The 124,180-nt window shown below is 52.4% G+C and overlaps 5 protein-coding genes across 6 annotated transcripts; 4 read left to right on the plus strand and 1 right to left on the minus strand.

The window, feature by feature from the left end:
• Positions 1–306: 306 nt before the first annotated feature.
• UBASH3A (ubiquitin associated and SH3 domain containing A) lies at positions 307–36,096 on the minus strand. Of its 2 annotated transcripts, XM_036094359.2 has the most exons (14): positions 35,941–36,096; positions 33,822–33,875; positions 31,224–31,410; positions 28,826–29,024; positions 25,494–25,663; positions 24,579–24,787; positions 17,822–17,948; positions 13,975–14,074; positions 10,760–10,882; positions 8,776–8,868; positions 6,552–6,696; positions 5,714–5,820; positions 3,308–3,417; positions 307–829 (listed from the first exon to the last, which is right to left on the minus strand). In XM_036094359.2, exons 1-14 carry the CDS (start codon positions 36,051–36,053, stop codon positions 692–694), a joined length of 1,875 nt encoding a protein of 624 aa, XP_035950252.1. In that variant the 5' UTR covers positions 36,054–36,096; the 3' UTR covers positions 307–691. The 2 variants fall into 2 exon arrangements, with proteins under 2 accessions (XP_035950252.1, XP_035950254.2); XM_036094361.2 differs by lacking the exons at positions 3,308–3,417; positions 5,714–5,820 and having other exon boundaries at positions 701–829.
• A 7,123-nt stretch (positions 36,097–43,219) lies between these two features.
• TMPRSS3 (transmembrane serine protease 3) lies at positions 43,220–65,302 on the plus strand. The gene is made up of 12 exons (XM_036094357.2): positions 43,220–43,346; positions 48,146–48,256; positions 49,089–49,205; positions 49,597–49,720; positions 53,388–53,513; positions 54,731–54,774; positions 55,499–55,664; positions 56,234–56,403; positions 58,136–58,231; positions 60,914–61,056; positions 61,698–61,850; positions 64,577–65,302. Exons 1-12 carry the CDS (start codon positions 43,253–43,255, stop codon positions 64,592–64,594), a joined length of 1,362 nt encoding a protein of 453 aa, XP_035950250.2. The 5' UTR covers positions 43,220–43,252; the 3' UTR covers positions 64,595–65,302.
• A 21,008-nt stretch (positions 65,303–86,310) lies between these two features.
• Positions 86,311–88,811, plus strand: TFF1 (trefoil factor 1). Its single transcript, XM_036094356.2, has 2 exons — positions 86,311–86,386; positions 88,621–88,811. Exons 1-2 carry the CDS (start codon positions 86,311–86,313, stop codon positions 88,809–88,811), a joined length of 267 nt encoding a protein of 88 aa, XP_035950249.2.
• A 12,531-nt stretch (positions 88,812–101,342) lies between these two features.
• TFF2 (trefoil factor 2) lies at positions 101,343–103,789 on the plus strand. Its single transcript, XM_078062500.1, has 4 exons — positions 101,343–101,430; positions 102,084–102,233; positions 103,107–103,253; positions 103,752–103,789. Exons 1-4 carry the CDS (start codon positions 101,343–101,345, stop codon positions 103,787–103,789), a joined length of 423 nt encoding a protein of 140 aa, XP_077918626.1.
• A 15,394-nt stretch (positions 103,790–119,183) lies between these two features.
• TFF3 (trefoil factor 3) lies at positions 119,184–122,335 on the plus strand. The gene is made up of 3 exons (XM_036094355.2): positions 119,184–119,347; positions 120,675–120,821; positions 121,938–122,335. Exons 1-3 carry the CDS (start codon positions 119,266–119,268, stop codon positions 121,949–121,951), a joined length of 243 nt encoding a protein of 80 aa, XP_035950248.1. The 5' UTR covers positions 119,184–119,265; the 3' UTR covers positions 121,952–122,335.
• Positions 122,336–124,180: the final 1,845 nt, after the last annotated feature.

Raw genomic sequence — 124,180 nt, forward strand, 5'->3', positions numbered from 1 at the left:
GAAGCGGTGGGACGGGGCGGGGGGCTTGAAGATGCTGCTGTCTGCAGGCTGGCAGGGCAGGGGCCCCAGTGGCGGGGAAAGCAAGGGGACAGACCCCTCCCCACCACCTCCGCAAGAGCCTCTGGGAGGAATGCAGCCCGCTGACCTGTCTTAGAAATCCTGACCCCCAGAACTGTAACGGAAGTAATCTGTGCACGTGTGATTAAAAATTTGTGCTGTCCCTAATTGCTGCTCCGTGGTGACTTGTTATGGCAGCGATGGGAAACTCATACCCAGGGCGTGGACACCAAGCTGTGGCTCCGTGCCTTCGAGCTGGCCGGTGGTTTCTTGTTGCATTTTATTGACTATTATACCCTTTTCGGCCTGTGTGGACATGGCCCAAAAGTGACTGGACTAGAACTAGGAAAACGACGGGGAACATGACTCATCAGAACACAGCACATAGAGTGGGCGCGTCCTTCCAGTCCCCCGTGGCGGGTCGCCGCGGCTCCTTCCCTCTGGCCACGTGGCAGGTCCACACGTCTCAAGGGCTGCGCTAACGGGGTAACAGTCCACCGGTGGCCGCTGTGAAGGCAACAGCGGATGGCGAAACTCCGGGGATCCAAAAGTGCATTTTGTGCATGTACAAATCACATCGGGGGAGCGGAGGACGCCCCTCCTCCCGGCGCCGAGCAGAGCGTGAGCACGGCTCCTAGCTGCCTGGGAGCCAGTTCCGCCAGTTAAACGCCGAGTTCGAGCCGTGGGTCAGCGTCTTCACGGGAGGATTCACCAGTTCCCATTTTCCTTCCTCTTTATTTTCCTCACAGAAGCACATGCCCAGAGAAGGAATCTAGGACAGAGTTTCCAATCACTTATTAATATTTTATACCAGGTCAATCGATTTTACACTCGCTCCAAAGCTAGCTGGCAGGTCCTGCTGGGCCGGGGAGGCGGGTGCCATGGGTCCACACTGGCATTGCTGCCCTAAACATGATGCCCACGTCCACGTCCCACACAGCCGTCCTGGGGCGGGGGCCGTGCCCCTCCCACGGGTTGTCACACCGGGTGCTGTTGGCAGGGGCAGAGGCCGGGGATCCTGCTAACGTCCTCCAGGGCACAGGAGCATGGTGCCCCCCAACACGGAAGCACCCTGCCCGAAGCTCGGCAGTGTCCAGGCTGCAAAGCCCAGGCTGCTGCTTGGGACTGACTTGCATTCTCAAATTTAGCATCACAAAGAGATATTGGCATTGTCTGCAGAGGCCAGAAAAAACCGCTAAGTGAAACTTTAGAATCTCCATGTCTTCGACTGCAAAGTGAAAGCGTTCACGTAGATTTTTGTTTTTAAGGCTTTTTGGGGTTTGTTTGCATGTTTTGCTTTCCTTTTTTTCCTCTCTTTTGATGCTGAGAAATTCCTCAGTGAGACAAAATTTGCAGAAATTCCAACATGCAGGGGGATCCCTGTGGAGGCTGGTGGTGACTCAGGACGACTCTCCTGCTTAGAGAGACTTTGCCTGTGCGTGTGCATGTGTGTGTGCGTGTGTGTGTGCATGCATGTCTATGTGTGTATGTATGTGTGCATGTGGGTCCAGGGGCGTATGTGTGCATGTGCACACGTATGCATCTTTGTGTGTGTGTGTATGCGTGCACGTGTGTGCATGTGTGTGTACATATGTATGTGTGTGCGTGTGGGGGCAGCACGGTGTGGCGGGCAAAGGGAAGGCTGTGAACGGTCTCTTTCCATCTGCCCCTGATTTGAAGGCCCGGGGTTCCCCAGAGCCCCTTGGTAAATGTCTGATATGTGCACGCAAGTCCAGCTTATTTGGGGAGGGGGCGAGGTGGACACCAAACTGTCAGGATAAGAAAGTCGCAGGGATTTGGAAGTTCAAGGCTGGCATCGTGAGAAGGGGAGGCCAAGGGTCAGGGGAGTGGGTGGGAATCTGGCTGCGAAGACCAGTGGGGTTTTGGGATAGCACCAAATTTGCGATTCTGTCCGCAACTGGCGCGTGCGGATGACCGGGAGCCCAGGACAGCCTGGGAAGGGGTGCAGCATCCGGAGCGTGCAGCACGTGAGCACATGAGAGGGAGACAGGGACACCAGCAAGAGCGACGCTCGGGGAGCAGGTGGCGCGGGGGCCACCAGGAGAACCCCCAGAAAAATCCATCGTCATCCAGCATGGCCTGGAGGCTCGAGCCCTATATTCAGATAGCAGTCAACCGGTGGCCCAGGACCCAGAAGGGCTTGGGAACATCTGGGTCGCAGTTGGGAAACCCCACCTTGGGGACACTTTGGAGGGGATGCATGCTCCCACTCAGGTCCAGAGGACACTGAACGAGAAGAGAGAAGGCACACGCAGGTAGTTCTCTCTGACTCACCCCCACGTGAGGGAGGGCCTGGCCTTCTCCAGCAGGCAGGGCGGGGCTCTGAAAGCCAAGGACCTTGCCAGGCTCCGAGCTGGTGTTGGCTGGTCGGGGCCTGGGGTCTGCTCCTCTGTGAACAGACTTTGGCCGCTCATGGTCCTGTGACAATTTTGCACCACGGAACCAACTCAGGGACCCATCTCCCATCACAAGTGTTGTCTATACCATCGGTCAGCTGATCAGTTTGATAAAAAGGACAAGGACGGGGGGCAAATCTGGCCCTGAGTAGATTTTCGGGGCAGGAGCAGGGGGTGGGTCTGAGCCCCTAGTTTGCCTGCCTTGATTCACCTCACTAACGGATAAAGCCGCCTCTGGGTTACTGGGTGATGGTCAACAGGTTGTTGCAAAGTACCCACTGTCCTTCTCTACATGGTGGTTACCTGTAAGTGTTTGCAGAGCTCCAGCCCAACCCCGGGCACTCAGGCTACCGTAAGTCCTGTGTGTTCCATGGTGGGCTGACTCGAAAGGCAAGAGGGTGGGGTTCCTTTCTGTCCTCCAGCCCCCTGCCCCCGGGTCCCCAGAGCAAGCCAGGCCAGCCTTTGTTCTTTCTCTTTGTGTCCACAGGGTTTACTCCCCACTGGACCATTTGTTCAACTACTGGAGCTGCAGGGGATAACCGTATCTTATTTTTTTGTAAGAATAATAATATATAATAGTAATCTGGGCAGCAAAGGCCAAAGTTGCCATAATGATGATAAAGATGATAAGCTGCTCCCGTCAGCCCCCCGCCCAGGGCTGCCCTTTGCATAAGAGCAGGTGCACACATTCTCAGGAGATGGGGCAGATGGGGTGGTCCCTGCTGCCCTGGGTGGGCTGGACACCTGTTTTCATTCTGAGAAGGAAGTATGATGACCCTGTGGGCTCTGGGGGCTTGACTTCATGGCCCAAAGAGAAAGGGGCCGGCACGTACCTTTCTCACCATCTGGGCGAAGTCTCCACTGTCCCGGGGCGGCAGCCCAAGGAGCGGGCGAGTGCAGGAGTCCAGCGCCGAGCCGTGGCTCACGATCAGGATGACGCCCACTGTAGAGAAAAGCACACCTCGGGGTCAGAGGAGGCACAGAGAGTGCCTTTTATTAGAACGAGGGTCCGCAGTGCTACTGGGGGGAACCACTTTGTGGTGCACAAAGCCTGAGAGAGCTGGGGTAGGAAGTGGCGCGGCAGGTAGCCACCCATGCATAGTCCGTGTGCATCACGTCCATGGGCATGATCTGCGGCGGCAGCACCTGCCGCGAGCTCCGGGGATGGGACTGCGCCATGATCCGAGCTGCCATCTCTCGCAGGATGTTGTGGTGGCTGCCGCCCAGGCTGGGTCCCTTAGCTAGAGAATTATCAGCCAGTTGGCCACCATGAGCCTGCTGATGCCTCTTGCTTTGATAAGGACATTCTGAGTCCACGGGTGGAGCGAGTCCCCCACCGGCAGCGTGACTGACACAGGCACCAAGCACAGCGGGAGAGAGCTGGCCCAGCCGGGCGAGTCCGGGAGGTGCCCTGGCCGGACCCCCTGGATCCACCTGCCGGAGGGAGTCGGGCGGCGGGCTTCCCCCGAGGGCTACAGCTGACACAGAACAATCTGTTCACGCTGTCTCCTAACACGACTGCAAATTCTCCAACAGGACCGAAGCCCTGATGTACTTTTCCTGTGTTATTTCCTGTTCATTCCATTCTCGTGTCTTTGGCTTCCCAAGTCATGGTGCGGCGGCCAAGCGCCGTCTGGGAGGAGGATGCGCAGCTTGGACTCTGGGCCTGTGCGGTCAGCGTGCGGGTGACTTGGACACGCGGCCTCCAGCCCCCTGAGCTTCAGCGTCATGGGGAGTATGGGGCCGTGACGTCACAGACCGCACAGGAAGGTGAGCAGTTAACAGGTAGTATCCGTGAAGGGCCCCCTGCCCGGGGACCGGGAGGTGTTGGCGTTTTCCCTCCAGCCCACCTGGCTGTTTCATTCCTCCTCTGCGGCTCGTCATACCTGCCACCCTCCCACCTTGCTCATGCTCTCCGCTCTCGGGCACCGTTTGCCTTCCAAATCCCGCTTGTCCTACGGCTCAGGTGCAGCACCCTGGCAGCCTCCGTGGCACGTGCGGCCGTGTGGACGGGCGGGCTGTGTTCCCTGCAGTGAGCAGCACGTAGACGGTGCTCAGTGGGCTCAGGAGCTGATAAACCAGATCTCTATCCCTGTTCCCGAGGCCCTCACCCCTGTAGGGGGTCCTCAGAAGGGCAGAGCATCCCATGGCCTCTGAATTTCAGCTCAGGACAGAGGCTTGACATGAACAGCAGGAAAGCGGCGGGCTGAGGAGGGACCCCGGCCGTGCAGTGGAAGGGTCTAATGTCATCTTCCGTCCTGTGGTGCTCGGTGGCAGTCAGTGTGAGGAACAGGGCTTTGGCGATCAATTAAATGCCACTAAGGTGCGGTTCCCAAAAGAACACTTCCCAGGATGCCAGCCTGTCGAAGTAGGCAACGTAAAGCAGCCTCATGCCACTCAAAATTCCTAATATTCCAGATGCCGTGCCCCTTTCCCCAATCATGTTCAAACTCCTTGAGGGGGGAGCACGTGCTTCTTCACTTGGGTTTTCCCCACCGTGTTTTATTTGGCGTCTGACACAGCACGATGTTCACTACACACTTGCTAAATGTAAATTTTTAAAGGCTTAGTTTTTAGCTTTTCACTACGGACACTTTCAGAGATACCCAGATAGACCCGAAGGTGGGCCTCCCGCCTCCCGCAGCTGCAACGGTGTGAAATTTGTGCATCATGCGCCGTCAGAGCACCCCCAGCCCCTCCCCCCCATCGCCAACGTCCAGCGTTTCAGACTCTGCCGGGGGCGGCCCCTCCCAGTGAGGACTTCCACCCTTCCACACCCAACCCGCCACTGTCACACCTAACAGAACCCACTGGTCTCTTAGGCATTTCCACATTCAGATTCCACATTCGGATTTTTCTAAGGGTCTGAACCATCTACGGATACAGATGTTTTGTGCCGATCGGCATTCAAATGTGGCCTGACGTTTGGTTCTTCCATCTTTAGTCTCCTGTTTCCTAGGACGCAGACATGTGTGGTTTGTGCTGATCCACTGTCCTGGATCCCATCGGCTCCCAGTCTCAGAATCGGGGTCCCCAGGGCGGCAGGGGGCATGTATCTACGCACCGCGTTACTGCAGAGCCCTCCATGTAGCTCTGTTGGTTGGGGTGGGGGGCGGAGGGAGTTGCGGTATTCCTAGGTTCGTAAAATCATCCAGTCTCCACCCCAGAGGTAAGACCCCAACCCCCGGGGCCTGCCCATACCCGGAGGTGGGGGACGGGGAAGGGGGGGAGGCACTTACCGTCCCGTGGGCAGGCGCTGATGATCCGTCCCACACTCACTGCACACCTCTCCACGTACTCGTCATAACTCTCAGCCGGCAGGAGGGAGGCGAGGGGAAACGCAGGCCTAAAGGACGAGAGGGAGGACCCCTGCCATGCTGGCCTGCTTGCTGTGTGGTCAGCTGGAGAAGAAGCCCTTCTAAGACAGCCCCGCCTCAAGGCAGCTCGTGGTCCACAGCGACACTCCGGTTGTGTGTCCCCAACGACAAAGGGCTGATGTCCAATCTCCAGCAAGTGCCCTCACAGAACACCAGAGGGTTCTGTGATGGCCAAGAGTCAGCCGTGGGCCGAGAATGACAAAACCTGTCTCCTTGACTACACGCTCTAGCCAGGCTCCTCGAGCCCGCGGCTCACGAGGCCGACCGCGGGGCTTCAGTGTCCAACTGCGCAGAGTCAGTTTTAGCAAGACTCTGGCTAACACCGTGAAGCCAGAAGCCCCAGCGTTGGTATGGGCTCCCCCTCGATACCTGAGCAAGCCCCGCATGCCCCGCCACCCCCCGGTGATGTCCGGTCCCTCTGGCCTGCCTTCAGCCAGCTGCTGCTAGGGCAGTTTATGGAGAATTACCCACCCTCTTAGTACCTTTCCACCCCCACCCCGCTCCTCGGCTAACAGCCCCCATTTGTCCTCATTGTGTTCAGAGCTGAGTCCCACTCTGCTCCCCTGTGACAGCCCCCCAGTGCAGCATTCTCCCCAAATACAGCCTTTCTTACCATCTTTAATGGGTGTCGTGAATATTTCTTCTTGAACAAGCACTAGAGAAGCACCCCACCCTGGCAGAAGGCAAGAGGACGGCGTACCTATAATCCATGCTGACGTTGAAATTCGCCTCTTTCAGCTCATCCAGGGTCATGAGGGTCGGGGTGGTTTTGCCGGACTCCCATTTCGTCCACTCAAAGATTCCAGGTTCCACTCTTATCTTAATTCTTTTCTCCAGTTTGAGCTCTGGATCCAACAGAACACAAGCGTTTATCGTCCTCAGAGTCCATATTGGTTTTACGTAAGTTAAGTCTCTCCTTACACCTAAACAATACCTTTTAAAAATGTGGGCTTTTTTTTTCTTGGCAAGTATTGTTCTGTGATTACTTGTAGCCGTGCTATTTCTGAGCCCAAAACCACTGGGTGGTTGGAAGGTATCCGAGGAGCAGTGATGCCCGTCCATCGGGAAGGGACCCAGGCTGGGACGCACCACCAGCAGTGGGCTCACCCTGGCGCTCACCCCGATGGTCCAGTACAGCTCTACAGCCAGACCAGCGCCGGGCCTGGTTCTCAGTCAAGAGCGAGAGCACACGGTATTGGCCAACCCAATAATCCCTGGAAAAGACCGGCCAATGGAGAGCACATGGGTCACACTGAGGCCCCGTCCTGACAAACACCCCAGACCGAGCAGAAGGTGAAGGGCAGAGGAAGCTGTCTCTCAGAACATCCGACTTCTCCCAGCTACCCTTCCCAAGCATTTTCTCCCTCAGCTAAGAGAAGACCTGTGGCAGAAGACCATCTCTGTGAGTGGGGCAAAGAAGACCTGCATGTTTTTGTTAGAAATGGGGCAAATGTCATTAAGCTCAAATGCTGGAAATAAAATCAGTTCCCAAAATGCAGTCCAGGTCCCTGGACTGGTCCCTTTGCCAAAGCACGTTTAGGAAAGGGAGTTCTACAGTCTAATCCGGCTCCCGGGCTCTCTCCAGCCTGTGGAGGGCCCGTGTCCACAGTTATGTCCATGTGAATAGGTCACATGAAGGAACAGTAGGAGAAATTCCCAAATGGGCTTGGCCGGTCCTTCTGTGGAGCCATCTGGCAGCCACTTCTCTGCGGGTCACACTTTGGGAAATGGTCCATCTGGACAACCACTGACCCGGCATTGAAACTAAGGGTAGCAGGTTAGCATCTCGGATGCCAGTCTGGAAACAGATCAGTCATGTTCCAGGACCTAGGAAGAAGGCCGAGTGCCCTCTTTTTCCTGAAGGAACACAGGGTTTATACCCTGGTAACTTTATTAGGCATCATGATAACACTAAGGATGTTCTGCATATAGGCTACAAGTCCATGAGAGATCGTCCTAGAGGCACTGATGTTACCACCACCAGAGAGCATCTTTGAGAATTTTTATTTCACATCTCAAGTTGCTAGAGCCAGCTCTGCACCTGCTCCTCCAGGTCCGCACCTGCAGGAAAGCCCCGGGCCCAGGCGGTGGGTGGCTCTCAATGTAAAATCATGCTCTCTGACCTCAGTGGGCTCTCCATTCTGCCCAGTGGCCATCCACCATCTCCCCACCGTGATCTGGCCCCTCTCTCTGATGGGCATGTCATACCTTCTGTGCGTCCCCAAACCTCGAGAAGGCCTTCCTTTTCTCACTTTCAGCTGGTGGCCTGACCCCCTCTGTCTCTGAGAAGATAGAGGCAAGCCGCCTCCCCCACATTTGCGCACCTGCTGCCTCTGTGTCCACATGCTCTGCCCTCTGTCCCATCGCTGTGGAGCATCGGCCCGTGCTCCTGCACGGCGACCTGCACCCCCCCACACACAAGGAGGGCAGGGCGGGGGTCCAGCGGGAGATGCAGAACCAACGCCCCCAGATAGGCTGCACTTCTCTGGCAGAAACTCTAAAAGGCCTGCCGGTGGCGTCCTAAGGGACATCAGCCTTTGAGGGTGCTGGACAGCTCCCAGGAGCCGAGCCCCTTGCCCTGGAAGTCGTGGACTTTGGGCTCAGGAGGGACCATAGCCATTCCTAGCTCTCTGGGTTTTTCTGAATGCCCCTCCCCAGATTTTTTTTTTTTTTTTAACACATGGTGGATGTAGACCAAAGGTGGACAGTGTGATGACAGGCTCCTGGCACTCGGTTACGATCCCAGCATTTCAGAAATGTTGGTGGGCTCAGTGCCCGCTCACAGCTCTTGGAGGGCTGCCCCATGAGCGTCTCACGACTTACGTGGCCATGCATCGCCCCTCATCCAATTCTTACCCCCGTCCACCTCCCTCTCCCCTTGGAGAATAGCCACGAGGTCAAGGCTCGCTGCGGTTCTCACCGACCTTCCAGGATGTGTCTGGCTGTCTGCACACAGCGGAGGGCCGGGGAGGCGAAGACCGAGCTGACTCTGATGCCGCTGTCCAGTAGTGCTTCCCCTGGAAAACAGCAGGTGGAGAAGCGCCTCTTCGTAACCGTGGCCTCCGATGGGCCCTCACCACCAGAGGGAGGCAGGACCTCCAGGGGCCCCGAGATTCCCACCCCCTGCTGCCCACGCCTGTCGCCCCCTTGAGTGTGGCTGGAAGCCGTGATGACATGAAGTGGCGCTCCTGGGACTGTGTTGTGTCGTACGGCAGAAGGGGATTATTGCAGGGAGGCCTGACCATTCCGGTGAGCACGTTAAAAGCAGAGATTTTTCTCTGGCTGTCACAGAAGAGAAGCCAGAGAGGTTCAGAAGTACGGGAATTCGAACAGTGCCTGGGGGGCTCTGTTGGTTGAGCATCTGACTCTTGGTTTCGGCTCAGGTCATGATCTCAGTGTCGTGAAGTCGAGCCCCACCCATGTCGGGCTCCACGCTGAACATGGAGCCTGCTTAAGATTTTCTCTCTCCCTCTCCCTCTGTCCTCATACCTCCTCCTGCTCTCTCTCTCTCTCTCTCAAAAAAATACAGTATTCAACACTCAAGAGATTCCCTACTGCTGGCTTGAGAGATGGAGGGGACCACGTGGCAGGGAACATAGGGTTGCTGGGAGTTGAGTGCACCCCTTTGAGGATAGCCAGCAAGGGAATGAGGACTTCAGTCCTACAACTGCAGGGAACAGAATCCCCCCAACAGCCATTGGGAGAGACTGGAACTGCGTCCAACAGGCTCCAGATGGGAGCCCAGCCCAGGTGACACCTGGCTTTCATGCTGTGAGATCCTGAGCAGAGAACTCAGCCACGCTGTGCCCGAGCTTCTGCCCTATGGAACCGTGAGCCGACATGTGGGGGCTGTTTTAAGGTCGGGGTAATCTGTGCTGGGGCAACGGGGAGCTTGAGACTACCCGAGGCTCATGGGAGGACAAGCCTAGAGGTCACATTGCCTCTCACGAAACCAGAGGGTCTGGTCCTTGGGAAAGAAGGGGATCTTTTCAGTAGGATATATGCACAGTGCCAAGGCCAGAGGCTGTAGAGGAAGGTGTCACAGGCTGGATTGTGTCCCCCAAATTCATATGCTGGGGTCCCAAACCCCAGGTCCTCGAATGTGACATGGTGTCTTCATAATGGTGGTCAAGTTATGATGAGGTCACTAGGGGGGCTCTGGTCCACTCTGACCAGTGTCCTTGCAAAAGGCAGAGTTTGGATGCAGAGACAGTGGGCACAGAGGGACCCGTCTACACGTCAAGGGGAGGGGCCTGGAGCAGACGCCCTCGCGGCCTCAGGAGGAACTCGGACTTCTGGCATCCAGAACCCAGAGAGAATGCACCTCTGTTGGTGAAGCCACTCCACGTTGGCACTTTTTTATGTGGCCCCACGGAACCAATGCAGAGGCCATCTACTGCCTGCCCGGACACCGAGCTCCTTCAGTTCACACACCTTCTCCAGTTCCCGATTCCAGGTTCTTCATTCATTAAAGGAAGACCAGATGGATTTATTGGCTTCTTGTGTTCCAAAAAGTCAATCAATGGAACCAGAACCCCAGACATAAAGCATAAGCCCAAGCTGACAGATTTTGAAATAAAAACAAAGAGAAGATGTGTTTTTTAAATTTTTAAAATAACATTCATAGTGTACACGGTGCTCGTTGGTTTTTCTCCCCTCTCTTGTTCTTTCCACGCCTATCATTCGTTCCTTCTGACTTCCCCAACCATCCGCCCTGGGTCCAATCTCTGCACTTCCACTCACTAGCTGTGTGATCTTGGGCAACTTACTTAACCTTTCTGTGCCTCAGCGTCCTCATCAGCGGAGTGGGGATAATGCTAATGCTGACTTCAATGGGCGTGTAGCTAAGGCTCAGTATGCACTAGAGATAATCACTGCTGTGATTATTGTAATTATCCCCAAACATACCTGCCATCCTGGACTGGAAAATCCCACACGATGATAATGGTGGGTCGTTTTCAAAGTCTTTGATACCGTTGTTCCTCCGGGGGAGACTGTAAGGGAAGTTCAGGTCTGGCCGGTAGTATTTCCCTAAAGCATAAATAACACCAGGCGTTCAGGTCCATCAGCTTAGTGCATATTTAAAACCCCCAAGATCGAGACCCATATCGGAAGCAGGGTTATCACTTAAATAGTTGTCAACTGTGTTTTTTCTGGAATGTGCTCTGCGATGTGGATTCATTTGGAGAGAAATTTCTACTCTACTGAGCACACATTTCTTCAAATACAGAAAACACAGGTTTTTGCCTTAGGAAACATGAGACCCTCTTTGTCCCCTGAAGACCCCTCACAAAGATTCACTCATACAATTTTCCTGCCTCCATTACTGATTTAGCTTAACTTGATGGGAATCCCAAGTTGGCGTTAATTAAGGAGGTGAAATTCTGCCTGTCCCCATAGCTGACAGTGTGTCATATTGTCTCTGGGGATGGAGTACCCATGGCCGAAAGTTCCCGCATTGTGCATTATTCAGCCAACTGCTGAGGCGCACCTGGAAATCAGGAGGATCCGCAGGAACTGCCCCCACCCTCCATCTAGAGGCTGCGAAGCATTTGACCTTGAGCTCTACGACCTGACAGTCTGGTACCAATCCTGACACTGGGGGCTGCCAGTTGTGTGATTAGGTCCGCCTCATCAGTAAAAGGGAGAAATGATAGAGCTGTTACAATGAGTCACTGTGATCCCAGGGCCTGGCTCAGGGCAAGTGGTTAACGAGTGGTGGGCCTCATCTCGCTGTGTGCGGGGTCTACCCCTCACATCCTCCCACGCAGCCCCAAACTCCCTGGCTGCCAGCAGGTTCTAGCCACCAAGCCGCTTTTCCTGAGACCTGCTGTGCATCTGGGGCAGGCCCCGTCACGTGCCCTGCCCGAGCACGCCAGCCCAGCCCTGCTCACAGCATCCCAGCCCTTTCCAAGCACGATTTTCCTGAAAGCTCCCTCCCTGGAACGTCCATTGGCAGAGACATTGTTTGAAGAAAGGCCTTCATTAAATGCCAAAATACATGTGTTCGCTGGAAAAGTGGATTTTTTTTTTCCCCCAAGAGAAGGTCTATTGACTGTGTTGTATTCTCAAAGGCATCTGCTCCATGTTGGTCTCTTGTCCTCGGACACTCTATCTGTGAGGGTGGAGAGCAGAGCTCAGAAGAAGACAAGGATCTGGAGCAACATTAGGTTCTGGTGGTGTAGAACCTTATAGACAGGGGGTGATCTGGCAGCAGCCCTGAGAAATGAGGGGCCATACAAGGCGTGGGAATTTGGCCCAGAAGTGAGCTGAAATGAGGAGGGTCAGAGGAAAGGTTGGCCTCTCCCCCAAACACCCCACTGTAATACGGTAAACATAGCAATATGCAGAATTTGGACAAACTAGACTGTCAGTATTCACTGTAGGGCCACTTTGCCTGGTGCAAAGAGCCACCAGGAGCCTCCTTCAAGCTGGGACTCTCCAGTGCCTTTGAAGTACTTTCCCGAGATGCCCTTCAATAGATGAATGGATAAAGAAGAGGTGGTCCATATATACAATGGAATATTACTCAGCCATCAGAAAGGATGAATACCCAACTTTTACATCAACATGGATGGGACTGGAGGAGATTATGCTAAGTGAAATAAGTCAAGCACAGAAAGTCAATTATCATATGGTTTCACTTATTTGTGGAACATAAGGAATAGCATGGAGGACATTAGGAGAAGGCAGGGAAAAATGAAGGAGGGGAAATTGGAGGGAGAGATGAACCATGAGAGACTATGGACTCTGAGAAACAAACAGGGTTTTAGAGGGGAGGGGGGAGGGGGATGGGTTAGCCCGGTGATGGGTATTAAGGAGGGCACGTACTGCATGGAGCACTGGGTGTTATACGAAAACAATGGATCGTGGATCACTACATCAAAAACTAATGATGTATTGTATGGTGATTAACGTAACATAATAAAATTTTTTAAAAAAGTACTTTCCCCTGTAGATGACCTGGTCTTTTGTCTGGATGACCAATATTCTTCCTCCTTCCATGATGTCCCACCACTGGTTTTGGAGCTGGTTGTTTTGTGTTGGTTCTCACACCATCACCACCACCACACGCACACTGACGTCAGGTGCCATTTCAGTCTGTGGTTTCAATCATCATTGTCTTACAAGAACGTTTCTTCTAACTGCATGTGTGAGTGCCAATTCATCCTCATAGCCACCTACCATCCTATTGTTTCTCTTCTGAGCCTTTGTGTCTCTGATTGATCTTGTTTTATAGATACTACCACAGCATCCCCTCCATGGGTTCTTGCAGATATGTTCAGTCATGATATAATCTGCTCAGAATTTTCCTGGTGTGTGCTGATCATCTGCCAATGGCTTTCCCTTAGCATTTTCCCCTCTTCTCAGCCTGCTGGGCCCCAGGAGGAATTCCAAAAGAGCTTGGCTAGCCCAGCTACTGTGACTCCACGTTCATTCAATATCTTCATTTATACAGTTATCCGTGGCTTAGAAATCCTGGCATGCTGGGCTTTCCATTAAGGGATGTGCATTGGTACAGATGTGGATCATCGGTAGAGATTGCCTGTGGGTGTGCTGTATTTACAAGCACCGTCCTTAGTTCTTAGCATCACTGGTATCCCCGGTGAACTTGGGGTAAGCAAGGTGCATGTTCAGAATACGTCCATCTGTTGAGTAGCACAGTTAAACATTGTAGGGAAATGACCACAGCAGTGAAGATGAGCTCAGAGAGATAGAGCAATGAGCCTGCGAGATAGGGTTGTGCCAACAGCTGAGGGTTCAGAGACCTCAATATACTCTCAAGTCAATGCTGGGCACTCACCAGCTACCATATGTGTGCATCCAGAAGAAAGACAACTGCCCATGTGTCACACCAGCAGATGGCTTACTGTTGATGGCCATTCCTCCATCTTCCACACAGCATTTGAGGTAAGATACTCACAGACAGCATACACACTCAGTGCATGAGTATAACGCCCATGGAGAAAGATGTAGCGCACACCCCTCTCACGTATACTATCTCTACACAGTCACTCTCAAGAATGGTGCCATAGGAGAGCTGACTCAGGAGGTCAAGAAGGGATGTCATTTGTTAAATCTACCTACTTTCTGGGTTTCGATTCCGCCAGGACATTACCTACCATCTGGAGTGGAGCATTGCTGTAGCCATGACTTCCCGAAGATCTGATCCACTCTTTCACCATGGCGCACCACCAAAACACTCCTCCTCGCTATTGTGGCCTGAGATGGTGGAAGGAAAGGCATGTGCATTTTTACATCTGCATTCTTAGACTTACTCAATGGGCACCTCCCCTCGCCATCCCACAGGTGGCCTAGAAACAGGATCTCTTCCTTCCTCCCTCAGTGGCTACAGCCCATTTCACCAAAGTCATTGCAATGAAAGAAGATTAGGAATTGCAGGTGGAAATCTCTTTAATTTCTAGCAACTTTTTATTTCCTAGGCATTATGACACTACCAAGGAAATGAAAAGCCATAGGAACAGCCTATACCATACAGAGCACATCAAATTTTCTACCTTTCTGTTTCTTCCAAGTCCTTACCCTGTCCTAGTCCCTCCAGGCAGCTGTAACAGAACACTACAGCCTGGGGGCTCGTAAACAAGAGACATCTATTTCTTACAGTTGTGAAGGCTGGAAATTTAAGATCAGGGTGCTTACGTGATTGGGCGAGGACCCTCTTCTGGGCCAACTTCTTGCTGGGTCCTCACAGGGTGGAAGAGGCAAGGGAGCTCTGTGGGGTCCCTTGTATAAGGGCACTAATCCCATCATGGGGGTTCCACCCTCCTGACCTAACCGTCTCCGAGAGTCCCCACCTCCTAATGCTAGTACATTGGTGGTTAGGATTTCAACATATGAATTTTGGGGGGACACAAACATTCAGACCAGAGCATCCCTCCATAGTGACTTCTTAGGACATTTTCTACATCCACACATATATGTTATCATATAATAGATATTACATATTTTCTCTCTATATAGATACTGCTGTTAGTATCCTTGGGGCCCAGCATATTGGGAGCATGCATGTCAGAGGCTGGGAAACAAGCTTCAGTTCACAGACTCCCCACTTAGGGAGCTTTGGATCTCTTTGGGACCGAGGGACAAACATGGAAAGATGAGTCATAAAAGAGGATAAGATGAGATGAGAGGCAGAGCTGACAGTACCTGCCATAGGAGGTGGGCTGAGGGGACTTCAGGTCGGACATGGAACTTGGTCATGCCTGGAGCCAAGATCACCAGGGATGGATGGGCCAAGGTCACCAAGATGGACAGGCCAAGGTCACTGGGATGGATGGGTTACAGTAACCAGGGATGGAAAGGCCAAGCTCATCAGGGATGGCCGGAATGAGAAGGGCATCTGGGCAGGAGGCAGCTCTAGCTGCTGGTCTGCTTGTCCTTGCCTAGCTCCTTTTCCTTAAGCAGACCCTTTGCTTCCACTTCCCATCTTTGGCCCCACAGGCAAACACACACCTTCTAAGGCAAAGCTCCAAAGGGAAGTTCGTCTTGTTGTCTTACAATCGTGTCTTACAACCTATTGTTGTCTACAACCAGGATGCCTTTCCCCAGGAGAATGGATATTAAAATATCTCATCCCCTGGCCCTGTCAAGGGCTGATCTGCAAGCAGATTGCAAGACACACATGGGCTCCCAGCCTTAGTCTGCTTATTGACAATCTCCAAGTACTGTCAATGCATTGGGCTAAGGTTTTGAATTTACAGCATTTTCTTCCGTGGAGTTGCTGAGAGCATTTGAACTTCTAAATGGAGAGCTTTGCAACAGGAATATTAAGATAAAGTGCAAAGCCCTTGGGGAGTGGAATGGCCTTGCTCCTGGGGCCTAGGGGACACCAGGACCGTATTGCCTCTTTAGACATGAGAGGCCCGGGGGCTGCTGTAGCCAAGCATCACCACCTGGGGACTTTAAGCAAAAGATGGTTTCAGTTTAGAGGCTAGAATTCCAAAATCACGGTGTCAGCAGGGCCACTCCCTCTGAGGTCCTAGGGAAGGATCCTTCCTGGCTTTCTCAGCTCCTGGAGCCCTAGCAGTCCTTGGCCTCGGCTGAGACACTCCAGTCTCTGCCCCAACACTCACATGGCCTCCTTCTCTGTGTATCTGTGGTCTCTCCTCTTCCCTGTGGATCACATATCCTGTTGGTATTTCCTAGCAGCAGCTGTGATTGGATTTAGGGCCCATGGGATGCTCCCCATCAAGACCCTTAACTCAGCCCTCAGACAAAGACACTCTTCCTCATAAGAGAACACTGGCAAATTCCAGGGACTGGGACCTCATATCTTTGGGGCCGTTCTTCAGTCTGCTAGCATCTGTGTATGAAAGCTGATGCCACAGTCTTCTTTTCCTACCACATGGAGGGGTGAGCTCAGACCAGGCAAGGAGGGACCAGCTCACAGGGAGATGTCTGTAAGGCTTTCACCCATTCAAAGCTGCAGCGAGTTCAGATGCAGGCCGAGCTATGAGCTGACCCTTCCATTCCAGCATCCTGTCCTCCATCTGGAAAGGGGGGCATGGCCTCAGGGAGCCCCATCCCAGTCCATGCCTACTCCCCTGCACCCCACTAAGGGGGCTGAGTCCAGCTTTCGCTGTGCCTTCCAGAGTCTGGGCAGCCTGGGTAGGGGTAGTTTTTGTCCATCTCTGGCTCCTGGCCAGCAGCTACTCAGCCCGGGCTGTTCCCTCCGACTAAAGACCTGTCTAATGGGGATGCTCCGTGGCCTTCCCAGTCCCAGCATCCTGTGTTCAGCTCCTGTCTGGACCAAGCCCACCCTAGCCTGGAGGGCTGGTGGCTTCTTGGGGGAAGGAAAGTGAGCTTTGGATTTAGGGCAATTGGCTCATGAGTCCTGATCAGGGCCTTCATTAGGTCATTCCGTGATTTATCCAATGAGATTTATGAGCCAAGCCCCCAGCAGGTGCTGAGGACACAGGGACGAGCCTGACATCATGGCCCTACCTCTGTATAGGGACAGACTCTCAGCACTGAGGGCCTGGCCTGCGATGGCACCTTGTCCCATGTAACCCTCCAAAACAACAAGTTCGGGGGTGCTTAGATGCCTGAGTGCCCCTTGCAAGCTTCCTACCTTCCATAAGTCTCAGTCTTCAGATCTGTGAAATGGGGACTAACATCTCCCATGCAGTTGGAGGTGGCTAGGCTGAAATCCTAATGTGATGTGGGGGCACAGGACGCAGGACATGGAGGGACCACTTCGGAAATGACGCAACAGAGAGGCATCTCCACTGAAGTGGGAAGTGGTCAAGGGTTAGTTGCAGGAATGCCCTGCCCCCTGGGGGTTCCTGCGTAAGGGACCAGAGGGCCACGCTGCCCACCACCCAGACAGCGCCAGGGACACCATGTCACTTGTTTGCTTTGGGGGAGGGGCTGCCTGCTCCGTGGAGGCCCTACGGGCAGCCTTCACTCCTGAACGTGCCCCATGCAGGTGGCAGGACTCACGTGCCCCTGCTGTGCCCCAGAGCCTGGCCCTGCGGCTGCTGGCCCTCCGGGTTACCAAGTACCAGCCCCCTTCTTTCTCCTAGAACTGACTTGAAAGACCCCCATCTTTGGGGGGCTTGGGGGAGGTGATTTCTCCAGGGTCACACAGCATGCTGATGAGATAATTGGTGTAGGAGTCTGGGATTCTGGGCAGGGCTGTGTCCCCACATCTTCCCTGCCCCATGCCCTGACGCCGTGACCACCTGAGTTACAGACACATGCTACATGGTCTTGCAACGTCCAGAAGGCTGCCTTCAGGGGCTTACAGCCTGGCTCACAGCTAAGGGGCGTCCACCCTCTGCCCCAGGGTGGACGGAGCAGTGTGGCCTGTGTCTGAGCAATGAGGGGCAGAGCCTCTTGCCGAGCAACCCGGCTCTGTAGCTGTACTTGAGGGGCCGAGTCTACCATGGAGTTAATTTAAAGTGTGGCTTCCCTTTACTCATCTTATCAAGCAGGGAATCCTGTCACCTGTAAAGCCTGGATGCTGCTAATGTCCCTTGGCGTCTGTGAAGGGTAGAGCTCCCCATTTCGCTGGCTGCTGGCCTCACCGTCCTTCCTGGAGATCAGGTCCATGGCCAGGCTGAAGGTGTAGGTCCTGCGGGAGAAGAAACGAGTGTGCTCTTGTCATGAAGACATTGGAAAGCAACTGTCTGCATCTGGTCGTGCATGTGCATGGGGACCCATGTGACAAGATGGGCAGGGAAGGTCATTGTTGAGGACGAAACACAACCGTGTGTTCAAAGAGCCCCGTGCTCAGCACATAACAAGTCCTGAGTAAATCCCATTATGGGCTGAATCACGTCCCCTTGACATTTAGAGTCCTGACCCCCAGCACCTCAGAGTATGACTTTATTGGAAACAGGGAGTTTAAAGAGGTAAATAAGGTAAAAGGAGGCCAGTAGGGTGACCCACTTCTATCTTATAAGAAGAGACTAGAAGGTACAGAGAAAACACCAAGGATGCTGGCCTAGAGGACAGACCATGAAGAGGCACCAGGAAGGTGGCCATCTTACACACCTAAGAGAAAGGGCCACTGGAGAAACCAGCCCTGCCCACACCCTGATCTTGGACTTAAAGCCTTCGGTCATGAGGGAAGAGATGTCTGTTGTTTAAGACCCCAGGCTGGGGGCGCCTGGGTGGCTCAGTCGTTAAGCGTCTGCCTTCGGCTCAGGTCATGATCCCAGGGTTCTGGGATCGAGCCCCGTATCGGGCTCCCTGCTCAGTGGGAAGCCTGCTTCTCCCTCTCCCTCTCCCACTCCCCCTGCTGGTGTTCCCTCTCTTGCTGTGTCTCTCTCTGTCAAATAAATAAATAAAATCTTAAAAAAAAAAAAAAAAAAGACCCCAGGCTGGCGTACGTGGTACGTGGCCCAGGCAAACTAGTCCACCATCTGCATAGATTTACCTTCTGAAATAGCCAAAGGTGTGAGGATAGATGTGGGATGCAAGAATGAACAAGCAGTCAAGAGACACATTAAGATCTAGGGAAACACATAGGAAAGGGTATTTAGTGGGATGGCTGGTAAAACAGGACCCGAGGAGTTGCAGGTGGTGAGGAAATTGCCACCTGTCCACGGGACCAAGAAAGATGCCGTGAGGTGGGCACACATTCAGGAGGTCTGGGAAGGATGGAGGGAGAAGATCACAGCTAACTAGAGTCATGTGAGCTCCAGGACATGAGGGGTGTCGAGTGTGTCTGGAAGGAACAGGGGGAGGGCCCAGAGGAGAAGAGTGAATGGTCACTTACATCCTCCAAGAACAAGCAAATGGCCAAGTTCCCCAGGGGAAATTCACTTTATGAAAGGGGAGATCATCTTTATAAATTCTATTTTAAAATAATCTATAATCAACACCCCAAAACTAAATAATCCAATTAAAAACGGGCAGAAGGCATGAACAGACATTTCTCCAAAGAAGACATCCAGATGGCCAACGGACGCATGAAAAGATGCTCAGCATCACTCGTCATCAGGGTAATTATCTCCCCTCGTAATATTTATTTTTCAAAGTTTTGTCAGCTCCTCTCCCGTTTATTCTCCCAGATACACTTTTCAACCATTCACTGAAGTTCCAGCAAATGATCCCGTTGGGACTTTTCCTGGCATTTCATTAAACATGAAGGTTCAATGAATCCAGGAGGAATCGATACATTCACGATTCATCTTCCTCAGTCGTGAACGTGGTGTGTTTCTACGTCCTCAGCCCGTGTGTGAATATTAGCGTTTCCCCCGTAGACACTTCATGTTCTGGATTCTCCCGCAACTACCGCTGGCCCCAGCTGTCCATGCTGAGACCGGACCAGGGCCAGAGCCAGGGGCACCTCGGGAGCGTTTGCCCTGCACCCCAGCCTCCGGGCACCAGCCTTCCATCGCCACCAACTCGTGCCTCGGACCATTCATGCCCCCATGGTGTTTCAATTTGGTGAACGCACTTCTCAAACTGTCTGCAAGTTGTACCTTTTCTTTTCAGATTGTCACCCCCCCCGTTGTGCTGGAAACTCCCATCGGCGGGATCCAGCTCACGTAGATTTCCTTTGCTCACATATTCTCAGTGTCAGAGGCCAGCTCCCGAGAGCTGTGGGCTGTAGCTGGCCATAAGTGGACCAAGAACACTGGTGTCCACATCCAAACCATTGACATTTCCCTCCTCCCGGGGCAGAGGCCCTATTTACAGTCTCCTATTGACAAAGGAAACGTCGGTGGGTTTCCTCTTCCTGAGGATGAGGCGGGGCCCGCACCCTGCTCGAGCCTCCCCTCGCACACAACAGAGCCTCCTTATCTATAAATAGCATCTGTAAAGTCTACAGTTAGAGAGAAAACCAAATTGTTTTTTTGCTTGTCTTTCAAATGAAATATAATCAAGATGCCAGTGAGAGGAGAAAGGAAAGATCTTAACGTTTAAATATTTCTGATCTTCTCTCGGGAGAACTACTTAATGGTCAACTTACGCCACAGAAGTAGATGGGTTTAAATTCTCCCTGGCTTTTGAAAGGGGCATAGCTGCAGTCCGTGGGGTTGTATGGACCACATCCCCATATTAGATTCCTGGGGCGGCCGTAACAAGGCACCACAGACTGGGCAGCTGAGACAACTGACATGTATTGTCCCCGTCCTGGAGTCTGAGTTCTGAGATCCAGGCGTGGGCAGGGCTGGCTCCCCACGAGGCCCCTCTCCTAGGTGTGTGGACACCCTACTCTCCCATGTCCTCATGCGGTTTCCCTCTGTGCCTGTCTGCTTCCTGATCTCCTCCTCTCTTAGGGACATGGGTCAGATTGCATGGGGGCCACTCTAGTGACCTCATTCTTCCTTAATCCCCTCCATAGAGACCCCATCTCTACAGTCACATTCTGGGGTGCTGGGGGCCAGGACTTCAACATAGGGAATCTGAGGCAGACAGAATTCAGCCCACAACAGCACCTTTATTATGTCTGAGGTACTTGCCATCAACTTGCTCTGCGGTTTTGGAAATTACTGGACCGGTACGGCTTCAGTGTGGAAAGTCTTCTCATCACGGCCAGAAGACAAACTGTTCTCTAAGCTATAACACTCACGGCCTCTCCACTCTTTGTTCTAGAGTATGCTACATACGTTCTTCTACGTGGAGCTTTGAGAGCCACTGTGATTCATGAAGACGTTCTCCCATTGTATCCCCCTGGTCACCTCTCATCTTCTTAAAGGTCACGGACAGATATTGGGGTGTGATTTTGTCATGCAGTGAATCCAAAGCCTCCTGGAACCACTGAAAAAAGGCTGAAGTTGAATTGGTGATGGGCTGATGGGTGGTGGATATTTCAGTGGCCGAGCAGAACAGCATGGCTGCAAACTCAAACGTGTCCCTTCTGGCAGGTAGGGGCTCCTCCCGGTGCAAGTGCACATCTGTCCTTGGGCACCGGAAGGCCAGCAGGCTGCACATGCCGAATATCAGTCCTGCAGCCCACGCAGTCTGAGGTATGTACATGTCTGCCCACGGCAAGCTAGTCTTTGGATGGTGCCACCAGACCACATTTCCCTCTACTCAACAGTCTAGTGATGTGTCCAGCCATTCAAGGATCATCTTCTAACTTAAAAAGCTTTAGGGGCTTAATAAAGTACACTTTTGGCAGTTCTAGAAGACTCTGCCAGGAGGACTGAGTCTGACGGCAGTGCTGGCTATCGGCCCAAGGGTCCATAACCACATGTCTCAGTTTGTCAGGATGTCTTGCTGCTCCCTCAGGGAGGATGGGGGTGCTTCCAAAACATGGCCAATCGAACACCCCATCGCTGAGCCTACTACTTAGTTTTCTCTCTTTTTGTGGCAATTTTTCTTGGTATTTATTAATTCATAAGGGAAACTTGTCTTGTCCTTAGGAAGAATAGTCCCAGCAATGTCAGGCTTAAAGGCTAGACTGGTTATGCTGGTCACGGGTGGTTGACAGAGTAATTGTGAAGCCAAAAATATAATAACCACAAACTCGTCTCCTACAGAGTCTTTACCGTGTAGTTCTAGAAACATTCGGGTTTGCCAGTTGCCTGGTGGCAGCGAAGCTCTCCCATCCTGAGCGGGGAGTGGAGGACCTACCCTGCCCCTTCTGGAACTCAGTCAGTTGGGGTGTAACCAGCGTCTCCTGATTTCCTTAAAGCATTCATGGGACCTGGTGACAGACAGAGCTGGTTCTCAAGGGAAACAAGTGCTTCCTTAATAAGTGCGACTTCATCCGACCTCCCCACCTCCCTGGGCCAGAGTGTGCTCAGCTTTCCAGGACAGGGGGCTGCATTGGATTAGCTCTGCAGTCCCTTGGGGCACCAATGTGACTTTGTGGTAGCCCACAGGACCCATAGCCATGTCTACCCTGAGAAAATGGTGCTTCTCCAGATGACTGGTCTACTGCACCTGGAATGACTGTGCTCATTTTGTGGAAACTGTGTCCCTTTTTGCATCGGGTGTGGGAAGGCAGGGATCGCCCAACATGCATGTGCGTGCAACCCCAGCCCTGGATTTATCTGACTTCTCCTGTTTATTCTCTCTTTGACCTGATGTCCTCATATTCTTTTCTTTAAATTTAATATGGGTAAATTTATATTTTGAATAAGTAATGCATATATATGGTTCCAATATTTACAAATCATGGACGGTAGAGAGCAAAGTCTCCTTCCCAAGTCCTCTTCCTTCTCCTGGCCCCTCCCCTAGCCCCCGGGGCACCACTGTTGGAAGTTTCTAGAGATGCTCCTTTCCAGGGATCTTTTAGGCACAAGCATGCGTATAAATACACATCACACACATACATGTGCAGACAGTCATGTTTCACTTCCCCCTTACCCCCAAATAGTTCCGTACTAGCCACAGTGTTCTGAAACCTGTCTCAGATCTTTTCATATCAGCACCTAAATTACTTCCAAGTGACCATTTTTTAAACACAGCAAGTATTCCATTGTATGGATGTATCCTAACTTATTTCACAAATACATTATTTCATAATTGCATGATCTCTTTTACAGACCATTTAGGTCATGGTGGAAAGCATACACACACCCTTTTCCGGTTATCCAATCAAACGCTGAGCAGCGTGCCACGCTGTGCAGAGATTTCGTAGATGCCCTTAAGGTCCCTGGTCAGCTGACTTTAACTTAGTCCCAAGGGAGATTATCTTGTGTGGGCCTGACTTATTCAGTTGGAAGGTCTTTAAAAAAGGTTTAGGGCTTCCCTGACCTCAGAGATTCCAAGTAGAGAGCAGAGAGTAAGTAGAGAGTAGAGAGCAACTGCTCTCTTAATAAGTGCGACTTATTAAGTCTGCCTGGGGAGTCCTTCCCGATTGTCACACGGAGACAAGCATTTCAATCACCATGGTTTCCAGCGGCTGTGTTCCCTTTCCTCCCTCCTTCGCCCCAACTGTGCCACATAGCACTTCCTTGTAATAAACGCTTAAATGGATGTGTATATACGTGGTGTGTAACATATACATATATTACAATATAAATAATATGACATAAATAGAAACTATTATATTATTATGAAATCATTTTTGTATATTAACTATAAAATACTATATATTTTAGAAATGTATTCATATTATATATGTATAAAATATATACAATAATAAATTACTATTCTGCTATTCTGGTTCTCTGGCTAAACCTTAACTGACCCTGAATTTGGGATCAGGAGTGGGGTGCTGCTGGGACAAATGCCTAAAATATGGGAGCAGCTCTGGGACTGAGCAGTGGGTGGAGGTGGGGAGAATTTTGAGAAACTCGATAAAGAAACTACTTTGGACAGACTGTTTGTGGTAATATGGATGCTGGGAGAATCAGGAAGGAGTCAGATACACGTTACAGGAAATTGGAGGAAGGGGGATCCTTACCATGTAGTGGCAAAAAGTTTAGTGAAATTGTTGGTGGAGAGGAGAACCTATAAGCAGTGAAGTTGGTGGTGTAGCTAAGAGTATTTCCGAGCACAGTGTTAAAGGTGTGGCCTGTTTTATTCTTCTTGCTCCTAGTGACACATGTGAGGAAAGAGATTAATTGAGGGAAGAAAATTGAACAAAAGGAACCAAGACCTGATGATTCTGAGCAACCTCAGCCTCCCAGACGATGCTAGAAATGCTCAAGTGAAGAGATTCTCCAGCTGAACATGAAGAAGCAAGCCACCAGGAGCCTTACAGTTTCTAGGAAATGAGTTCTGCCAACACCACGTGAACTCAGGAGAGGACCCTGAGCTTCAGATGAGACCCCAGCCCCCGCCCAAACCTGACTGCAGCCTTGGGAGACCCCGAGCTAAGCCACGCCCAGACTCCTGATGCATGAAAACTAGGAGATAATGAACGTGTGTTGCTTTAGCTGGGAAGTTTGTGGTCATCTGCTGTAGAGCAATGCAAAACTAGTCATGCATCTTAGGACTTTACAGTTGACACACTGCGCAGAAAGATAAATAAAGCCAAGCTTAGGATCTCTGATTATGATCTCTTACGCCCATAATAAGGAGGTGGTTTTTGTAGTTGTTTTGGGATTATGATCTCAGAAGCCCAATAGAGTAATTCACGTTTTCTGAATATTATCCGCAGAAAACCATGAATCGACCAAGATATTAACTGTATACCTGCAGGGATAATGTTGCCGGCATGGAGAAGGCCATTTTTACCCATGATGGAATGGTCTAGAAGCATACAAATATGGCAACCGCTGTTTTCATTGGGACGTTCTTGGACACTAACTCAGGGAGAGATGTTTGGGTGGCCGCTAGAGGCCGCACTCACCTGTGCTTAACCCAGGTGTCAGACTCGCTGGCTTGCTCCGTGTAGTTCTCAGGTAGGAAGCCTCGGCAGCCTGTCCGCTGGGAGATCCCAATCACCCAGCCCTCGCTGGCTTCCTCCTGCTGAGTGGGGTCCACGAAGATGTAGTCGCCAGGACTTAGTGTAAGCTCGTCCACGTTCTGAGGTTTGTACTGGAAGAGGGCCCTGAGGGTCTGGAAAAGACGCAAGTGTTTTCCTTGAAGGCACTCCAAGGCCTTTGTCTGATGATAGATAGTAGCATATATGAGAATATGGCCCAGAATTCTTGGGATCGGTTTGGAAATGAATTCTGGTGTCTATCTATCTATCATCTATCTATCTATCTATCTATCATCTATCTATCATCTATCTCTTATCACTATTTACTGGTCTCTAATATGAAAGATCTTAGAGCATATTTAGACTTTCACATCCACCTTCCTTGGCATGAGATTATTTATAGCTTCTCATACAACATGGAACATGGTGGATTTATTCATGCTAATTCCATGGGTCTGAAAGGGAGCACTGCCTACTTTCCATGTAAGCTAATCAATTTGCGGGGAGGAAGTCTTGCAATGAGGCTTCATTGAAATCATCATTTAAACAAATTAATAAGCAATACAACATATTTGTAAATTTTTGCAACAGTCCATTTTTTACTGCCAACAATGCTACCATTGCTTTTTCCAATTTTTTTTTTGTGTCTGCAACTCATATATAAAAGAATGCTAGTTCCAAATTGCACAAAAGGGGGAATGATTTAAAAAACAATAGACGGTCTTCCTTTTCCTGAAATACCTCCAGAGGAGGGCTCCTGGGGGTCAGTGCTCTGCCGGTGGGAACCATTTGTTCCCATGGGCTGCTCTGGGCGAGGCTCCTAGGCCTGGGTTTGCTCACCTGGTAGTGCACGAAGCGCATGTCTCGGGAGTAGAGCACTGCGGTCCACTGGCAGCTGTGGCCCGGGTGGATGGCTCTGGCCAGCTGCTCTAGTGTCCTCTGGTGGTGGGGGTAGAATTTGTGGGCCAAGGTCAGATGCAGCTGCTTGGTGCAAGGTTTCACGGTGCAGTCTGTGAGATCAGGTAAACACAGGGATGATGGGCGCTTTAACCCACACCATCGGCACTGCATTTCCAGGATGGCCACGCACCCAGGATGGCCACGCACCCAGGAGGGGTGGTGCAAAGCTTTTCTGCATGGCGCTTCCTGCCTCCGCCCACTCCTTCCCCCTGGGCACTGGGGCTTTCTTGGTAAGGCAAGGACTCCCCCCCAGACTGTGTAGTCTCCAGAGTTCAGCTTACAGAGGGGATGGTTGGGTACTGCAGATCTTACAAGGAGCAGGAAAGAGGAGGGGTAGAGATATGGGTTGGGGGTGTTTGGAGCCTGTGGATTTGCTAGATGGTTGCCCAAACAGTTGACTAAAATGGATGCAGTAAACAGCTTCTCCTTCATTCCCTCGGTGTGCACATTACGCATTGGCCTGGACCGGTAGCCCGGCGCTCTAGCTCAATGGGGTTTGGTTCAGCCTCAGAGTCTCAGGAAGAAAACCCCACAGGCAATGCAGCTGTGTCAAACACGACAGCATCTCTACTATTTCGCTCCCTTCGGTGAAGCAGGAAGCCCTCGGAGCAGCCAGCCCCTGGTCTTTCTGGCTGGCCTCTGCCCTGGTGGCCCCAGCCCTCCCGGTCCTCATTCCTGAGCCCTGACGTCGGCCAGGTTCTGCTTTCAGCTGGGCCACAAAGGAGTGTGTGTTCCGGGGAGGCAGAGACCGACGGGGACACACAGATTTGGTATTAGGTAGACCTGCTTCTGGTGGGTGACCTTGGGAGCATCTTGGCCTGACTCAGCTTTCATTCTGACGGCAACAGCTTGGGGACAGTGACTACCACCTGCTGAGGCTGCACTGAAACCAGTCTCTTCGTTCACATCTCTGGGCGTCTTTTAGTAAATACTGGTTACCTGCCACCCCTCCCATGGGCAACCCATACAGCAGACAGGATTGGGGGTTTTCCCCTGGAAAATGTCACCAATGTTGCAGTCGCTTCCTGGACCCAGACCCGCCAGCCCCACCGATGTCTCCCATCCCCTACACCAGCCTTTAGCAGCAAACAAGAAACTGTCGAGGTGAGAAGCTGAAATTGAGACTGTGTGTGGGTGGTGGGGAAATTCCTTCTTTAGGTGTTTGAGCACTGCGGGGAGGATGGCCTTGCCACGTGAGTCAGCGTGGCCTGGGAAAGACCCACGCTCAATGTCATCTGAGTTACCAGTGAACCACACACGACTTCTGAATGGGCCCTTGTGTTGTCTGCTCCCCACAGCCCCTGCCTGTGGGGGCGTTTCACTGGGGGGTGGGGGGCCCACTTGCCCGGAGAGGGGCCCAGGACACGCTGAAGCTGAAAGGCCCCTCCGCACCCCTCGGGGTCAGGCCCAAGGCACGGGTGTGGCAGGGCGGGGCAAGAGAAGTGCAGGGCTGGTCAGCAGGAACCCAGGTGGGGCCGAACGAGACAGGGCTGGCCCCATGTTCCAGCTCCGACCACTGCTTAGGGGACTCGGTTGCTTTCCTGGGGCTGTTGTCACAAATGGCCACGGACTGCGGGGCTTGAACCAACAGAAGTGTGTTCTCTCACAGCCTGGAGGCCAGAAGTCCGAAATCCAGGTGTGGGCAGTGCTGCCCTCCCTCTGAAGGCTCTGGGCAGTGTCCTTCCTGCCGCGTCAGGTTCCCGGGGCTCCTGGCGCTCCTTGGCTTGTGGCCGCGTCCCCATATCTCTGCCTCCCTCCTCCTGTGGCCTCCTCCCTGTGTCTCTGGGTGTCCTCTCCTCTCTTAGAGGGACATCAGTCACTGAATGTAGGGCCCACCCGACTCCAGTCTGGCCTTGTGTTAACTAATTATATCTGTAGAGACCCTATTTCCAAATAAAGTCCTTTTCTAAGGTTCTGGGTGGACAGGAATTTTAGGGGACACTTTCACCCCATGACAGTGACCTTGGGCGGGCATGCTACTCTTTATAAGTGCCGTGCCTGCTCCGCGGCAAGGGGCCAACAGGGCATGGCATGATGAGACCATGTTGTCCTTTGGAGGCAAGGAGATTGAAGAGCCACCTTTGACTCTTGTTTATATGAAGGACACCGATCTGCAAAGACATGGGGTAAGCCAATAATCATCCAGCAAATGGAATCCCAGAGTCCAGAGGCACACCTCCAGGCAGAAATCCAGGATTCGGTGACCTCCTGATGTGGCCAGATCTGTGTCCAGGCGCATCTGAGAACGGGGTCTCTGGACGCCTGCAGCGGGCAGGGCGGGGAGTCCCCACCAGGGCACTTGGAGTCACAACGCTGAATGCCTTCCATGTGCCAGGACCGATGGGGAAGCCCCACAGAAACAGGCTGTGCCGTTAGAAGGGCCAGAGGCCTCACCGATTTGCAGAGCAAGAAGAGCAAGTCCTGGAGCTGATAAGGCTCAATGAAGGCCTAGAGCTAACCAGAGACTCCGGAGGAACTCTCGTCTTCGGAGGTCAAGTCCAGAGTCCCTCCCATGAACCCCAGCCGGAGCCCGTCTTCAGACCAGCGCAGGTGCTGGGGGAAAAGGGAGGTTTGCAGATCCTCAAAGTGAGTCTAGACAATCCTTCCCCAAGAAGCCAAGGAAAAAAGACCATGCTCCTCCCTAAAACATTACCAAAAACCAAGTAGGACTTGGTTTTACACACAGCGCTGACCCCAGGAGGGGATCTGCCCAAGGTGGGCATGGGGCTGGGAAGCTCCCGATCCCCCAGCATGGGCACCAGCCTGCAATCCACCGTCTTCACGTGGCCACTCAATGTCCCCTCCTGGGACAGTTTCCCGGGGCAGCTGGAGAGTGCCAAGTGTTCTCAAAAACCACATCGATGCAAACAAAGGTATTCCTACTTAGAGAAAAGATGACCGCTGGTTCTCGGAGTCTGCTTTCCTTTTGAAGGACATCCTGGCTCATTAGATTTAGCTCCAGCTAAACTGTTCAGCCTCAGACTAAGGCCATGTCAGAGGAGCTGGCTGGAAAGGGAGAGGTGAGGATGGAAACGTCCCGGGCCAGGGTGCGTATGTGCCCAGAGCCCAGCCCAGCCAGCCGTCTGGCCGCCACGGCAGCAAGGAGCAGCCTGCACCCCCACTGTACCCGAGGAGCAAGCTTGGCCCGAGACGCAGAGCGGTCACCCCCTATTAACCGCGCCTTTCATGTGCAGGGGTCCAGGGCTGCCTACCTGCTAAGACAGAGGCTTCTGTAGCGAACATTATGGCAAACTCCCGGATGACGTCTGCAGGGCTGTCGTTCACGAAGAAGCCCAGATAGCTGATGGAAGAGTGGAGAACCAGAGGGACGACCGAGGGGAAGGAGCCCAGGATCCTGTCCCCAGCTCTCTTTAGAGCCTCATACAGACATTCCACCTTGTGGTCTTCACACTAAGGGAGAGGAGACAGAGGATGTGCTTTCTCGCCTTTTGTTAGAAGGGCAACTATTAACTTAGCAAAAATCATGCAGCCAACTGAGCCTATTTCTGGTCACGATGCTGGAATGTAATTTATTTTGTCCATGTGTTTGGGGTTATGGATTTGTTCTTTACCCGGTCCTCAGTTTCTTAGAGATTTCGGGTAAAATTCGAAATGGAATATCCTTTAAGTGTCTGGGTTGGAAGTCACTTGTCACCCTGGCTACCTCCCGTCCCTCCATGTCATGTCAACTCAACCCACAGCTGTAGTCAGCATTGCATCATTTGGCTTCTGGAGGTTTCCCGTGGACTCCGAGGCAGTCACGGGCATGCACTGCTCAGAGCTCACAGTGAGGAGGACAGTGGCCTAAGTCCCCAGCATCCGGCCACGTTCCCGCGGTGACTGTGCCCGTCACTGCCCCTGATGTGGTTTCCTTGGAGGTGGTCTGGGCTCCCAGGCTCCCTGTCAGCTGGCTGTCCTGCTCGGAGCAGTGTTGGCGGGCTGAGGTTCTGCTGCCTTGTCCTCCCCCCCTCTCCTGCCTGTCCCTTTCTTCTTTGTCCTTCACAGGTGTTTCTCCCAAATAAATCTCTTAGCACTTTTAATTCCAGCTTGGGGTCTGCTTCGTGGGGGACCGTGAACCAACACAGGCTCTAACCCAGTCTCCCCACTGCCCCCCAGTTCACTGCACACAGTTCAGTCTGACCACGCTACCTAATGCCGTGCCCCTGCCATGCCACCCTCCACCCCGAGGCGGCAGGTGCTCCCCCTGTCACCCGCAGAGTGCTGTCTACACTGCTCAGCCTGAGCGCCAGGGCCGTGGGCACTGGCCAGCACCCCGAGGCGGCAGGTGCTCCCCCCATCACCCGCAGAGTGCTGTCTACACTGCTCAGCCTGAGCACTAGGGCCGTGGGCACTGATCAGAGCCCTCAGTGCACTTCCCCCTCCTGCCTCCGGGGCTCAGCGTTGCCCAAGCCACTTCCTGGGCTTGAAGACCTTCCTCCATGTGGAAGACCCACGTGGCCACATGGGACCACGGTGAAACCATAGTGAAACCCAGACCCTTCCCCCCCACTCCCCCTCCTGCCCCCGGCAGGAAATCAGCCCAAGCCCTGCTCTTCCCGGCAGCTGGTTCCCTCCGAATTTCCCACAGCACCTTTCATCCTCTGAGGAACCAGCTGCATTGTAGTTTTAATATGCATTTTTATGTCCCCTTCTGATCAGCTGGCTCTATTCGTCCGTCTATTACATCTTAGCGGCCCTTGTGGGGCCTGGGGAAGCACATGACGTATGGAGGGTGTGACCTTGAATAAGTGACCGTCTGTCCACATTGTATCTCTGGGTCTCAGGTAAGTGGAAGCACAGAGTCATTACAAACAGAGCTGCGGGGGGACATCTGCACGTGGAGGCTGAGCGCTGCGTTCTGCAGCATGAAAGGTAGAGACTCAGTCCCTCTGCCGCTCTTCTGCCAGGAAGGGTGCTCGGCCAGCCCCGGCAGGGTTGGACGTGCGCTGGGCGTCGGTGGGGCGGCTGACACAAGAGAAGGGAGGGGTGCGTGTGTGTATCTACGTCCGTGTCTGTGTGGGTCACGTGGGGTGTGTGTGTGTGTGTGTGTGTCTGTGGGGACACGTGCGTGCTGGGTGCAAGTCCCAGGGGGTTGGGAAGACGAGCTGGGAGGCCAGGTGGCCCCTGGCTGCCGTGACGAAGCGTGCCCATTTCTAAGGTTACTTTCATCCCTGGCTTTGGCTGCCTTCCTTTCCCTGCCGAGCTACCCAGGACACGCAGGAAGGAGCCTGACTGTCACAAATGCTGTTGCTGGCAAAGGAGGGGGACCAACTCACACTGGTTTGCCTGGGGCTTTCCTGGTTTTCGCACCGGAAGTTCTGTGCCTTGGGACTGTGCTAGTCTCGGGGTGCCAAGAGCAGTGAAGCATCTGCCTCCTCTCGAGGGGTTAGTCTCCTAAGGGATGCAGGGTGGCACCAGACACATTGCCACAGCACGTGGACAGTGCCACTAGACACACAAGCAACACGATGGTGGGAGCACAAAGGGCGGCAGCCCTTCTGCCTGGGGAGCGGGGAAGACTTAACAACGGGAGGGGCTAAGTGAGTGGGGCTCTGAGGAATGCCTAGGAATTGCCCAGATGAGGGGAAGTGAAGGGTGGGGCCGACTCACCGTGAAGAAGTCACAGAGCGTTATGTGAGGGAAGACCTCATGGGCTCGGTTCTTTGTGCACTGACTCTTGCTCTCTCTCCAGAACCCCTGCAGTCTTTCCAGCAGGGACCCCGTGGGGCAGAGGAAGAGGGCGTACTCCTGGGGGATGGGGTCATCCAGAGAAGGGTCATCACGATGACAGCGCAGCCTGCAAGAGAACAGGCTGATTTCACCCGTGCCACGATGGCAGGACACTTTCCCCGCGTGGGGGGCAGCAACCCAGCACCAGAGGTGCCACGCTGCACAAATTCACCGCCAGCCCCCCGCAGCGAGGCTGGTGTGGCCGCGGCATGGCGCCGGGCCCCCCACCCCAGGCTCTGCCCCACATGAGTCTGATTCCCGGGCCAAAGACCAAGACAGTGAGAGAAGGTGGCCTGGTCTTAAAACGGTCTTTGGGGGCCAGAAAATTTGTAGAAAACATTCACATTTCGTTCTATCCGACTTCAAATTGAGCGTAAAAGTCAAAACTAAAAAAGAAAAACAAAAAAACAAACCTAGACAAAATGTAGGTGGCTATTCTATATTTTCTTTGTATTCAGAAGGTTATTTTAAGGACAAGGAGAGGTGACATATAACCCCAAATTCAAGTTCATACTCACTGATGACAGAAACAAGAATTAAGACAACCCCAAGGCACCATTTTCTCATCTGTCAAATTAACACAATGCTTTTGAAAGGAAGAAGGTTATGCTCCATGTGTCAAAGGTGCAGTGGATCTGTGCAACTTTTGTATAAAAGGAAATTGTCAGGATGCACCAAGAGCCTTCGAATACCCATCCCATTTGAACTGACAATTCTACTTCCAGAACTTTCTCCAAAGGAGAAAGAAAATAACACTGAACGCGTGAGGTATTTCATGGCAGGTGATTTGTAACAGGAAAGACATAAAGATAAGATAAGTGACAGTAAGTTTATTGATCATGCATTCATCAGGAGTCATGGTTTTGAAGAATTTCAAGTGATGCAGAGACGTGCCCGAGATGTAAGACTGAGTTTAGCGGGCGGGATGTGGCCGCTTGAGGAGACAGGAGCTATGCGCACAGAGGCTCCTTAAGAGTAAAACACCAACAGAGGGCGCTCTGCCCCTTCATCTTGGCGCAAATGCATCCTTCACTGTTTGCTCTTCCTTCCAGAAACTTAAGTGACCAATCCACAGATGACACACACGTGTGTTTTATATCAATCATAAGCGACTTTAAATTATTCTGCAGGTTGCACTGTTTTTAGTCCACACCATGTTTTTGCAATTGACCCAAGTTGATGTGTACGCATCCGGTTAAGCGCGTCCAAGGGCCGTGCATGCTCATCACCCATGTGCGATATTTTACCCATCCATTCCACTGCCGGACACTGACATTGGTTTCTTTTTGAACAGTTTCGTAGCACGGTAATCAAGATCTTTGTACATGTTTCTTGGGCCCTTTGTATGTTTCCAAGGCACGGACCTGGACGTGGAAGTCCGTGATGGGCGGCCGCATTGATACACACCCCAGACTGCAGCCAGGACAGGGAGAGACCCCCTTCCGCTCACCCGCGTGGACGCTTGAAGCTGCTTTTCATTTTTAATGGCATCTTAATTGGCACTTCCCTGGTTAGCTAAGGTCGGCCCACTCTGGGTGGAGCCTACGGGACCCCACTGTCTCCCCATGTCTCGGTGGGACTTGTGATCTGCTTGGCTGAGTTGTAAGTAGCAGGAAGTCACCTTGGCCCTCGAGGCAGTGGGTTTCATTTGAAATTCAAATTTGGCAACCGACTTTAGAGTCAGCCTAGCGCAGAGGATTCTGGGTGTTTCCCTTCATCTAGTAGAGGGGTTGCATAGTTTGCCCTTGGCCTAGAGTTTTTGGGGAAAGAAGGGGGTTCCCAGTGAGGACATGCTGGCCAATCAGAGACCTACTGTCGGCATTTGCCATCCTGCTCTGGGAGGGCACCCCAGCTGGCTGAGACCTGGTTTTTATTGCTTGATTTTTGCTGCAGTTTTCCAGAGCAGAGCATGCGGGGACTTCCCACCTAGGGGCAGAATGACAGCATCACGGCACATTCAGGCGGGACTGGGTGCTGGAGAACGGGGTGATCCCAGAGCAGAAAGCCGAGGCCTGCAGCAGTGGGCGGCTTGCGGAGTGCATAGCTGATTGATGGTGGAGCTTCCTGGAACCCTGAGTTCCTCCCCCGGGACCCCACAACCTGGCCCCTGATGCCTCAGGGGGCATCCCCGACCAGCAGTAAACTCTCTCCCCATCAGAGGTAGCCTGAGAGAGTGGGGACCTCTATTTTATATCTTCCCTATTTACTCAACAAATCACGTGGCTTGCTTTCTTCTTTGATAGCCACATTTGGGTAAACTCAGATTTTTAAGTGAAGAAAGGCTTGTTCAAATTTTAATCTTTCTCCTCTGTTTGCCATTTTAAATGCGGGTTCTTTTCCCCTTTCCTTCGGTGCTGGGTGGGCAGGCAGGGGCTCCCTCCCTGGCTGCCTGGTGTATGTGGGGCACCTCCCCGTGTCCGCCCTGCAGAGCTCTCAAAGCCAAGTACTCAGCACATCTGCAGAGACAGCCCTACTCACCAATTGGATGCCTCTTCCGCCGTCTTTCTTCCAGTGGCTGCCAGGGCCTTTAGCCTATAGGAAAGCAGAACGAGAGGAGCATTCAGAGACCTGCTGTCTATTCTTTGGGGAAGCAGGAGGGAGGCAGGGGTAGCCCTGCAGCACATGGGACCTTCAGGGAGGCCCCCACGAGGGCCTGGACTGCTAGACTTTGCAGCTGGACCCCCTGCCCAGGCCTCCGTCTCCCTCTCCATGTGGCATCACTGTGGTTTCTGAAAATGCAGACCTGCTCATACCTCCCCTGCTCAGGGGCTCCAGCCTCCAGTCCTGGGCACGGGCTCCAACCATGCCTGCAATTTTGCCTCCTTGGCCAGTCCCCACACCCTGCACCAAAGCCAGGTGAACCCACTCTTGGATCCGCAAGTTGGCTGTGAAGGGCTGCATCCCTGGCTTGTCCACGTGCCCCCTGCCAAAATGCAGCCCTGTGCCAACATGCCCTTAGAGAAATGGCACTGCTTCTTCCAAGCTTGGCTCAAGTGTCCCTCCTCCAGGAAAACTTCCCCAACCCTCCCAGTGGGGTGGTCGTGCAGCCCATCCTGTTTCCTCACCACACGTACCGTCACCATGCTTCATCCATATAGACTTGTGTCTGTTCACCTCCTCTACCAGCCTGCAAGGTCCCTGAGGCCCAACGGTGTCATACTCACCACTATAAACCAGGATGTATATACACTGAATTAAATTTAACTGAATGGGACCAAATTGAACAGGATGGAGTACGGCTAAGATAACTCTCTCAGGAATTCAGCCCGGAAATAGCTGGAGTTGATGAGCAAACCAACATGGCGCTGCCCCATGTTGCTATTGGTGAATACTGACAGGGATGACATTGGTTTCAACTACAAGGACTTCTGAGCATGAGTCCGCATCCAGCTTCAGTAGTGTAATATAGGATGGGCTTTAGAAGGGCCAAGAGTGGGGTCCTGCCCCACCACTGCCTGAGTTCTCTGGTCTCAGTGTCCCTGGCTGCACCCAAGGGAAGGTGCCCAGGTTGGGGTCTGGCACATAGTTCCACTGCTTATTTCAAAGATCCCTGGTTTATTATCAACATAAAGGCAACAAAGTTCTGATTTGGGTTAGAAAAGAAAAGGGTGTAGCTTCCAAGTGATTTCAGCCAATTTGCTCAGGGTTTTGTTATAATGTTTAAGGAAACTTTGGTCCCCTCCCCAATCCAAAGTTACTTAAAGGGACTTTTTTTTCTTTTTTTTTTTAGATTTTATTTATTCATTTGACAGAAAGAGATAGAGCACAAGCAGGGGGAACAGCAGAGGGAGAGGGAGAAGCAGGCCCCTCACGGAGCAGGGAGCCCGACGCGGGGCTTGATCCCAGGACCCCAGGATCATGACCTGAGTCGGAGGCAGACGCTTAACCGACTGAGCCACCCAGGCACCCGTTAAAGGGACTTCTGATGCATTTTCCCATGTGAATTAGCCTGTGAAAAATTAGTAACCCATGTCCCTATCATAGCACATTGCTTTTAGGGACTTCTTTCTCTGACAGGATGGCTCTTAAGGTTAAAATTTTCCATATGGGGACCTTTTCCTTGGGTAAGCAGCATCGAGTCAATGCTGTTCTGGCACTTTCTTAACCATCTCTTTCAATGATCAGACATTGAAGAGATTTTCCCTATAGATGAATGGTTTCCCCACACCTTTTAGAAATACATTCTTGATGGTGGTTCTTGCAACAGCTCCCTTCAACTGAGAGTCTGGAATACCTTATGGTGTCATCTCAGTCACTGAACTGCAGAGAGGGTACAACCAGGCCCAAGCTCCTCCAAACCCTGAAAAATGGGGGTGCCCCAGTAACACATGACTCCCAATTTTTACAAATGTCAGGGTCCCTCTACCAGCCAGCCAGGCAGCCAGCCAGCAGAGTTTGTCTTTAAAGGGCAAAGATCATGTCATTTATCAAAAGGAGAAAAAGGCCTTATTTTGAGACAGTAACTCGCACTGCAAGGTGCACCCCATGGGCAGGAAGTAAGTGCTCTGAGCTGCCTGCTGATGTGCGGCAGGGGCCAGAGGGGCTGGGGGGCCTGGGACACACACCCAGGGGCCCGCGGCGGTGGGACGGTACTCACGCAGTGTGTGCTGGGAAGCCCATTCCCAGGAGGGGGTCCAGGAGCGAGGGGGTGCTGCGGCCCTTGTGCTTGTTGGAGACCTTTGCATAGAGCTGAGTCTCCCCTGCTGCCATCTCTTCCTGGCTGTGGACAGAAATGAATAGATAAAGCCAGAGAGAGTGAGACAGGCAAGGCTGCCTGAGGTTGTGAAGAAAAACCTCAAGCCCCTTTGATCTTTCTGACAAAAGCTTATATCCTGTTTGCATGAGATGTTGGTTTTTCAGAATTCTCTTTGCAGGGTGCTGGGGTACAGCCCCCACCAGCCCTGTTTCCACATGGGGTTTGGTTCCAGAGGTCCAACGTGCTTACCAGAAGAGCAAGAGTTGGAAAGATTGACACTACTAAATTTTGACAAGGCTGTGCAATACTTGGAACTCTTATTCGTTGTCCGACCATTTTGGAAAACGTTTGGACAGTTTCTTATACAGTTCATCATACATTTGCTATGTGATGCATTTGCTCTTCACTATCTACCAAGGAGAAATAAAAATGTGTGACCACACGAAGACTTGTATGTGAATGTCCATGATGGCTTTATTCACAGTAGACCTGAACTAGAAAGAATCCAAAAGCCCATCAACTGGTGAATGTATATGTAAGTTATGGTATATTCAATCAATAAGTAGCACTCATCAATAACAACAACACACTGCTGTCTCATGAGACAGCATGGATGAATTCCGAACAACATTATTTTGATTAAAAGAAACCAGACTCAAGATCATACATGCTGTATGATTCTATTTAAATGAGATTTTAAAACAAGGTACAACTAAACTATAGAGACAGGAAACAGATAAGTGGTTGTCCAAGGCCAGGGTCTGAGGGAGTTTTGGGGGTGATGGAAATGTTCCATAACCTGATAAGGGTGTGTAGGTCTTCAAGACTGACTGAACCGAACACTCAGATTGGGGGCATTTTAAAGTGTGTAAATTAAACCCCAATAAAATTTATCTTAAGAAAGGAAAGGGAAGGAATACTAAGAACAATTAAAAACAGTATGCTAATTTTCAACAAAAATAGGCCTGCTGGGATTTTGTGGGGGATTATGTTGAATCTATAGGTCAGTTTTAACAATACTGAGTCTTCCATTCCATGAATATGGTATATCTCTCTATTTACTTTCTCTTAGCAGTGTTTTGTAGTTTCAGTGTCTTGTACTTCTGTCATTAAGTTTATTCCTATGTGTTGCTATAGTTTAAAAATAATTCCTATTTCCATTTGTTGCCAGTATATAGAAATATAATTGATTCTTAAATATTGACATCATATCCAACAATCTGGCTGAGATCACTTATTAATTCTAACATTTTGTAGATTCTTTTTGATTTTTTATGTACATAATTATGTCATCTTCAAACAATGCCAGTTTCCCCCTTCCTTTCCAATATTTGTTAACTTTATTTCCTCTTTGTGCCATATCATTGTGGCAAAGACCTCCAGTGACATGTTGAATAAAAGTTTAGGATAAGTACCCTTTATCATAGTAAATAAATTTTTTTCCACTCCTAATTCACGGAGGTGTTTTTTAAAATTCATTAACAGATATTGAATTTTTTCGGGCGCCTGGGTGGCTCAGTTGGTTAAGTGACTGCCTTCGGCTCAGGTCATGATTCTGGAGTCCCTGGATCGAGTCCCACATCGTGCTCCCTGCTCGGCAGGGGGTCTGCTTCTCCCTCTGACCCTCCCCCCTCTCATGTGCTCTCTCTCTTAAATAAATAAAATAAAATCTTTAAAAAAAAAACAGATATTGAATTTTTTCAAAAGCTTTTTCTGCATCTATTGAGATGATCATGTTGTCTTCCTTCTTTATTCAGTGAATGAGGTAGCTTATTCCAATTGACCTTTGAATGTTAAATCAACCTTGTGTTTCTAAGATAAAACTTTGATCATAATATGTTATCCTTTGTATATATTAACCAATTTGTTAATACTTTGTTCAGAATTTTTTGCATCTGTGTTTGTGAATTAGCTTGGCCTGTTGTTTTCCTTTCTTGTAATTTCCTTCTCAGGTTTTGGTGTCAGTAGAATGATCAGCTCATTCTGATATTCCTGGGACTTCCTAGTCACAACACTGAAAGTTCCCATTCTAGGAACCCCCTCAGTCCCTGGAAAACGAGGACAGTTGGCCACCCTAAGTGTCAGTGTTATTCTGGCCTCATAAATGAGTAGGGAAATATTTCCTCTTTCCTGATTCTCTGAGTTTTTGTAAGATTGGTATAACTTTTTCTTAAATGTTTGAAAAGATATATCAGGGGCGCCTGGGTGGCTCAGTCGTTAAGCGTCTGCCTTCGGCTCAGGTCATGATCCCAGGATTGTGGGATCGAGCCCCGCATCAGGCTCCCTGCTCTGCGGGAAGCCTGCTTCTCCCTCTCCTGCTCCCTCTGCTTGTGTTCCCTCTCTGGCTGTCTCTCTCTCTGTCAAATAAATAAAAATAAAATCTTTAAAAAAAAAAAAAAGAAAAGATATATCAGTAAAGTCATCTGGTCCTAGAATTTTCTTGGAAAGTTTTAAATTATGGATTTAACTTATTTAACAGATACAGGAGTATTCTTCTTGCGTTGGTTTCATTAAGTTGTTTTTCAAGGAACTTGATCATTTTATCTAAGTTGTTAAATTTCCTGGCATAGATTACCAGATTTTCTTTATCTTCTTTCAATTCTGTTGCATAATTTTCTGTGTAGAGGTCTTGCAGTATTAGTTAGATTGTTCTTAAGTATTTGATCATTTTTTATGCCATTGTAAATTATTTTTTTTAAATTTCATATTCATACTCTTTGTTGCTGGTGACTAAAAATACTATTGATTTCACATTACTTTACATTGAACTTATATCCAAATATCTTGTTTGACTTACTTATTAATTCCAATAACGAATCTCTAGAATTTTAAAAATATTCTATGTACAAAAGGAATTGTGTCTATGAATAATATTTTTCTTTCTTTCTTATCAGTACATATTCTTTACTTTAAAATTTATTTTTTATTTCTTTTCTTTCCTTGTTTTCTTTTTTCCTTTTCTTCTCTTCTTTTTTTCTTCTCCTCCTCTTCTTTATTCTTTCTTTCTCCTTCTTCCTCATCCTTTTCCTCCTCTTTTATTGTACTGGCTTAGACTCCAGATGTTGAATAGATATGACATATATCTATATAGTGCATCTCCCTGTGTTGTTCTCCATTTTAGAGGAAAATGTTTCAATATTTCATCTTTAAATGTAAGTTAATTATGTTTTTAAATATATTTTTTCTTTGAGGAATTAAAAAGATGAAATAATTTCATAATCAAATGAATTAAATAGCTCAAACTCAAAAGCCTCAAAGTAGAAAAAGCTTGTGACCAGAAGAAAAAAAAAAGTAGATTTTGGGTCTGAGATATAGCCTCTACTCAAATATATTTTTCTTTTCTCAATAGTAAACCACTTTCTGAGCAATTGTGCTTATAACATATTAAAATATAAATTTCTCTCTTTTTAAAAAATCTTATTTATGTTAAGCCAGGAAATGCCCAATCTAGCCTCATTCCTTTTCCTTAGCTTGAAAAGTTATCTTCCAAGGCCAACGGTGAAAAGACAAAAGTGTCCTGATTGACACTTTTTCCTGTGGCTGACTCCCAAAGCCTCCCTCTTTCACTAATGGGATCAAGGTGGAGACTGAGGGGCACCTAGGTGGCTCAGTCGGTTAAGCGTCTGCCTTTGGCTCAGGTCATGGTCCCAGAGTCCTGGGATCGAGCCCCACATTGGGCTCCCTGCCCAGTGGAGAGCCTGCTTCACCCTGCCCCTCACTCTGCTCTTGCTCTCTCACTTGCTCTCTCTCTCAAAAAAAAAAAAAAAAAAAAAAGGTGGAGATTGAGACAATGCTTGGAACTCAAGCTGTGTGCAAACGGTTACAAAAACTTCACAGCTCCTAGAGGACCCCTCGGGGGGGGGGGGTCCTCTTCTCATACCTCTAAACCAAGACCACGGAAGACACCACCGTGGTGAATGCCAGCCCTAGGTATGCTGATTTCTATTTCCTTAAAGTTTCATTTTGAGATTGATGGAATCAATTTGTAGGTAAGCTTTCTGAGAGGCTACTGTATGGTGGTAGAAGTTCAGCCACCATGATGGGTCATCTCCCTGCTATACCCAGGCAAACTGACCTCATTTGACACACATCCCAAGATGTTAACGTGTTAATGTATTACTATGACATATGTGAATTCATGATTGCTTCTGGTTTTCTACATGTCTACTCAGTATTGTTCCGCCACCTTAGTTTATGATCAGCTCATCCATGTACCTGGAGCCTATCACACACTCATCACTGTGTCAAGTGCCACGATAATACATTCTAGACTGTCCTCTGAGAGTGGTACTCCAATGGAGCATCACCTATAGCACTCAGGTGAAAACAAAGAATTAAGTTCTAAGTTTCCTATCCCTGTCTTTGAAGGCAAAGGTTTGTTCAAGGACTAGCGAGAGTAGTTAAGAAAGATGTAAAGGAGGGGTGTATGAGCTTGAAGGATCCCTGGTCTTAAATCCAAAAACATTGAGAGGTGTGTGGGCAGGTGCTGGGAGGCAGGAAAACAAAACTGAGTTAAACCACAAGCGGCTGAATATCTCTCTCTAGCTATTGTTGCCATTGGCAAATCCTGCCAACTCTATCTTTAAAATCCCCAATCTAGCTTTTGCTCCCCATTTGCACCACCAGCATCTTGGTCCGAGTCACTGCCATGGTGGCCCAGGTTTTTAGTAGCTTCCTACTGGCTTTCTGTGAATTCACCTCTGTCCCTACACTTTGTACACATGCATAGATCTGACTTTGCCCTGCTTAGCTCTTTGGTGGCTTTTCATCACATGGAAATCAAACCAGAGTCCTTCCAATGGCCCAGGCCTTCCATGATCTGCCAATTTCCAAGCGCATAGGTTTTCTTGGGGTTCCTCAAACACCCCCAGCTCATCTTCTCCAGGCCTCTGGAGTTGATGGTCCTGTGCTTGGAACAATCTCCCCTCTTAGCTCATATGACCTTCTTTATCTCATCGTTGAGGTCTCCACTGAAATACCACTTCTTCCTAGAAGTCTTCCTCCACCACCCTGTCTGATCACTCTCTAAGCCTCTCCCAGCCTCATCTCTTCCTCGCATTTGTCATCACCTGAGACCACAGATGAATGCTTTGTCCTCTCTGCCATCTGCTCTGAGTCTAGATGCCTGGCTCATGGCAGATGGCTCATAAATATTTGGTGAATAAATGAATGCATCTAGCTCCACTCCACTAGACTTCCAAAGGGGCTCAGTTCCCTGCCAATAGCAGCAGGGCTATGTTCTCTCCTGATAAAACATCTTAAAGCTGTATTGTGTGCAGAAACCCCTCGGGATGTAGAGGCCCCTTACAGAATGGAGTGTGAAGTGTCTCTATGGAGTGCTCACTGTGAGAACACTTCAGGTTCCCTCTCTTTTGCCTGCAGAGCTGCTATGAGTCAGTCACACCGAGGGATAGAAACCCCTGCCAGAGCGTTTTGCCTGCCCCTCTTGGTGTGCTTGCTCAGCACCGGGCAGGACCTCTCTGTTCTTTTATAAAAGGAGCGCCTGTGTTCCGAAGCCTCTTATGTGAAGTTTCTGAAAAGGTTTGCTTACCTTACTTACTAATTAAAGGCAAGTCACATTTTTCCCCTCCCTGGTCTCTGCAGTCATACCACCGATGGCCACTTGATAGCCACATCCAGGTCGGGTTACACAGATGCCCGCGATAATGCTGTTTGCTGTGATGATTGAGTCAACAAGGCTGAGTGACCTGGTGGAAGTATTTCCCGATTGGAAGAACCTGTTGGCAGCCTGCTTACCATCACGCTTGCTTTTATAATGAAAAAGGAAAATATTTCTGCTTTTAATGATGGCGGCCCCAGAAATGGTGAGTAAAGTGGGTGGGGGAGAGACGATGCTTCTGAAAGAGGATTTCTCAACATTTCTCAGTGTTGTGAAACCGACCGACGACCGCCTGTTTGGGAAGGGACTTCCATGCCTAGGTTCAAGGTTTCAGAAAGCATTTTACCACTTGTTCTTATTCTGATCATAAATATTTAAGCTGCGTGATTTGCCACATGCTGATAGTTCGTGGCAAGTATCAGCAAGAATCAAAAGCAAAAATGCCGGATGTGAATTTACTAGTTTTCTAAGATACTTTTCAGAGCCACTTTTGAGACAGGAATGAAATAAATATTTTTAGTGCATAACTCTCGCTTCAATTTTCCTAAGACCACGCGAAGCAGTGTGAAGACAGAGTTTGCGTTAAATGGCTTAATAGTTTCTTGTTGAATCTCAAACATCACAACCAGTAAACAGAAATTGAAAATGGGTGATTTAAGTATCTATGTTTCTATGCCTGTTGGAACCTCCTTTGAGGAAGCAGGTTCCCAGAGAACTCATGCCTGACTGATACCTGGGAGGGTGAGTTGGGATTTAGTTGGGAACATTCCGCCATTTCCTTGCTCACTCCGCCCCTCTTAGAGTTACGGGAATGATTTCCAGAGGCTTCTGACCTCTCTGGCTTTGCGATAGGTGGAATTCTCTCGGAGGAAACAGAGCCCCAGTGTAGCTGGTGCAAGCCAGCAGTCCCCAGCTGCTCCTCCCTTTGCTGTGTGGGGACTGGGCACCCAGAGGGCATGGATACTTTCATCCTTAACTAGGTCATGCCCGTGAGAGCCAGGGAAGGGCTGTGTTTACGGAAAACTACAAATACTGTGGGTGAGTGTCCCCTCCATGGTGCCATCTACATTTTTTGGGCGTGGACATTGTGTGAGTATAAAAAACTTCTTATGGTTATGATAGGTGTCCCGCATGTGTAGGCAAAGGGTTGAGTTTCCGTGGGACAAAGAACAATGACAAAAAAGAGAAGGAAGGTGCTTTGAAAGTGATTTATCTTCTGAAAAATAAGGGTGCAGTAATTTCTAAATCATAAAAGGGCATATCTCTAAAGATTGCTAGTCAACTGATTTTAAGATTGGTAGGAATACACAGTGAGAAAGTCGTTATTTTAGCAGAATTCAGTTCATAGTTTTTCGTTAACTCTGGAAGTTTCTCTGTTACCTGCTGTGGCTCAGAAAAAAAAATGCGTTCTCGCTGGACACATAGTTTTGATTAATGGGTACTGAATGTGCTTTATGTGGATTGTTGGATTTCAAAGATTTAACATGACAAAGATGTGTTTGACACTAAAACTGTAAATAAGGGAGCAAACGCTTTCTGTTCTTCCTGGTGAAGGAGGTGGAGCCAAGCCTCGGAGGTCCTGAAATAGTCACCATGGGGGAGAATGACCCACCCCCCGCGGAGGCCCCCGTCTCCTTCAGATCACTTTTTGGACTTGACGATTTGAAAATAAGTCCTGTTGCACCAGGTAGGTGGAACCAGGTGTGATTTCTGGGGAAGTGTCCCCAGAGTGTCCCTCTAGGGACATACTCACCAGGATTTCTCACACCCACAAGCTGGATGCTTGCGCTTCCTTGGGTTTATAGAACCCTGGAGAGGGGGGCATTAGAGAGGGCCATCACCTTGTTCAGCCCCTTGCCAAATCCCAGAGACAGAAGTTTGCATTCTCTGAATGGAGGTTTTCAGAAATTGAGGCTCCCATTGCCCCTGGGAGTGAGGGGTCACGTCCTGCCAGAAGATCTCCGAGCCCCCCAGAAAGTCCTGAGAACCAATGCTCATCAGCTCTTCCGGGAAACTTAGAGTAAGCTGGGCATTGCTGAAGGTATTTGATGCCTAGAATAAAATCCAACAGCAGGAGACAAGAGCTGCTCTGAGCAACAAGGAGAGTTGGTTTTGTAAATAGGTCTCAAATGCAGGACTTGGAACAGTGAGCCAGAATGCTGACCTCTGGGGCCAGCACAGGGGACGCATGGGGGCTCTGGCTGAGGTTCCAGAAAGCATGGAGTGGGGGCTGCCCTAATGATTCCTTTTAAACCCTCTGGACAATTGAGATTGGGGGGGGGTGGAGAATATGGGAGGTGGGAGGACAGGTTTCAAGTAAAGGCAAGGATACACAATTTAAAAATACAACTCAAAAAAGGAACATAAATATACATTTAAAAAATACCCTGCTATCACCTGACCCCCAAGATTTACCTGGTTTTTATGTTTGCCTTCATTCTCTTCCTGTCCTTGCCCATAAGTACGCATTCAAGCGCAGTGTAGGTATAGACAGGTGTTTCCCCATGTGATACTTGGTTTTTATACATGCTTTTGTTTATAACATCACAACATTCCATCAAGTAGATGTGTAATTTACATAGTTTTTTAAATCCTCATTTGACATAGAATTGTTTCTAATATTTTTATAGTACAAATAATATGAGCATGAATAACACTATACATATTCACCTCTGCTAATTTTGCTTATTTCTTCATGATTAATTCCTAGCAGTGGGAATTTAGTAGTGCTTTAAATAAATAAGCAATGTATTGTTCATTATAACAATTTAGAAAACACAGTTAATCAAAAAGATTTTTAAAAATTACCCACAATTTTACCATTACTCAAGAGATAACTCTATTTGTGCTTTAGTATTGGATTTCTTGCCTTTTTCTGATCTACATACCTGTATTTTCCTTTGGAAGTGGCATATTCTATTTTGAAGCTTTTTTTTTTTTCCCCCCAAATGAAACAATATCATGTTCTTCTTTCCATGGCATTAAATAATTAACTATTCTTTAGGGGTTGGAAAACTATGGCTCATGGACCAAATGTGGCCCACTACTTGGTTTTATAAATAAAGTTTTATTGGAACACAGACATATCCATTTATTCACCTATTGTCTATGGCTGCCTTCATGCCATAGTAGAGTTGAGCAGTTGCAACAGAGACTATATGGCTCATAAAGTTTAAAATATTTACTAACTGGTCCTTTATAGAGGAGGTTTGCCAACTCCCTTTCCGTATCATGGAACTAACTCTATACATGTGTTCTATCATGAGTTTCTTCTGATGGGCGTTCAGGCTGTTTCCCATGCATCAGTATTACATTTGCCACCTCTCTAAGTGTCCATATAGGTAGAAATTTATGTACATCAATGATGACATCTTAAGATAAATTCCTGAAAGTGGTTTTACTAGGTCAAAAATTCCATCCATTTTTAAGCCTTCTGGTTCGTATTTCCAATTTGACTCTCAAAAAGTTTATACAACGTATACTCCTCTTGACTATAAGCGGAGGTCCATTTCCTTTCACTTTGGACTGCAGTGGGGATGCTACCACAGCAATCATAATAAATATTGTGAGGTTGATATGTAGTTACATTTGATTTGCAGTTTTTCAAATTTCCAGAGAGGTTGAAGGTTTTTTCGTGCTGGTTAATCATTTGCATTTCTTTTTTGGGAAGCTGCTATGCATTTTGCTTTTTATTCCAGGCATGCTCTCAAAGACAGAACAAGGAGGGGGAGCGGGGCCATGGTAGCGCCCACAGGGCACCATGGCAGATGAGCTGTAAAGAGGCAAATGTGAACGATACAAAGGTTCTAACTGAGCAGCAATCTTGGAATCTATAATTAGGATGAATTTCCTAAATCTAACTCTTAGACACAAAGCAACTGGAATGATAAGAGGTCATTCTTGGGGTTCCTGCTGATTTTTAAAGTGTAAGTGGAGTGTGGGCTCTCAGTAAGGGGGAGTTATTAATTTGGTGCAGGCTTCTGGGGGTGGGGAAGGCTGGAAAGAAGAGTCTGCTCTGTAAACTCAAGGCCACGAATTGGTTGCCCTGGAAGGAATTGGTCTTCCATGCTGAGATAAAACAACCTCCATTATCATGATGTCATTCATCCATTCAATTGACTGATACAGTTGACCCTTGAACAACACAGGGGTGGGAGTAGGTTGCTGACTCCCCACCTAGTCAAAAATCTACTTATAACTTTTGGCTCCCCCAGAACTTAACTACTAATAGCCTACTATTGACCAGAAGCCTTCCTGATCACGTAAACACTCACTTAACAAGTATCTTGTGTGTTACATGTATTATACACCGTGTTCTTACAATAAAGTCAGCTAGAGAAAAGAATGTGTTATCAGGAAAATCTTAAGGAAGAGAAAATACATTTGAGGTACGGTACCATAAAAGATCCACATGTAAGTGGACCCGCACGGTTCAAACCTGCGTTGTTCAAGGGTCAGCTGTATTTGTCAAGGACTGCTGCACATCAGGTGTTGGTCTAGGCTCTGAGAACAAGGCTGCAGAGCAAATTGCCTGCTCAATGTGGCCAAGACAAAGACCTTGTCCTCTGCCTCCCCCTCCTCATTCTACATCCTTCAGGCCACGGACTGTGTGCCTTTCTTTATTCTCCTTAACTTCTTCCTTCTTCCCTCTTCCTTGTTCCTTCTCTTACTCTTCTCTTCTTCTCCTCCTCTCCCACCTTCCCCCCACCCCATTTTTGTCTTCAAATTCTTTCTTTTTTAAGGAGCCCTGAATGATATTGGCCATTTTATAAGCACACCCTTTATTGCCAGAGGGTGAAGCTGTGGGTTTCCAAGGACAGGCAGGGGGAGATCTCGGAATGCTTTCCGTGGGAGCCCTCTCAGCTCAACATCTCTAAGCCTAGGGTGCGAGAGGAAGGGACGTTGTGTCCTGAGTAACCGTGTGCTGTGAAGAAGGCTGTCTCCCCTTCCTACACTCCCACCTTCCCCAGTGTAAGTGGGGACAACTCTGGCATAGGTGTGTTTTCAGGATTGATGAGATAATTTGCATGAAGGGGCCTGTTCTCCTTGGAGTAAAGGGTGCTGGTGGAAATTCTCCTGGTTGCCCAGAGACGCTTGTACTTTGGGGCATCATAACGTTTATACAGCGCATCCTCTTTTTCATCCAATCTGCCTGGTTCTTTCGGCAAGAACTGGGACAGGTCTGGGGTTTACCCTACTTGCAACCTAACAAATCAGCCTGCCCAGTTTGCTGGATGCTGGCAGAAGACAGAGACTCCCGGGTCAGACACGGAGGACGTTGTTACTCATGCAACGAGCAGCACATGCGTCCTGTTCGAGTCAGTTACCCATGCCCGCCAAGCCCCATGGAGGTGATATGGAACAGCCCAGGGATACACTGCATGCCCAGGGGGTCTGCATCCCACGAAGGAACCCAGAACCAAGGCAACTCAAATCTTTTATAATGGAGTGCAAGCAGACCTGCACACACTTTGTCCCAAAGGAAAACATTGTATTTGTTAAGCCAGACACTAGGTAAACCTGCTCCTTTGCTCTGGAGAGAGACATCATCTCTATCTTCTCGGGCTGCTTGCTCTGCCAGCATCCTCAGGGAGACGGCCTGGGACAAGGCTGTTGGTGTCACCATGCACCAGGCTCGTGGAGAACGGGCTGCTACATCATCCGGTGACCCCCTCAGAGGCCCCAGCCCTCCCTCTCCTCAGAGTACCCTGTTTGGGTTTTACGTGTCACCGCCCTCTCGGGGGAAGCATTTCTGGGGACCTGGGCTCCGCTTCCCTCCTCTACCAGTTTCCTGGGGCGGCGGAGACAGAGGACGACAAACTAAGTGGCTTAGAACAACACAGGTCTATTGTCTCATGGTTCTGGAGACCAGAAGGCTGAAGCCCAGGTGCCGGCAGGGCTGTGTTCTCGCTAAAACCTGCGGGGAACACTTCCTCACCTCTCCCCAGCTTCTGGTGTTTGCTGATAATCTTTGGGGTTCCTTGGCTTGTAGGTTCATCACTCCCATCTCTGCCTGCATCTTCACATGGTGTCCTGTGTCTCTTCACACCATTCCCTTCTGTGCATGTCTGTTTCTGGCTTCAAATGTCCCCTTTTTAAAAGACACCAGTCAGATGAGATTAGACCCACACGGTGGCTTTGTTTTAACTTGATGGCCTCTGTAAAAACTCCATTTCCAAATAAGATGATATTCTGGGGTCCAAACTTCAACATACTGAGGGGCGGGGCGGGACACAATTCGGTCGGTAACACCATCCCCTAACCGGGGATGGACACAAGTGGGTTGGGGGTGGAGAGCATGGGGCTGAGCCTCTGGAGCATGTCCCCGGATAGGTGGCCTTTGGTCTAACTACGGCGACTTTCTTTGGGCCAGAACATTCTCTGCTTTGAGGGGAGAGGGGATGGGTAGCTCAATTTTAACTTTTATTTTATTCAAATCCGCTGCTCTGTGGCTTTTTGCTCTTCCCCCACCTTTTCGGTTTTCAGACGCGGATGCGGTTGCGGCACAGATACTCTCCCTGCTCCCACTGAAGTTCTTTCCCATCATTGTCATTGGGATCATTGCCTTGATATTAGCACTGGCCATCGGGCTGGGCAGTGAGTACGATTCATTATTTAGTGGGCTCTCGAATGCCTGTCCAGCCGTTTAAACTTTGATGAGCCCCCCGCTCACACCGGCGGGGTGCTGCCACCCAGCCTTAATTACTGGAGGCAAACGTCTTTGGGGCTTGCTGACTTTGAGTTTTCTTTGCCTGCATGAATGTAGGGCCAGCCTGGGGCCCAGGAGGGGCTGCTGGCCATGCTCGGGGCTTTGTCACCAAGGAACCTGCCCAGTTAGAAGTATCGAAAGGCAGCTGATGAAATAGGATTCTGTGGGCGGGAAGGGGTGAGGGGCCGGGAGAAGACAAGGAGGCCATTGATGCAAGGCCAAGCATACCTGCTATTTTTAAAAGAAGGTTCATGTGGCTTTTGAGAAAGTGAGTCATTTGGATGGGCTCTAATAGGGAACAATATCTCTTCTTCTCTTTCAAATAACTGGCCCACCTGCTCAGCTGTGTGGTCCCTGGTCCCTTCTCTTCTTGCCCAGGGTCAGAGACAATAGGAGGTAGATTGGGGGCCGAGTCGTCCTCACTCGGAACTCCTTGCTCAGCTGGCTCAGCCAGTCGGCCCGCAGCCATGCATTTTCTCTCTTGACCTTGAGCCCCAGACCTGTGGCTCAAGGCCACATAGTGAGACAAAGTGAAGTGCAGCAGCCCCACCCTCTGGAATTTGGAACAGAAACTGGGCTGAGGGAAACAGGCTGCAATTTCAATGCAGGTTTCATTATTGATGGCCAAGCTCAAGGCCACGTGGCCAGTGGATGGTTGTTAGTGTTGTCCACTGAAGAAGCCAGCCCTTCCTTGACACCCTTGTCCTCTCTTTTCCTCAGTCCACTTCGATTGTTCTGGAAAGTACAGGTGTCGCTCATCTTTTAAGTGTATTGACCTGACGGCTCGATGTGACGGGGTCTCAGACTGCAGAGACGGGGAGGATGAGTACCGGTGTGGTAAGGCCATGCACCTCACGGTAGAAGGACCACCCAACCCTGACCTTACCCATCCGTGCAGTGGGTCCAGATCCATGCTGCTGTCAAGTCACGTCCTTAACTGGGATCCACCTGGCATTCATCCCCAGGGGTGACTGAGCTGGGAGCAAAGGGAGGAGGACTGTTACTTGGGGTCAAATTTCGGTTGGGGAGAACACAAGAGCAGAAAGAAGAGAGCTCAGGGGGTCCAGTCAGTAAGAACTGCCCCTGCCCTGCAGGGTGGGGGTGATGCGGGCAAGGGGCAGGGCAGATTCAGCAGAGCAGGGAGCTGAGTCGGCTGCAGAGCGAACTCTGCCCACGGGCTCAGGCTCCACGGGCCGCTCACACCCGGTTCGTCCTGTGCGCCGGGCAGTCCGCGTGAGCGGCCAGAACGCGGTGCTCCAGGTGTTCACAGCCGCGGCGTGGAGAACCGTGTGCTCTGACGATTGGAGAGGCCTCCACGCTAACGTCGCCTGTGCCCAGCTGGGGTTTCCAAGGTAATTTAAAGAACATTTCCTGCTGATGGTAAAGCACTTGATCGTGGTGACAATGGGGAGAGAGAGCCACCTCTTAGTGGGGCATTTACGGGGTGCGGCTGCTCACCGTCACGCCGCATCCCCGCGGCAACCTTGATGTCATCCTCACGCCCCAGGTGGGCACACCAAGCCCCCGCCTGCTAAGTGGCTTGATCAAGGTCACACGGGAAGGGGCACGTTTGGGGGTGTCTCATGGTCAGGACAGGACCCCAGATGCACACAGGAAATAGAGAACTTCCGAGCCCCCAGCTGCTCAGGCTACAGCCAGAGGGTGGCTACGTGACCTCCACGCGCCGGGTGCTGGTGGCCCCACAGACGTGTGCGCACACTTCCCAGGAGTCCCAAAGACCCAAGTTTGAAAAGCCAGCCATTTAGGGAAAACACAATCACTTCGAACAGTTGTTTGGCAACATGTAGGAGGGACAGCGCTGGGAGTGGGGTCTTCACTTTTCAGCGTTTGGTTTTGTCTACGTGACGTTTTGTGCCGAGGGGACACATTTCTCTCCTCCTCTCTCCTGGCGCCTCCTCTGACCCCCGGCCCTGCTGTCCTCTGTGGCCTCCCACCACGGCACCCCAACCCCCTTTGCTCCTCGCCCCCGGGGTTCAAAGCGGGTAGACTCTCTGAGTTCCCAGGCTCCTGGGTGTTTGCACCCGAATCCCCGTGTCCTCGGCCCAGCTCCCCGACTTGGACATTAAAGCCGGAAACTGCTTGGAATCCAGGGAGCCTCAATTTTCAGATCTGGCGCATCATCCTCTCAGCTCCTTTCTCCAGTGCCTGTGACACCCCAATGTCCCCCAACCTGTGTCCCTGAGACCGCATCCTTCTCACCTGTGACAACCTGGATTCAGGAATCAGCAGCAGTTCAGCCCTGTGACAACAGCCAAACCACCCACACAGATGCCTCCCAGGATTATGTAGACTTCACCCCTCGCAGACGGGGACGAGGGGCTCACGCCCCACGTGCACACACACACCACACATACACGCACCGCATGCACATGCCACACATGCACACACACCACATGCACACACACATACCATACGCACACATACCACACGTACATGCACCGCATGCATGCACAGACAACATGCACACGCCACACACACACACCACATGCACACGCCACACATGCACACACACCACACGCACACACATACCACCCGCACACACACCACACGTGCACGCACCGCATGCACATGCACAAACAACATGCACACACCACACACATGCACACACACCACATGCACACACACACGTGCACACACACCACACATGCACATAGACCATACACACACATACCACACACACCACATGTACACACACCACACGCACACACACCACACACGCATACATGACATGCACACACAACCACACATGCACACCCAGAAAACATGCACACACACACCACATGCACACAACACAGACGCACCACACATGCACACACACCACATGCACACACACGTGCACACACACCACACATGCACACTGCACACCATATGCACATAGACCATACACACACATACCACACACACCACATGTACACACACCACACGCACACACACCACACACGCATACATGACATGCACACACACACCACACATGCACACACAGAAAACATGCACACACACACCACATGCACACAACACAGACGCACCACACACGCACACACACCACACATGCACATGCACCACGTGCACACACACCACGTGCACACACACACCACGTGCACACACACACACCACACGTACATGCACACACACAAAAACATACACCGTGCATGCCACCCACCACATAAACACACACAAGTACCACATACGTTACATCACACACCACATCGTGCACATGCATCACACACAGACACACGTATACACACAACACACCACGTCATACACATATTACATACCACACCGCACACACATCACACACTACATTACTCATATGTACACAAACACAGCACCACATCACACAAACACAAAGTCGCACACATGCACACTCACATGCCTCACGCACACACACGTGCACACACATACACACACACACCCCACCACCACTGCAAACAGCTGAAAGCTTCCCCGGGCACTTCTGTTCCCTATGGAGGCCCTTTCTTGGACTCACGGGGGGCGCCCCTACCCTTCCCGGCTCCCCTCCCTCTCCCTCCGGGAGTGCCTTCCCTTCCCCTGGATCCCCAGGCCCCCCTCTACTATGCAGAAGGGCCCAGAGACCCCTTTCCCTCAGATCCCCGGGCGCCCAGCCGCGGTGAGATGGGCCCCTTACGCTTGGCGTGCGCCCTCAGGGGGAGTCCAGCCGACGTGGTTTTCCCAGACCGCCCCTTGGCACGGCTGCTTTCCTTCCCTAGGAACCCGTTCTTCCCTTCCGTATCAATGCTTCATTTCCAAGATTTACTTCTGTAGCCTTTTTGCTTTTTCCTCCTACTTCTCCCCTTAAAGCCCTTCTTTGATCTTCTCTGCTCGGCTGTATCCCATGTCAGCTATCTGGATGACAGCAAAAGGGGAGACTATCAAGCCGGATCGCCTGGGTTCGAATCCCTGTGTCCTCAGCCCAGTTCCCTGACTCAGCCTCCAAAACAGGGACAACAGTAGCATCTGCTGTGAAGGGCGGTGTGAGGTTCGCGTCGGAGTGAGCCTGCACACAGGAACGCCCTGGGAGAGCTGGGGGCTGGGGTGGTTATGACCACCTGGAGGCAGGGCCGTTTATGGCGATCCCGGGGTGGCCCTCGGGGCCCCCATGCATCTCACAGCTCTCCGGCTCATCAGCTCATCACCTGGCGCCTGCCCTATTGGCGGTTGAGCCATCCCTGGGAGGGCTGGGAGGGTCACTGCCCTCCAAACTCAAACTTGACTGCACTTTGTATTCTACATCTACTCCCGGCCCCCCCCACCATGGCATTTCCGTAACCGGATGCAATCCTGTGTGATAAACTGGTGTGTTAGTGAGTGAAGCAAGCCAGCTGCCTCGTGTTTTGTTCATTCCATGAGAAAAGGGGAGGATGCCCTTTCATTTACTACCCCTTATCTCATAACTCTTCAAACACTTGATTTTTTTTTTTTTAAAGATCATGCCTTCTTTACCATTGTTCTCCAGAAGACCCGTTTCCTGACACTTTAAACATTTGCTGGGGGCGCCCTGAGCCTTTTCTTTCTGTGTTCATCTCTCTCCAATGGGAACGCACCCCAGTCTGGCTCTCATTCTCCCTGACCTATTCCTCTTGGATTCTCAGCATCCCCACTCTGGTCCCACCTGAAAACACTCTGCCTAGTTCTGTGTTCTGCTCTCTCTGGGGCTTGCTTCAGGCCAAGCAAAGGTCAGTTCAGCTGGATGCATCAAGGGGACCTACTTAGCTACATCAGGAAGTGGGCTCCCTGGTGCATGCCCAAAGCCTGCCGGGGGTGGAGGGGCCGTGGGGTGGGGGCCAGATGGGTCCGTGGTCCCAGACAATGCAAGATCTGGAATGCCTTCCTAAGCCAGCAAAGGAAGCTGTTGATGGTTGGAGGGGTGGGAATGACACCCCCCGGTACGCCACATGTAGCATTCTGACACGAGCACTGGTTGATTTGAAGCCCACAGTGAGTTCACACCTCGGGTCTGCGTTTCCAATGTACTTGCAGCTATGTGAGTTCAGACACACTCAGGGTGGACTTGCTCGAGGAGCAGCTCCAGGAGGACTTTGCGTCCATCAATCACCTCCTGCCCGATGACAAAGTGAGCGCTCTGCACCACTCCGTGTATGTGAGGTGAGCGGCCAGGCGGTGCCGTTGTCCGCACTGCGTCACCTGCTGGCTTTGTTGAGCTGTGCACGGCCCCACGAGGACCCAAGCGACTTGAGAGTGTGTCTCCAAATGCAAGGTGGGGGCTTGGCCGCCTCAGTTAGACTGGGTGGAGGGAGCACCGGCTGGGGTGCAAGAACCCACGCCAGAGCAGGCGAACATGGCCCAACAGAGAGAGGGAGGAGGGTGGTAAGGAGTGCTGCGTGTGTCGTGCTGTTCTCGTCGTGGGCCCCAGGGGTGTGTGAGGAAAAGGGCAGAGGGACAAGGAAACTAGAAAGAACGCGATTAAGAAAGACACGTATCCTCTGTCTACAGAGTACTTTAACATTTATGATTCCTATTCCATGTTTCCCCCGACAACTCGTGAGAAAGGTAAAATGAGGTGCCCGTAAATGACGGTACCCACAGCCCAGTGTGTCCCCGCCTCTACAGTCGGGCATCCCCATATGCTCTTCCTGGCACTTTGGGCCAAATCCCAGGAGCGTGTTCTCTGCTCTGGGAAACAACAGCTTGTCAGCCTGCCATCACATAATTGATAGTCACCCCGGACTTTGTGGGGACAGCTCATCTCCTAAGTCCTAAAACCTCCGTCTGGTGACACCCCCTTTGCCTTGCATGATTGCATGAATGGCCTGGGGCTCTAAAGGCAGGGAAAGTCACAAAGGGACACGGGTGGATTCTAAGAACAGCACATTCCCTGCCCCTCCCCCCCCACGTGCAAGGGCGAGCACGTGTCCTTTCTGGAGCAATCACAGCTCTGCTCTGGGGAGGAGTGTGATCCAGGCTGCAAGGACACCTGCCATGCTGTCCAAAGGGCACTCTGTGTCCTCCAGGGGTCAGCAGAGAAGCCCGGTCTAAAGCTGACCTGCAAACAACACCAGTGATGTTTATGAAACAGCCCTCCTCCTGCCTCTCCCATCATTAGCTCTACAAAGCTTAGAAACACTCAGTCACCTGTCACACGCATAATACTTCACTGTAGCCAAATGTTTCGGAATGAGTGTTTCGGAATGAGTGACCTCACACGCGTGTGTTTTTTTTTAATATGGACAAAAATTGCAATCTGTATTAAAGAGCAGGGGAAATAGAGTTCATTTTTCTTTTATCCCAAGATTAAATTGAAAAAAAGTGCCTATTTCCCTGACCTCTGGCGTTTACCGTAAAGCTCCTCTTTTGCTCCTTAGGGAGGGGTGTGCCTCGGGTCGTGTGGTTACCTTGAAGTGTACAGGTAAGAGATTTCGCACGGCAGAGAGAAATAGAAACACGCACGCGCTCACAGACTCCGGTCTCCCCTGCCTCCTCAGACTGCTCGGGTCCCCTCGTCCTAGGTGCCAGGTGGGAACCCTGCAGACCCCACCTGATGGAGAAGGAGAGCAGTGTCAGTCTGTCTCACCTGTTAGCGGGGTGGTGGGTGGGGGGGAGGCAGCCCGGAGCAACTTCTCTGCAGCAGACAGGACCATGTTCTATGATGCCCTGTCACTCCGCGGTGGCTCCAGCAGCCTGACTCACTGTCACTTTCTCCTTCCCACTGCCCCTTCCCACCTCAAGGAAAAGTGTGCCCAGGCTGGTCAGTGCCCCAGGCTCCCTGCCCCGTGGCAGGCGCCCCTGGCAGAGGGAGGGTTCACACTGCAGGGGTGGGGTCTGGAGAAGTCAGGCAGGTACACTGTAGCCCTGCATTACTGAGGAGAGGGCTGCAGAAGGTTCCCGTGCTCCTGGTGAGTTGTGGTCCTACTGGGGTCATGGGCGTCGCGGGGAGGGGCGCTGCCAGCACCCGACCTTCCCACTGCACCCCTACGTCTGCTCCCACCCCTGCCTCCTCCAGCTCTCTTTCTGGGCTGTGAGCTCTGCAAGGACAGCAGGCTGTCGGGGAGGGGGGTGGTCTGTGGGTGTGACAGGAGGTTCCCCAGAAAGGTCTGTGGGATCGACCCCCAGCCCTTGTTGTCTCTCTGCAGTCTGTGGTCTGAGAACGGGCTACAGCTCACGCATCGTGGGTGGAAACGTGTCCTCGCTCATGCAGTGGCCATGGCAGGCCAGCCTCCAGTTCCAGGGCTATCACCTGTGCGGGGGCTCCGTCATTACCCCCGTGTGGATTGTCACTGCCGCGCACTGCGTCTATGAGTGAGTGCTCGTCGCCCGCAGACCCCGTTAGACTGGGCCATGTTAGGATGGGGAAGATTCCAGTGGTCAGCAGCAGGCCCAGAAAGTGGCAAACCGACCGGATGGTCACAAAGTAGTGTCCAGTGGAGCGGACCCATCACTGTCCCTGCTGGCTGTGACTGGTGACCCTGAGCTCATTCTAAGGATTTCAGACCGGCCTCTCTTACAGAGAAGGTAGAAAGCTTTGGATGGAAGCTTCATTGCAGGAGGGAAACGGCCAGCCTCCCTCTAGCAACTTACAGGGGAGCGTGCTGTGGCCAAGAGACTGAGAGGTGGCTCCGGCCGGATGGGCACTGACCTCCCAGGCAGTGTCTCGGGGGAAGTGAGCACGGGGAAAAAGAACCACAGGAAGACTTCCAAACCCCAGAGGTCAATTCTCCGTTTTTGTTTTTGTTTTGGCTGCTGTCTGATGGGGAACGGGCCCTGAGAGACCCCTCAGAATGCGGAGAAGTCTGGAGGCGCAGTCATCGAGGCCCGCCTGGGGAATGACCGGGGTGTTCCTGCTTCACCTCTCTGCCTTCTCATTTCAGCCTGTACCTCCCCAAGTCCTGGACGATCCAGGTGGGGCTGGTTTCCCTGTTGGACAGTCCAGCCCCTTCCCATCTGGTGGAAAAAATCATCTACCACAGCAAGTACAAACCCAAGAGGCTGGGCAACGACATCGCCCTCATGAAGCTGGCTGGGCCGCTCACCTTCAGCGGTACGTCTGGCTTTCCTGCTGCTCTGTTGCTTTCAGTTATTTCAAGAGAATTTGTAATCACCCCTTGAAGCCTTTTTATGAAGCTGCTTTGCAATCCTTGCTAGATAATTCCAGGAGTTGACTCATTTCCCCGCTGGCCATGGTTGATTATCTTTTCTCATTAAAGTTGTGATTTTCCTGGTTCTTGGTATAACGAGTAATTTTCGACAGCATTCTAGACATCGTGCTATCACGTTAGGTGACGCCGGTCCATATACCTCTTCAACTTTCGCAGGTGGTCACCCCGTTCAGGTTCGCTGTGCGTGGCTTGCCTACTTTTGTGGGCTGTGCTTCTGATGATATTTGATTTTAGAGACCCTGTGGTTCTACTTTGGTCAACTCGGTTCGTCTGGTGCCACTGGGGTTCCCACGGGTGCCACTTTCTTCCTGCTGGTGCCAGCTGGAGCTGAAAGGGACTTCCCCAGGCCAGGCCACGGGTGTCTCGAGGTGGTGGAAGGGGGTTGCTGGCCCTGTGGGGTCAAAGAGCTCTTCCCAGAGCTTGTTAAGGTGAGGTGCCCTGCCCGGTGTCTTGGTCATGACCTACAAAGAGGGCACTTCATAGGTCAGTCAGCTGGGGATCGTCCCCGTGGCCACTTCTTTACTGTGCATCTTCAGCTCCCTGAAGTACTCAGAAACAGTCTCTCCCCTCTAGCTGCTGCGTCCGACAGGCCACGTGTCTCCCTGGGAAATACCTAGTCCTAACCTCTGAAAGTTACAAGAATACCAGAACACACAGGATAGAGCTTCCAAACATTTTGCAGATGCAGACAAAGGATTACGAACCTACTCTTAAATTAAAGCCCCCTTTGCCTTCCCCAGCATATACCCGCATGGGTCCCCAGAGGGACATTGAACAAGGCCCCTGATGCCCCAGAACCGTGGCCCAAGATCAGTGTGTTCATCACACCACACATCTCATGTTCTACATGTAATGCTCTGAAACTAATATTTCCGGAGAAGCAAAGAGAAATTGTAATGGTGGCGTTCGTTTATCATTAATGATACTTGGTTATAAAAAATGAGGTGCTGACATTTGCACTTTGATAAGAATCAGCGAGTGCTCTTACTACTTCTCTGCCTTTCCATTACTGTCCCGTGCGGAAAGGCTTAGCACATCTCAGAGTGTCTTCACGAGACAGCCTCATGGCAGCCGTGACGCTGTCTCTGCTGGAGGGTGTATGTGACACAGCCCGAGGGGACAGGCAAGCTTCTTGCCTCCAGGTGTGCCAGGAGGGACCAGAGTAGCCATGGAGGGATGTTTCATAAGGCAGTGCGCCCATGGTCCAGACCAGGAGTGGGCAGTTTAGGGCCCCGGGACCCAATCTGACCTGTTGCCTGTTTTTGTAAATAAAGTTTCAGTGGGACACAGCCAGATCCATTTGTGTACCACTGCCTGTGGCTGGCTGCTTTCAGGCCACAGTGGCAGGCCACATGGCCCACAGAACCTCGGGTATTTACTATTTGGCCCTTCACAGAAAATATGCCACCCCCTGGTCCAGACCCACTCACGTTGCTGAGGCTCTGAAGGGGGAGGATCCCTGCGCCAAGCTGGTAGCTTTTAGACCAACCAAGGGCTTGACCTTTCTTTGGGAGATCGTCTGAGCTCTTCTGAGAGTGGACATTGGGGAGAGTCATTGTTTTCTTGGAGTAGTGCTTCAACTGAGTTCAAGGTTGCTGTCTCCCCTTGCAACAGAGATGATCCAGCCCGTCTGCCTGCCCAACTCCGAAGAAAACTTTCCCGATGGAAAAATGTGCTGGACGTCAGGATGGGGGGCCACAGAGGATGGAGGTCAGTCATCTGAAATCGAGATTCTGAGTCCAGGGAGCCCAGAGCCATGAGGCCCAGGGTGGACGCCCACCATGACATGCTGCCCCCTGTGTCCCAGTGTGGCGTCCCCGTGGGAGGCCCACATGTCCCAGGCAGGGGGTATGGGTCAGCTGCTGGGCACACACTCTCAGCAGAGCGGTTGTGGGTCAGAGTCATGGTTCCGTTTATCTTGGGGAAATTGCAGACTTTGTCAGGGAGAAATAAATGGAAAAGAAGGACTAGGGACCTTCCTTGTTGGGGAGATGTTCACCAAATCATCAGGCAGTTTCCCCTCATCCTCCCCACCATGCTAGCAGAGTACATAAGGAGCCCATAGAGAACCCTTCCCAAGGTTTATTCAGAAGGCAGACATCTGTAACTGGTGACGAATTTTCATCTTGCGTGACTTTGGAAGATGTGCTATTTCATTAGAGGAAGCAGATGCATGGAAACTTACTGCTATAATCGTAATGGTAGTAGTCATCTTAATGAGAACAGCGCATGCCAATGGAGCCCACCCCATCCTTCCATCGGGGTGGGGCACACCTGTGCTCATCACTCATAGGTTTTCCACCAATTCCTTTCCTTCTGGTAGAAAATGTAGGAGTTCCTTGCGGGGGGCAGGGGGGTTGCTGTTGAAACAAAGCTCCATAAACGGAGAGGCTTAACCAGCAGAGACTCATTCTCTCCCAGCTCTGGAGGCCAGAAGTCTGAGATCAAAGTGTCACAGGGCCGGTTCCTTCTGGAGGCTCCGAGGGTGAAGAACTTACCCTTGGCCTCTCCTCCAGCTTCTGGTGGCTCCAGCCATCCTTGGCATCCCTTGGTTTGCCATCACTCCAGTCTCTGCCCCATCTTCTTGTGCACCCCGCCCCACCAAGTCTCAAATCTCTCTCCCCTTTCTCTTATAAGGACACCAGTCTTTGGACTTAAAGTCCATCCTAAATCCAGGATGATCTCATCTTGAGATTCTTACCTTAATTACATTTGCAAAGACCCTACTCCAAATAAGGGCACATTGTAAGGTTGCAGGTGAACATGATTTTTGGGGGTGCAATTCACCCTAATACAGGAGGTTCAGAATATTCCTCCTGAGGCTTATTAGTTGAGTCTGCCCCCTGCACCCTGAATGTCCAAGGCACACAGGGCTTACCCAGATCTAAAGGGTCGGTCCTCTTCCCAGGGCAGGGTCTCATCCCTGCAGCTTGCCACGTCCTCTTGCCCATGTTGGAAGCTTCCTCCACAGACACGTTGAGCTCCGTTTTACCACGTACCAGGTGCTGAGCCGGAAGTCTCCAGGCTGTCTGCTCCTCACAGCAGCCCCTCGGTGGGGAATTATCTTCATGGCTGTCTTGAGGGCGAGGAGCCTAGGGCTGAGGGGAGCTGAGCGCCTGGCCTGGGGTCACACGACCAGGTGGTGGGAGGTCTGGGCTTCCACGTCCACGCTCCCCCCACAGCCCTAGTCACGTTGTTTCTCAGGACTTGTGGCATCAGAACATTAGTTCATTACCTTGCCAGATCCTGTGGGACTAGTAGGGAGAGATACCACTCTCAGCTGACCTCTGGCCAGTGGTCCCCAGGCAAGTGGGGTATGGGTGGATTGGAGAAGCCCGTGCAGAAAACAGGATGCAGCTCACATTCAGAGAACTCTTAGAATGTGGGCTTGAGGAGTGTAGACCTGCACCCCGCCTGCTGATACGTGCTAAAGACATGGGAATAGGGCTGTGCCCTGCTTTCAGCCTATAAAACATAAAGATACCCGGTTTACAAACAGGTTAAGTTAGAGGTGTGGATCCCTTTGGGTCGATGGTGGGGCTGACCCAATGGCAGATGTATCATTTCCTGTTGCTCTTGCAACAAGACCAAACTCATTGGTTTCAACCCCAGGAAGGTATTATCTTCGGTTCCGGAGGTCAGGAGTCCTCATCCATCTCCACGGGCTAGAATCCATGTGTCAGAAGGGCAGGTCCCTCCTGGAGGCTCTGAAGGAGAGTCTGTTTCCTGGCCTTTTCTAGGTTCTGGGGATTGCCTGCTGGCTCGTGGCCCCGCCTCCATCCTCACAGCGGGCCAGGCAGTGTCCCCGGCCCCCCCCAGCTCCCCCGCTTGCCTGACCTCGGCTCCCCCATCACATCTTCTCCTCTGATGCTTGCGGTTCTGTTTAGAGCCCACCCAGGTAGCCCAGGCCCGTGTCCCCATCTCGGGGCCCTTCTGCCGGGGAAAGTGACACAGACACAGGTTCCTGGGATTGAGAAGTGGACAGCTTTGGGAGGACACTTTTCTGCTGACCACACGAAGGTTCTGCCTGCAAACTTCACGGGCACGGGCCTCAGTTTCCCTTTTGTAACCTGGATTGTTCTGAGGCCTGAATGGGCCGGTGTGGGTCGAGCGCTTAGCCCAGGATGGACCCTGGGGAGGTCCATGCTGGTTACTGCTGCCCAACCGCCTCCTGCTTTGGCCACTTTAGGGGAGTGCGTGGCCCTGATGGGAAGCAATGGGCTGCCCGGCCCGCTCATCAGGGAGCTCGCCACAGACCACGCGCCGGCCGCCTCCAGGAGTGGCCTTCTCTGCCACGGGAGTGTGGCGGCGTGGCCCCCGCCCCCGCCCCGGTGCATGGCCTGAATTCCCAGCAGGGCCGCTCAGGCACGTACTGCCCTCCCTGTGACACAGGCGATGGCTCCCCGGTCCTCAGCCACGCAGCTGTGCCTTTAATCTCCAACAAGATCTGCAACCACCGCGATGTGTACGGCGGCATCATCTCTCCCTCCATGCTCTGCGCCGGCTACCTGAAGGGCGGAGTGGACAGCTGTCAGGTAGGGGCCCTTGGTGGCCTCTGGGGGCCACCGCGGCAGGGGAGTCTCTGGACGGTGACCCAGCCTGTGGGACAGGCCACGGCCAGCATTGCCCTGGGATGACTGAAAAGCAAATTTACAGGGCGTGGGGAAGACGTTTGCTCAAGATAGCACTCCCTTGCCTGGCCGCCGGCCGAGTTTACCCAGCGCTCCCATTCCGCCTGGGTGCTGGCGGCGGGAGGGGTCTGCAGGGTGCCCCCCGCCCCAGCCCTGGTTCTCAGAGTTTGCGGGGGGGCACCAGGGGCTGCAGGCGGGTGGGAGCGGGTGCATCTGGCCTCCAGAGCCACAGTGAGTGCGACTCCAACACTGTGGGGGGCCAGCCCTGGCCGGGCAGACCCTCCCTCTAGAGTGCTCCCCGGGCTGTGTCCAGTGGCCTCGGCCTTCATGGGTTCAGTGCCTCTAGAATCTGGCAGGGAGACAGCTGGGGGAGACCGTCCCTGGGGGGCCGAGGACCCCACTGTCGGGAGTGCCAGCGTCAGCTCTTGGAGGCTGGGCGCGTGAGCGTGCAGCCAGCCTTGCCCCGAGTTTTGTGATGAGAAGGGGCGGATCCTGGCGCTGAGACCAGGGACACCCCCCACGGTGCCTCTTTCCTCGCCATCCAGGGAGACAGCGGGGGGCCGCTGGTGTGCCAGGAAAGGAGAGTGTGGAAGTTGGTGGGCGCAACGAGCTTTGGCATCGGCTGTGCTGACGTGAACAAGCCCGGGGTCTACACGCGCATCACCTCCTTCCTGGACTGGATTCACGAGCAGATGGAGGTGGGTGCAGCTCACCTTGGTCCCCGTCATTCACCTCCAGCGTCCTTTTCTGTGGCCCCAGGGCTGCTAGGCAGGGTCAGGGTGCGACACTGGGGGGTCCATCCAGCAAGCGGTGCCCTGTGGCCTCTGGGTGTCGGACGTGAGCACCGCTAGTCCCACAGGCAAGGCTGGGCGCGGGGGTGGTCCTGGGGGGTGGGTGCACACAGGGCGGCCACAGGGACGCGAGGGACAGACTTTCTCCACCAAGTGGGGAAAAGAAGAGGGGTGGACGGGGAGGAGGCCCTGGGGATGGGGATGGGTCCAATGGGCATGAGTAGAGGGTGGACAAGGTGCTGACAGTGGGTGAGGGTGTGAACCTGCAGGCCCCCAGCGCCCACTGAAGAATCTGGACCTTGCTAAGAGCCAGGGATGGGCCGAAGAGTCTCTGATCTCGGGGGGCCTGGCCAGCTCTGGGCTTTGGGGGAGCCTCCCTGAAGGGGGGCGCCGCAGGAGGGAGACAGGTCACGGAGGCCGGCTTCCAGGACCAGGGCAGGCAGGAGAAGGGAATGCCACAGGTAGCCAGGAGGGACGGCCACCCCTGGGGGAGCAGGCCGGAGGGGCGGCGGGGCCCGGCCCCCCAGGAGCCTCAGCAGCACAGCCTTCTACCTTGTGGATACCCAGCAAATATTTGCTGACTTGATCTCCGATGCTGAGCCCCCATCACGCCCTGGACAAGTTTCAAAGAACTTGGGTTTTGCCTTTTGTTTTTAAAATTAAGGCCAAATTTACGCAACATAAAATTAACCATTTTAAAGTGGACAATCCAGTAGCCTAACACCTTCACAGTGCCGAATAGCCAGCAACTCGATGCTCTGATGTTCCATATTCAGGACCATTTTCGCCACCTCATTAAGCAGTCACCTCCACCCCCACTGCCTTCCTCCACCCCACCCCTCCCCCACCGGTCTCTGGCAAGCAGTAATCTGCTCCTGTCCCTAGATCAAAGACCTTTTAAAATGCTCCTTTCAACTGGAAACAATTGGCTAAGAAAGACATCATACACCTCATGTGCCTTGGGTGTTACTTTCCACTTCCTCGGGGATTTTTGCTTTGAAGGAAAAGCTACATCATGGCTGCCCTTTTCCAGGCTGAGGCCTGGTTTAACTTGTAGTCTTGCTGAGCCACCATCCTGTGCATCCTCTGCAGGCTCGAATAGTTTCCACCCTCAGTGCCGCTCCCGGGGAAGCAATGCTAGAAGACACGCCTTTTCCAGAAATACCTGTTGACACTCCTTTTGTGAGCCCGCACACTGGCCCAGTGAGCCTCACGAGGGACACGGAACACTCTTAAGCACAAAATTCAGCCCAAACCCATCCACCTCTTTGGAAGCAAGAGAATAGACGTTTGCAAGAGCAGCCCCCCGCCCCCTGCCCCCTGCCGCTGCAGTGGCCCTGATGGCCAAGAGTGGGACCCCAGGGTGCAGATGATCGTGGGGGTGTGGGGGATGGAGGCCGCGAAAGGGGGAGTCACCCACAGAGCCACCGAGGTGCTCCCTCCACGCAGCCCTGCTCAGGGACAGACGGTCCGTGGGACCAAGCTAGCTGTCATGAAAGTCAAGTTTGAAACAGATGCGGGCCCAGGAAACCAGCTCCGAGTCTTCAAGCTGTGGAGGAGGGCCGGGGCCTGGTAGGGGCAAGTTTCCAACGTCCCCTGGGAGCCTTCTAACAACAACGGTGCTGGGTGATGTCTTGCCCTGTTTCCCTCAGCACTGGCCTGGCTGGCAGGTCCTGGGGCTGTCCCCACATTACAGGGGAGGAGACGTTCGTCAAGCCCCCGCGGCTGGTGACAGCAGAGCGTGACTCCAGCCTCGCACCTGCCGCACAGCCGATCCCCACTGTGGGCCTGTGTACCTGACGATTCCCAGGACCGTTCTCCAGAGGGTCTGATCAGGGCACGTGGGGTGAGGGCCCTGGCAATTCTGATGCACGGGGTCTTCAAGGGAAGACACTTCGGGGAAACACTGGTGGGGGCCCTGTGCCTCCCTGGGAGGGCTTAAAAAGAGCTTCCACCCCCTCCCCGCACCTGGATCCATGCTCCCCCTGCCCCGATGAGCACATTCATGAGTGCTAGACGGACGGCGGCTGGATGGCCCCCTGGAGGCCTGAGACATCTTCGTCACCAGCTGCCTCGGTCTGTCCACTGGGGGCCAGTATGAGAGCTGCCCTTTAGCAAGTCTCTTCAGATGTCCTGGGGAGGGGTAAGATCCAGAAGAGGCTTCCCTTCCCATGGGAGGTTTTCCAGAGGTCTGCATTTTCGGTTGTTTCTTTGAATATGCCCACGGGCCTTCCCAGGGCCCACACGGATCGAGGGGAATTGGCCTGGTCATCAGCTGATGGGACTGCCTGCTGAGTCATCTCTGCCTTCATCCACTGTGCTCTGTACGGGGGCTTAAAACAGAGCTGTTCTGACTCAAGCCGGGACTCAGGACCATGACACGAGGGCTGGAAGGGCCATGTGGCAGCTAGGGAAAGCACCCCAGGTCAGGGACAGCCGATGCGGAGGCGTGTGCTGGTAGGAGCGCTGTCGCACACGCCCCGGGGCCCGCCAGCAGAGGCCACCTTTGTCCCCACGCACGGCGGGGACCAGCCCACGCTCACCCGTGGCAAAATGCAGGTGCCCGCTCCGTCTCAGCATGGGAGGCTGGCTTGAAGCGCGAAAGAGGGTAACGGCTGTGTTTTCATTTCTAGAGGGACCTGAAAACCTGAACAGAAGGGGACAGGTGGCCACCTTGACTTCCTGCCGTGATGGCGACCCCCCGTCCTTCCACGGGTCCCTGGGCAGAAACTTGCAGTGGGAGCGCGAGCCTCGGTGTTCTTCTTTCTGGCACCACCCACGGAGCCAAAAGAAGGAGCACCTTTCTGTCCCTCCACGTCCGGAGCAACCTGCCTCTAGCACCTCGACAAGCCGCGGGGGCGCTGGGCTCACATGACCTGATGCTCCTTGGGGACCTTCGCCGGGAACAGATGTGGGAACGCCGTCGTGGTGCGGCCTCGTCCCACTTGTCCACTCGGTTTTCTCTGCCCCCAGACACAGGCAAACCCCACCAAACAACACAGGGACTCAGTAGGACTCGAGGCCCAGAGCCACAGGCGGCCGGTGTCACTCTCTGCACGTCTTCATCCCTAGGTGCTGGAAGCAACCCAAACTTTCTACTTCCAAGGGCCCTTTTCGCGTGTGGGAGCTTGATCTACAGTGGTTAGTCGTCAGGTTTATCTCTAGTCTTTCTTTGTAGCATTTGGTGCTTGGTGCATTATTTGTCTCCTGCTTCCCAGGGACATGTGCTCCCATAAGGCCTCCGTCAGAGCTTGTCTGAATGAATCCTGACGGCTCGTGTACATTGCAATCCTAAGCGAAACTGGAGAGCCTTGATTACTTTGATCTCCTCTATATACATTGTGGGTTTTGCACTTTTCTGTTGGAACAGGTTTCTTTCCTTTTTTAAAGGTTTTATGTATTTATTTAACAGAAGGAGAGAGAGAGAGAGCATGAACGGGCGGAGAGGCAGAGGGAGAGGGAGAAGCAGGCTTCCCGCGGAGCAGGGAGCCCGATGTGGGACTCGATCCCAGGACCCTGGGGTCATGACCTGAGCCGAAGGCAGCCGCTTCGCCCAGTGAGCCACCCAGGCGCTTCCTGGAACAGGTTTCTCAGCAGATCAGAGTTATACCAAAAGACTCAGAAGCAGAGTAAGATGAGAAGGTACTGGACTAAGGCAGGACCACTTAACCCCGCACAGGGGTGCCGAAGGCAGGGTGGACAGTCACGTGTCATCAAGAGGCCAGAGGCTTCCCTGCATCTCTGCTTGGCCCTGTTACCCTACCACGCACCTGCAATGTTGGAGACCCCTCCCGGTTACCCACACAGCCTCTGTGGCCCCCAGGCACACACATAACAGGGAAGAGCTGCTCGTAGGCAATCACTGTCCAGACGCACTTTACCACAGATGAAGTTATCACATATGAATCTGTTGCTTTGCCTTGAGGCGGCTGTAGGAAAGATGGCGAGATTCAAAGACCGAGCAGGTGCCCGGGGAGGGAGAGGCTTTGGGGAGCCTCCTGGCGTGTCCGAGACGGGGATGCCCAGGGAGAGAGGGAGCGCCGAGGCAGGCTGGCCGCTCAGCAATCACCTTAATTACTATTGAATTTTGTTAGGAAATATTTGCTGTCTTACAATCTTTCCAAAGGTCTTGAGTAATGCTAACGGCAGGCAATGAATCAGCGTGTACACGCGCTTGCACAGCTCTACCGCATTTCCTGTGTGCACTGCTTTATCGTCACAAGGACCCTCTGAGGCAGGAATTCTCATTAGTCCCGTCCCGCAGATAAGGAAACTGAGGTGTGAGTGGCAGTGATGTTCCCAAGCCCACGTGTCAGGCCAGTGGGGCATTCGGGGTTTGCACCGGGCACATCGTACCAGCAGGAATTAATGCAATTACCCTCTGCAAAGCCACCCTCGTTGGCATTTGAGTCTAAAGAGACTTGGCCCCACCCGTTTGAACTCATTGGAGACATATCAGTCATTCAAAGTCACGGTCGACTGCTCCGTCCCCTAGAAATATTTGGTCCCAATGAGGCCTTTGCTGGCTCCAATGCAGGTCCATGGGTGGAGCTCTTCCCATTTGGTTCCTTTTTTCTGTGGCTACAGCTTCACACCCACATCATGCCTGACGGCCAGGTTAGAGTGGGAGCCAGGAGACAAAGTCCTGGGTGGGGTACTACTAACCTGCAGCTAGAGAAACAGCCCGGAGAACATGCCACAGGGCAGGTGGGCTGCTTCCCCTGGTGGCTTGACCCACAGAAGCAAGTGCAGGGCATGCATGTCGTGGGTTAGTGAATGAGGAGAGCCCTCACCTGCACCTGGATGTCCAGGACAGCACCACGGGGATGGCTCCTTCTCTCTTAGGTGCTTTCGTGTTTGACATGGCTAGATTTTTAACATTTTATTTTTTATTTTTTTTTAAAGATTTATTTATTTATTTATTTGACAGAGAGATATCGAGAGCAGGAACACAAGCAGGGGGAGTGGGAGAGGGAGAAGCAGGCCTCCCGCCGAGCAGGGAGCCCGATGTGGGGCTCGATCCCAGGACCCTGGGATCATGACCTGAGCCAAAGGCAGATGCTTAACGACTGAGCCACCCAGGCGCCCGATTTTTAACATTTTAAAAAGCATGGTGGAAGACCCAACAATATTCAGAATGTTTGGAAAAATGAGTGTTATAAACCGGTCAAGAACTTAAATGCCAAGTTGACCACCCAAACTGTGACCACTTGCCTCCCTCTTCTAAGGGGAGGGGTTCCGGATCCGAGGGTGTTCCCAGAAGTCTGATTTCTCCATCTCGCACATGGAGAATCTGCCCACAGTGGTGCAGGAAACCCAGGTAAGGGGTGGGTGTGCAAACCTTCGCCCCGTCACAGAGACCAGCCCTGGACCCAGTGCTAGTCAAGGAAGTTCCAGGTATGGGCGCGGTCGCCAGGGCCTCCATGCCCAAGGCCTGGCTTGGCTGCAAGATGCCCACGAGGGCAACCCGGAGGTTGGCATGCATGTGTGAGGCCCACGCCCTCCAGGCGGACAGAGGCAGATTCCCGGGGGGGGGGGGGCAGGCGCGGGGAGGCACAGAGTCTCGCCGGTGACACCAAGATGGAGTAACGACCAAGAAGAACAGACCTTCTGCTGTGTGATCTTAAATATGGGTTTCAAATCAATTACTTTAGACAAATCTACTCATTGGGCCACCTTCTCCCCACCCCCCACCCTGAATGAAAGAAAGAGGAACCCTCACTAAGCTAGAGCCCTGGCCGACTCAACTGCTCGTGAGCCACTTCCGGGAACACCTGTGTTTCCATCACTTGCCCCTTCTGGGGTGCCGACATGCTCTGAATTTTCCCCCCAATGACCCACAGAGAGGTCATTCTTCGGGTTCCCATGACGCCTGGTGTATGTGTGTGTGTGTGTTAGTTTGTGTGTGTGTGTGTGTGTGTGTGTGTGTTTGCGTGTGGTTACACAGGTACGGTGACACACGGCACGGAAATCACTTGTTTCTGAGCTTGTCTCTCTTTCTAAGCTGAGGGCTCTCCGAGGGCAGTGTCATCTGTCCCCGGTGCGTGCCCAGCGCCCCCCACCCCAGCGTCATGAGCACAGGCTGCATGAACCCAAGCACGCCGCCTGAGTGGACTTCATCAGAACCCCACCGTTCCGTAAACCAGCACTTCCCTGGCTTGGGAGGAGGTGAAACCAGCCTGAAGACGGCATTCATGCTCTAAAATGGTGATTTATTGGGCGCCTGGGTGGCTCAGTTGGTTAAGCGACCGCCTTCGGCTCAGGTCATGATCCTGGAGTCTCCAGATCGAGTCCCGCATCGGGCTCCCTGCTCGGCAGGGAGTCTGCTTCTCCCTCTGACCCTCCCCCCTCTCATATGCTCTCTCTCTCTCATTCTCTCTCTCATAAATAAATAAAATCTTTAAAAAATAAAAAAAAATAAAAAAATAAAATAAAATGGTGATTTATTTAAAAAGTCTCCATATTTCTTCCCTTAAACGTACAAACACAACTACTTGGTGTGTGAAAATTGAAACCTGCCCTATTGCGGTTTCCGTCCTGTCCTCCGCTCTACCATTGAGGGATCAGAATCCTAAAAACTATGTCTCAAAGTCTTGTTCATAGAGAAAAGGTTAAAGTGCGGTCATTAAGGGATGAGAAATTACAAAACAGAGGATTCTCGTAAAGAATGAGAAAACGATAGTGCTGGTCTTGAAATTCATCCACAAAGCACTGATGTCAGGGTTTTGGAGTTGGGGGGAGTCTGACACACTTTCTCTATAAGGGTCTTTTTGACTTTCCCCCTTCTTTCATCTTACATGCACACTGGAAGCTTCCACCCTCCCTGATTTCCCTGGTGAGGTGGGAGCAGGGAGTGGGGCTGTGGAAGAGCTGAGGTCTGAGGCACCTGCCGACCCTCCTCACTGGGCACCTGCACCTGCCGGGCTCCCTCGTCCCCCGCATGGTGCTCACGGTGGTACGCTGTAATTTGTATGATAATAATGGTCCCTAACACAGAATTTAAACTTGATGCCCACTTCCTGGAGGCGCCAGAGGGAAAAGCAAGGAAGGGGAAGGGACAGAAGCTGGGGACTGTCCCTGGGTCCAGATGGCAACTGGTTTATCACTCTCAGCCTCAGAGACCCTTCTTCTAGGGAGACCTGGAATCTTCCCAGGCCTGGTCGCCAGGTGGGGCTTGGGGAAGGCAGCCCTCCCACCCACTCCTCTCGGTCACTGGAAAATTCCAGAATCTCTTCCAGGCCCCAGGGCAGCGGCCTCCTGGCCTGACCCTGGTGACACATCTGACCTGTCTCCTGGCTTGTCAGAGGGCTGCTTGCTGCCAACCAGACCCAGAGCTGCTTCCTGCAACTGCACCTGCTGAACCCCACTGTGACTCAGGGGCCCCTGCAGGGGCGGCGCGTCCGGGCCCCCGGGCAAGATCCCAGAGCCCGAACCCCTTTCATCCCCTGCGGGAGTCAGGCCTGTGGCTGCGAAACTGTGGGAGCACTTCCACGGCCCCAGCGTTCCCCCAGGCTCAAGCAGAGCCCCTGTGTGGGCCCCCTGTCATGCCCTGGGGGGCAGGGCTGGGGACTCGGTTTATCCGTCCAGCACCCTCCCACACCCCCAGGAGAGGAGCCGGCGCCAACCCCTCAGAGGGGGCTTGAGGAAAGTAACCTTCAAAACGACTTCTTTTTGTTTGGTTTTGTTTGGTTTGCGTGGTCACAAAAACTATGATTTCAGAAACAGTCTTATTGGACGACTACTTTTTTAATTGAAGTTTTTCTTGAGATGATGATAGAGTCCTACGCAGTCACAGGAACAGTACAGAGAGGGGTCTCCCGGAAACTGCCCCGTGTTCCCTAATGAGAGCATTTTGCAAAACCACAGTCCAGCAGCACCAGCAGGGTCCGGTCAGTGATACGGTCCACCGATCTTATCCAGATTTCTTCAATCTCATGTGTACCCTGTGTGTGTGTGTCTAGATGTGTGTCTGAGTGTGCATGTGGTGTGTGTAAGTGTGTGTATGTGTGTGGTGTGTGTAAGTGTGTGTGTGTGTGGGGGGGTATGGTGCGTGTCTCTGTACGTCTCTGTGGGTGTTGTATGGTGTGTGTCTGTGTGTGTATGTGGTGTGTGATGTGTCTGTCTTACCATATGTCTGTGTGGTGTGTGTGTAACTGTGCATTTGTGTGTGTGTGTGTGTGTGTGTGTGCATCTCGCTGTGCGCACTGTGCAGAGCCTGGGGGAGCTCTGGAGCCCGCCATCGCAGGGAAGATCTGAGAGCTCTGTTGCTGCAAGGACCCCCCGTTACCCTTTTAACACCGCACCTCACTCCCTCGCCCTTGTTCTAAGTCCAGGCAAGCTCTGATCTGTTCTCCCGTCAAAGTACGGTCAGGTCACAGATCCCACGTCAGGGAACCGTACGGTCTGTGTTTCTCTCGAGTTGTTGGTTGAGACCGTCCGTGCGCGTTCCCGCCATCTCACACCCCCACCAGAAATGGGGGAGGACTCCAGTTTTCCCAACCACTGTCAGCATCTGGTGCCGCCACAGCTTCTCATTTCAGCCATTCTGATAGGCGAGTAGTGATATTTCACTGTGGTTTTAATCCGCATTTCCCTAATGGCCGATGGTGTTCACATCTTTTCCTGTGCTCATCTGCCATCTGCATACCCTTTGGAGGAATGTCTGTTCGTGCGTCTTGCCCATTTTCTAATTGGATTGTTTTACTCTGTTGAGTTTTGAGAGTTCTTTATATATTTTGGAAAGAAGCCCTCGTTGGGTATGTAGTTTGCAGATGTATTCTCCCACTGGGGCATTCACACAGCAAAAGTTAATTTTGGTGAGGTGCCGGGTTGAAGAACTCCTAGCCTAGTTCTAGGTCCCAAAGATCTTCATGTTTTTTTCCTAAAAGATTTATAGTTTTATGTTTCACATTTAATTCTAGGATGGATTTTGAGTGAATTTGTGTGTGAAGATGTGAAGTTTGGGTCTAGGTTCATTTTTTCCCCCATATGCACATCCAATTACTCCAGCACCATTTATTGAAAAGGCTGTCTTTTCTCTGTTGAATTGCTTTTACTCCTTTGCGAAAAATCAGTTGGGCATATTCACGTGGGTCTATTTCTGGGGTCTCTGTTCTGTTCTGTTGATCTCTGTTTCTATCCCTCTGACAACACCACACTGTCTTGATCACTGTAGCTGCATAGTAAGACTTATTATCAGGTAGAGTGATTTCTCTCACTTTATTGTTCTTTTTCTTTTTTTTTTTCTTTTTTTTTTTTAAGATTTTATTTATTTATTTGAGAGAGAGAGAATGAGAGACAGAGAGCGTGAGAGGGAGGAGGGTCAGAGGGAGAAGCAGACTCCCTGCCGAGCAGGGAGCCCGATGCGGGACTCGATCCCAGGACTCCAGGATCATGACCTGAGCCGAAGGCAGTTGCTTAACCAACTGAGCCACCCAGGCGCCCTCACTTTATTGTTCTTTTTCAAGATTATTTTAACTATACTAGGACTTGTACCTTTCCATACAAATTGTATTTATTTTGTTTGTCTTTGTTTTTGTTTTTTAAATTTTTATTCAAATTCTAGTTAGTTAACATATAGTGTAATATTGGTTTCAGGAGTAGAATATAGTGATTCATCACTTACATAGAGTGCCCAGTGCTCATCACAAATGCCCTCCTTAATACCCATCACCCATCTAGCCCATGCCCCCCACCGCCATCCATCAACCCTCAGTTTGTTCTCTATCATTAAGAGTCTCTTATGGTTTGTTTCTCTCTCTTCCCCCCCCCCCCATATGTTCATCTGTTTTGTTTCTTAAATTCCACATAGGAGTGAAATCCTGTGGTATTTGTCTTTCTCTAACTGACTTATTTCTCAGCATAATATACTATAGCTCCATCCATGTCATTGCAAATGGCAAGATTTCATTCTTTTTGATGGCTGAGTAATATTTCACTGTATATATACCACATCTTCTTTATCTATTCATCAGTAGATTGGCACTGGGCTCTTTCCATAGTTTGGCTATTGTTAATAATGCTGCTATAAACATTGGGGTGCATGTGCCCCTTCAAATTGTATTTTGGTATACTTTGGGTAAATACCTAGTAGTGCAATTGCTGGGTTGTAGGGTAGCTCTATTTTTAACTTTTCGAGGAACCTCCATACTGTTTTCCAGAGTGGCTGCACCAGCTTGCATTCCCACCAACAGGGAACAAGGGTTCCCCTTTATCCACATCCTTGCCAACACCTGTTGTTTCCTATGTTGTTAATTGTAGACACTCTGACAGGTGTGAGGTGGTATCTCATCGTGGTTTTGATTTGCATTTCTCTGATGATGAATGATGTTGAGCACCTTTTCATGTGTCTGTTGGCCATTTGGATGTCTTCTTTGGAAAAATGTCTATTCATTCCATACAAATTTTAAAATAAGCTTATCCATTACTACAAAAACCTTGCTGGGATTTTGATAGGGATTGCATAAACCTACAGATCATCTGGGCAGAACTGACATCCTTACTATGTTGAGTCTTCCAATCCATGAATCTAGTATGTCTATTTAGTAGATCTTGGATTTCTTCCATCCAGCACACAGATCCTCAATATGTTAAGTGTATACCTAAGTAGCCCATTTTTGAGTGATTGTACATGGTATTGTGTTTTTAGTTTCAGTTCCTGCATGTTTCCTGATAGTATATAGAAATATAATTGATTTTTGTGGCTGATCTTGTATCCCATGGCTTTGCTGAAGTCTTGTATCATTTTTAAGAGTTTAGTTTGTGTGTGCATGAGTGTGTGTAGATTCCTTGGGATTTTATACCTAGGGGATCATGCCATCTGCAAACAGATAGTTTCATTTCTTTTTTTCTCATTTGCAGGCAATTTATTTCTTTTTCTTCCCCATTTCAGTGACTAGAATGTCTAGGACTATGTTGAATAAGAGCAGTGAGAGTAGACACCTTTGCCTTGTTCCCAATCTTAGGGGGAAAAGCATTCAGTCTTTATTTTAAGTATGACATCAGCTATAGGTGTTCTGCAGATTTTTTTTTTCAAGTTGAGGTAATTCCCCATAATTACTAACTTGTGAAGAGTTTTTGTCACGAATGGCTGTTGGATTTTGTCAAATATTTTTTTTCCACATCAGTTGATACAATCCTATGATTTTTCTCCTTTAGCTTGTTGATATTATGGATTACATTGATTGTTTTCTAATGTTGAACCAGTCTCACATAGATGGAATACACCCTATTTGATCATGGTGCATAACTCTTTTTTATATATTGTTGAATTAGGTTTGCTACTATTTCACTCAAGAATTTTGCATCTAAGTTCATGAGAGACAGTGGTCTGTAGTGTGTGTGTGTGTGTGTGTGTGTGTGTGTGTGTGTGTGTGTGTTCTCTTTGGCTTTGGTATTAGGGTAATACTGGCTTCATAAAATGAGTTGAGAAATGCTTATCCCTCTTTAATTTTCTGGAAGAGATTTTGTAAATTGGCATTAATTCTTCTTTTAAAACTAGGTGGAAATTTCTTTTTCTTTTTCTTTTTGGAGATTTTAAATTATGAATTCAAGTTCTCTGATGTTTAGAGGGCTATTCCAATTGTCTGTACCAACTTAGTTGAATTTAGTAGTTTGTAGTTTTTGAGAAATTAGTCCATTCCTCTAAGTATTCACATTTATGAGCATAAAGCTTCTCATCGTGATCCCTTACTATCCTTTAGATGTTTTTAGGGTCTGTAGTTATATCTGTTTCATTTCTGAGGTTACTTGTGCCTTCCTGCTTTTAATTGTCACTTTTGCTATAAGTTTTTCAGTTTCATTGATTTTTCTCAAAGAACTAGCTTTTGGTTTCATTGATTTTTTTCTGTTTTCCTGCTTTCAATTTCATTGATTTCTGCACTTATTTCCTTCCTTCTCATTGCTTTGGATTTACCTGGCTCTTATTTTTCTAATTGTTTGAGGTAGGAAATCAAGTTTTTGATTTGAGAACTTTTCTCATTTCTAGTGTAAGTTAATGCAGCAGATCTCCCCCTAAGCACCACCTTAGCCAAGTCCCGCACGTTTTGATACGTCGTATGTTCATTTTCATTCAGTTCTATGTACTTTTAAATTTCTTTTGAAACTTCCTTGTTGACCTGTGGATTATTTAGTAATGTGTGATTTAACTTCTATGTGTTTAGAGATTTTCTTGTCTGTTGTTGACTTCTCATTTGATTCCAATATGGTCAGAGAACATACCCTCTGTGGTTTTTTTAAAAAAATTATTTTAGATTTGTTGGGATTTATTTTATGGGCCAGTATATGGTCTATCTTGGTGAACGTTCATGGACCCTTTAAAAACAGTGTGCACCCTGCTATTGTTGGGTGGCATGTCCTATAAATACCAGCTAGTCCTGTTACTGGGGTGTGGCTTCGATCCCCCCATCTCTGCTGATTCCCTGACTAGTAGTTTTATCAGTTGCTGGGAGGGGGTCTCGGGGTCCCGATGATAATCTATTTCTCCTTTCAGCTCTATCGGTTTTGGTTTCATCTATTGAGGCTCTGTTTCTTGGTAGGAACTAATACTTCTGAAATTTTAAAATGCCAAATAATGTTTTAAAGCTATATAATTGCCATAAAAATTTGGAGAATACACACACCACATTTTTTATTCTGAACCATTGTCAGCTTCCGCATCACACCATCCTCAGTGCCGACTCTGGAAGGAAAGGCCAGGTCCATGGGTTGCAGAAACCAACCTTCCTCTTTGACATGTTTTTGAAATCTATTTTTATTACGTCCTTATGTGGAAACATGAAGAAGGTGAAGGGTGGACCTGCAGGGCAACAGTCTAAACTTTCCATCGGACCTCTTAAGGACCATGACATCTCCTTTTCGAAAGCAGGGACTTAAAAACAGAACGTCACAGGCGAGTGCGTGGACATGAAACCGTCCCCTGCGTCCTGCGCCAGGGGTGAGATTCACACGAGGGACCTGGGCTGCGTGTGACCCCGAGCTTGATGATAACTCCACCACCACCTTTTTCTGCTGTTGAAGAAAGCATCCAAGAATGTGAGGAAGGGACAAAAATATGGGGAGAACCTTGAATGGCTTCCCATTTATCTTTTAAAAATGAAGGCTCTCATGTTGAGACTGCTGGTGCCACCATGGAAAGGGCTGCCGAGTGGCCCGAGCTGGCTCGCTCTTCATGTGGTTGAGTTTGGGAGTGTGATTGGCACCTGACGTCAGCGTGCTTCCGTGGGGCACCCCCGTACCCGCCACAGAGCAGCGCCCTCGAGGGGCACTCACAGTGCGTGAGGGCAGGCTCCAGCCTCCCCCACCACGGCCCAGCCAGGGGGCTTCGGTATTCTCTCCATCCCACCCCGACCCCCAGAACCTCCCTCACAACCTGCCTGGGCTAAATCTTAGGGTTGTCAGGAAGAGGAAACAGGATCCTTGCTGGGGGGATTGCTTCTGTGGTTTGGTTTTGCATAAACTTCCAGTAACAACTGTAATATGATAAAAGTGGTAAAACGTTTTTGGTTTTGTCTCCAGCAGGTGTGAGGGGCTCACAGAAGCTGGAACGCTGAAGACTAGCCCAGAGGGGTGGCCTATCCCACAAGCCCTCCGACAGGTGCCAGACTGTGGTCAAGGCCTCCGTGTCCCATGAGATCCAGCCCAGCAGGGACACGAGGACCAGGTAAGGACACAACCAATGAGCTAGGACTTGGTCCAAGAATCACAATCCTTTATGTATCATAAACCAACCGCGATCATGTGATCAGATCTGCCTGCATTATAGGGCACGGCCCTCGGTAACCATACTTAGAAGAAGCAAATAACCAAAGGAAGACATAAGTTGAAGGGGTAAGATAGAAATAAAGTTTACTGAGGATCTTCAGACCAACTCCAGGGCATTTGTCCAGTAAATAAGTCTCCTTGTCAGTCACTCGTGACTGGTCTCTGAACCACGGACATTCTGGCTTCTTCTTTGCCCTGCCTTCACCTCTGGGACTCTTGAATAGCATAGGACAGTGGCCTCAGAGCAGAGCAGGGACCAGAACCACCATCCTTGGGAAGCTCCACTGGAGTAATTCACATGTGATCCCCCTTGTTCCTTGCTCAGCAGGAGTGGGGACTGTTCACCATCAGTCCAGGCCAGATAGAAAATCCTCACGTGCGAAATAAAAAATGTACCCACACACCTCAGTCTGGGGTAGGCATGGACTGAAACTGACCAGAGGGCCGTGTCACAGGGCTCCATCGGGGGCTGGTGGGGGCATTCTGGGGGGAGCATGGTGGATTGCGGGAGTGGGAGTCTGTGTGCTGGACCAACCAGCACTCATGCTCAGAGAGGCACTGAGGCCTGAAGAGGTAGATTCCTGCCAAGCCTGCAGGAGGAAGAAAGGGGTGTGGTCAGCACCCCAGGAGGGGCTGGCCCAGTCTGCTCACCAAAGGGACTGAGCTGCAGATGAATGGGGGAATGCTCAGTGCCCACTTACCTCATGCTTCTTGGAACCTGGCAGAGGAATCAGCAGATGGATTCCAGACTCACCTGCTGGGAGGAGCAGGGCTTTGTTCAGACCTGATTGGTGCTGAGCCACATGTGGGAGGTTCATCTGCAGCTTGGCCAAGTCAGGGATCCTGGAAGTGACGGACTAGGTATCAGCTTCCCCATCTCTCACTGCTAGTTTTAAATTCCTAGGAGGCCATGGTTGGGGCTGAATATTGGAGTTTGGAGCCCTCTGAGAGCAGGATGGTGGTGACTGGGAGTGGGGCTACCTCAGGGAGTGCCAGTGGGTCAAACCAGTCACATTGCCAAACTTTGGTTTTTAATCAGAAGGTGCAAAGCTGCTGGTGGTTGGGTGAGTGGACACCTACATCCAGAGTGAGTGGAAATGGACATCACCTTTGTGGAATTCAGCGTGGTACTTTGTATCAAGAATCTCAGAAAGAGCACCCTCTCGGACCTAGTAAATCTGCTTTAGGGGATGCCCCAAAGAAACAATCCTAAGCACAGAAAAATCATTTTGCGTGAAGATATTCGTGAAAGAAATCCTAGTAATCGTGAAAAGTTGTAAACAGCCCAGATTACCCATAGCGTAAAAATCATTAACAAAGTTTGGTTATTGCTGCACGATATAACACGATGCAGCCGTCACTAGCTTGTTTTAAGGAATTTGTAATAATGCGGAGAATCTTCATGCTGTGGTGTTAAACCAAAAAGAACAAAATAAAAAGGGTTATGAGCAACTCAGCAGCAAGGAGAAGGAAAAAGGAGCAACAGCAGTGGGTATCATTGAATGATGAAAGGGTGAGTCTCATTGTTTCCTGGCATTCTGCTTTCCTAGTCATTGAAAATTTTTTTAAAGATGTATTTATTTATTTGAGAGAGAGAGAGAGAATGAGCGGGGGGCGGGGGGGTGGTGCAGAGGTTAGAGGGAAGATCTCAAGCAGACCCCAAGCTGAGCGAGGAACCCAACACAGGACTCCATCCCACGACCCCAAGATCATGACCCGAGCCAAAATCAAGAGTCATACACTTAACCCACTGAGCCACCCCGGCACACTTGAAATGTTTCTATAATGAGCATCACTGACTATAATCGAAAATACTGTATTTTTATGGGTAAACGGTAATGATTTTGCTCTCCCCAAAAAGAAAGGGGAGAGTTCCCCTGGGCCCCTCAGTCAGTGAGCCAGTCATGAGGGGTGGGGGGGATGTTTGACCTTGGAGTGTTCCCCGCGGGCCACGCCCCGACATGTTTGCCCCGAGACCTGCTTCCTCGCACCTTCCCTGAAGTCAAACACAGATCTGGGGCTGGTGTGAGGTGTCTGTTATCTTGCCAATTTCAACAGCCCCACAGAGTGAAGCCACCCATTCCTGCCCACTGAGTCCTCATCCCACCCCAAAAATCCCAGGGGCCCACGCACTGCAGGCCAGTGAGATGCAGAGTTGCCCATGAAGGGAACAGAAACGGTGAGACTGGGGAGCCTCTGCACAATGTCCTCCCGTCCAGTGGTCACCACTCTGCTCAGGGTACAGCACCCCCGTCCATGGAGCAGGGCTCCAGACGCCAGCATCCAGCCCAGCCATGGCCGCCTAGGAATTAAAATGTTACAGTCATTTTGAATTATTTCTTTGATTACTAATTATTTTTCTCCCCTTTCCTGTAACGTTCAGGCACTCACCTATTGCCTTCTAAGAATTCTGTGTTCGTGTTCTTTGCTCCTTTGTCTAGTGGAGCTCCAGAGTTTTAAAATTCAACTTGTGTGAGATGTTTCTGTCGTGACGTTCCTAAACCTTTGTTCATCCTCTACACTATAAACTTTGTATTTTTAAAATATTTTTATATCCAAAGTTTAAAATATTTTCCATAGTGAAATTTGTTCTCAACCTACATGTTTTATATACAACTTAGATGATTTGTCGTCTTGTAACAAGGCTTAGGAATACCTAAACCTTCCAGAAATTGGTTAAGTATTTACTGACATTTTCCTTAATTTACATAAGGGGCAGCTGCTCCGTAGTTGCTTTGATTGCTGGTCAAGAGGTTAAGATTGGTCGTCATAGCTTCCTTCCCACTTCCTGTTCTATTGTTACCTGCTCTCAATTCAGTTGGATGTGGTTGCTCACCGGATAAGGTGACCCAAATCTTGACATCTATAGGAAGTGAGTCTGAGTCTGGAAGTGGTCTTGCACATAGTGGGTTGCTTCCCTTTTCAAGCCCCCATGCCTCCTCCCTTGGGCTACAAGCACCGTCCTCCCAGCCCCCACTGTGTGGCAGGAGCCCCATCTCCCTTGGTGATCAGGACCAATCCCCTCTGTTGCGACTCCTCCTCTGCCTGCAGTTTTCGGGGCAGGACGAGGCCAAAGGGCAGGACCCCCCTCCCCGCCCCGCCTACCAGTCCAGTGGACCCAGGAGCATGTTTCCCAGTGGAAGCCAGCCTGTCGTGGGCAACGGCACTCCAGCCCACTAAAGCCACGGTCATGGGGATGGGAAGCAAAATTTCTTCCAGGAGTTACATCCTTTAATCATAAGAAAAGCCACTCCCGGGGCGCCTGGGTGGCTCAGTTAGTTAAATGACTGCCTTCGGCTCAGGTCATGATCCTGGAGTCCCTGGATCGAGTCCCACATCGGGCTCCCTGCTCGGCAGGGAGTCTGCTTCTCCCTCTGACCCTCCCCCCTCTCATGTGCTCTCTCTCAAATAAATAAAAATCTTAAAAAAAAAAAAAAGAAAAGAAAAGCCACTCCCACTTCTATTGCTTGGTGTCTGGACGTGGGCACTTTGGTTGAGAAGAAACCATTACTGCTCTGGTTTAAGGCGCTCGCCCAAGTGCAGGCCCCCCGCGGGCGGCTAAGCACGGGATTCCACAGTCTGCCGAACCACCTGCTCCTGGGCACGTGGCAAGACCAGTGAGTTCCCTGCACATCGTTACATGTCCTTGCCCTAAAATGCACTGTGATGTATCCTGTGCACTGGATTATGCATTCTGTAAATTCACAAGCTGGCGCTGCCAGAAGCTGCAGGCTCGGAGGGAAGGCACGTCCAGCCCCAGATCGTGTGACTCTGTCCTTTTGTGACAGAAGGAATCCCGGGGCATCAGCGTGTCTCCAGGCTGCAGGATGGGGTCTCAGAAGTGGTGTCAGCCACAGCCATTGAGGTCTGGATCCCACGCTACCCGCAGTTCTCTTCACATGGTCTGGTTATCTGTGCGCAGGGAAAGACAAGCGAGGTGCTCACATTCGTGAGATTTTGATTCCTTCATGGCTGACACCCAGAGCGCAGCCTGTGGGGACCCTGAGCCAGAGGGCTCGGCTAAGCCGTGCCCAAATATCTGATCCACAGACACCGAGAGAGTAAGTGTTTGTTGTTTTCAACCACTGGGTTTTGGGGTCATCTGTCACATGGCAAGGGAGAACTAACACCGATCTGTGCTGTTTCTCTTATTAGGACTTCCAAAGACCCCACACAGGATCCACATCCGCCACACATCCTTCTCTAGCCTTCTGGACGTGCGAGTCAGGGCGTCCTGCCTCATAGCCCCGGCCCACTCCTGCGAGGCATTTGCTGTCCTGAATGCCTCTTGAAACTGCAAGCTGTAGCCTGGCTAATGGGCCAGGACAGTGTGATCAAATCTAGTATATATTACTAACGGCCCATGAGTATTTATTGGGGTGAGCGGTACAAGGCGCAGAAACTTCTCTCCCCACTTCAGAGAGAATATTTCCCAGCCCTGCACCTCCTAAGCACCTCACCAGCAGGCCGGGGCCCTGAACTCGCAGACGCACGTGTGCTTTCCTAAGGCATCTTGCAGCCTGTTTTCCAAATCCAATTAGCATAGCCTCATGTCATGGATGATACGCGCCAGCAGGATGTTGAGCACTGTCCAAGGTCTCTCCAGAGTGGTGTGGTAGGGCAGGAGACCTGGCAGGACCCTAAACCCTCCACACCACCGCATGGCAAAATCCCGCTGATGGTCTTTTCTGAAGGGAATGGGGGAAGAGCAGAGACTTTCCAGGCCAAGAGCTGCAAGTCTTGATCAGGGGTCCATGATCCAGGCGCCGGGTCATGAGCTCCAGGAACCACATTCCATCTAGAACCTCCACTGCATTTACATGTATGACGCTGCCGACACGGGGCTTAACAGATGACGGTCTGTGGGCCAAATCGTGCCTGTATCTGCTAAGGATGGACTCTGTACTTTTTTTTTTTTTAAAGATTTTATTTATTTATTTGAGAGAGACAATGAGATAGAGAGAGCATGAGAGGGGGGAGGGTCAGAGGGAGAAGCAGACTCCCTGCTGAGCAGGGAGCCCGATGCGGGAATCGATCCCGGGACTCCAGGATCATGACCTGAGCCGAAGGCAGTCGCTTAACCAACTGAGCCACCCAGGCACCCCGGACTCTGTACTTTTTAAGGGTTGCAAAAATAAAACAAAGATCCATGTGGCAGAGACCAAAGGTGGCCCACAAGGCCTGATGTCTTGACTGTCTGGCCGTTTACAAAGAAAGCCTCTGGCCTTGCTGTGGTCATTGTCCACGGCTTTAGCCCTGGCCGGGGAGGCAGAGTCAACAGGCATCTGCCACCGCCATCCCCCGGGTCTTCCAAGTCCTTGAGGGTGGCGCTGATTTTCGGCAGTTCCCTCATGGACTGTGATGCTGGTTTTGGTTCGGTCTTGGTGAGGGACTTCTGCCATATTATCCCTCACCCCAAGGACAGAGGCCATGTAGCTACGAAGTGTATCTACTCCTGCTTCACGGGCTGGGCCGGGGGACGCCCCCCCAGGACCCAGACTGAGACAGACTCGGGCCAAGCCTCCATCTCGCACCTGAAACCCACAGGCTCCCTCTTTGGTGGCCCACGTGGGGGTTTGGGTCTCAGGATTAGCGTCAGTTCAGAGCAAATACTTAATGACCATCAGAACGTCTACATACTTTCTTTTCTCCGGTACCCAGTCCCCCTGGGTGTTTTAGTTTCCCAGGACTGCCGTAGTAAGTACCACACCCTGAACTTACAACCGACACTTACTCGTGCCCCGTCTGGAGGCGAGAGGTCCGAAATCAAGGTGTCATTGCGGTTAGTCCCTGCTGAGAGCGAATCTGTCCGGGGCCCCCTCCCGGCTCCTGGGGCCGCGGGCGTACCGTGCCTTGTAGATGGCATTCTCCCCGTGTATTTACATCTCCAAATGTCCCCTTTTATCGGACGCCAGTCATACTGGACAAGGGTCCGCACTAATGACCTCATCTTAAGCTGGCCTTCTGCAAAGGTCTTATTTCCAAATAAGGTCCCATTCACGGGTACTGGAGGTTAGGACTTCAACATCTTCTGGGGGGACACGGTTGAGCCCATAGCACCGGTAAATGGCTCAGATCGTTCTGCGGAAGGCTTGGGGAAGGTTCATCCTAGGCATTTGTGGCCCTGATGTGAGGCCCTTCCTCAACGGGACCCGGCCTCCCTTTCTGTTGAGGCGGGAGGAGCCGTGGCGCTCGTGAAGGGTGCTGGCGGTCCCTCACCGAGGCATTTCTGAACCTCTGGGTGTTGGGAGCACACGCCGGCCCTTCCCAGTGTGGCCGAGAAGGGTGAGCATGACAGATCCACTCCGGCGCCATCGCCTCCTCGAGCCGGAGACCCCATCCCCGGCTGCGGCACCGGGCTTCCCCCATCTTCCGTGCACGTGAAGCCCCTGGGAACTTTCTAGAATGCGTTTTGACTTCATGAAGTCTGTGAGGGAGCAGACTGCCTTGAGTAGCGAGGCTGCCACGTATTGGGACGCTCCGGCGTGTCCACTGCATGAGCCGTTGGCCACCACCAGATGCAGGGCTCCGTCCCGCCCGCAAGACGGTCACCCTCCCGTGTGCCTGTGCTGGGGCACCTGTCCCGCACGCTGGGTGGGTGAGACGACATCAGTCCTCTGAGCTGGGTCCTTCATTCTCCAGGGCCAACGCCGCCTGCCTCCACTCTCGACACCCCCAGGCCCCTCGGGGCGCAGGCTGTCTCCCAGCAGGCTTGGCTGGGAGGGGTCTAACCTGACGCGCCTGGAAGCCACGTCAGGAGTGGCCCGAGGAGGGCGGCACCCTGCCTGCGCTCTGTGAGCCGTGCTCGGTCAGTGGTCTGCGGAAGCTTCGTGGGTAGGAGAGCTGCCCCTCCCACAGAGGACCGGGGGTCGCCCCTGCTGCTGGAGAAGGTCCAGGGCTGGTTCAGGGTTCAAAGTTCCCAGCATCACGTTCCTGCCCAGAACGTCCCAGCTGCGTGTCTCGTGGCTCACGGCTACCAGGATCTTGGTGTGAGGGAGCTGGAGTGGCCGGTGATTAGCTGCAGCGGCCCGGCCAGGAGAGGGCCGTCCGCCCCGGCAGCCCCGGCCTGCCCTGCAGCTCTGCGAGCTGGGCCGCCCATTCTCAGGGGGCCCGCCTTTGTACCCCCTCCCATCCCCCGTCCTCTCCTTTTCCATTCCGTGCAGGGCTGACCCCAAATCTTGATCACATGACCTCACTCCATGTCACGTCCCCGTCAAGCTGAGACTCTGTGACCCTGCCCCCTGCCATGGCCACCAGTGCCCAATCCCCGACCAGCAGACACGCTGGAGGGGCCAACTTCAGGGGCTCATTTCCACAGGGCGTGAGGTGACGGGGTCACCACGGTAGCAATTTCTGTGTCACTCAGAGGCCTGGCGGGAAGCAGGCCTGTCCCCGCAATCTGGGTGACTCCAGGAGGGTGAAATGGAGACACTGTTGGCCTCTCAGTGGGGGCAGCACACCCTTCAGCCTGGAGGAGCGCAGAGAGGGGTCCGCACGGGGGCCCGGACAAGACCGCCGTGTGCAGAAGGCCGGACACAGGGATGCGGCCATGTAAGGTGACCCGATAGGGAGGGACCCGGGAGATAAAACCCCAAGCTCACCTCCTCCTGAGAACAGCTCATAGCAGCCAGAAGCCAGAGAACGGGAGGCGGCGACAGGGCCCAGAGAGGGTGGCGAAGGCAGACGGGGGAAACCAGCCCTGCGTCGTACCCTCACCCCTGTACTGAGGAGCGTGGTGCTGGGGCGGGAGACCCGTCAGGCCAAGCCAGAGCCGCGGTGTGACCCTGGGGAGAGGGGACCCCAACAAGGGGTCCCGCCGTGGCTGTGGGGCCCGAGCGGCGAGCATCGCATTAGATCGGGGCATCTTGGGGTCAGGTGCTTTATTTTCCAGAATCTTGCACCACATGACTTGACTCATTAGCAGGTTAGCCTCAGCCCAGCGCGTTTTCTGCTTCACTAGACTGCCGTTTAAAACAAACCAACCGGGGCGCCTGGTGGCTCCGTCGGTTAAGCACCGGACTAAGGGTGCTTAGCAGTCCCCACGGAGCAGGAGGTCACTGCAAACACACACGGAACGACAGGACAGACACCCGTGGATCTGAGTCTCCCTCCCTAATAGATGCTGACCGCCCCACCACACTTCCTTCAGAGTTCCTTCTGTGAAATAGAACACGATGCCCACGTTGGTGGCCCTCGGTGCCCTCCCTGATCCATGTCACTGTCCCCGCTTCCCAGATGTGCCCATTACACGCAGGTCAGCAGCCTCCTCCGTGTCACCGGGCAACCTTAGCTCATGGGGTGAGGCTCTCACAGCTCTACCCGGCTCCACGCACCGGAAACCTGCAGCAAACCGGACATCGGGCTGCTAGCGCCCTTCCCATGCTTCCCCGTCAGCTTCGCTGCCAGTAGTCACTCATTTCCATTCATTCATTCATTCATTTCCATGTTCTGCAGGGTCGTGATGCACACATGTGCCTTACACTCTTTCCCCTTTCCCTTCTCCATACACACTTATGAACATTCACACTGCTTCCCCCCTTCCTTCCCTCCCTCCTTCCTTCCTTCCTTTCTTCCCTCCTTCCTTCCTTCTTTCCTTCCTCCTTACTTTCCCTCCTTATTTTCTTCCTCTTTCTTCCTTTTTTCAGCTTCTCCATTTCTTCTTTTCTTCCTTCTTTTTTTTTTTATTAAAGGTATTACAAGCAATGCTGCAAAGATCATACTTGTCTCTGTTTCCTTCTGCTTAAGTGTGGGGATTTATGTGGGACACACACCAGACCTAGAGCCAGTGGAATTGCTGGATTATAAGTCTACGTAGCATCAACTCCATTGACAGTCACACACTTTTCTTCCAAATTGTTGTGCAATTTGCATTTCCGTGTCTGAGAGCTCCCCTTTCGCTCTGAGAAATTAGGGGTGGTCTTCCATGATCATGAGCATCACTGCAGATCCGGCACCCCCCCACACACCGTTTCTGGCAAACTGAACCCACCTCCACGGAGGACTCTGTGCCCTAACCCCGCCCCCCGCCCCCGGGTCCTGCACATCGAGCCTCTTCTGGAGACACCACTGGGCAGCTCGGGGGGGTGCTGGGCTCAGGGTGGAGGGCACAAAGAATGTGGCACCCCCAGTTCTGACTGGGGCTCCCCTCCCAGAGGGGCTGCCAGGACTGATTCACCAGGTCACTTAGAAAAGTAAGCACCTCTCCAAGGCAAATTCTCCTCAGAGCCTCATTGTTCACTGAGGAAAAAATATTTCTCCCGTTGCTCATTCATTCATTCGTTGATTCATTCATTCCTCAACAGATGTTTATTGAATAAGATAAGAACGATTATAGGTGCAGGGCCACCAGAAGGCACAGAGCAGATGAAGCCCCCTGCCCTCACCGACCTTCCACTCTCCTGGGGGACAGGCATGCTCCACGTGGTGTGGCAGCAGGCCACTCCATGCACTGGGGACAGCAAGGGCTCAGAGAACGGAACTGGACCTGGTGGGGCCAGGGGAGGGCTGGCCCGAGGTTACCCTTGAGGCATAAGGCCGAGGGGGCCTTACTGTGGGGCCTGAAACAGGGAGAGGCGAGGAGGAGCACCTCTGTTTGGTCAGTTCAGCGGTTGCTCTTACATATACAGCTTCATTTTTGAAAGGACTGTGCTGTAGAGGGAAAGAGAAAACCAGAAAAATTAATTTAGGTAAATAAGTTGAAATACACACTTCCTCTAGGTAGGATGTTGGACACTCTCATGTTTTCTTTTTTTTCCCTTTTTTTTAGGGGGGGATGGGGAGGAGCAGAGGGAGAGAGAATCTCAAGCAGACTCCCAGCTGAGCGCAGAGCCCGAAGCGGAGCTTGATTCCACGACCCCGAGATCACGACCTGAGCCGAAACCAAGAGTCAGATGCATAGCTGATGGAGCCACCCAGGCGCCCCGTTCTTGAGTTTTCAATGTCAGTGCCAACTGGAGGGAGAACCCCTCCGGATGAGCCACGTTTCCCCCGTGAGGCACATTTGCTGACCTACGACGTGGCCATGGGAATGCCCAACAGACGGAACTCCCGGAAAAGATGAAGTTTGCAGTCCGAGGGCCCAGGGACCAAGGGCGAGAGGGGGTGCGAGCCTGTTCCTTTCCTGACCCTCTTGTGCGGCCATGGCCCTCCCCCAGACCTGGGTTCTCAAAATAGTCGAAGGCCACTGGCCCCATCGGCTCCGAGTCGGACCGCCATGGAGGGCGACCCCATGAGCCACTGTTGACACAAGCGTGCCTTCTGGGGCCAGCTCTCCCATGAGTCACCCTTCCGTGAGTGTAATGTTGACATCTGCAGGAGGGCCTCCGCTGCGGTTAGGGACCTGGTCAGGCCCAAGGGACAGGAGGGACTCTCTGAACCTCGAGTCCTTCATTCAGGATGATTACGTGCCTCGGCACTTGCCCTTATCAGCAAACTCGTTTTAATCAGTGGCGATTACCTGGAATGGAGGACTGGGGGATCCCTCCTTAGGCAAACGTTACCTAACACTCTTGAGGCAAACAGCCTGCGCATAAAATGCAGGGCCTGCACAGGGTCCCATCCCCGACTCGTGGTCTCCCCTGGAGCAGAGAGGAAGGTCACGGCCGCCATGGAACTCCGGGTGATCTGCGTCATGGTGTTGGTGTGTGTGCTGACCCTCAGCTCCCTGGCCCAGGGCAAGCTCGGTAAGCGGCCCCCCTCCTGCATCAGCCCCCCTGGTGGTGCCTGAGCCACAGACCATGTGTTTGAGCTGAGCGCCATGCTGGGCCCTGGGAGGATTTGGGAGGGTGAAGGCCCGTGGAGAGCAGCAACCGGGCCACGGCCACAGAAGCTCTGAGTACTGCTGTGAGCACGTGGGCGCTCTGATCACTGGTCGCCGTGTCCGGCACTGACGCCCTGAGCACCGGATCTCAAGGGGCGGTCTCGGAGGTGTGGTGGGAGAACAGCTCCCCAGATGTCCAAGCCGGCCTCCCTCTGGTCAAAGCTACCCAGCTGCCCAAGGGCCCATTCCGTGGATGAGCGTCCCCCGAGGACCCCCACAGGCTCTGCGGTCCCCGTGTGCGGGTTCCGTGGGTGCCACAAGCGACAGAGTGCCCTGCTCCCTTGAGCCACCATCTCAGCCCCTGGACCGGGACGTCGGCCTCAAGGGGCTTGGGGGTGGGACAAGGCCTTCAGAGAGCACTTTGCGAGCTACCCTGTGCTCAATAAGTATTATTTATTTTCATTAGATGCTGTTGTAGTTTCCCAGGTTTTCAAAACCAGGATTTCCATAGAGGTTTGAGGAGGGGGAGAGGAACCGTGGTTTCGTGCATCTTGGGGTACCTTTCGAGGACCCGATGAAGAACGATGAAGAAAGGGGTGTAGGGAGAGGGACGACGGAGGCACCAGGTGGCCACTTGGAATGCCCCCAAGGCAGGGACAGGCTAAGGCCAGAAAGGACACGCGGGCTTTGGGCCTGGAGAAGACGCGGCTCTGCCGTGGAGGATGCCGGGAGTGTGGCCACACGGCCGCCCCCAGGCCGGGCTGTGGATCTCTCTCCCCTGCCGACCCCGCTCGGCCCTCTGGCCCGAGGCTCACCCCTTCTCTGTGCATTAGCAGTCTGTCACAAGGCATCCAGAAACTCAATTGCAAGCACAGCCCGGTAGAGACCGTTCCCGTCTAGGTCCGTCCTGTGCCGGTAAATGGGTGGACAGAGCTCGGAAACCTGGAACCCCGTCCCACCCCAGCTGCCGCTTCCTCCTCCGGCAGGTGGACAGGACACAGAGCCGTGTCTGAGCGTGCACGAGCACACACACACACATGCACACATGCACGCACAGCTCCTCCCAACTTCACAACTGCCCTGCGGGTGGGCTACGCCACCTTCCCTCTCTGGTGGGGAGCCAGACGCGGGGAGGCTGAAGTGTGCAGAGGCCCCCCAGCCGGTGGGTGGGAGATGGGCCAGACCTTTCCCGTGAAGCCACAGACCCCTCCTTCAGAGAAAGCTTGAGGCGATCCGTGGAGGGGAATGCAGAGGCCCGTGGAGGGCAGCTCCCGCGTGGGCTCGCCTTCTCAATGCCTGGCTGGGTTAACGGGTTCAGCCCCTTCAGTTCCCGTGTGTGGACCACACGGCAGCCCTGCCTCCCCAGCGTGTCTCCCCCCAACCCGCGTGTTCTCCACCGTCCTGGCTCCCATCGTCCCCCGCCCCCCAACCCCGGGTTAAAGCTGCTGAGAGGTTGAAGGCATCCACCCACCCCAGCCTCTGTCTTTCCTGCAAACGGACTACACCTCCTAAAATACACCTTGCTCTTTCTCGACTGCCTTTGAACACCTGCTCCCTCTGCAGGGTACACCCATCGTGTCCTTCATCCCCACCTGGTAACCTCCTCCCATGGGAAGCCCTCCTCGCTTTGTTCTCTGCCTTGTCCTTGTCCCTCCTGTACTTGCCTTCAGTGCAGTGGGGTGGCCTCATGGTGGCCTCCATTCACTTGCTCTTCTCCTCCATTAGACTGTTAGCTTCTTAACCAAGACTTCTCTATTTTTAATTTCTGGGTGCATCCCCTGGCACGGGGCCCAACATGAGCTCGGTCCTTGAGCGACCTTCACTGTCTACTTTTGCGGTGCTAATTTCTGTTTCTAGCACACACAAATGGTGTTCCATAGATATTTATTGATTGAGTAAAGCTAAAGGATTGTTTGTTGAAGTGAACGAATGCATGGATAAATTACGTAGGTAGGTGTAAAGTTTGCAAATCCCGGGCACCTTGCATTTGCCCTGAGCTGAAGGGTTTTCCTACCAGGAGATGAGGCTGGGATGTCCCTCTTGTAGTCTGAGCCCTAAGCCCCCATCCGTGGCACCGGCTGGCTGCTGGTTCAACTGGAGAGGGAAGATGGACGTCAGCCAGCGACTTACCCTCCCCCTTGCCCCCAGCACCTCCAGAGACGTGTGTGGTGGCCCCCCACCACAGAACAAACTGTGGCGCTCCGGGTATCACGCCTACCCAGTGTAAAGCCAGAGGCTGCTGTTTCGACAACACTGTTCGTGGAGTCCCGTGGTGCTTCCACCCTGTGGCCGTGGAGAGCATTGCTGACGGTATGGCCAGGGAGGCTCTGTGGGGTCTGAAGGTGTAGGATTAGGGAGAAAACCTCATGGGAGCGCAGGGCCCTAGCCTGCACGGCCAGCTGTGTTTGTACCCGCACCAGGGGCCACGGGCGAGCATGGGGAGTGGTCCAGCCTGCACCAGGCTGATGTCGGGTTGGGGACACAAAGACCAGGCTGGGAGGCCGCTCGGCAAGGAGCCCTATTTGTCCCTGTGTTTCTTCACATCACTGAGTGCAAGCCCGTGAAGGATCCTGGTAGCGCTTTTTCCCTGCTTGGGTGGGATTGGAGAGAGCAGCTGAAATAGGAGGGCGGGGAGTGTTTTCTAAGGACTTTTCCCCTTGGTGCTTCCAAGTGGCGTCTCGGTAGTTATTCACAAGTGAGCAAACCGTGGGGTTCTCACTGCCTGTGTCTCCTTCTCACACCTCACCTTCAGAGGAGTGCTCCCTCTAGACGCGCCAGGAGCTGCAGTGGCCTCAGCCGGCGGCCGGGAGCCCAGCCACGTCACCGGCAGGCACTCGGGGCCCTCCGCATCTGCACCTCGGCTCCTGGACAGACGGCACACACCCCTGGACTCAAAAATGGCTTAATGATTAAAGGAGATGTTACTTGTGCTTTCAGTTCTTTTTAAAAAATTGCAAAGGATTGTCCTCTCTTGGAGAGGGAGGTACACCATTTCCACATGTGGCCTCTCGTCCTGCGTGGGCTCACCCCAACTCGGGGAGGCGCGGGCTCAGAGGAGGGAATGAGGTGTGTATGCCAGCACTTGGTGTCAGCGTACAAGGCTGTTACATTGTGGCGGGCAGCTCGAGCGTCCCGGGGAGTACAGCTGCTCTGGCCCCCAGCGCCAGGCAGATGGGCTTTCCCCGCTGACAGGGAGCACCAGGCCTGTTTTCTGGGGACCTGCTACTCATTCCCTACCTGCTTTCTTACCTGATTTCCAGTCTATAAAAAGCGGGGGCCACTCTTTCAGCTGGAGGAGTCTCTAGGACTTCGTTCTGACTCATGAGGCGGCAGGGCACCTACTTGGAGGCTCTGGGGAATGACTTTTCCTCCTTGGAAGAAGAGTTCCCTCTTGCTGCCCTGGCCAGCTCCTGCAGCCTGCCTTTGGATGTGTGGTGTGAGAGTGCGATGCGGTGCTTCGAGCAGCCGTTCTGTGCTAATGAGGAAAAGCCATAGAACTAGAGCCCTGACATCCCTGAGCTATGATTTGACTCACCCACCCTGTGACTTCATGTTGAGTCAACCCAAATGTTCTGATGGGTTAGAGCACTGCTGGCTGGGGTTCCTGTTCCTTGATAGCACATTACCAGGGCCCAGCTACCACGGGTGGGGGCACACTCTCACCCAACGTGAAACCGCTTAGGCTGAGTCCTCCAGGCCAGGCCCTTGAGCTGTTAAAGGAATGCGGGCAATTCGTTTGTTCCCTCCTCTGCACCTGGCAACTTCTCCCTAAGCCATCTGTGCGGCTCAGGTTCTCGGCTGGAAACCTCGGGCTCAGCATCAGAAGCGAGCAGCAACAGAGGGAGGTGTGGGGAGAGTCAAAAGGCATGTCTTTGTTCTCGAAACCAACTCCCTTCCAAATGATCCTTCATCCTTATCTTCATCCCGTCTCCCCTCCGTAACTGACGAGAACGGGGCCGAGAATGTTTACCAGCTCGCCTGTGTGAGCGGACCCACAGCCCGACCGGCCCGGCCACCCTCATGGATCACAGGCTTACTGATAATTTCAAGGATGCAATGAGAGGAAGCTCGGGGGGGGGGGGGCGGCTAGAGCAACCCCCCATCTTGTTCCTTCCTGTGTCACAGGTGCCCTAACGCACTGAATAGATGAGGTCTCTAGTGGGGCTGACACAGTGGGGAGTTTGATCATGAGATGTCTCCCTTTACCAACCCCCACCCCAGAGCTGTGTGGCGTTGGTGACACTTTCCATGACGTGCACACCGGGGGCTCCGTGACTTGAAGTGCTCCTGTGGCTGGGGGTGCCCAGCAGGGATGGGCCTTTCTCCTGGCGAATGCATCAGGTCGGGGGGCCCCAGCCAGGTGATAAGGTGACTGACTAGGTGGGTCCCCAGCGAGGGAGGGCTGGCTAGTGGCTTCAGCTCCCCCTCCCAGCATGTGACACGGAGAGAAATCCAGGTCCGCCATCCACCATGGGCCGTCCAGGATGTGTGGGTGCATGATCTTGGCTCCACCCTCTGGACCGCAGACCTAGAGAGAGCCTGGGGATTCTTGCCGGGATGGCCCTGCCTCAGGCTGGTGCGGACACACGTCCTTCTGTCCCTGCCGGGGAGGTGGGACACAGGGAGTGGTCTAGGCCACTCGGTCCTTGTGGAAAATTGCAACCTCCCCAAGCATCCGCTAGTAGGCTGCAGCCGAGGGGAGGGAGAGAAAACAGTCGGGCAGCCAGTGCGGGGGGGGCCTGACAGAGAGCCAATGGGTGACGCACCCCGATAGCTCCAGGACCCGAGGGCCTCAAGGAATGCTCAGGGCAGGTCTCCGGCATGTGTCCCTCCATCCCTTGGTCCCTCCATCCCTTGGTAGCCCCAGCTCCCTGAAGCTTTGCTGGGTGGGCTGTGGAGCCCAAGGGGTGAAGGCTGAGGCTGCATGAGCAGGTGCGGAGGCTGGAGCTGGGGGCAGGGGGCACTGGGGACGTGCGACTTCCTCCTTGGGTTCAAAGAGAGAATGCATGGTGCTGGCAGGACAGAGAGGCCCAATGACAATGTGAGGGGCTGTGCTCTCAGGGCTGGGAAGTCAGAGAAGTCATCACAGCCTGTCGGGTGGACCCCTGGACACCTTCCTGGCCCCCTCTGGGCCCCTTCCAGACCACCACCCTCCAGGCCCCCTCTGGGCCCCTCCCGGCCCCCTTCCAGGCCCCTCCAGGCCCCCTCCCGGCCCCTCCTGACCCCTTCCCAGCCCCCTCCAGGCCCCCTCCTGGCCCCCTCCCGGCCCCCTCCAAGCCCCCCTCCTGGCCCCCTCCCGGCCCCCTCCAGGCCCCCTCCAAGCCCCTCTTGGCCCCCTCCCGGCCCCCTCCTGGCACCCTCCAGACCACCACCCTCCAGGCCCCCTCTGGGCTCCTCCCGGCCCCCTTCCAGGCCCCTCCTGGCCCCCTCCAAGCCCCTCCTGGCCCCCTCCTGGCCACTCCTGGCCCCTCCTGGCCCCCTCCCGGCCCCCTCTCATCTACCCCCCAGGCCACCCTTTTGACCCCTTCCAGACTACCACCCTCCAGCCCCCCTCTGGGTCCCTCCCGGCCCCCTCCCAGGCCCCTCCAGGCCCCTCCTGGTCCCCTCCAGGCCCCTCTTGGCCCCCTCCCGGCTACCCTCCAGGCCCCCTCCTGGCCACTCCTGGCCCCTCCTGGCCCCCTCCCGGCCCCCTCTCATCTACCTCCCGGCCCCCTCTCATCTACCCCCCAGGCCACCCTTTAGACCCCTTCCAGACTACCACCCTCCAGGCCCCCTCTGGGTCCCTCCCGGCCCCCTCCCAGGCCCCTCCAGGCCCCTCCTGGTCCCCTCCAGGCCCCTCTTGGCCCCCTCCCGGCTACCCTCCAGGCCACCCTCTTGACCCCTTCCAGACTACCACCCTCCAGGCCCCCTCTGGGTCCCTCCCGGCCCCCTCCCAGGCCCCTCCAGGCCCCTCCAGGCCCCCTCCAGGCCCCTCCTGGTCCCCTCCAGGCCCCTCCTGGCCCCCTCCCGGCTACCCTCCAGGCCACCTTCTTGACCCCTTCCAGACTACCACCCTCCAGGCCCCCTCTGGGCCCCTCCCGGCCCCCTCCCAGGCCCCTCCTGGCCCCTCTAGGCCACCCTCCAGACCACCGTCCCGGCCCCCTCCTGGCCCCCTCCCAGCCCCCCTCCAGGCCCCCTCTCCCAGCAGCGAGAGTCCTGGGTGGCCAGTTGGTGGCTGCCTGGGGCCCCTGAGTCCTTGACGCACCTTGGGGAGAGGGGTGGGAACAGGCAGCTGTAACAATAAAGTGCTTTCGTGGGAACAGTTCTGCTGATAAGGCACAAAGAAGGACGTGTCTCTCATGCATGTGCATATGCGCATGCACACGCGTGCACACACACACACGCACACACACACACTCAGCTCTTAAAGGGCCCCGGGGAAGCTGGGCTGAGGGTGGCCATTTGGGGGCAAGCCCTCTGCAACTTGCACCGTTGGATTTCCCTCAGAAGAGAGGAGGCCATCCTGATAATTGCTGTCTTTGAATACATTGCTTGGCAGTGGAAAGTTTTATATATTTTCTATTTTGCTTTTAGAAACAGGCTTTCCACCTCATAGCAATGCAATGGAGTGATGTGTCTGTTTAAAGTTGGCTTGGTTTTACTAGGCATGAAGCTGAAATGCCAACCTGACCCATTTAATACCTGGCAAAGCTGTCTGTGCCATCCTGCCCATCTTCTACCAGCCTGGAAAGCAGAAACTCAGGAGACCTTCTAGAACTTTCCATGTCCTTCAAGGACTTCAGACAAAAGTTCAGACCTCTCTCGTGGGGGGAGCTCCACGTTTCGGGGGCAGTTGGGGATCTCCTAGGTAGACAGCCGGCGGGGGAGAGAGTTGTATCTTTGTTAGACTCAGAATCTCAGAACGTGAGAGGAGCTTCCGGGGCTGGAGCGGTGCGGAGGACGATGGAGAGGGCCCAGGGCAGTGCGGGAGCACGTGCTGACCCTGAGGCTGGTGGGGCTGGGGCTCCGGATACTAACCGCTCCCCCGCTTTCTCCTTCAGTGTGAGTGGGTGTGCTAGTCGGCGGGCACCATCCCCGGCAGCGAAGGACCACACCTTGTGTGGCTTCAGCAACAGACATTTATCGTCTCCCAGCTCCAGAGGCGGGATGTCCAACATCCACGCGTTGGCAGGGCTGGTTCCGCCCGAGTCCGTGTGTGCAGCCTTCTCCCCACGTCCTCCCATGGGCGTCGCGCTGTGCACGTCTGTGTCCTAAGACACCAGTCTTACTGCCTCAGGGCCCACCCTGTTGGCCTCATTTTACCTTAATCACCTTTTGAAAGATCTTATCTCTAAATCAAGTCACGTTCTGATTACTGGGGGTCAGGACTTCAACAGATGAATTTGGTGGGAGCCCAATTCAGCCCGTGACAGCTGGTGTCTGTTCCTTGCTACCAAGGAGCCCTAATCGATGCAGATCACCAAAGGGCAGGTGTCATGATCATCTTCCACATCTGAGACTGGTCAATCTGTCGATAACGGTAGGAAAACAAATGCAATATGCGAAACTGAAAATGTGTCAAGTACAGAGAGTGGGAAACTTGTGGCCTGTGGGATGTGGGTGGCGCTCCTGAGATGTCCTAAATGTAGACAGCTGGTAACCTGTAGGATGTGTTACACAATAAAAAGAAAGGAATGAGCAGAAATGTACCATAGATAGGGAGGGATGGAAAGGCCAAGCGATCAGAAGCAGACTGTGAGTGTCCAGGCTGAAAACTCTGATATCTCTAAATCAGGGACCCATCAGTAACCCCTGTCATGGCCCTAATCAGGCCCATGTGTCAGCCCCAGAAACACAGACTAATGTCACGGCTGCCCTGTGGGTCACCATGGGCTACAGCTGGGCTGGCAATGCTTGCCCTGAGTCTGATAAAGCTCAGGCATGGTGGCCCCTGGTGCCATCCATGTCCTAGGCCCTTGCTCAAGCACCATTGCTGGTCCTGGGTACCCTGCGTTGGTGGGAAGGCTGAGAGCAGGACAGAACATTACCCAGGGTCCAGGTATGTGGTCCTTCCATCCACCTGCACCCCCGGCAAAGCATTAACCTGCCACTTCTCCTGCCTCTTGATTTTCACACATGGTGTACATTGATTTACCATTCTCTGTGGCTTTGATCCACGAGGCTTTCTGTTCTGTGACTGGTCGTGTACTTGGAGGCTTCCATTGCTTCTGGATAATTTCCAAACAATAACAGGATTCTGTTCAGAAAATGTTGATCTAAGGATTAGACCAGGAACCGGTTCTTGAAGCCAAATTGTGGTTTAAGATCTTATTTGTAGGGTCACTGGGAAGGATATTGTGAGTTTAAGAAAACTCCCTCGCCTTTCTTTGTGAGTGTGGGGAGGGGCGGTCGGTGGAAATGTTCAATGCTTGGACCCTGATAGGAAACATCAGCTAATAAGAGAGAGACACACTTGGCAAATCCAGCACAGAACTTACTGGAAGGTATCAAAGGCTCCTAGGACACAGTCACATTTTTTTAAAAGATTTTATTTATTCATTTGAGACACAGAGATAGAGAGAGAGAGAGAGAGAGCATGAGCAGGGGGAGAGGCAGAGGGAGAGGGAGAAGCAGGCTCCCCGCCGAGCAGGGAGCCCGATGCGGGGCTCGATCCCAGGACCCTGGGATCAGGACCTGAGTTGAAGGCAGACGCTTAACAACGGAGCCACCCAGGCGCCCCTCAAGCATTTTTAAGTTTTAAGATTGGCCAGATCGCGGCTTGTCTCAGCATGGTGCCAAATAAAACAAAACAAAGCACCCACTCAGACACCAAAGAGACACCTTAAAGTAATTTAGATCTCGATGAAAATCTCTCAGAGAAGTTCAAGGAGGAATTTCATCGCACAACACCCTGAAAAATGTGCTAAAATTTATGTCTGTCCAATTATATCCCTCAAATATAACTTGTCAAGACATTTCCGATGTCATTCCCTCCCAGATTCAGTATCAAAATTCCCAGCAGCATCAGTTGATTTGCTTATTTCTTCTCCCAGCTTTGGCCACGTTCTTTATTATGTAGATACATTTAGTCCTGGGCTTTAAAAGATTCTGTTATTTACCCACCTTATTGAGCAGCACAACCAAACTGCAGAAACCAAACCAGAAACTTACAATGCTGGGAAGACTGGTGGGGGACCTCTGCCTTTCTGGATTTGGTGTGATTATGCATGTAAATGTTGGAAATAAAAATACGTTTTCCCCTGATGATACTGTAACAACGAGATATTATACGACTCAGGTTTTAGAAGGCATGTGAGACTTTGAAAAGCATTTAAAATTCCTTTTTCCATCTCTCCTTTTATAGACGAAGATACTAATCAGGAGACAGGAGGAGGCTTGCCTAGTTTATTTGCATATATCCATATTTAGATACTGTTTCATGAATTACAGAAGGTAATTTGGGTAAGAGGCAACACAAGGTGACAAGTTCCTGCCTCGGTTCCCGGGGTGTTACCCACTTGTCCATGCCCCGCCCCCAGTCATGTGCGCACACTAGGTCAGGTTTCCGGGATACAACGTGAGTGAGGTGAGGTCTCCATCTTACCCTACACGAACTTGCCCTGTTACTTGGGCAAATCCTTTTACTTCTACAGACCATGAAATGGGGGTGAAATCTTAGCTCTGACTCGGGACTGTTGTAGGGATTAAACGAGATAGAGCATGTGAAATCCTTAGAAGATCGCCTGGCACAAAGTCAGCCTGCAATGCGTGTTAGCTGTTCTCTTTCGTACAATCAATAAAGGAATAAGGAATGTAGAAATCCACTTCACGTGCAGGTACTGCGAACTAGGTGAACTAGGGTGTGTGTGGGGGGTGAAGGGTGCCTGTCCTCACTCTGGTGAAAGTGAATTCTTCTTGGAAGAGGTGGCTCCTGAGTTAGGAGCTGAAGGGCGGGCAGGCTGAACGGTCAGGGTGCGTCTAGAGAAGAGCAAGTTCTTACACTGTCAGAGGCCCAGTAGCACAAGAGAGTGGTGGTGGTGATGGGGGGGGGACCAGTTCCTACAGAGTCTTGCTTTTCACACTCAGGAACCTGTACTTGGTCTTTACCCTACAGGTTGTGGGGAGTGCGGGGTGGCAAGGGAGTGACATATATAGAGTTCCACTTTTTAAAGATAATTAAGGAAGCAAGCTTTTGTCTGGTCGGGGCCCAAACCCCAAACTTTTGTCTGTGGCTGAGACCCTAGATGGGAGACAGTTGCTGCAAACCAAGGGAGAAGCCTCGCCGACCGGACTGCGCGGCGCACGCACACGGGCGCCGAGACCACGCAGGTGCCGCGCTGAAGGAAGCCGGCCAGGTGGGAAGTGGTGGCACCTCCCGTGGGACTCATGCCCTCCTCAGCCACAAGAACGGCCTGGAAAATTTCTCAGGCAACAGGTTTGCAAGTGGCCAATTCTCGAGGTTTTTGTTTGTCTAAAAAAAAAAGTATTTTGAAATCTCTGTGCCTTCTTCTGCTCATTTTTGCTGTGAAACCAGAACTGCTCTGAAAAAACAAAATCCATGTTTTAAAAGAGGATTTTGCCTTTATCGTTGAGGGATACTCTCACTGAGTATAAAATTCTGACCTTATAACAGTTGGTTTCTTTTCTTCCAGCACTTAAAAATCGTCATTCTGTTCCTTCCGGTGTGCACCGTTTCAGCGAGAAGTCAGCTGCATTGCCCTGAATGTGGGGAACTTCAGGGGCTGTAAGAATTCTTTTAATCACTTATTTTCAACAATATGATCATGCTTTGCCTTGATATGGTTCTCTTTGTATTTCTCTTGCTTGGAGTTTATTGAGCTTCTAAGATACATGGGTTTATGTTTTTCATCAAGTTTCCCCCCCAGATTGTCCATTATTTCTTCAAATACTTATTCTCTCCTCTCCTTCTGGCACACCAATTACAAGTCTGTTAGACCCCTTGACACTGTCCCCCCGGGGCCCTGAAGTTCTGTTCATTGTGTTCAACCCCCTTTCTCTGCTTCAGTTTGGAGAATTTACACTGCGCTGGCTTCTGATAAACCAGCTCTTTCTTCCACAGTATCTAATCTAAAGCCCATACAGTGGATTTTTTCCTTTCAGATACTGTGTTTTCATGTCTGGAATTTCCACTTGGTTCTTTTCTAGTTTCTATTCTCCATTCAGATTTTTAAATGTGTTCCCTCATATTTTTGTGTTTCTTTAAATGTTTGAGCAGTTAAATGCAGCTTCTGGGTCTATCTCTATTCACCGGTCTTTCTAATGACTATGGGTCACGTTTTCCTGCTTCTTCCCACATCTGGTGGTGTCTGGTTTTGTGTGAAACATCATGGATACAATGTCGTGTGTCTGGGTTTTATTGTCTCCCTTAGTAAATTGCTGAGTTTGTTCTGCTGGGCAGTTAATTTGCTTGCCAGGTGAACCTGATTCTTTTAAGACTTGTTTTACTGTTCTGCTAGAATAGGCACAGAGTGCCTTTCCTCTAGAACTAGATCAAGCCTACTTTTATGGCATATTGTGGACTGAATGTTTGCGTACCCCTAAAATTCATCTGTTAAGGTCCTAACGCCCAATATGATTGTATTTGGGGGTGGGACCTTTGGGAAGTAATTAGGGTTAGGTGAGGTCCTGAGGATGGAGTCCTCATGGTGGGACACCAGAGAGCTTATTCTCTCTCTCTCTCTCCACCAGGTGAGGACACAGTGAGAAGGTGGTGTCTGCAGACCAGGAGGAGGGCCCTCCCCAGAACCAGACCATGTGGGGAGCCTGATCTTGGACTTCCAGCCTCCAGAACTGTGAGAGCTAAATGTCAGCTCTTTAAGGCACCGTGTCTGTGGTATTTTGAGTAAGACATGACATGGCCTTCTGAGTCCCTCCTGAATGCCCCACCTGGCCAGTAAGCCTTCTCCCCATGGCAGTCAGAGCTCAGACGATTTCTGTGTTGTGGTTGCCCCGCTACGTTCTCCCCTCCCAAGTGCATGTTCTTTCCCGGCAGCTTCTGCCGCCTGCCCTTGTCTTCAGGGGCAGCTAAGTCTTTGACTAAAACCCCAGAGAGACCACCACTCATATTTCTGGAGCGCCCTCTTCTCTGGGCCCCTACCCTGAAAATCCACTGCCTCCGTGGCTTCTAATTCCAGCGTCCGTCCCCACAGCCCGGCGAGCCTGCCTGCTCGGTGCGGTCACCTCGCTGGGCTGTGGTCCAGATGGTAGTTCCAGGCAGAGCACAGGGTGACCGAGGGACTCCTGCACTGCCTCCTTCTCTCAGCCGGCCTCTGCCTGTTGCTCAGCATCTGGACATGCTCTGTCACATAGTTCCAGTTTCTTATGCCGGGGAGGGAGAGTCTGGTACCAGTCTCTCCATCATAGTCAGAAGCAGAGGTCCACGTGGGTGATATCTGAGGAAGTTCCCATTTGATGATTTCTGTTTTCTCTGTGAACTGATAGACAATATCACCCCCCAAAGTTTGCAGAATGGTAGTGAGAGGGGGTGGAGAAGGATAGCTTCAAAGAAGGATTATAATGCCAGTGAGAGCCAGGATCCATCTGAGACCCTGCATGGACAGTGGCCATAGTCGGAGGCATGTGTGAGGCGGGCTCAGCTGTGGGGCTGGGCCTGGAGACAGCAAGCAGATGGGTGCACGCTGCGTACCAGGACAGCGGGAGGAGCAGATAGAGTGGGGACCGTGGGGACCAGGCTGGGAAAGAGGGAGGGTGGAAGGGACGGGCATGATGGTGCTCACAGAGGGAAAGAGAGGGATTGAGGCAGTGGAGGGCCTTAGGATTTGAAGAACAGGTGTGGTGGGAGTAACAGAGAAGATGTTAGACGCTTAGGACATCCTGAACAGAAAGGACATTAGCATGTCTTCTTTCTGAGTAGAGGATGAGTTCCAAGTGTGGTTGTGGGAGACACGTGGCAGACATGGAGTAGGGACGGATGTTTCTAGAGATGAGGAGGAAATGAAAAGCCAAGTGGCTATGAATTTGGATGAACTGTTCACTGGAATGCAGAAGCCATGTGGGATGTTGCTAGGTCGTGGCGTGACAAGGGACGCTGAACTCAGTGCTAAATCCTTAACAAAATTGGGCGCCTGGGTGGCTCAGTTGGTTAAGCGACTGCCTTCGGCTCAGGTCATGATCCTGGAGTCCCTGGATCGAGTCCCGCATCGGGCTCCCTGCTCGGCAGGGAGCCTGCTTCTCCCTCTGACCCTCCCCCCCTCTCATGTGCTCTCTCTCTCATTCTGTCTCAAATAAATAAAAAAAAAAAAAAAATCTTTAAATCCTTAACAAAATTGACAGGCTGAAGGTCAGGAGATGACAGGAGGGCAGGGGCATCGGGAGCCTGCATCCCGAGGAGCATGGTTTTGCATGCACGGGGAGACACGGGCACAAGGCCAGCATGCAGCCCCCCGGCCTGAGCCCCTGTGATGGGCACGCGGCCGCCCAGCACGGTCTCGGAGGGTGTGTTGTGCACAGCTCCGCACTCAGGTAGGGCGCCGCTGATATGGGAGATGTTGCATCTATGATCATGATTTGCCCACAGCTCCAAATAACTTGTCTTGAAGCAAGTGAGCCTTTTTCTAACTCGTACAGAAGCACCGTGTGGACAGTTGGTGCCCTGGGTGGGGCCCGAGCACCTCTCCTGGGATGAGCACAAGGGAAGCGTGTCCGGGAAGGGAAGCGTGTCTTCTGGGAAGGCACAGGCTTCTGCTGGTGCCGGGGGTGAGGGGGAGAGACCAGGGGCTCGGCATGGATGAGGGGGTTCTGCAGGACTCCTGGAAGGGCCAGGATGGGGGCAGTGGGAGGAAGTGGGTAGCAGGTCAGGGAGAGGAAGCAGAGTGGGGAGACAATGGTCACTCGGGACCCTTATGTCTTGCTGGTGACCAAGGATGGCGGAGACATGGGATGGGGAAAGTTGACTTTCCAAGATTTCAAGGAATGTGGTGGCTGCCCAGGGGGTCAGGGACCTGGACTGGAGGGGCTGGAGTGGGTCAGGCAGAAGCTTTCTGGACCCCGAGAACGCTGGGTTTTGGATTCTGTGCATCTCTGGGTCCCTGGCTGCTCAACCCACGATTTACAGATGGGGCCCCTCCTGCAAGGGATCAGGCGGTGGGGGCTCACGGCCTCCTCTCTGCCCCAAATCTTCCCTCTTTGTCCCTTGGGGTGCCTCCCTGTCCCTCCTCTCCCCTCTCCCCCATCCCATCCATGGACTCTGCCCTGGAGCATTGCACCCCTGCGCATGGGCAGGCTTACGTCTTTAGGAAACACACAGGGCTCCCATGGAAGAAAAACAGAGGCATTTCAGGGGTTGCTGAAACAAGCATGTGATTTTTACACACCAGCCTCATGCCCACAGGGAGCAGCCCCTCCCCAAGATGGAGCCAAGGAGACCCAGAAGACTAGGGGCTGGCAGAGGCATCTGCGACGACCTTGAGGTGGGGTCTTCTCTATGCCTCTGCCGGCCTGGTCGTTTTCCCCAGTAACCTTGGGTCTAATATTAAAAAAAAAAAAAATCATGTGATAACCACGTACTTTATCAGGAGACATACCAGGCTTATCCCTTCCTGGGTGTGACCCTGGGTGTGCCCAGTGCCAGACGTGCATGTGGCCGCTTTTCCACGTTGGCATCCTGGTGCGACCTGGCTCCTGGCCCCGGGGCGGCATGGGAGCTCCTGCCGGAAGCCTGGCCTGCAGGCGCGGCCACTCGGTCTCCTGCCCAGCGGCCTATCTCAGCTCCTTTTCCCAACAAAGGACCCGAGGGGTTGGTGCCACAGGGGACAGAGAAAAGTTATTTGAGTTTGCTGAGCAAACAGAGGACATTATAAAACAGCTCATGGCAGTGGGCGGTGCGCATTCTGCAGGCGGCCCCAGCGTGTGGCGTGGACATGGGATCTCGAAGCGTCCAGCTCCTGGCCGTGCTCCTCGTCCTGGGGGACAAGTGGCTGTGTTCCCTGGTGGCGGCCCAGAAACCTTGTAAGTGACCACCCGTATGTCACCCCGTGCAGCTCGGCGTCCTTGACTGGGCAACAGAGCATTCAGGCCCGCGAGCCGGGAGAAACCCCAAATGCAATGGGCGTATGCAAGTCCCTTGCCCTTGGTGGGTCTCTGTTCTTGTTTGTCTTCCTCAAAGCCACAGGGTGGTATGATGGGCTCACTGGAGAGCAGAAGTAGCTAAAAAGGCATCCTGAGCTCCATGATGTGGGCTGATTGCATTTGTGCATCCTTTTCTGCCATTCGGGAGGAACACCCAGGGGTGTGTGAGACCTCCAGGAAAGGCCTCCTTCCATGACCACAGGTGCTGGGGGGCCGGCTGGGGAGAGGGGCTGGGGCAGGTGGCCCCCAGGGCATCTGGAGCCCACCTTGGTCACCTTTCCTCTTGACTTTTCCCGAGGTCCACCATCTGCCATATTTCCTGAAGTCTTTTCCTTCCTTTTTTTTTTTTTTTAAACTAATAATTTCTGCAAAGCCCTGTTTGTTCCTCAAGACGTTGCATAGTTGAAATCTGGGCGAGATCAGACTTTGCGGTTTCCCTGTGTGGCCGCTGGACCCGGGGAAGGGTCCGAAAGTGCCCCCGAGAGCAGGCGGGGTCCCATGGGGGGACAGGTTGACCAAGGCTCTCTCCCCAGCCCCCTGCCAGTGCTCACGGATCACAGTCCAGAACAGGAAGGACTGTGGCTTCCCGGGCATCACCCCTGAGAAGTGCTTCAGCATCGGATGCTGCTTTGACTCCACAGTCCCCAACGCCCCCTGGTGTTTCCACTCCCTTCCAAAGCAAGGTAACTGGCCAAGGAACTGGCCCTCTTCCCGTCCCCACCCCAGCCAGCCAGAAGGGAAGAGACAGCGGCCCCTGGCCCGCTGTCCCCACCTGGAGCCCCAAGGGTCAGCCACTCGCCCCTCCCACAGACATCTGTGAGAAGCCATCACAGTTTCTTGTACGATTAGAAGGAAAAACAGCTCCCAGGCCTCTCTTAGCTGTAAAGCTGCGACTTCTGAAGGAGCTTTTAAGGGATATGAAGGCAGTTAATAGGACATTCTCCACATAACTGCTCACAGGCCTCAAATGGTAAGAGATTCAGTTAAGACTTCCAGGATATTCTTCTGAGGATGAGGTTTACGGCAGCTCACACTCGCAAAATAGAAGGTGATTATTCGTGCCAAGGCATGCACAGAAGAAAGTTGCGTGTGCAGAGCATGCCGTGGGGGTGGAGCCTGGCACCCACGGCCCCCCGGCCACAGCCGTTGCAGGTTCCCTGGGCTCCAAAGGGGACAAGACACATGGCTGGCTTTTAGGCAGGGCCCTTTCTCTGGTGGAAGCATTGCTGGCTTTCAGGACTTCAGCAAAATGCTTCACCTGCTTAAAGGGTGCTCACCGCCCGTTCTCATCAGAGTACGGTGGTCACCCATTTTACAGATGGAAATATCAGGTCCAGAGAGGCGAACTGAGTTTCCCAAGGCCCCAGGACGTCGTGCAGATCCCTGGGTGGTGAGGCGCTGACGCCAACCCTTAGACGGTCCTTGGGGGATCGTGGTCCAGCAGCCCCTCCTAACACAGGGAGGCTGAACCCAGCCGCATCCCCGTGGGAGGACGGGCAGAGACGTTGCCGGTTGCTGAGCTGCCCTCACTGAGTCTCCGTGTTGCTCCTTTCCAGAGTCGGAGCAGTGTGTCATGGAAGTGTCCGCCCGTAGGAACTGCGGGTACCCGGGCATCAGCCCTCAGGAGTGTGCGTCCCGCAAGTGTTGCTTTTCCGACACTATCGTCAACGTGCCCTGGTGTTTCTTCCCAATATCTGTGGAAGGTAACGTCCTGCGGGACGGGGGCTGGGAGCCGAGGCGGGCCCCAAGCCGGCCCCAGGCCTGGCCCCCATCGGGGCCGGGCCCCCGAGCCCAGTGGGGACCATCTCCGGAAAAGGCGGCTCTGAGGGTGGCTTGTGCGATGGCTGCGGAGAGCGGGTCACCTCAGCCCTGCCCCTGGATCCCCGCCCAGCTGGTGGCGCCGCCCAGCTGACTGTCCTGCAGCCACGGGTTGGCAGGGCCACTAACTGCCATGCGCTGTGCCGGGTGCCGGGCGGACGTGGGCCTTCTCCTGTGGGCCTCGCTCTTCCCTCACCCGTGAGCACGAGGGACAAGTTCTGCCCATGGCGGCCTGCTCAGGGCCACCCCAGCAGGGTCCGGTTCCCCCCCCCTTAGCTACAGTGCGTCTCCGACCCTGAGTTATCAACACCAAGGACAGGTCCGGCGCGTCCCCCAAAATGGGCAGCGTGCCCATGCTGGACGCTTTCCTTTCCCCGTTTCAGAACATCAGGGTGAGCCAAAGAGCGCAGCAGAGACCTAAGGGTCTCTCTGGACAATTGCCAGTTAGTGGGGGAGAATGGACCCCCGAGAAGTGTCCTCCTGCCCCCGCCCCGGGAGGGAGCTCCTTGGACAGGAAGTCCGGTCACGGGCCTGTTGACAGGAGCCCCCAAGGCCGTGGGCTCCCTCGGCCCCCAGACACTGTCCCCACCCATTGGCATTTCACACTTCCAGATTGCCATTATTAAGAGGAGTCCCTTCCGAGAACCCACCAGGCTCTCTGGGTGTTTGGAGATGAAGAAGACTCACCATCGCATCTCATGTCTCCAGAGTTCCTGGCTTTCCTTCATCTGCTTTTTATCCTTTTCACTGGTTCAACATACGTTTCTTCAAATAAAGAAAACCCTTAAGGTCTGCTAAATTTCCTTTTGGCTTCATTAACACAGAAGTGGAGCGACAGAGGGAGAGAGGGAGTGTGCGTGTATACAGGTGTGGGGGGTGAGTGTGGGGGGGGGACAACTCATCCAGCCGGTGCAAACCACCCCAGAGGCAAGGGGAATTCACGATCCACGATCGCTCCCATTCCCAATCATTTGTATAGAACTCAAATGACTTTAGCCCTGAAAACCTCTTGCAGTAACGTCTGATTTCAGATTGCAATTACAAAATTGCCTCGCCTTTACCAAATGCATCCCAGACTATGGCTTTTGCAGGAGTGCGGGGCACCACCATCCGTCCTCGCAGGGGTGGGGCGGGGTGGGCTGGCTCCGACGCTTCCCATCCTCCACCCCCGAGCAGCTGTGGCGACGTGCCGAAGTCTGGGTCCAAAGAGGAGGTCGACAACTGCCACTGAGGCGAAGCCAGCCTATGGGAGGGTTTTGGCACAAAACCTAGCGTGTGTCTCGGTGGAAGGGTCCTGGCATTCTTCGGTCGGGGGTGGGCATGCAGGGGGAGGACACGGGCAGATCTTTCTGTGGCTTGTCCTTCCTTCCCGATGCCACCTCCAGCCTGAGCCCGCTGCACAGCACTTCTGTCCTGACACCCTGGACGGAGAGTTTGGGGTTCTGCCCCCAGCACTGGCGTCGTGGCCGTCCTGCACCCTGGGTTCAGTGCAAGCTCCTGGATTCATGCCCTCCTTGGGCATTTTCTGGTCCTTGGCCCCCATCCTCAGGCTGCGGGCCCCTCGGCACGCATCTCTGGGTGCGGGGACAGGGCGTGCTTCCTCAGAGTCCTCTCCTCATGCCCCCTCCCCAGTCCTGCTTCCCTGGGCGGGGGTCTCCCCAGTGCAGCGCACCCTGGGTTCTGAGCCGATCTTGATAACTGAGGGCGGCTTCTGGAAGAACTGCACTGGCCGTCGCCACGGGCCCGGGGGACTTGGCAGATCTACTCCGTGTCAGGTACTCTGACTCTTGCAGGTTGCAGGTCACTCTGTGGCACCCCACCATGCTTGAGATAGTGCTGCCCCCCACCTCCTCCTTGAGGTGGGCCACCCTAGGGTCCTCGTTGCCCTGGAACAACAGCTGGTGACATTCAAACTCACCCCGTCAGAAAAGCCAACCTTCCTCTTTCTCCTCCTGCGATGAGGTAATTCCCTGGTCCCCTCTGTGGTGTCTGCTCCAGTGGGACCCCACTGGTGGGGGAGCGGGGAGGCTGGTGCACAGGGTCTGGCAGTGGTCGCCCCCAACTGGAGCAGAGGCAGGGGAAGTCCAGTTCTGCCCCTCAATTCCACTGTCGCGGTCTCCCGGCTCCCCAGGGTCATGCAGTCCTTGCCTGGCCGGCTCAGGTAGACAGATGCTCTGAGAAGCCTTTTGGCCGAGGGAAAAATAGGACATGTCACAGTGCACCTGTGGGCTGATATCGCTGGTGTGTGACCTCGGGGAGGTTCTCCTATCTCTCAGATTTTCAGCCTTTCTGTTTGTAAAATACGGGTACTAATTCCATCCCTAGCCATGTTGCAGTGGGAACTGAAACGAATCTTCGTGAGCTGCCTGGTGCACAGGGGGCTCCTTCCGGAGAGTCTGGACAGAGCTGACTCTGCTCTCTTGTCCTGACAGGACCAGGCGGGGACGTGTTGAAAAGCCCTTTCTGTGTGCAGAGCAGCATGGCTGTGTCCAGAATGTGGGTAGAGCCTAAGAACACATACCTACTCCTTATATTCACGACACATTCGCCATATACTGAATACGCGACAGGGGGTTCTCTATTCAAGGTAGTTGTGTTCCATAAAGTCACTGACACTGAATTAGGAACCTCTGAGCCATGGAGACTGGGGGACACACAGGGTCAGGTTCCTGAGCGCCTCCTGACCAAGTTCATCAAGGATCAATACGTGACCTTGCTGGATGTGTGTTTCTGCTTAAAGACCATTTATTTCATATACATGTTGGTGCAGGAACACTAGACTCACAACAGCCAGCACTGTAGGCCCTGGCTGGACGTACACGTGTGCACAGCATGTCACAGCCGCGCGCCCCAGGCCACCCGACAGCGCCTCCCCACTGTGCGTGGGAACCATCTAAACAGCAAAACCAACAAAAAGCACAAGAATGCATAAAACGAGGTCCAAACAGGCCATGAGAAGACATCTGCCTTCACTCTGAGAGCTGAAACAAGAAGGCAGAGCGTCACCTTGTTGGACTCCGGCTGGCAAAGTTCATGCTATAAATAAATTTTAGCGAGTAGGTGGATTTGCAAATAGGGATCCGTGGATAATGAGGACCGGTGTGTACTCATCATAGGTATTACGTGTTCCCTCCATGTGTTTTGGAGAGGTGGTACATACACATTGTACCCCTAAGCTGCTGCTGTGGGGTCCAGGGGCCCAGCCCCTCTGTTGACACCCCTCCCTGCCCCCTTTGCCTAAAGAAAGAGAGGAAAAGACCGAAGCACAGTCTGAACCTCCGTGGGGCCCCTGGAATCAGAGTGCTGCAAAAGAGTGTATGTATTCCATCTCCAAAATAGAGATACTGCACTTCTGTTCTAGATGATCTCTACATTGAGCTCACTTCCCAGCTGTGTGACCTTGAGAGCTATACTTAGACATTCTGTGCCTAATTTTACTCATGTGCGAAGTGGGGGTTAAAATTAACAGGATCATTTTTTAGAGGCTTGTTGGGAGGCTCTGATGAGTTAATTTATGAGACGTACCAACAACGGTGTCAGGCGCGTAGCAAGTGTTTAGTGAGAAGCAGCCAGGCCAGGCTCCCCCACCCGGGGAGGCGGAAGTGTCCCCGCTGTCTCCGGACACAGTTCTCACACCCTCCAGGATCCTACCTGCTGATGCGGGAAGGCCAGTCCCTGCCAAGTCCCCTCCCCAGGGCTCCTCCATGGCTCTGGCCATGCTGTGGTCCCAGTGGGCAGTGGTCCCGTCCTAGGTTGGCACGATGCTGCTGCCAGCTCCTCGGGAAGGGCCTGGCCAGAGGTGTTCCAGTGAAATGGGAATTTGTCAGCCCATTGTCCCCCCCTTTTCACAAACCCCTTGCCCAAGGCTTGTCTGCATCTGTGTCGACAGTGGTGGGGGATTTCCAGGGCATTCCTGGGAGTTGTCTGAGCTTCCCTGAACCCAGATGGATTGGGGACAGAGGAGTCTCCTTGGTCCACGGCACCCGAAAGAGCCTGATCTCTGCTCCAGCCCAGCCAGGCTCCCCTGGCCGCTCCGACACGGATGTGCCAATACCATGGCTCCAGGCCTGGATGACCAGCTTTCCGCAAGGCCCCGAGGGTGGCAGACTCCATACGATTTCCTGTCCTCCGAAGAGAGCACGGAACTTCGTAAGTGCTCGACCTTCATTTAGCACAGTCAGAAATGTGGCTTTGAGGAAAGAAGGACCACCGTTCTGTTTGTCCTTGGGACAGGTGGCTAATGAACGTAAAGAGCTTCCAGCCAAGGATGCTCACACGTCAGTCCTCCAGTGCCCTCTGCTGGCCACCCTGGGAGCGGACTTCCCCAGCCTTCACCTACCGGGCACTGTGGGTCTCCCGGGGCAGCAAAGGTGTGCTGACTACACTTAGCCTCCCAATGTCAAGAGAGTCATCTCAATAACTCTTGTAAATTGCTAAACTTATAAGTCAGATTGGGCCAGATTTATTGATGTGGGTTTGCAAAGCAGAGGGAGGGAGAGAGGGAAGAAGGAAGGGGGAGGGGGCAGGGAGAGGGAGGGGGAGGACAGAGATCCAGTCTCTTCTTATATTGACACTAATCTTATTGAGTAAGGAAAGGGTTAAGGTCTAGGCAGGGAGAGGAGGGGGCCCCTGGCTGGGTTCTGAGACTATTCCTGGCAGGCAGAAGCTAAGCCAGAGTGAACAAGAGATAAGGAGGCAGACCACCTGGTCTCCATGGCCGCGAGTATTTTTCTTTGGCGGCTACAGTGTATCATAGAAAATGACTAAACCCCAAAGAATTAAGTCATGAAGGGGGTCATCAAGAGTCCATGCTCAAACCAAGACGGCACAAGAAACTCAAGGCCACAAGCTTCCCGGTCAGTTCTCCATAAAAGACTACCAGTAGAAGTCCTCCGTGGCAACGCATTCGGGACCCTTCTCACTCTAGAGAGCTTCTTTTCTTTCCTTTCTGCTCTCACCTTCACTTAATAAACTTTCACTTCACTTCACCCTTTTGTGTCCTGGAGATTCATTCTTCAACTCCGTGAAACAAGAACCCCGTGATCCTACCACACTATCAGATCAGGGCCCTACAGTTATGACCTCATTTAAGCTTAATTATATCTGTAAAGCACCCCCCCACCTCCTCACCCCCTGTCTCCAAATACCATCAACCTGAAGGTCATGGTTCCAACATACGGACTTGGGGTGAGGAACAACTCAGTCACAGCATCATTAATCAGCTCAGTGTCTTTACACTAGTAACACTGATAATGGTAACACTTACACGTTAAAGGGTTTTTTTTTTTTAATTAGCTCTATTGAGGTATGATTCAATATAATAAAATTTGCCTGTTTTAAGTGAATTGGTTCGTTGAGTTTTGAAAAACGTACACAGTCATGGAGACGCTACCGCAAGGAAGATGCCAAATTCTCTCCGCCCTTTCAAGGTCAATACCCTCCTCCCACCTCCAGCCCCAAGAGACCAATGATCCACCTTCTTTCGCTACAGTTTTGACTCTTCTGGAATCTCACACACATATTCCAGCAGCGTGTGCTCCTGGGCCTGTCTTCTTTCACTCGGACAGGACTTAAAGCCTGATGTGCATGTGTCCCTAAGATCTACCTTACTGATTACTTTGCTGGAGTCTCTATTTCCTTACTTAGTTTTCTGTTCACATGATTTGTCTTATGCCCAGCATGGTGTCCCCAACGTTCATCAGTTGTGTTTTTATCCATTTCTGCCTGCATGACCCATTCTTTCTGGTTTGTAAAGCAGAATACATTTGCCTAGCCTTTTATGGGTACAAACATTTATAACTGTTACATCCTCATTGTGACTTGTGGCTTATAAAGTGTCCTTCTTAGTCAGGTGTGAGTGCTTTGGCCTGAGTTCTATTTTGTGGGATCATCGAGATGGCATCCCCTACTCACTCTGTGTCCTGCTAGATAAATCCCTTTTGATCATTAGTGTTTTAAAGTTCTATATTTTTAGCAATCTACTGATAAATTCCAATTATAATTTTTAATCATGACGACTATTGGTTAAAAGCAGAAAGCAAATGGAATCCTGATCAGGAAATACAGGAAGCGAATGAAGAGAATCATAATACAAGTAATTACAGTGAAAATCCATCTTTGGATCTTCAGCAGATAAGTTATCTGTTGGATTGACTTAAAAATCTTGTTGAGAGCATCCACATTTCTCCAGAAAGTAAAAACAATGTTAAAAAGAAAAAAAAATGACCAGAATATTAACTACTGTGTTCTTAATGAAACACTTATCAGAAATAAAATATTTGTGTATCAATTCACTTTACCCTATACCCTACAAAGTTACTACCCATTATTTTTTGTAATTCCTACGAAAGGGCTTGAGGCTTTTTATTCTGTGAGAGGTGTCAACAGACGGGAGGGTTGGGCAGCATTGCTTAATGTCTGCTTTTATCCTGCCTACCACTCTTGATCTTCATAATAACACATGAGTTCTTTATTAGCTCTAGAATCTGAACTTTTCTGCTTTGTGGCTACAGTGTTCTGCAAAATGTAACTTGGTGCACTGAGTGTATTGAATTATGATCCAAATGATCCTCATCATGGCAAATGAAACCACGCGGGGTTCCTGTCTGCCTGCTCTCAGTTAGTTTTACGGGTCCATGTAAGTGTGATGATGAGCAAATGCTCAGCCTCCGATTTCCATTCATTCAGTAGCCACTGGGCGCTTGCCTGGAATGAAGCAGTTTGCCGGATAACTAACTTCTGGCCTCAGGGTGGAGCTCTGTGTTACAGGATTCCTCACCCACGAGCCTCAGGCCAGGGTCGACCTGTCTTATTCCCTTCACTGATCCATCCTGTGGCCACAGACACCTGAGAGCAGGGACTTCCGTCCTCCCGTAGGTAGGTGCTGAGCAGCAAGCAGCTTCCAGCTCAGGAGAAGAGCCAGAAAGTCAGCTGAAGCCAGGGATCTGCTCCAGGACCGGTCAGCAGCTCTGGGCATCAAACTCAGGAGTCTGGTTAGCAAGTTAGACCAAGTCCCGTGGAATTGAGTCACGAGGGACCAAGGATGGCTATCGTTTGCACCCCCAGATCATTGCAGTCATAATAAAGCAGTCACCTCATGGGTCTCTGTCATGTAGGCAACAGCCCCCGCTGTTGGTAAGTGGATGGCATCTTACCTGTTAGGTTGCTCTGTGCGTCACTTCTTGACTCACACGCCTTGGAAGGTGTCGTGGTTATCCATCAGGAAACCGTGGTTCAGGCATCCAGGGACACCCGCGGAAGCTTGACTCCCAGTCTGTCTCTAGACCGCCAGGGCCATGGTTTCTCAACCTTCCCACCTCACATAAAAGATGGTGAAAGGCCCAGGCCATGACACTCTGCTAGGTTCTTGCCATCTGGAAGCCAAGCACCATGGACCCTTCTGCCCCCTGGCCACCCAGGGTGTCTTCCACCACATATGCTCCGAGTCTGGGGATGTCTCACTCTGCCCTGATGCCCTGGAGAGAGGCGCCTTCTTGCTGCATCTTCTTCACGTTTAGGCAACACATCCCCCATTGACTCGATGACCTCCCTGCCACGTGGCAGAGCCCAGTGCAGTCTCCCGTCCCTTCAACACCGCCTCCATTAGAAGAGTGAGGCGCTAACGCTGATACCCCACGCCCACATGTCTTTCCTCCCACAGCCCGCGTGTGTGTTTGTGACCTCACTTTTGAAATTAACATATTCGCCTGCCGGATCCTTCTCCATGTGCAGAGCCACTGGAGGGCAGTCGCCGCAGCTCTAGGGAGGCGCCCGGATCCCACAATGTGGCCTTTGACTTTGACTTATCAGTGTTGACCACATCATCTTCTTCCTTTATAACCACCCACAGTACCTGGGCTGAAGCCTATGCACACAAAGGATGTTTGGTAAATATTGACCGATTGTCCTTTGTTCAACAACTTTTCCACCTATAGGAGCTCAACAAATATTAATGCTTTGGTAAAACCCTTCAAGTCGTTCAAAACAAGATATCGTAGAGTGCTATGTATGTATGAATAATCTCCTAATGAACCACAGTATTAACTTCTTGCCATTCGATATGCAAAACAGGGCTATTATGAGTCTCGAGACCCGGTGGGCACCTTTATAACTAAGAACTACGGGGAGGCATTGGCCACTGAGGCTGGCTCTTGCCTGTGATGTTGCCATTCTTTGTGATCTCACACTTTGCTTTCAGTTCCCCGATGGATTACATACTCAGTGCGGTGCGTACATGACAGCAGGGCAAAAACATTCTTTGAAACGTTGATGTGATGGCGAGTAACGGAAGAGCCAACGTGTGATATATACTGGTTTCAAAGCCAATAAAAGTCCATGTGGCACCTTCAACACAAACCAGCCAGAATCCCTGTGAGGAGCAGCCCTGCAGAGGGAGCTGGCTGTGAGGAATTTCTCCCCCCGCTCCGAGGAATCTCCCTCGCCCGCATAGACAGGTGCAAGGAAGCATGTGGAGAATCTGGCCCAGGTCATTCTCACTGCACATTCTCATTGATGGTTCAATATGTTTTTTGCTTTTGGCAAACAATGCATTTCTTAAGGGTGGGCTCTGCTTTCAATTTCTTTTGAATTCCCTAAAAACGAGCGCAGCTGAGCTAAAACTTGGGATGTGGTGGAAAGAATCAGGTATGATATAAGGTTGCCTTTTATGAGACGTGAGATACTTTCAATTCTGATCATTCTTATGCTACCTTTTAGTGAAAAATCTAATGGGCCATTTTTTCTCCTCTGATGGATTAGTGCTCATTTCTAGAAAGTCAGAATCACAATCTGTACTTTATTCTCTCTGACGGACTTTGAGGTCAAGGCTGAGACGGTACACAGCAGGGGACATACCAATAGCATATTTGGGTTCAGAGATTAATAGTATGAACCCATGATCGCTTCCTCGGCATTCCCCTGCTGGCATACCAAGTCATGATCAAGCACGCTCTTCCTCCCCCACCCGGGACATAGTCAGGTCTTCATATCGAGCAGATTTGGCAAACCTACTAATACGGAGAGAAAGTTGAGATTGCACTGCAGAGGCCCAGGGACCTAGGAATCAAAATCAGAAAACTCGGAATGACTGGAGCCGTTATTTGCTATTAAGATGGATGCTGGATGGGATTCCAGAGTGGTCCCTCCCTCATCCTGGACCAGATAAGCCTCTTTGATATTGACCAGGCATCCCGGATAGAACATTAAAATGGCTCCTCCAAACCAGGACCCCAGTGTTCAGATCCCGAGCCTCAGAGCCGGCTTCTCCCAGGCTTGGTCACTCTCAGCGCTTTCTCCCCTTGCTTCCCAAACCGCCTTATGGTATCTGGATTTTTTAAATAACAATTTTCAGCAGCCAGATTTCAAATCCTCTTTCTTAGATAAACAGTATGTAAGGTAGGGTGCTCCTCTGTGCACACACTACCCAGATTTATTCATGCTGGACTTTTGTTCTATTTGCCTTGATACCTCTCATTTTATAAAAAGAAATAAAACAAGGAAAGTACCACCTTTACCCGTTCTTTCCCCTCCCTTCCTGGAGTTAACCACCATTCTGAAGTCAGTGTATATTATTCCTATGCATACCCATAAACAGTATGTGGTGCTTTTTGTTGTTGTTTTTTAAATAATCAGAAATGGTATTATAATATACAGGCTTTTGATCTTATATTTTACACTTTAGAAATTTATTCGTATTGATAAAAATAGGTCTGATGCATTCATTTTAATGTGGAGTGCATTCCCCTATTGGTAAGCAATTATGTATATTATCCCCAGTGTCTTCCTATCAAAACAATATGCACTTGTTTCATTTACTAGGTATTGTCAGAATGCTTGCCCAAGTAGGTGCACTAATTACACTCAGCAACTTTGACGAAGAGTTCCTTTTTCTCTATACCCTTGTCGGTATTTTGTGACATGGGTACAATCCATGTGAGCGAAATGGCGTGTAAATGTTAGTTTCTTCTGTCATTCCCAACTAGGAGGGACACTGGGCCTCTTTCCATGCTTTATTGTAAATTACCTCTGTGTGTATTTTAAAAACTGTTGTTTGTCTTTTTCTCATTGGTTTGTAGAAATTCTTTATGTATCCTTGATAGTGATCCTTTATCAATTGCATGGGTTTCAAATATCTTTTCCTAGTTTGTGGCTTGGCTTTTTTATTCACCTGTCATGTCTTGCTGAATAGGTAGCCTGAATATTAATTGAGTCAAACCTATCCACTGTATCTTCAAGATATGTGTGATTTTAGAAAATCCCAAGAAATCTTTAAAACCACAAAATTATAGGACACAAAGTTAATATAAAAACGAATTGTGTTTTTACATATCAGCAGCAAACAATTGGAAGTAAAGTTATCACCCAAGAATAAAGGCAATCTTACTTCTTCTTTTGTGATCTTTATGCCTTTTTTTTCTTCTTGCCTTATTACATCTATTAGAACCACCCTTACAATGTTAAATAGAAATGAAAGTAAGAATCCTGGCCTTGGTCCCAGTCTTACAGGGAGAAGGCTCATATTTTACCATGAAGAATGGTGCTGTGGTGTTTTTTGGTAGATGCCCTTTATCAGCGGATGAATGGTCCTCTCTCTTCTTAGTTGCCTGAGAGTCTTCACCATGTGTGAGTATGACTTTTGTTAGATGCTTTTAACACGTTTATTGAAATGATCACAGTTTTTATTTTCATTTTTCCTATTAATGTGGTGAATTGCACTGATTGATTATCTGATGTTAAACCTACCTTGTTATCGTTAGATAAACCCTTGTCATCCATGATGTGTTACTCTTTATGGTATGTTGCTGGATTCAGCTTGCTAGTATTTTGTTAAGTTTCTCTGAATCTATGTTTGTGATGGTCTTTCATAATTCATAATATATTTGCCAGGTTTGGGTAGGAGATTTATGCTGGCCCCGTAAAATGATCTGGGAAACAGTCCTTCCTCATCTTCTTTCTTGGTTTGCGTGAGATAGGAGCTCTTTGACAGAATGACACAGTGAAACCATCTGAACCTGAAATTTACTTTGCAGGAAGGATTTTGATAGTAACTGCAAAATTTTCCATAGAAATCAGGCTATTTAGATTTCCTATTTATTCTTGTGTCCCTTTGGTAAATTGTGTTTTTCAGGGAATTTGTCCATTTTATCTGAGTCATCAAATTTGTTGGTATAAACATTAATTAATGTTATTCTGCATATTACCTGCTTCTCCTTTTAATGCCTGTAGGATCATAGCGATAGCCCATCTTTCGTTTCTGATATTGGCAATATGGGTTCTCTTTCATTGTTTTCTTGATGGGTCTAGTTAGAAACATATCGATTTTTTTTTATCTTTTCAAAGATCCAGCATTGTTAATTTTTTTCTTGCCCTTTTTTTTTTTTCTATTTCATTTCTGTTAGACCTTGTGATGCTATCCCCCAGGTCCTGGAAGCTTTGTCTATTTTTCCCCTTTCCCTGCTCTGTTCTTACCCACGTGAGGTGGAAACGTCGGTGAGCAAGAAGAGAGCCCTCACCAGAAGGCAACCGTGTTGGTGCCACGATCCTCGACTTCCAGCCTCCAGATCTGTGAGAAATAAAGGCTGTTTATAAGCCACCCAGTGGCCATGGGCTTCTGTTAGAGCAGCCTGAGCATGCTGAGGGCCAGACACACACACTCATATCCACACACGAGTGTCCCATCAGTACATACAACACGTATGTCAGGACATGACGGAGCATGACGCACTCACGTTTGATCCCATGGCTTGTGTGGTTCCAGAGCTTTGAAGAGTACCTGTGCTTGTGATCCATCAAAGTCACATGGACTCGAAAATGACCACCACCCACTGGGGGGTGGTGGGATGCCCACTCGGCAGGTGGACCTCGGCAGGTGGACCTCGTCCCACTGGCTCAGGATGATCCCCGTTCACACTTCTCCTCCCGATAGAATCATTACCAGTGCTCTGTAGGCTCTGAAAAGTGTCCCAGTCTGGACAACTCATGACACAGTTGCCTCCCTAAGGGGCCTCCCTTGGCCTCGGGTGTTGGCGCCTGGCCCAGCTTCGACCAGGATATAGGAGTCTCTCATTTGCCCACCAGCCTGTGTTGTCTTAGCCTCCCTTGAGACGAGGAAATGAGAACAAAGGACTGCTTGACGATTATTTGGGTGAGTTATGGGAGTGCAGGAGAGGGTTCTACAAACACTGGTGATTGATTGCATATGGCCAGCGATTTGTAGAGACCAGAGATCGAAGGTGCACAAGGAGGGCAAAGTAGGCCCAGGACGGGTGTGGAAGCACAGGGTTGTGGTTGGCAGGACGGACAGGGTCCTGGGTGCAGGGGCACCAAGCACCAGGCAGAGCTCCTGGGAAGCCCAGTCAGGGTGGGAAAGGAGAAGGTCCCCGGGACACGAGCTCTCCAGGTCTCTGGCTGTGCGCTTTCCTCCCCGTGGTGAGAAGATGCAAGTGAAGGTAGATCTCAGAGCTAGATGTGCCTCGAGTGTAGCAAAGGCCGTTAAACTAGGTGGTTCCAGCGACAGAGCTCTTCCCTCGCAGTCTGGAGGCCAGAAGTCTGAAATGAAGGTGGGGAAGTGGCGCTCCCTCCCAGGGCGCTGGGGGAGGGTCCCTCCTGCCTCCTTCACCCCTGGCGGCTGCAGGCAGTCCTTGGCGCTCCTCGGCGCTTTGCTGCTTCCCCCCCAGCCTGGGCCTCCATTGCCACATGTCGTCTCCCCGAGAGTCTGTTTCTATCCTTATAGGGACACCAGTCATATTGGATTAAGGGCCACCCCATTCCAGTCCGACCTCATCTTCATTTAAATAATCACGCTTGCCACAACCCAATTCCAAATAAACCATCCTCGGGGGTTCCAGGAAGGATATGAATTTGGGAACGACACTATCCATTCCAGCACTCTTAGGAAGTCACTTGGCGACAATGCTGGATTCACAGGGAAGTGCGCAGAGCTCGGCAGGGGGCCATCTTCCGCCTTCCCTGGCCATCGTCCTGGGACACGGCTCAGGGCTGCGCCAGGGGCTGGCAAGCGACAGGTGCAGGTCGGGGCATCTCCCTGTCCTGTGTCGGGGCAACCACTGGCGCCTGGGCTTCCTGTTGGAGCTGGTCCAGTCACTCCAGAAAAGGCCCATCCGGGTCTGAAAGGCGGGGCTGTCGTGAGGGGCCTGGTGCCTCCAGGCACACCTGCTCCGGCTATTAGCTCTGTTTATTTCTGACTGATCTCTCTCCCTTTGGGGTCCGGGTCATCGGCTAACTCATTCCTGGGACACTTTCCTTGTTATAACAGCCTCTGGGCTGAAGCAACAGCCCCAGCCCCAGCCCCCAGGACCTCCGGGGTTAGGGCCACTGTGGCCGAAACCACCAGCGGTGGACTTTGGGCTAGACGTCAGTTCCTCCAAAACACCCGGGGGCGTCTCATGCCCCCATATACGGTGCGACAGACACTGGCCCAGTGCTGGGGGCAGGAGGTGCAAGCCCCAGGAGGGGCCTCCTAGGGCTCACGGCCTCTGTCCTGACTCACCCTCTGTCCTCCTCCCCTCCTCCTCCAGAGTGAGTGGGGGACTCATCTGTGCAGTTCTACCCGCCCCCCATCGTCCTCAGTGTAAACCACGCCAAAGACCGGAGCCTCCAGGAAGGGTCTGCAAGCCCCCCTCCAGGAAGCAGGAGGAAATTCTGTGCAGGGCACAGAGGGAGGCGCCCACACCCAGGGCAGCTGTAGAACGAGTAACAGCCGGTCAATAGGAGGCTCCCCCGGCGGGTGAGAGTCCAGGGCGAACCCAGGTGTACCGATTAACTGACTGTGTATCTTTCCCCCCATCTGACCCTCCGCTGGCTTGAATAACCCAGAGTGACAATCTTAGTGAGCTGAGAGGTAGCACGGAATATATAAGCCCGTGTAGGCCATGTTGACTTGTGTTGGGTGAGTTAGCAGCGCCTGCCTGGGACTCCCTCGGACCCTCACCCATCTGCGAACTCCTCTTCACTCCTCAAGACCCCGTTCAGCCTGCACTCCCAACGAGAAGCCTGCTGGGTGGCGTCCCACCAGCTCTTACCACGTTGCATCACAATCCACATGTCAAGACTTACTCTCCCCCACTGGACCGTGGGCTCTGAGGTCAGGGGCTCTGCCTGGTGTCCTCAGGGTCCAACACTAGCAGGTGGAGCACCTTGCCCTCGATCCACACTCAGTCCCTGCTTGTGGCATATGCTTGCCAATGGCCATGCACTCTGCAGGTGGGAGGTGGTAGCCCCAGCACTCAGGCCAGACCGCCCGCTGCTTGGACCCGTCCAGAGGAACCTCACCTTCCCTGGGACACTGCACACAAAGCCCAGGGCAGGAGGGATTCACGGGGAAGCGATCCCAGGACAGTCCAGGCACATGGCCAGGGACACTGTGGCAGAGGTAAGGCGTCAGAGGCTGAGGAAGGAGAGAGCCCCCAGCAGGAGCCGGGGTGTGCTCACCCTAGATTCAGGGGTGCCCAGGGCAGCCCCTTGTTAGGGTGGGGCTGGCGACCAGTCCTGGGCCTGGTTTTCATTCATTCCTGGAAGATGAACGTCCCCCCAGGGATTTTCTCTACGATGATCTCTTCATAACAAAACTCGTGCCATCTTTTAGCTTGGGCTCACACTCTCCTTCTGGGAGCAAAGCAAAGCCCTGAAACAACACAGACATTGCTCTGTCTTCAGCCTGCACTTGTCTTGGAAGAGGGGGTGAAAAGCAGATGGTGGGGGCTTGCTGAGTAGGAGGGGCTAGGCCTGGGCTGTCGCAAGGTGGGACCCAACGCTCATTGCCAACGCGTGCACAGCCAGGCCCCATCGGTCACTGGGTGGAGGACAGCTCTGGGGACAAACTCTGGGGTGGTTCAGGTCCCCCTCCAACCCCACACCCCCACCGGGGGCTGAGGTGACCAGCCAGGTGCACCTGCTTCCGGGTCCTACACAGCTTCCTGGATCCCGGCTCTGCCAGGCCCACGAGAGGAAGCCCCGACAGGCATCTTAGGTTGTGAGCCTTAGTTCATTCCTCTGGAAGATGGGTATAATTATTCCCATCTTGTTTTGATAGGCTGTTATAAAATAATTTCCAGGATATATCTTTCATTAAAAAAAAGAAGACAAGCTGAACAAAGATGTCTAGTAAGTTCTCATTTGGGTTAAAAACGTGCTTAGGTCTAGAGAGAACGTTTCTGGAAAAATACTTAAGAAAGTGTTAAATGCAGATACCTCTGGACAGGAGAGGACTTTTTTGGTTTGTCTGCCTTTTCAAAATCTACTGCACGTATTCTATTTTTATCAAAATGCTACAGTTTATCAAACTCAATTTTCTTAAAATATTGAATAAGTGTATTGAATACATTTATGAAAGTGTACTTAATGATAAAAAATAAACCTTGCTGTCAACAAGAGAAACAGAAAGGACAGGATTTTCAGGAATTACGAGGGAGGAACAAGATCCGTGCGCACAGCGTGCCTGAATCTCGGGCTGGACTCGTCTTTTCAAATCTCCAAGGCTGGTCTTGGTTCTGGGCACGGAGGTCACTGAGGAGGGCGCCTTCTCGGCTGCTCCTGGCTGGGTTTCTGGCTGCCGTCCAGCCCCACGCGGAGCCTTCATCCTCTCCCCCAGGCCAGGCTAGCCTGGGACTCACAGCGCAGCTCCCCAGAGAGGAGTGGTAAACCGGAGACTGGAGTCTGGCCTCTCAGCTGGCTTGCTACCACGGTGGTGGGGTCAGACTGGCCTGTCCCCCCACAGTCCTGCACAGGGAAAAGTAGGTGCGGCCAGAGGAGGGGAGGGCCGTCCCCAAGCAAACAGAAGCCAGAGTACCTGCACAAACAGCAGGGTATAAATGCGTCCCCTTGGCCGACGCGGCACGTTCTCCGAGCAGACGGGTCCCCAGAGCCCGCCCGCTGGTGACCATGGAGGCCAGAGCGCTCTGGCTGCTGGTGGTGGTCCTGGTGCTGGGGTCCTCCAGCTGGGCAGCAGCGTACCAGGGCCTGTGTGAGTACTGCTCAGGCTTCCTCTTCAGGCCGTAGGAAGGAGGGGGCTGGTGGCGGGTGGGGGGAGGGCAGAGGAGGAGGAGAAGGGACGCCAGATGCAGGCTCTGGGGGCCGTGTGGGGGCTTGAGGAAGGTGACCAGGCCCCCACGTTAATTAGTAACTGCCATTTACCAGATGCACACGGTTCCTCTCAATAGCCCTACAAACTGGGTCTTGCTGTTTCCATTTTACAGACAAGGAGACCGAGGCTCAGAAAGTTAGTGACTGACTGCATGCAACCCTCCCAGTCGGTGCTGGGACCAGGTTCGAACCCAGGTTAGAGCCTGGCCTGGCTGGCAGCCTCTGCCAACCCTAACACCCCGTTGCCTTCTTGGCCGCAGATTTCTGAATTACCAGATAGGTCTTGACACACTGTGTGGGCGCATTTACCAAACAGAAAGACCAATGAATATGGTTTCTTCCAGAACGTTTTCAGTGCACACGGACAATTTCCACTTAGCCCTGGCCTTGCACCTGCAGGTGGGGGGTGTGGCTGTCCCATCCACCCAAGTTTGAAGAAATTAGGGTGTGGCTCTTATCAGGTGCCAAAGGGAGTGGCTCCCAGCCTGGGTGCCCGCCAGAGTCACCCGGACGGCTTTGCACATCCTGCAGCCCGGGACGTGCCCCTTCACGCCACAGTGTCTCTGGGATCCCAGCACGAGCGAGGTTCGGGAAGCCCTGGAATGAAGAATTACCCAGTGGCAGGGATAGAAGAGGATTTCAGGGATTTCCTGTGGTTTCTGTTTTCCTAAGGAATATCCCGTTAAGTGACCAGGCAAACATTGCAGAACTTGAGCAACATAGGCTTGCTTCAAAAACAAGTGGTGAGGACGGAAGGATGTGCCAGAAAGATGGGACACACCAAGGGATTGGGGGACAGGGAGACACGGAAAAGGAAGGGAAAACAGCACGCATTGTGGTTTTCTGTTTTAAGTGTGTATCTCCTATTATACTATTCATTTTTTTAAGGGAGCAGTTTGTGTTGGTAAAACAGTGAAGGGGAACCTTCTTTCTGGGTTTGGGGGCCCCCAGATGGCCAGCGGGAAGGAACCGCGGCCCATGGACCCCCGACAGAGCCCTGGGGGCACACGGTGCGAGGGGCACCCTGGCCGAGGCCCAGAGCTCCCACAGGGCAAGTAAAACCTTCTGCGGGAAGAGCGTCTTCCTCAAGCAGATGTTGGGGTGCGGGGGGGTCATTTGCTTTGAACTCGGAAGCTGGGGGGAGGCTGCGGGCTGGCAAACTGAAGTCCGCAGACCCACCCGCGCTGACCGGGTGTTGTTTGGGACAGCGACGAACCTGTGTGAGGTGCCGGCCAAGGACAGGGTGGACTGTGGCTACCCCAACATCACCCCCGAGCAGTGCACCGGTCGGGGCTGCTGCTTCGACTCCAGCACCCATGGGGTGCCCTGGTGCTTCAAGCCCCTGCAGGACACAGGTGAGCGGGCCCGCGGGCGCGGCGTCCTTCCTGGGTCCCCGGAGGCCACGCACGCCCGGGCAGGGCCCCCAGCGCCGCGGCTGTCCATCGGCGGAGGCCTCAGTCAGGGGCTGTCCCTGCTGTCCCTTTGCTGAGGGGTCTGTGCCGACTCTAAAGCCGTTGTTTCGAAAATGTGCTCAAAGTCAAGGCGCTACGTACAGGGAGCTGGTTTAAAACCTCCCCCGGAGCGAAGTGGAAAATGCACAGGTTTGGGAAGCCGGGCCGATGTCTGAAGCCGCCGTGAGCAAACAAAGCCCTGTCGTTTGTGACGTGCTCCTGGCGGGACAGACGGTGGCGGCCCCGGGCACGGAGCCCCGGTGCCTCCCCGCACCCCACCACCTCCCCCCAGACGCACCCCCCCTTCCTCAGCGGTGCTGCGGGGCTGGGACTGCCACTCCGGGGAAGCCCGGGTCAGCCGCAAGCAGGGGTCCGCACACGCGGGGGCGGGGGGGGTGGGGGGGGTGTGCAGCCCTGGCTCCGTCATCCCACCCCACATCTGGGGCGTGACGTCTGCTAGAAGCCACCTGGCCGTCCAGGTGCCAGCTCATCTTCTAAGAAGGACACAGGCGCCTACGCAAGGCACCTTCCTGGAATCAGCACGCGCGCCCTTTGTCCCCCGGCATGAGGGAGTGGGGCCGCCTTCCAGCTGATGCCAGCATCCTGATCGATGATGGGGCCCCCGCCCACTGCCCCGGGCCTCCTCCCCCTTCCTGGCAAATCCAGGCAGAGGCCCAGATAAGGCTTCGGGACCAGGAGGGAGTTGTCCATTGCCTCTCTGCTGGCTGTCCCCAGGCTTTGGGGCCCCTCAGCGGGGGGCGGGGGTTATACCTTCCCCTTTGGGTGCTGACAGCCCCTTTGGGTCCCCCATCCTTTCTATCACCTGCCTGAATCCCTAAGTTCTGGTGGGACATAGGGCTATTCTCCACAAGGTCAGACACTCAAAGCTTTCCCAGTGACTTGGGGAGAACGCAGGCCAAGGCACTGACCTTGGAGCCTGTCTTGACCTTGAGAAGCCAGGCACCCAGTGGGTGAGGTCGAGGCTGGTCATGGGGATGCATGCCTGTGCTTTGTTTCCAGAATGCAGATTTTGAAGCAACGTCCACTGGCCCTGGACACCCCGGGATATGACCGTCCACACTCGGGGCACCCTGCCTGTGTCCTCTGCCGGCTGTGCATCCCTGCTTTTCTCCCACCCTGCTCCCGGCAACCCCTTCCCTGAAAGCTAGGGCCTGGGGCCTGGTGTCTTAACGAATAAAGATCCCGAACTCAGCATGAGGGCCGTTCCTCGTTCCTGAGACTCCATGCTCTTGTGTTTTATTTCTGCCAAGTGGCTCTCCTTTCTCAGCCTCTCCCAGAGGGGGGTGGGGGGAGGGGGTGCGAGCGCCTCCAGCCCAGGGCCTCCCAGACCCCCTCCCCACCCCGGAGCTGAAAGACGACCCTAAGTAGCTGCACTGTTTGCATGAAGATGTCGCAGGTCTCAGACCAAGCCTGACACCACAGGGAGGCCCAGTGGCCTTCTTAGTGGCCACCACCTCGTGCAAATTCAGAAAAGACATTTCAAATACAAGTTTCAAAAAAAAAAAAAAGGTGATTAATGTCTTCCTTCGTGAAGAGAGCAAACCAATAAAGCCATCTTACCAACTGGCACTTTTTTGTATTTATTTGCAAGTCGAGTGTAATAGCTGTGGCCTTCTTTTACCTTTTTCTTCTGAAAACGGAGGCAGCTTTGTGAAGAAATGAGCTAGTCTCACCATGAGGATTCTGTCTCAGGTTCTCACGAAGTCCTAACGACCCTAGATGCAGAGTTCTTCCCTCCGTCCCTGACTTTCTGGGACACGTGCCTCCCCACCGATGTCACGCAGGGCCCCCGGGTGGGAAGCTCAGCGCGACCCTCTGCTCGGGCCAGGCGTCCTGCATGCTGTTTTTGCCGCCTGCAGCCTCTTACGGCCAGAGGTTCGATTCCCCACGTGCTCCATCCTGCCGGACGGCCGTCAGCAAACAGAGCAGCTCACAGAAATGGGGTCTCTTGGTCTGAGTCGTCCTCCTACTGAAAAGAGACACCGGCTCCCATCAGAACAACAGTTTTGTTCTGGGGTCTGCACTTGGGGCCAGGTCCCCCGAGCTGACGACGTCCCTGGAAGTGAGATATCATTACCCTTGCTTTACCCAGGGGCGCTCGCTCTGGGGGGCCACAGAGCTTCGGTGTCCTGGGCCTGTGGCTGCCAGGCCCTCAGAGGAGGAGAGATAAGGAAAGATAAGGAAGAAGACTTTAAAAGTCCCACGCAGTGGGGTCTGCTGTGAGGGGGCCAAGGCAGGACGCCCAGGCCTCCAAATCCAAAGCCCCGTGTGTTCCTTCCAATCTCCAGCCACTGCACCTGCCAGGCCTAGGGAGCGAACCTTTCTGGAAACATCCTAGACCACGCAGCAGGTGCAAAGTGCAGCCTCCTCCCCAGAGGACGTGCTCCCACGGCGGTGCTCACCTGGACAGACCCCTCCTTCTGCCTCTGTGTCCCTTTCTCCTCACAGACCAAGCCCCGCCTTGGAGGCCGGGCCGGATCTTAGCTGGAGGGGTTCAGAGGTCACCCTGGTGACGGCGCGGTGCTGTCACCATCCCCCGTGCTACCCACCCGGCCTCCGGGGCCCGGCTCTGCGGCTTCCTGCCGCAGAGCCTCATCGATGGTGATGGCCCACCTGTCTCTGCTTGTCTCTGCCATGCCTGAGCCCTGATCCGGACACCCCCTCCCCCTGCGCTCCCCACCTGCCCGGGGACTGCCTATTGTCTGCCCCTGTGCCCCGGAGGGACAGGGTCCACCCAGAACCTGAGGCTGGGGGCCCCCCTTGCTCCTCCTGCCCCTTCCTCAGTTACAACAAGGCTTCAGGCATGTTCCAGATTGGTCACCTTGGGCTCTCGCTGTCCTGTGGGTGGTGGGTTGAGTTTGCTCCCGTCAGCGGAAAGTATTAGGTGGGCAGATGTGTCCCTCGAGGTCCCGATGGGAGAGCAAGACCCCGGCTGACATCGTGCGTTACTCCCCCCCGTGCAAGTCCTCACACCTGGGTCTGGCCGGCAACCACCCCCCAGGTGCTGGTCCCTGAGCGCTCGCCACACCCTCCCCCCAGCAAGGGGACGGCCCCCTGTCTTTCCTCTCTGCCGGTCCTGGGGGTCCGAGTCTAGATCTGCTCTCCGTGGCTCCCCCCGGACCCTCTCCAGGGGTGAGATGAGCAAACAGCGCCAAGCCTCTGCGGGGCCGCCTCACGCCCAGTGGCTCTCAGCGCGAGTTCCGTGGCCCTGGGCACCCGGGGCCTGGGTTCATGGAAGATGC

Source organism: Halichoerus grypus, chromosome 1, assembly GCF_964656455.1.
Source record: "Halichoerus grypus chromosome 1, mHalGry1.hap1.1, whole genome shotgun sequence".
NCBI lineage: Eukaryota > Metazoa > Chordata > Mammalia > Carnivora > Phocidae > Halichoerus > Halichoerus grypus.

Bases quoted from the DNA above. Each gene is read 5' to 3' on its own strand.
- UBASH3A (XM_036094359.2), bottom strand. From the start codon at position 36,053: ATGGCAGCAGGGGAGACTCAGCTCTATGCAAAGGTCTCCAACAAGCAC. The intron at 33,876-35,940 runs GTGAGTACCGTC...GCTTTCCTATAG, and splicing joins GGCTTCCCAGCACACACTGC to GCTAAAGGCCCTGGCAGCCA. The intron at 10,883-13,974 runs GTAGGTAATGTC...TTTATGCTTTAG, and splicing joins GCAATGCTCCACTCCAGATG to GGAAATACTACCGGCCAGAC.
- TMPRSS3 (XM_036094357.2), top strand. From the start codon at position 43,253: ATGGGGGAGAATGACCCACCCCCCGCGGAGGCCCCCGTCTCCTTCAGA. The intron at 49,206-49,596 runs GTAAGGCCATGC...TGCGCCGGGCAG, and splicing joins GGAGGATGAGTACCGGTGTG to TCCGCGTGAGCGGCCAGAAC. The intron at 56,404-58,135 runs GTACGTCTGGCT...CCCTTGCAACAG, and splicing joins TGGGCCGCTCACCTTCAGCG to AGATGATCCAGCCCGTCTGC.
- TFF1 (XM_036094356.2), top strand. From the start codon at position 86,311: ATGGAACTCCGGGTGATCTGCGTCATGGTGTTGGTGTGTGTGCTGACC. The intron at 86,387-88,620 runs GTAAGCGGCCCC...CAGCACCTCCAG, and splicing joins CCTGGCCCAGGGCAAGCTCG to AGACGTGTGTGGTGGCCCCC.
- TFF2 (XM_078062500.1), top strand. From the start codon at position 101,343: ATGGGATCTCGAAGCGTCCAGCTCCTGGCCGTGCTCCTCGTCCTGGGG. The intron at 101,431-102,083 runs GTAAGTGACCAC...CTCTCTCCCCAG, and splicing joins GGTGGCGGCCCAGAAACCTT to CCCCCTGCCAGTGCTCACGG. The intron at 103,254-103,751 runs GTAACGTCCTGC...TCCCCGTTTCAG, and splicing joins CTTCCCAATATCTGTGGAAG to AACATCAGGGTGAGCCAAAG.
- TFF3 (XM_036094355.2), top strand. From the start codon at position 119,266: ATGGAGGCCAGAGCGCTCTGGCTGCTGGTGGTGGTCCTGGTGCTGGGG. The intron at 119,348-120,674 runs GTGAGTACTGCT...TGTTTGGGACAG, and splicing joins AGCAGCGTACCAGGGCCTGT to CGACGAACCTGTGTGAGGTG.